The sequence below is a fragment of the Sciurus carolinensis genome, chromosome 1 (assembly GCF_902686445.1).
Source record: "Sciurus carolinensis chromosome 1, mSciCar1.2, whole genome shotgun sequence".
NCBI classification, from domain to species: domain Eukaryota; kingdom Metazoa; phylum Chordata; class Mammalia; order Rodentia; family Sciuridae; genus Sciurus; species Sciurus carolinensis.
In genome coordinates, this window is record NC_062213.1 from 196,184,633 (window position 1) to 196,321,292 (window position 136,660).

At 60.4% G+C, this 136,660-nt stretch overlaps 3 protein-coding genes across 4 annotated transcripts; all 3 read left to right on the plus strand.

The window, feature by feature from the left end:
- The first annotated feature begins 5,887 nt into the window (after positions 1–5,887).
- Positions 5,888–48,539, plus strand: Iffo2 (intermediate filament family orphan 2). Of its 2 annotated transcripts, XM_047556583.1 has the most exons (9): positions 5,891–6,896; positions 34,671–34,731; positions 35,894–35,989; positions 36,961–37,101; positions 38,328–38,467; positions 41,928–42,048; positions 42,168–42,260; positions 43,048–43,178; positions 44,325–48,539. In XM_047556583.1, exons 1-9 carry the CDS (start codon positions 6,241–6,243, stop codon positions 44,428–44,430), a joined length of 1,545 nt encoding a protein of 514 aa, XP_047412539.1. In that variant the 5' UTR covers positions 5,891–6,240; the 3' UTR covers positions 44,431–48,539. The 2 variants fall into 2 exon arrangements, with proteins under 2 accessions (XP_047412547.1, XP_047412539.1); XM_047556591.1 differs by lacking the exon at positions 36,961–37,101 and having other exon boundaries at positions 5,888–6,896.
- Positions 48,540–50,097: 1,558 nt separating this feature from the next.
- Aldh4a1 (aldehyde dehydrogenase 4 family member A1) lies at positions 50,098–79,578 on the plus strand. Its single transcript, XM_047546632.1, has 15 exons — positions 50,098–50,299; positions 59,288–59,381; positions 59,895–59,987; positions 60,742–60,789; positions 61,536–61,691; positions 63,358–63,507; positions 63,574–63,648; positions 64,538–64,725; positions 66,973–67,046; positions 68,329–68,525; positions 68,666–68,713; positions 69,304–69,456; positions 70,158–70,279; positions 70,906–71,024; positions 78,510–79,578. Exons 1-15 carry the CDS (start codon positions 50,238–50,240, stop codon positions 78,620–78,622), a joined length of 1,692 nt encoding a protein of 563 aa, XP_047402588.1. The 5' UTR covers positions 50,098–50,237; the 3' UTR covers positions 78,623–79,578.
- Positions 79,579–80,202: 624 nt separating this feature from the next.
- Tas1r2 (taste 1 receptor member 2) lies at positions 80,203–100,621 on the plus strand. Its single transcript, XM_047546624.1, has 8 exons — positions 80,203–81,051; positions 81,135–81,413; positions 83,520–86,009; positions 87,558–87,858; positions 90,329–91,105; positions 92,354–92,563; positions 98,203–98,326; positions 99,312–100,621. Exons 3-8 carry the CDS (start codon positions 85,825–85,827, stop codon positions 100,238–100,240), a joined length of 2,526 nt encoding a protein of 841 aa, XP_047402580.1. The 5' UTR covers positions 80,203–81,051; positions 81,135–81,413; positions 83,520–85,824; the 3' UTR covers positions 100,241–100,621.
- The last annotated feature ends 36,039 nt before the right edge of the window (positions 100,622–136,660 follow it).

Consider the following 136,660-nt stretch of genomic DNA (forward strand, 5'->3'; position numbering starts at 1 on the left):
TCTGAGGGCTTTCCCTGACACCAGAAAGCCACCTGCAGGCCGGAAGCGGCAGGGGAGTTTAGCGGGGTGTCGGCAGCTTACCTTCTAAGGAGAGCCAACCAACCTGTTCGGGAGACGGGAGGGGGCCCCGCACGGGAGGATGCCGCCCTCCCGCCCGGGACACCCTGGCAACAGTCCACCCACCTGGTCCCTTGCTGGGCCGCAGCCTCCTCCTCCTGCCCGGGGCAGGAGTGGGCACCTCTGACTCCAGGTCCTTGGTGCCCTGGCTTCTCCCCTCCAGCCTCAGAGTCTCCATCTGTAAAGTGAGAGTGGCGGTCCCTCCGAGGGAAGAGGAGAGGGCGAGCTGATGCCCTCGGGTGCCCCGCACCGTGGTTGTGGGTATGGTGCTGCTGAGCCAGGCTTGAGCCCGAAGGCGCGCCATGCAGCAGAGGGGAGCTGCCCGGCACGTTGGTTCCTGAGGTCAAGGATCCATCGCTTTGGGCAGAGATGCCACCTGGCACTTTATTAAGCTTCAGATGATGATAAAAATGAGGCAGGAGAGGTCATCTCCCCTGAGAGAGGGCTGCGGGCTTTTGAGCGACCTCAGAGAGCCACCTTGATCTAGTACTTCCCCTCTACCAGGCGTCTTTCCAAGGACTCAATATACAGCACTTTACTGATTCTCCACAGCCCCACGAGGCAGAGATCATCTCCATTTTATAGATGGGGAAACTGAGGCCCTGAGAGGCCCAGTATCTCCCCCGCCCAGTAAAGCAGCATCTCGTTAAACACTGGGCTTCAGATGAATTAGAGCGCATCAAAGAGAGGGACCCGTGTCCTCCGGGTCGGATGCTGACTGCTGAGAAGAGTCTGGAAGAGGAGGAGCAGCCTGGGGTTGGGAGGGCTGGCTTCTTGTTCCCAAGAGAGCTGAGGGTCAAATGGAGGCGTCCTCTCCTCCCCACAAACCTCCCTCGGAGAGAGGGGGGATTGGGGGGGCCCTGGCCGCACACCACGGAGAGATGGAGGTCGTAGTGGGGAAGAACAGGAGGAAGTGCCACCCTCGTGCTCACCAGCAGGGCTAACAACAAGGGACGTCAGAGCTAACTCAGCCAGGACACTGGAGCTGCCGGCGCGGTGCACAGCCCAACGGCTGGCTTGGAAAACGGCTGGACGGTGTCTGCTCACGCTGAACCCGCTTGCACCTGCTGACCCAGCATCCTCTGGGGCATGGTGCTTACGTTCACCAAAAACAGACAAGAAGGTTTGCGGTGCTCTGTCCCTCCGTCCTGACTGTGCGACCACCCGAGTGTCCACCTGCGGTGGAAAGGGATAAACCCGTCCTGCCTGGATCCCCAGCGGGAGCCACGCCACGGCAGACGGAGTGGCGACTCCTGCACACAGCCGCCCGGGGTCTCACCCACGCAGGGTTGAGCGGAAGGAGCCAAGGACGTACTGCTTGGAGTTCCAGAACAGGCTAGAAAGGAATCTAGGGTGAGAGCGGCCCGCACGCCTTTGGAAGCTAGCAGCTGCAAGGAGCCCGGGCAGCCTCTCGGTGGGAAGGGACCTGCTGAGGACCTCGGAGTTCCCTGAGCTGAGGACTGAACGCGGCTGTGCTTCCATCCAGAGTCACAGCAAAACAACACAGCGGTGCTGGGCTCAGTGAGAGCCAGCCAGCCAGCACGGCCGTGGCCTGGAGGAGCCGGCCGTGGAGAGGCCCGGGCGAGAGTGCAGGGCGACACTTCTCAGCGTGGCGCTGCCTCTCTGACCACGTCCCTGTCCCTCCTGTGCTCTGTGCCTCTTGCCGCTCTTTGGAGGTTTCAAAAGCTCGGTTGTGGAGGTTCCAAGCTCGGTTGTGCCAAGGACCATGTCCTTGGAGGAGCCCTGCTCTCCCTGTGAGCCGTTTCACCATCTGTAAGAAGTTCTTGAACAAATGGGGTTCTAGTGAGAAGGTTGGGGTGAAAGAGATGCTTAACAGATACCCGTTCTATGGGAATCCAGACCGTGGCCTGAGAGCAAGGCCCCTGCACCCGTGGGCCCCTGGATGAGTGCACCGGGCCTTCCTTAGGGTGTGCGGGCTGCAAACCTCTGATGGCTCGTCATGTGGCACTCAAAGCCCTGCCTCCAACAGGGCCTGGCCACAGTCCAGGTTGGTGGCATTTGGCTCCTGATAGCTAGCGCTTCACAGGTGTGGACTTGTTCAGGCCTGCAGCCACCCTGTGAACCGTGACCATCCCATTTTACAGAAGGGGAAACTGAGGCACAGAGTTTGAGTAGCTTGCTCAGGATCACCGGTTGGTAATTGACGGAGCCTGACTCTGGCGGGCCTTGGGGAGTCTGGGAGAAGGTGCTGGAAGCAGAGAGGTCTCCCTGAAGGCAGCTGACCAAGATCAGCACTGTCAGGGGAGCCAGGGGGACACTCTGGCGTCTGACTTTGGTGCCATCCACACCCTTTCTGAGGGAAGGCCAACTCATCTAGAAAAACTGTTGAACCAACAGGCAGCTTAAGTCGCTTGTAAGCCCGGGCAGCCAGCGAGGCTGAGGCCCACAACCTGCGGCTGAGGCTGGACTGAGCACGAGTTGCCTGTTTTGCCAAGATTTTTTTTTTTTTTTTTGGCTGCTGTTGTCATTATTGTTTTTCTGGGGAGGAGAGTTGGGACATCTTAAGAATTTGCTTGTGCTGCTTAAAGGATTACTTTTCACCTGCAGCATCGTGAGGGCTGGCAGCCACTCCCTTTCCTCTGTACCATCATGTTTTATTGCCGTCTTTCATTTCTCATGAAGAAACCTGATGGGAATGTTCTAGAAACTGCAGCCTGGGGGTTGGGAGGGGGGACTCAGGGAGAGGGAGCCATGCATTCTCCCTGGCAGCAGGACTGAACTCTGGCACCGGAGAGGGCGACTGGACATGGGATTGGGGTGTGCTTTTATCCCCCTCTTCTTTACACAGCTATGAACTTTCCCTGTTTGCTTAAGGGGGGAAAAAAAAAGTGAAGGCTGGGATGATAATAGTTACCATTTATTGCTGACATTGAAAGCCAGAACTGCTAGTCTCAGAAGTCTCCAGATACATATCTGCTGGAAGTAAGGGAACCAACTCATTCCAGTTTGCTCTGGACCCTCTGGGTTTGGGTAATAGAAGTCTGACGTCAAGGGAGACACCTTTGGTCCCAGGGAAACTGACACGGTGTCCCTGGGAGGCCCGCCCCTGGAAGGCCCTTTGCTAGGTATTCCTGCCCCCACAGCAAGACACACAGCATCTCGCTTCTCCTCTGTGGCCCTGAGATGACTTCCCAGCCATGGCGTTTGTGCTTGCCTGTTCCTATGGCTCAGCTTCAAGCTTCAAGCTGCGAGTCCTGCAGGTCTCCTGGCCTCTCCTCAGCCTCTCCCCCAAGCTCAGCTTCCCTCCTCTGCACCTGGCACTCCCAAAGCTGCTGCCTCAGCTTTCAGTGCAGGGTCAGTGCCCAAGCAGGTGCCCATAAACGATCAAGTCAGGGCTGCCCCCTCCAAGAGGATGTCACACCCCAGTTCTAGGATAATTGTTGGCAGGACAGATCCTTCCTGGAAGAGGTTCTGTGAAGTCACTCCTTAGGAGTGTGTGTGTGTGTGTGTGTGTGTGTGTGTGTGTATGTGTGTGTTAGAGTGCGGTGCTGGGGATTGAACCCAGGGCCTTGTGCATGCGAAGCAAGCGCTCTACCAACTGACCTATATCTCCAGCCCAGGTGTGTGTTTTTTTTAACCCTTTCTGTTCCTTGGGCCCCTCAGGCATCTGGTGAAACCTGTAGATCCTACTCAGAGTAGTTTTTAAAAACACTTAGGGTGCATTTTTATAGTATGCAATTAAAACAATGTAACTAAAATACAGACATCAAAATATCAAAAAAGCAAATTTGTGACTGTAAATGTTCTTCTTTATTAATACATTAAATAATAAGATTTAGTGGTGGGTTTAATATGATTTTCAGAGCTGGGTAGCTTATACAGTATCTCAGGGTACCTACAGTAACTGTGGTATGATGTGAAAAAAAATCAGTAGTTTTTATTAGTGACAAAATCCCAAGTGCTTCTACTTGCTGCTTACTCATAACCAAAGGAAATGCTAAGTCTCATTTAGAGATTAGTGAACATAAAGATTGTCCATTCCAATGTCATGGGCTGCTCAGAATTCTATTCTCAGTATCCGTGGGGGTCCAAGAACCCCTGCTTCCTGGCAAAGGGCTTTTGAATCTTTGGGTTAGATAAACAAGAAAACCACTAAGAGGTGAGGGAACCAAGAGTAAAGAACAGTGACCGGATTGGATCAAGTTAAGCAGAAAGAGTTTTCCAGACTGGTGAGTTTTGGAGCTCAAAAGCAGATCCATTTCAGCAAGGCACAAGGAGCTGGGGTCAAGGGAAGGGAATATGTGAAGGGTTTGTTCCAAATAAAAAACCCAGTGACTAATAGCACACCACAATGTCCCCAGGAGCAGGCTTGTGTCTCTTTTGTCACTAAGAACAACGAGACATTGTCTCTTTAAGACAGGGTAACTGCCCTCAAGCTTACACATAAAGAGACCAGACAAACATAAGTTAATAACAAGACAAAAAATTAAATGCCAGTGCAAAAAATATTGCCAGGAGAATCTGGAATGTGACACCTATCTGGTTATCATGCACACAATGCAAGCCTTAGGTATTCAAAGATGGTTTCCTGCCTTCCTCTGAAGCTCATGGTGAGGATCAAATGCAGAAATTAACAAAAGGCCGGCAGTGAGGTGGTGCGGTTAGAGTATGTGTCTTGGGCTCTTTGGGGTTTCTCAGGTCTCAGTGACCTTGTCTATAAAATGGGCACAGTAACCAAGTATGACACCTGACATATACTAATGTTTGCAAATTCATCTAGGAGACATCAGGAGTCTGAAGAACTTGGCCTTCAGGGAGGGGTGGTTGGTGTGAAAACCCCTGAAGAAATGAACGAATGAATGCATGTGTCGTCCTCACTGGTTCTGCCCCGACGCTGCAGCTAGGGCGGCTGGATGGAATAGACCCCTAGCTCTGGGCTCAGTTGCATCTCAGGCGTGACTGAGCGGTGGTGGGGAGGTGGTCAACAGCTCAGAGGCGGCCAGGAGGCCCAGGCACAGCTTCCGGGTGTAATTCCGAAGGGTCTTTGCTTTATTTACCCCGGTCCCCCTGGCTCCCTGGAGCATTTGTGAGTACAAGCTCGGGTACTAGCGGGCTCAGTGTCCAGGCAGATCTCGGGACTACGAGGTCCGCCGCGAGCAGCCCAGGAGCCTAGCAGCCGGGATCCTCCGCATGGGGGACGTGCGGGCGGAAGCGCTGCCTTAAGTCGGGAAGGGCGATCTAGGCCGTCCCCTGCTGGAGTCGGGGTGGGTGCCGAGGTGACTTCGGATGCTGTGGTCCCTCAGCCCTTCCAGGAGGCTGTCACCCGCATCCGTGGAACGTGGGGTAGGGAAATTTGGGGTGGGAGAGGACAGAGAAATGGGGCCTCCCCGGCGGACGAGGTGGGGGAGGGGAGTCCCTAAAGGGGGAAGCGAGCGCTGCCGAGGTTGCTGGCCCCTTTAAGAGGCCGGCCTGGCTCTGCGGCGGTTCCAGCTAACCCGGTCCCTGGTGCAGGTCTGCGGTCGGCGTTCGAGGGCAGAGAACCCGAGTGGTGCGGGGTGTCAGGACCGGACGCAGGGGAGGGCGTGGTCCAGCCGGGGAGCGGGGCGGAGCCAGAGCTGCGGCAGCGGTCTACTGCGCCAAGAAAGCGGCGGAGCCTGGAGTGGGAGGAGCCTCAGGTCTGTGGGCGTGGCCCGGCCCTGCGGGCCTCGGGGGCGGAGCTTCTGCCAGGGGAACGCCGCAGAGGGAGGAGGGATGGGCGGGGCCAGACCGGGGGCGGGGCCAGTGTCTGCAGTGGGAGGGGCCGCCGCAGAGCGGGTAGTGCCGGCGGAGAGTCCTCTGCGTGCGCCTGCCGCGGCCCCCTCACAGCGACTCTGACAGCCCGGGTGGTGGGACCCGCGACCCTTACTAGCCTCGCACAGTCACCGCGGCCTGCACCGCGGCCCGAGGAGCGGCCGCGTCCCATCCTTCGCCTCGGCGCCCACATCCGGGGGCAGTCTAGCCGGCCGTCACTGCGGAGGCCGCATCTGGCGCGCATCTGGATCCGCCCGGCCGGCCGCGCTGGAGCCCGCGCCCGCCCTGGCCCGGCCGCGCCGGGAGCCCTGCCCGGAGCTGGAGCCTCACCTGGAGCCGCGGGTCCGGGGCCCTGAGCCGCGCAGCCGGCGCATGGTGAACTCGCTGCTGTTCGGAGAAATGGCCTTGGCCTTCGGCTGCCCGCCGGGCGGCGGCGGCGGCTGCCCCGGCGGCGGCGGCGGCGGCGGTGGGGCCGGGCCAGGGCCGTCGCCGGTGACGGCAGCGCTGCGAGACGACCTGGGCTCCAACATCCACCTCCTGAAGGGGCTCAACGTGCGCTTCCGCTGCTTCCTGGCCAAGGTGCACGAGCTGGAGCGGCGCAACCGGCTGCTGGAGAAGCAGCTGGAGCAGCAGCAGAGCGAGCGCGAGCGGCGGCTGCGCTACAAGACCTTCTCCCGCGAGCAGGCGGTGCAGACCGGGCCTGAGCTGCTGCGGCCACCAGTGCCTGGCGGCGGACACGGCGGCGGCCCGGTGGCCGGCGCCAACGCCAACGCCGTGGCTCTGGGCTGCCTGCCCCCCGGTGGCGGCTCGCACCCGCAGCACTACGGCCGGCTGCCCGGGACCATTTGGAGCTACACGCAGGTGCGGCGCACGGGCGGCGGCGGCGTGGAGACTGTGCAGGGCCCTGGTGTGTCCTGGGTGCACCCCGACGGCGTGGGCGTGCAGATTGACACCATCACGCCGGAGATCCGCGCGCTCTACAATGTGCTGGCCAAGGTGAAGCGCGAGCGCGACGAGTACAAGCGGAGGTGAGTGGGGCCGCCCCTCCCCCGCCTCTCCCTGGGAGGGGGCGTCCAGGTCCAGGCAGCCGCGGAATGTGCGCGCAGTAGGGCAGGGCGGGCAGCTGGTCCTGGCAGGTGGGCTCTAAGCTGTGTTTGCAGAGCGCTCTACATGCGCTGGAAAGACTGTTATCTGGGTCCAAGAATGGGGGTGGCGCTGACTACGGTTGGGGATACGTCCGCGCTGTCACTGGTCCAGGCACGTTGTTTCCTAAGGGACGTAATAGTCAGCGGTGTTGTATGTGATTTCCTTTTTGTCCTCTCGGCAATGCAGACTGTGAGGTAGTGTAATCCCCATTTTGCAGATGAGGAAACTGAGGTGCAGAGGTGCGAAGTGCCTTGACCCAGACGGCTGGGCTAATACACGGTGAAGTCAGGATTTGATCCGGTGACTTTGCTCCTGTCTAGTTTATCTCCCAACCTAGGTATTTTCCCAAGGCTCTGGGAGGTAGGCTTCCCTCCTTCAATGGCCGAAAAGAAGACTCTCTTACCTAGCTCACTGCCTTTATGTTTTCGTTATGAATGTAATGAGATCATGTGTATGAAATTGGGCGGATCTGTCCCTACCCCTTGTCTCCTCCTGTTCTGTAAGGTCCAGCTCCCTGGTCTGGAGAACCAGAACTACAGCAGGCTGACCATTAGCTTTTAAAAATGTCTTCTCCATGCTTCCCAAGTCTCATAGTTTATTGAGCCCCAGTGAACTCAGCCCTAAAGGTACCCACAAGGGGATAACCTTGGTTTGGAAGACTGGACATTAGATGAACCCAGACCACAGACTCTGGCTAGAGGTGAGGGACACACTGATTGCAGGACTGGCTGGTGTGTTCTGTTCAGTCCAGATTCCCTGGCTGGAAAATGGACATTGCTTCCCGCCTGTGTCCTGATTGACAGTAAGTTCTGCTTAGCCTTCTGATGAGTGGGGTCCATCTGCAGTATCTCAGGCCTGGATGGGGGAGGGGCCTCTGGCCCTGGGCTGCTGCTCAGGCCTGGGCAACTCCGCACATGGAGCCGTGGCTCGGAATCCAGAAGGACTTTTCGTTCTTTCCTTAAAGTCTGCTGAGGGAGCTGAACAAGGTCTCCTTCCTTCTCCCGCGGAGCAGGCTAGCCGCTGATTCTAATGCCCACTCCATCACCTGCCAGAGAGATTGTTAAGCCATTGGCAAGCCTGTGTGCTCACCAGAGAAATGGGAACAGTGAAATACACCGGCAGGGCTGGAGGGAGAGTAGCATGCTGCTGTTTTTCGCAAGGTATGGAGTAATCCAGTGGCTGGTGTGGTGGCGCATTCCTGTATCCCAGCTACTCAGGCCGCTGAGGCAGGAGGACTGCAAGTTCAAGGCAGGTCTGGGCAACTTAGTGAGACCCTCAGAATAAAGAGCTGGGGGTGTCGCTCAGTAGTAGAGTGCTTGCCTGGCATGTGCGAGGCCCTAGGTTCAATCCCCAATACCTCAAAAAGAAAAGTAACCAGGTGACTGTCATTAATGATGGTAGCCACTTTTTCAAGCCAACAGGAGCAGCAATGCCTGGGGCTGTCAGTGCTTCCCTTCTGGGGTACCTTTCTCTCTGGAGGAACTGAGGATGGCCTGATGCTTTTATAAGGAGGCCACCCCTCTGCCCCTGGTGATCGACCTGACTGGGCGGGTCAGGGTAAGAAGCTTTCGATGGTGAAACTCGGGAGGGATGGGCCTGGCCCTCCTGTCTGCCGCTTTGACCATGTCGTCATTGTCATTCCACAGGCTTGCCTTGTGTTTGTTTAATGGTGTGTGTGCTCTTCGGACCTGGCTACTAAGGAGATGGAAAGACTGTGCCCGGTCTCAGAGGGAGATGGGTTGGCATTGAGCAATGAGCTGTTCAAGTTGCACCCAGGGTGTGGGGTGTGATGTCAGTCTTTGGCGTTGGCCTGGAATGAGCTGGCGCTCCTGGGGCAGGTAGGGTGCAGGTGTCCTTCTCTCGGCCTTTTGGGGTGCACGCATACCTTCCCTACCTACCTCCATAATTTTGTGCACTGGAAAGACCCATCTTTTCCAAAGTCAATTCAGGCCTCACATTGGATTTCTCCAAAGTGCAAGGTCCCTCGCTGTAAAGCGAGGCGCTGGGGCTGGAACGGTGATCCCGGCAATCTTGGATTTCCTCAGTCATGCTTTAGGGGTTCCTCGAATACTTCATAAAAATTATTTTTAAGAAGCGTTACAATGTTACGGCAGTCACAAAAGTGTTCTCTCTTCTAAGTTCCTGGTGTTGATTCACCTGATTGCACCATGCTAACTTATTAACAGTTGACCCCAAGGCACCTCTTTCCCCATCTGTCTGATTCCCATGCAAACTGCCGGAAACGAGCCCCCATCACAGTCTCTCACCTGTGTGCCTCAGGATCTCTGTCGTGCTCTGCAGCCCAAACTGGGATGGAATTCAGCTGGATGTGGAACTGTCGTCCCTAATCCCCAGCCTCGATGTTAATGCAGCAGAATAGCCTCGTCAGTTGCATTGATTGAATTTAGAATAGGTGACTGGTAGGTACTTGGGCCGACATTAGAAATTTATGTATGTAACATTCTGGTTTTATTTGTTGCTATATTGGGGTTTTTCATAAGAATTTTCCTTTTGGGGGAGGGTGGATTTTTGATCAACTTAAAAAAAAAAAATTTAAAAACCACTGAGCTACACGATTTCAAAATATTTCCCAGCCTTGATGATCTGAGTTTGAGCTTCTAACCTACCTCTGACCCGCCACCCACAAGAGAAGACATGGTCTGGGAGATGAGACCAGGGTTTACCTGGAGTGTTGGCCACTAAGTCTTTTGATCCTCCCAGGATGTCTACACAGATCCCTGACTGGCGACCACTGGAAAGATCCTGTCTAGGAAAGGAAATGTCCCAGGATAGTCTGTCATCACCTGGAGGAACTCAACAGCCTCAGGGACCCTGACTGGCTTCCCCAAAGAGTGGGGTGTGCACCTGGGGTGTGCAGCTCAGTGTTCTTCAAGTTGGAGGCTTTTGGGCTCCCACCTCCATGATTTGTGGCCCTATCCATGTAGGACACCTGACACCTGTCCTGTTAATTATGTGAAGTTGTTTAACAGCTTTATTGAGGTCTAATTTGCATATCATAAAAGCCACCCATTTGAAGTAAATCAATGACTTAAGAAAATTTCCAGATTTGTGCAACCATCTGCCGGGTCCAGATTTAGAGTTCTCGATCCCCCAAACAGCCTTCATGCCCATGTAGAAGACAAAGAGGGACCTGCTCTCTGTGTATATGGACTTGTCTTTTCTGGACGTGTCACATCAGCGGCTTCATGCACTCCGTGGTCTTTGGTGTCTGGCTTTTCTACTTAACGTTTCTGAGGTTCATCCTCATGTAGCCTGCCTCCGTAGGATGTGTCTTGCTGCCGAGGGGCTCTGCCGTACGGCTGGAGCACACTGCTTCTGCACTCACCTGCACGTTCACTGGGTTTTCATGAGAGTCGCCATCTGATACCCTCTCACGTACCCGCAGTGGTGCCCGACCATGTTTTGGAAACATCCACCCAAACCAGAGCTTTGGCCGGGGTGCCCCGCCCAGGTCCTGCTTGCTACTTCTTTGGTTTCCCCTCGGCCCAACCAGCCATTTACCACGTGGGAAATGTGGTCACTGAGACTGTATAGAGCACAAGGTTGTCAAGCGTTGATTTGGAAACCAAAACAAACACTCTCCTCTGTCACCACCCAGTGTCACCAAAATATCCTGTTCTGAGTTTGCAAGCTGGGGGCTTTTCCCTGGGAGATTCCTGCTGAATTTATCTGAACTTTAAACAGGTGGAGAGTTTTCTTAGTTGGCATTCAGGAGAGCTGAACTGCAGGTTCAGTTCTGCCACTGTGTGCTGTGTGACCTTGGGTCAACTGCTACCTTCTCTGAGCCTCAGGTTCTCCACCTTTACGTGACAGGGTTCCTTTAGGTAATCCCTTCAGCTCACTCTAGTTTAGGTCTGTGACTCAAGATATAGGCTATGACTGATCTTTCTGCCTGATCTTTCTGACAGATGCTTGCTGTTTTCCTTCTTTGTTCTGGGCACTGCTGTCCCTCTTGTTTCTGCCCTGGGTGGCTAGGGTCCAGGCTTGGGGCAAAGGCAGTGCTGCCTAGCCCACTTCCAGGCGAACTGTTTAAATGCTCTCCTCTCTCTTCATTGGCTCTGGAAGGAGGAACTCTTTGAGGTTAACTCTTTGAGGCTCCTCCTGGAACCTGGTGGCGGGGAATTGCCCAGTGCCGGTAGTACTGGCCTGGTTGCCTGTTGGGCACAGGGACTTTTTCAGGGGTCTGTGCCCCTGCACCCCTCCTGGACCTCGGGCCCGGTGTGATTTGGAGTGACTGGTCTCGTTCTCCTGAGCAGGTAGGTGTGGAGGGTGTGTGTCCCTGGCTAGATTGGTTTTCCCTTGGGGCCTGGGGTGAATTGGAGGGTCAGTTGGGAGTTAAGAGGGACCATTGTGATCATCTGGGCCGGTGGGGGCCACAGCAGGGTGCCTGGGCCATTCCGGGGACAGTGGGAGCTGGGAGCTGGAATGGACCCACGGCGACCTCAGCAGCTCCGTTTCCATCTGACTCCCAAACCATGGTCCGAGGCAGCTGCGGGTTGACAGCGGCGCTGGCCTAGCGGTGGGCTCCACGTTAGAGGGGGGAACAAAGGCCCCGCAGGACCCCCAGAGCCCAGCGGGCGGCTTCCGAGCTGCGTTCCTTGCTCTGACGCGGAAGCTCGCCTCGTCTGCCTGCAGTCGGGGCTTAGAAAATTCTCTCCACTTTTTTTCTTCTCTCTCTGCTTTTTTGGTGTCTGTTTTAAGCATTTTTTTTAAGCCCCTTTCTGGGATGGGAGGAACTTTTGTCACAGCTATTTCTGACTATGAGCCGGAAGGGGCTGGGCTGTCAGCCAGAATGGAGGTCTCCCAAATGGGTGGCGAGTGAGGCAGCTGGAGTGTCCCCTGCCTTTTCCAGTCGCGCCCAGGGAGGCCCCCCAGCAGGTGGGTGCTGGCCCCTGAGTGCCCAGGGCTCTAGAAGACTTCATTCTGTGCCACTTGCATTGACACTTTATTATCTCTGAAGCTCCCAGTGTTACGGATTCATTATTTCTGATTTCCCAGTGAGGCTCCTTGGGGTGGTGCAAAACCGTTGGAATCCCCGCTTTGCCACCGTCTGTGTGACTATGGGCAAGTTGCTTGGCCTCTCTGAGCTGCTGAGCCAGTGCTCCCTCCTCTGTTCCCAGGGACCCAGGTTGCTGCCCCGGGGTTGGGCAGGACCAGGTGAGCTCCTGCGTGAGGGCCTGGGGCCTGGCGGGCTCCGTCCTGTCCTCCTCCCTAGCCCACCCTCTCCCCTTGGCAAAGTCTCTTCTCTTAATTTACGAGAACTTCTGGGCACCGGACTGCCCAGCGGAGCCTCTCAGGACGGGCACTGCACTCTGTCCCAGGGAAGGCGCCGGCCGCGGGGCTGAGGGCAGAGGGAAGGGCTGCCTCTTTGTCCTGCCTCAGGAGGCCCGGGCTGCTCCGAGCAGTTGATTTGTGCCTCCGGAAGCCTCTGGCCTCCGCCACTTCCTCCTCACGCGCAGCCCCCTCCTCCTAGGCCCTGGTCACTGGAGAACCGTGCGCCCCAGTCTCCTGGCCGGGCGGGCACTCTCTCTGGGACAAATTTGGGAAGGATTCTCAGAGCCTCGAGCTGGAGGGGAGGGGTGGGACCGAGGTCCCAGAAGAGCCGAGGAAGGGAGACAGCTGACACTGGAGATTCCTTCTGGGAGGAATGCGGGCGGGGCTTCGCGGCCCCCCAGGCGCCCCGGCCTCACGTGCACGCGCTCACATGCACACGCGTGCACACGCACCCTCCCCCAGGCTCTGGGCTCCGTGCGGATGTCTGCACGTGTGGGTTTGAAGGACGCGGAAGGGTAGGCGGTCTGAGCATGCCCTTGCTGCCAGCAGACGCATCGACCTGCAGGAGGCTCGACTGGAGCCGGGTGACAGGGACACCAAGGCCGCCCACTTGGCTCTGGCAGGCTGGGACTGCGTTCGTTTTCCGTGACACAGATGCTGGAAGGCCTGGGACAGGCCGGGCAGCCCCACGTCCCTGTGCTCAGGCTGAGGAGTGTGCGGCTCTTCCCTGGCGTCTTCTCTCGGGTCCCCAAGTGCCCACCTCTCCCTGCGCTGCAGCCCCCGCAGCCTGAACCCTCAGCCAGGCTGTGTCCGCTGGCTTCTGGGCTTCTAGGCTTCTGGGCTTTCTTCCTCGAAGAGCCCGGCCAGGGCCGGCCAGAGTCCACGCTGAGTAAATATTTGTGTGTGAGGGAGGACTCGGAGTCTGCAGGGAACTGGGGCATAGGAGATGACACAGACTCGGCATCCCGGGATCCGCTGGACTGAGGGAAGGGTCAGCAGACCGGGGAGTTGGTCCCAGCCCATCAGCTCTGTGGATCTGAATGAGCGCCCACTGCCTGGTGCCTGATGCTTGGGCCCAGCACAGGAGTGAAAGGCTGAGTGAGCTTCGCCTCTCTGGATCTCGGTTTCCTCATCTGTAAAATGGGGGTGCTAAGTCCTGTGGTCTGAGGTCGTGGGAGGTCTCCAAGGGCCCACAGAGCCGCAGCACGCTTTGTGTGTCATGGTAAAGTTCCAAAAGAGAGGTTCCAAAAGAGAGGAAGATTTCCCAGGACACAGAGGGAGCCGTGCGGCCCTCGGGGGGCAGAGGCTAAGTACCTGGCTGGAAGTTGGGGTGTGGGGGTCCACACGTCCTCTGCCCGCAGCCTTTGTGGGGCCCTGGCCAGATGGGGCTGGTGAGCTCTGGCTCTGTCTGCCTCGCAGGTGGGCTGCCTCCCGCCCACGCTGGGCACAGGGCTCCCGGCTTCCTGGCAGGATGTGGTTTCTCATTCTAGCCCCTGGTACAAGAGAAGGCTGCCGTCACCCAGCAGGGGCCTGGCGGGAGCTTCTGGTTCTTTCAAGGGTTGCGGCCCGGCTGAGCCCCCGGATGGTGGCACAGGGCTGCTGGAATCCTGTGGTGTCCAGATCCTGTCCACCCTGGCCTGTGGCATGGCCAGAGCTTCGCCTTGCTCTCCCGGGAACGGCACAGCAGGTGGGCTTGCCCGGTGCCCGGGGAAGGCTGTCCTCCCTGTGACTTAGCTGATCTTGGATGAGCCGTCTATCTCTCACGCCCAAGTTTGTCCCTCTGTAAAATGGGGTGAGGTGACATGAGTTCTGCTTCCCGGGTTGGTGTCAAAATCAGTTGCAGGAACGTGGTATGAAAACAACTTGGAAAAGGATGTAAAAATAAATCAGTACGACTTAGCAGCTGCCATTTATTGAGAACCTGCTGGTGCGGGGCTCTGTGAAACGTCTGTGTGTAATAACAGTGATCGGCAGAGCCGTCTCGAGAGGACGGAATCGCCCAGCGAGTCAGTCCTGTCTGGGCCTCCAGACCCCCAGCTCAGTGCCCCTCCCAGATGGCAGTCTTGTCCCGTGCCACCTGGACTAGTGTAGATGGACTAGTGTAGAAGCGGGCGGGCAGCAGGCCCAGAAGCGGGGTCTCTTGAGCCTGTCACAGTATTGCCATGGCGGGTGGTGGAACGGGAGGTGGTGGCTGTGCTGGGAGGACTTCCTGCTGTCACTCGACGGCCGTCATTTCTTGAGAAGCAGGGGAGTCACTGCAGAGGCAGGCGGCTGAGGCTCCTGAGCCGCGCAGCCGGCGAGGATCCCGACGGGGCCGCGAGGCAGGCACGGCTGGGCAGGTGTGGCGGGTGGGGAATGCCCGGGAACGGGACCCACACCTGGCTTCCCACAGGGCCTCCCGTAGGCCCTGGCTGCAGCCTGGGATGCCTCAGGGAGAAGCAGCTTGGCCCTGGTCCCCAGAGAGCCGGGGCCAGCTGGGAGTCTCGGGCTCTAAGTTAGTGCTGGGGCTTGTCCACCCCAGCCCCAAGGTGTCCCTAGACCAGAGTGACCCGAGGTTCTGAACGGATAACAAGCAGGAGAAAGCCCTGGGCATTCGGGGGCGGGTGGAAGCAGGCCTCCACCCTGGGCTGGGGACTCCTGACTCTTGCTTTTGAGCAGCGCCGTGAGCCTCGCAGGGCGCAGGGAACCCGCTACCGTCTTTTGCTCCCTCTTACTGGGGAGGATGAGACCTCTGGGTGTGGTATTTGAGAAGACGGGCTGGTCACCCATTGCACCAGGCCCCATGCTGGGCACCAGGGGAAGTGGCCACAGCCCCGTCCTCTGGAGCGCAGAGTCTGGGGACGAAGGGAAATGGGTCACGCGTGGGCATGTCACGTGTCAGGTACCTGCTGCACTAGTGCCTCTGCGAGCTGGGAGCCCCGTAAGCGTGGGTCAGCCTGAGTGTGTTACACAGTGTTTCCCGTGGCCAGGCCGCGGTCGGAGCAGTTCACACACGTTGACCTCGTGGACCCTCATGCTGAGCCAGCCCTGTGAATGGGGTACCGTCTGGCCCATTTTAGAGATGCTGACACTGAGCCATCGAGGCAGTTGAGGGAACTGGGCTCATCGGAGCTCAAAAGAGGCCAGCAGAGATTTTAACCCAACGAGTCAGACTCCAGCTCCAACGTTTATCGCATGCCGTGTGCAGAGGGGCACACTCATTGCACACCCCCTCTGAGCCTCTGTTTTCTTGTCTGTGAAATGGGGATGTGCAGTCAGCTCTCACCGGCTGTTGGGCTTTGGCCCTGGTGAAAGCCCCCGCTGTGTGGGGCGGGGTCTGCCCTCGGCTCTCCGAGATGCTTGCTCAGCAGTCTCTGCCTGTGCACCCTGACTTTGGGCTGAGGCCCTGCAGTGCAGACAGTGCCTTCCGCCCTCTTAATTGGCCTTTTTTATTACTCGGATTATTTAAGACAGTTCTTGGCTCGCTGCCTCCTGTTGACCCTCTTGGGGGAGGGAAGAGCTGCTGGTCTTAGCGGACCTTGTGAAATTCCCCGGCAGACAGACTCCACTCTGGGCCAGGTCAGTACATCTTCCCAGGACCCATTGGGCGCCTCTCTGCCCCTGTCCCACCCTGGTCATGGGCGGAAGGCCTCTTGGGGATGGGGTGGGGAAGAAGTTTCAGACAAAACATGTTTCAGTCAGCACCAGAAGGTCCCGGAGCTCTGAGTGGGACACTGGCGAGGTCCTGGGTGCCCCAAACCCCAGGGTTCCAGACAGGGCTGGGCCAGAGTGGGGCCAGTCCAGGAAGGCTTTCTGGAGGAGCCGTCCCTTGGGCTGTGACTCAAAGGTCTAGTGGGAGTAGGAGGAGGAAGGTACTCCAGGTGGAGGCTGGAGGGAGGCCGTGGGGCGGGCGGGGACCCGCCAGCACTGTGCTCTTCCGCTGTGTGTCCTCCATCCTCTCGGCCTGCGGGGCTCTGGCCTCCTGCTCCGCTCTCACCCTCTCCTGTCCCTCTTTTCTTTCTTCCTTCTGCTGGTTTCTGTCTCCCGGCTGACTCTCACCTCGTCTGAGGCGGGACAGGCTCTGGGGGGCCATCCTGTGCCTCGACCAGACGCCTGGCCCTGCTGCTGGGGTGTGTGGGTGTGCATGTGCGTATGTGTGTTGCGTGTGTGCGTGTGTATGTGTGTGCACGTGTGTGTACTCATGCTCACATCACGTCGGTGTGTGCACATGCGTGTGCGTGTGAGCACGTGTCAGAGCCTCTGTCTCTACCCTGAGGAGTCCGAACCCTCCAGGTTGAGCCCCCACCTCAGGCCACCTCTATACTGTGGGCTGGGCTCAGCATCGAGGGGAGTCCCGGCGGCCTTGAGGTCAGTGCCGGCCATCGGGGCCCTTGGGCCCAGGGCCTCGGGTCACACGCAGGTGCTCACCCTACTTCCCTGGCCTGCCAGGGTTCCTGGGTCTTCTCGGCCCTGTGACTTCCTCTTATCAGGGGTCTGAGTCTCCCCAAGGTCATTTCATCCATTCCCCTGCCTCCAGGCGCAACCATCCCCACCATCCCAAATGGGCAGACGTCCCTTCTGTCTTTTTCACAGACCAGGCGTTTGCCTCCCAGTGTCTCTGGCCGCCCCTCCACACCGTGACACGGCGCAATGAGAACAGACGCTGCCTCGGGGTCACACAGCAGGCCGGGGGCTGGGCCAGACTTCCCGCCCTGGGGCTCAGCCTCTGTCCCCTGCAGCCAGAGCACGGGCTGAGGAGACCCCACCAGGGGCATAACCGGAGCCTGGAAGTGAGGAGTGGCCACGGAGCCCTGTCCACCCCTCGGGCAGACATCCGGGTCCTTGGAGCTGCAGATCCGGCTTGCCCAGGGGTTTGTCTTCTTGTAGCACAGGACACTCACCAGCCTCAGCCTGGCTGGGGTCTCGGTGTCCACTGACCCGCTGTCCCCACCCGGCAGCTGTGGGCCTGGCTGTTCCATTTCTCTGTGCCTCCGTTTCCTCTGGTATAAACCCTGCAGGTGAGACCAGCGTGGCCATCCCGGTCCCCTGAGCACGGTTGGGGTTTGAGAGCCTGGCCTGGCACGCTGGAGCCTCCGGGCCCACGGACACCGTGTTCCCAGAGCCCTGGCCCTGGCAGCCTGGCCTGCCCATAGCACTTTGGTTTGGATGGTCTCTGGTTTGCGGGGCAGTGGGCTTTGTCCCGCCTTGAACGTCCACACCAGCCCGAAGCCCTGGGAACTGAGGCGGGAAGCCGCAGGCAGCACCTGGTGCCCAGTGCCAGGGACCTCCAGCTGGTAGCTCAGTCCTCCCGGAGACTTACGGCACAATTAAGCCACGGGAGTCACCATGAAGTTTCTGACGCGCTCTCCCTTGGTGTTCGCTGGCAGCTGGCACCGCAGGGTCGTCCGGGCCACACCACGGCCGGCCTCGGCGCTCCCAGCTGTGAAGTGGGGATGTGGACCTTGGCTCGCCAGGTTGTCACAGGGATCCAGTGAGGTGGCGTGTGCTGGGTGCTCAGGGTGGTGCTGGCACCCAGGCTGCTTTGTCCCTTCTGCCCTGGCCTGTCCCCAGCCCCCAGGCCGTGACGCAGTGAGAACCGCTGCTCCCTCCCCCTTCCAGCCGTACCCGTTCCGGGCGCTTCCTTTCCCCAGCCTGGCCAGCAAGCCGGAGGTCACGGCCCCTCTCCTTCCCGTCAGACTGTCAGCACAGGGTGACCAGGAGGGCAAGACCCGCATCCAAGGCTGTGTCTGGCCCAGGGAGTCGCCTGGAGCCCGTGGCTTCCAGGTGGGCATGATGGGGCGTGTCTGCCTCCCTGGGATGCCACAGCCTCCTGTGTGCCTGGAAGCGGCCCCAGGAGGCCTGGTTGGTCTGAAGTCTCATGAGGACCAGGCGCAGGCTGGGTTTGGGGCCCGCCTCCGGCAGACTGCTCACTGGAAGGACTTCCCAGGCGCACTCTGCCAGGCTGAGAAATGGACTCATGTTCCCGGCCCCCTTCTTGGGTGCAGATATGGGCCCTGCAGCCCGCGTCCTTCTGGATCCCACGCACGGCCTCTTCCAGGGATTGTGTCTGACGCTCACTCAGACCTTGGCAGCAGGGTGACACTGAAGGCTGGCTTGCCATTGTTCTCCCGGGTTGACGTCAGGGCAGCGGTTTAGGGTTTCGGCTGGGAGACAAAGGCCACTTTGTAGCTTCTGCCAGGTTTCTGCAGGCACGTCACCCCAGTGGGAAACCAGGTAGAAGGGATTGATCGGGGACCAGCAGAGCAGCCCCGGGAGGCCCGCGTGGCCTCAGCTCCTCCAGGGAGGAGGCAGACCTCCGGTGCCGTCACACCCTGCCCGCTCCTCTCCCATGGTGGCGCTCAGAGCCACAGGGACACGCTCCTGAAAGGTGGCGGTGCTTGTGCCCCTTGTACAGGTAGGAAAACCGAGTCTCGGAGGCAAAAGGGCTGGTTACCTGCTGTAGCTGGAGAGTGGCAGAGCTGGCACCGGCACCCGGTCTCTGACTCCAGGGATCAGCACTGGGGTCCCCAGCAGAGTCTCCGTTCACATCCGTCTTCGGGAGGGCGTCTTGGCCGCCAGGGCGCCCGCAGTGAGGCTGCAGCAGACGAGCCCATGGCTTTGGGGAGCCGGAGCTTTCCCCTCTCCTCTGAGGATTCGGAGTCGAGTCCTGCTTATCAGCTCGTGCGCTGTGCGGACGATCTGCCCAGTGCACACGGCACACGCATGTAAGGGTGGAGAAGGGACCGGACGCTGGAGTCAGTGGCCACCGGGAAGGGATCCCTGGGCAGGCGCAAGGAGTCACTCAGAGGACACCGGGGCCTCTGCTCTTCTCTCAGTGTTTTCCTACTTGACATCCATCCATCCGTCCATCATTTTTTGGGTCCCCTGCCCAGACCCTGTGCTTAAGCTTTAGTGATGGTCCTCAGTGAACTGGGAGCCCGCCGGTTCCTGGGCCCTTAGGGCTGAAGAGTGCTTGGGGATTTAGTCGCCCTCGCTCCCTTATTTCAGAGAGGGGTAGCGACGTGCTGAAGGTGGCACAGCCAGGACTCATCAGGTGTGTGGACTCCAGCCCTTCGCTCTTTTCTCTGCTGTGCTGATGGCTCTGGCCCCTGGCTGGTGGCCCTCTTACCCAGCCCCCTGTCCCAGAAATTTCGATATGTCCTCCAGCTTTTCTGGAATCCTCCACAACCTCCGCTCTGAGACACATCCAAGACGCCGGCTGGATCCGCGCACAGGCCCCTATTGGAGCCAGTTGCCCTTGAGCATCTGAGCCCCTGCGTGCTGACTGTTCCTTGCTGCACACTGGAGGGTCTCCAGAGACCATCTGATTCTCACCTTGAGGTGGGACCATTGCAAATCCCAGTTAAAAATCTTACTGCCAAGGAAGAGACTCCCTAGACACGCCTTCCCTCATCCTTTTTCAGCCTTTTCTATTGGGAAGTGCTTCCTGGTCTCTAGCCATTATCCTGAACGCTGCATTTCCCCTTGCTTGGTTCTCCTCTGAGAGGGAAGTGGCTGGACCTCATGCCACGCTCGGCCTGGTCCTGGTGGGGTACGGCTGTGCCCCCCTCTTCTTCACCCTCCTGAGAGGCCCGTCTTGACTCAGACTGGAGCTGGGCACTCTCGGGAGGAGGGCTGCTCCCTCTGGGTCCACCAGTTCCTGGGGAGGCATCTTCCTTCTCCCGGAGTCATGGAGCCCTCTGAACAGGACGAGGCCCAGGTCCCGCCTTTCTGGACGGGGACACCGAGGCCGAGAGGTCACTCGCCTGCCTCGGTCCATTCAGCCAGCGTGGCAGAGCGGGCTTCTTCCTGGGGCTGTGGTGTCCTGCTGTTTGGGCGGGGCTGGGCCTCCGGGCGGGGAGGACGGCCGGTGGACGGCTGGTGGTCGTGCCCAGGCAGGCGTCCTGCTAGCGAAGTAGCCGGGGCCAGGGAGCCAGCAGCACTGCCCGCCCACCCCAGGCTGGCAGATTCCTGGTGCCCCGGGCTGAGCTCAGAACTGAGCTGTGGCGCCTCCCGTGTGCCTCGCTGTCCCTGTTACCACGCAGCCTCCCAGGCCCCAGGGAGGCCCCTGGCCTCTGAGGTGCAGTCAGGAGGCCTGCATGTGCGTTAGCGGGGACACCCCTTCCGCGGCTGGGGCAGGAAGGGGTTAAGTAGTTTTGTCCGCCAGGGCTGGACTCTCAGCTGGTGTCCTGGCCCCTCGGGCCAGCCCGGCCATCTGGCCTGTCAGACACCACACTGTGTCCCATCTGTCCCAAGGCAAAGTCACCAGGAGGAGACCTGCCTGCTGCCTTTGTGGGCCTGTCGGGTGTGCATGGAAGCTGCTGTTCCTGCGAGGCCCGGCCCTGGGCAGTGTCCTCTGGCCACTCTCCTGACAGCCTGGAGTGGCTGGTGCACAGGGTCTCCCCAAGGTAGGAGAGTCAGCTTGTGCAGACAGGTCCAGAGAGGTGCAGAGGCAGGCTGGGCGTCACACAGCAAGTCAGCGCAGGCCGAGCGGGACTCACACCGGATCCCTGCGTGCCCTGTGGCTCCAGCTCACAGACTCGCCCGTCCAGGAGAGACAGTGGAGGGTCTGCTGTGTGCCAGGCGGTGGAGACTCAGGGCAGTGGGGGAGGAAAGGCACACCTCAGCCGGACTGGAGGCTGGAACACCCTCTGGCAGCTGGACGTGCGGCCTGCTCGGAGAGGGGCAAACTCATATTAGGCACTTGGTGTTTGCAGTCTTGTCACATCCTCGTAACCCAATGGGGAGAGACTGTGGTTAGCTCCATTTTACAGATGTAAAAACCGAGGCTCAGAGAGGCAACGTCACTTTACCAGATCACCAGCTGGGGAGCAGTCGAGTTGGGCACCATCCCAGGTCCGTCTGATGTCAGTGTCTGGAGATGGGGGACAGGGGCTAGGGGCCTTGCTTCCCCGCCAGGTGGCTCCTCCCTGGCCCTCTGTCTTGGACTGCCTCCTGATTTTTTGCTGAGGGCAGACCAGGGATCATGTGGCAGGAGGACCAAATCTCGGGAAGGTGGGTTTGGTGGCGAGGAGCTGTGGGGAGCCAGTACCTTGGCAGAACTGGAGTTGACCCTCTGCCTGGCCCTGGGCGGCTCCTGGCAGCATCCGGGCAGCCCGTGGGGACTCCCGTTGGTCGACTCTGAGTCCATCTGGAGGCCCAGCACCCTGCCCTGTGGGGTCCGCAGGGACCCGGCCAAGCTGTGCCCAGCCTGGCAGCCAGGGCAGGGCCTTAGACTGCCACTCTTGAAGTTTTGGGGTGCAGCAGCTTGGGGTTCTTCCTGACCCCTGGGAGGCGGAGCCACACTCCCCTCCACCTTCTCCCTTCCGGCGTGAGGCCACCAGCCACAGAGAAACGAGTGCAGCCCTGGCTCTCGTCCAGCGCTGCCACCGTGTAGGGCAAGAGAATCAGGCGGTCAGATGGACATGAGCGTGGGACCCAGAGCCGGCAGACCCAGGCCTGGCCCTGTCGCTCCAGACTCTGTGACGTCAAGCAGGTCTCTTTGCTTCCCCAGGCCTCAGTTTCCTTGTCTTTGAAATGGGCACCACACTAGTGCCTGTTCCCAAGGCTGTGGTGGGATTAACCGAGTTCACGGTGCCGGACGCGCTGACCATTCACGCTGTCAACTGACACCTTACACGATCCTGAGCGAGTCGCCTCAACTCTGTGAGCCTCAGTTTCCCCGTCAGCAGAAGGGGGTGGAGGAAAGGAGACGTCAAAGCTGCCATGAGGGCTTCTCATGACAGGGGCACAGTATGCTCTTTTGTCCCCTCCTGTCTTGAGGGGACCGACTTCTCTCTCTGCTGAGAGGGGCCCCCGTGGGTCCTGTGGCAGGTGGAGGGAGGCCCCGTGTGGGGTGGGGTTCCAGCGCCTCCGGCCCTCCCCACTGGCTTGCATGGCGTTGAGTGCCGGGGCCACGGGACAGGGCCAGCGCTGGGTAGTCACTGGTGCCCCTCCTGGCCCGAGCCATGGCGGGCCGAGTACTGTCCCGGCTGGCCTGGAGCCTGCCCCTTCCCGCCAGTCACGACGGTCATGACGGTGCCCACGTGGACGGTCCCCACCCGACCCACCCACACTTGCACAAACCCACGCCTACTTGGTGGGTCCTTGTCCCTCTTCCCGTCCCCCCACCCCATGGCTCAGGAACGTTCTCCCCGCCTTGCCAAGTTCCGAGCCCCTGCCTGGCTGTGTGACCTTGGGTGTGGCCCTGCACCCCTCTGAGCCTCAGCTCTCACTTATGAAAGGCCTGGACTTCTGATGCTGGGATCTGTCTTCTCTGCTTTTTCTTCTCTCTTGTTTTTGCAGTACTGGGGAATTGGACCGGGGACGCTCTACCACTGAGCTACATTCCCTTTTTATTTTTTTTATTGAGACAGGGTCTCACTAAGTGGCCCAGGCTGGCCTTGAGCTTGCCATCCTCCTGCCTCAGCCTCCTGAGTCTCTGGGATCACCGGCAGGCACCTTTGCTCCTTTGTCACCTCACGTGGGGCCCGTGTGCGCATGTCACCCTTATCATGCGGCCGGGTTGTTCTCCACTCTACTGATAAGGGAACTGAGCCTGGGCTGGTGACTCGGCTCCAGACTACAGAGCCTCGTTTTCAATGCAGGATGGGGGACGACTCTTGCCTGGCAGACTGTCCTTGGCCATCAAGCCCTCATTTGTCCAGGCTGCAGGTGATAAGGGAGCTTTGGAATCCCAGGCTGTTGGCCCCGGGCTGCTGGTTAGTGACATGTCGTGGAGTCTGCCCGAGCCGGGCCACCGTGCCCTGCGCTTACCTGCGAGCCGCCCCGTCACTTGGAATAAACAGTGGAGAGATCCAAAGTGCATATTAGGTTTCCAAAATAGCCTTGGGCGTCTGTGTTTATCTCAAAGCTGTAAACACTTCCCTGGGTGGGGACCCTGGCCCTTCTGGGCACAGACCCCTGGGGCCTCCTGCTCCTTGGCTCCTGTGCCCAACCACTTGGTGCCCAGGCAGCCCCCGCTGGCTTTGGATGTGGGCAAGAGCTGGAGTCCTGGAGGGCAGGGCTGGAGGACAGTGGGCGGGGTGAGGCGGAGGGTCTCTGGGGGTGGCAGGAACCGGCGTCCTCTGTCCTGGGGAGAGAGGCCGGGCTTTGATGTGGGGAGGAGAGCCGCAGAGCTGGTCTGGGAAACCGAGGCTGCCGGGCGGTGGCGGGGGCCGTTCCTGGGCACAGCGAGTCAGGGTGCCCCAGCTGTCCCCGGGAAGGCCTGGAAGTGACACCCGGCGGGCCCCTTTATCTCATGAGCTCTCATTCGGTGCCTTCTGGGTGCCAGCCCGGAACTGAAGAGGAGTCAGGGAGGGCTCCCTGGAGGAGGTGCAGACGGCAGGGTCCCGAAGGAGCCGTCGGATAAGGGAGACGGATGGGGGAGAAAGTCCTGGGCAGAGGACCGGACCCACAAAGGCCTCGGGAGGCGGCGCTGGCTGCCGCGCCTGGCTGGACGTGCCGCAGGGGACGCAGTCTCGCCTTGCCCACCGCAGCACGTGGCCACTTGTCCCAAGGCTTCTCCGGCATCAGGTGGGACTTCTGTCCTTTCAGAGGAGAGGTGTTGGGCCCGCAGCTTGGAGGAGCCTGGTCCTTCACCCCAAGGAAGGACGGTGTTCACCGAGAGGCCGCGTTCGACTCAGAGGGGGACTGCGGAGGCTGGGGGAGGACGCGTGGTCCTGCCTCCCTGCCTCCAGGGCCAGCGCTGTTCCAGATGCTGTGCCCACCTGCACCCAGCCTTGCCGTGCCCAGGGCGTGAGGGGGCTCAAAGCCCTTCCTCGGGCTGCCCCCTTGATGCAGCGACCTGCTCTGGGCCAGTTAGTGTGACGCGCCAAGATGTCCTCTGCAGCGTTGTTTAGGTTGCTAGGACTTGGGAGTGACAGTGGGGTCCCCCTACACCCCCTTTGAGAAGGGTGCCGTTGATTGCCAAGTGGAGCCTGGTGGGATGGGAAGTGACTTGGTCCCATCCCACTTCCACTTTCTGAAAACCTCACAAGGAAAAGTTGGGAAGCAGGTGCCCGCTGATGTCAGGGGTCACCCAGGGAGGACTCGGGTGGGCCTGGATCGTTTTGTTATGTTTACCTGGTCTTCGCCGCTCTCATCTCTTTTGTAACTATTGTAAAAACTCCTGCAACTTAGAATGAGGGAAATGAGCGGGTGTTTTCGTCTTCTTAAAAATGAAGTGGTTTTGACTTTTTGACTGAGGATACATGACATCATTCAAAATTAAAAAGATCTGGAAGGAGTGTGTATTTGTTTTCTGTTGCTAACACAAAATACCTGAGGCTGGGTAACTTATTTAAAAATGTTTATTTTACTCACAATTTTGGAGACTGAAAATCCAAACAGCCTGGCTCTGGATCTGGTGAGGGCTCCTTCAGCCATGTCACATCATGGCGGACAGCGGAGTGTGTGTGAGAGGGGGTGACCACATGGTGAGATAGGAAAGCAGAGAACGAGGAGGGACCAGGCTCAGTCTTGTGTAACCACCCTTTCAAGCAAACTAGCCTGGGGTCCCAGGAGAACTGCCTCAGTCCCTCCCGAGGGCAGCGCCCCCAAGGCCCTCAGCAACTCCCACTGGGCCCACCTGTCAAACGTCCCACCTCTGAGGTGGGACACACTGAGATCCAAACCCTGTGAGCGAGGACATGCTGACACTGACGTTTGACACCCTTGAGGACATGGTGCTGAGTGAAAACAGCCAGTCACCAAAGACGAGTGCCGTGTGACCTCCATGGGGCTCTAGGGGAGGCCACACCTACATGAACTAACCAGGAGTGGAAGGGGGCTCCGGGGCCGGGGCGTGGGGAGAGGCACCGCGAGGGGTGTTGAGTGGTGTGGAGATCCCGTTTGGAAAGATGAAGGAGTTTCTGGAGGTGGATGGTGGCGATGGCTGTGTGACAGTGTGAATGTGCTTCATGTCACTGACCTGTGCCTTGAGATTGAAGCGGTGCAGTGAGCTGGTGTTGTGGTGTCCACCTGTAAGCCGGTGACTCTAGAGGCTGGGGTGAGAGGATCGCACGTTCAAGGCCAGCCTCAGCAACTTAGTGAGCCCCTGTCTCAAAAAATAAAAAACAGAAAGGTCTGGGGATGTGGCTCAGAGGTGAAGTGTCCCTGGTTTAGTCCCCAGGACCCTCCCCACGTGGTTACTGTGGCGAGGTGTTGTATGTATTTTACCCCAATTAGGAACAAAGAAGCACAAGGGGTAAAGTGACCAGTCTCCCCAGCGCCTCCCCGTCCCCGGATTCCTCCCTCCAGCCCTCGGGCACCCATGGGCAAGGGCAGCTGGGGCCGGGCCCCCTCGCTGGCCTCCTGACCACCGGGCGCCCCTCCCGCCTGTGCCAGTGCGCACGGCAGCCAGGGCCGCACTCCCCCGCTAGCTGGGGCGGAGGGATCGAGGTGAGGCGGGAGCCAGAGATCCTGCCTGGACAGAGCCCAGAACTCTCCTCCCCACTCCCAGTGGGAGGACACTTAGTCCCTTTCTGTGTCCCCAGCACTTGGCTCCCAGGTGGCACTTGGGAAAAGTCTAGCAGCTACTGATGCTCCCGGCTGCTGGGCCCAGTGGCTCCACACGTCCAGGCTCCGTTCCAGAGGCTTCCTCTCTCGGCGTGTGAGCTGAACCCGAGGGAGACGAGGCGTCTTCTCTGTGTCTTCCCAGCCCTGTGTGTCTCCAGGCATCGAGGGCAGGGCGCTGGCCTGGACCCTGGAGCCCAAGCCTGGCGTGTCCACCCCACCTGGGCCACCCACTTTCACACTGGCGTTGCTAAGCACAGCGGCCATCTGTTGAGCATTTCCTGGGAGCTGGGCCCTGTCCTTAGAGCGTACGTGCACTGACTCCTTTACTATCGCAGCCACACGAGACAGGTGCACCTGTTCCTCCTACTTAAAGATGGGGAACCTGGCCGGGCAGGTGGCGCACGCCTGTAGTCCCGCGGCTTGGAGGCTGAGGCAGGAGGATTGCAAGTTCAAAGCCAGCCTCAGCAACTTAGCGAGGCTCTAAGCAACTCAGTGAGACCCTGTCTCTAAATAAAAAATAAAAAGGGCTGGGGAGGTGGCTCGGAGGTAGAGAACACCTGAGTTCAACCCCCAGTACAAAAACAAACACGAAACCACCAAAATGATGGGGAGTGTGGAGCACAAGAGTCTCGTGCCCGCCTCGGAGGCGTGCGGGGCACCACTGCCTCTCCCAGCAGCCCAGTCTGGAGGGTGCACCCCAGTCTGGAGGGTGCAGGTGCAGGACCTTCGCAGCCAGAGCCGTGGGGCCCCTCCCCCACAGTTCCCACAGCGAGCAGAACCACAGTGAAATAGACCATTTCACAGACCGGGTGCGGGAGGAGGGGACAGGAGTCTCCGCTCATCCAGAACCTGCTCCTCATCTCCTCTGCAAAGTAGCAGCCCAGGGGGCCTTGACGACCAGGTGGGGAGACCCAGGGAGCGAGACTCACACCCGGAGTGTTGGGACTCACACCCGGTTCTGCTTAACTCCAGAGGGAGCGACTCGGCTCGCCCTGTGCTCACCCGGCTGGTCGCCTCAGCCGCGGAGGTGGCGACAGGCTAAGGCCCTTCAGCTTGCCTCCAGAGCCCTGAGAGGCAAGTTCATGGGCAAAGCGCACCCTCTGGGCCAGCAGCTCTTTTCCAGGTCAGTGACTGTGCCCCGTGTGCACTGTGCCCTCCCCTGGCGTCCTGATCTGGGGCACTTTCTGAGCAGCGTGCTGGGGGGCGTGGGTAGGGAGAGGGTTCGCAGACCGGGGAGGCACAGTCTCACCACCCAGGCGAGGGAGTCGGATGGACCAGCTTTGACCTCAAGGTCGTTTTGCGGAGCCTCGGGGTTCTCATCTGTAGAGTGGGAGCAACTAGCCCCTGGCTCACAGAGCTGCGTGAGGGCTGTGGGTGGCGGGAGGAAAGCCACCAGCCCATAAGGTGCATTTCACGGTACACGCGGTCCTCCCGCCACTGGGAGAGCAGGTCTGATAAGAGGCCTGGAAGGAGAACTTTGTGCGTCCTGGTTGCTGTGAGGAGGGCATGGGCCCAGCGCTGGTCATGCTGGGTGGGCACAGCGACTCACCTGGGGAAGTCACGGAAGGCTCCCTGGGGGAGGTGGCAAGGCGTACCCACCCTGGAAGAGGCTGGAGATGGTACTGCGGAACCTCGTGGTGGCCTGCAAGGTGGACCACAGACGTCTCCTGGCCGTGGGGTGTCCCTGGCGTGAGCATGGCCTGGCGTGTGGGCACAGCGTCCCCTTGGGTCGGTTTCTGGGCAGACACTCGTGGAGGCTGCTGCCCTGGACGAGCATCCACAGAGCTGCTGATTCTCCCAGGCGTTCCAGTGACTGATACCAGGGCTCACGGTGCGGGGAGCCCGGGCAAATGTGGACACTGGGTGGTTAGCACAGTGGCTCATCCAGCAACCTAAGCCTCAGTGTGGCATTGGGGCAGGTGACCGGGGCTTCTCTGGCCCCCTTTGCCCGCAAAGCCAGCAGCTGGCCCAGGAGGATGCCCTTAAATGTCTGTGCCTGTCGGGTGGCACCGCGGGACGAGCTGGGCTCGCTGCCTCAGCCTCACCCGCTGCCACGGTGTCCCTCGTGCCGAGAAGTGCCCATCAGTTCTTGCGGCACACCTGGGGGCGCGAGGGCAGAAGCGGGCGTTGGTTGGGGTTCCTAGGAGAGGATTTGGTGGCGTTAGCACCTGGCTTCCTTCCCTTGGCCACCCCGCTCCCCGTGTGCTGGCCACCCAGCCAGGTGACATCAGCACCTAGCTCATTGTCGTCACCTTCAACAGCACGATCATGGCAGGATAGTGACACCCCTAGGCCTGGTCCTGTCACTCCCAGAGTCTGGAGCACCCTCCCAGTCCTAGTGACAGTCACTGGGCACTCACGAGGAAGAGGACAGGGACACTGCCTGTCATAGACGCCAGGCCTTTTGACCTGGGGTGGTGTCCTGGAGGCCCCAGAGCTGAGACACTGCTGGGACTTGATCCCGGGGCCCCGCTCTCCTCTCCTTACAGTTTCAAACTCAGGAACGGTTGATGTCCCAGCTGGTTTTGAGACTTTGTGGTACATCAGTCAGCTCTGTGGCCAGTGTGGGGTGTTTGTCCAGGACCACAGAAGCTGGTCTCTGGCTTAACCGGGTAGGTCCTGGAGACGCACCCAGTTCGACCTCATTGTGTCCCTCAAGGGAAAGCGACTGGAGAGGAGGCCTTGCGGGTGCTTCAGGGGTGACTGTGATCTCTGATTCTGGAAGGCCTGTGCAGCTCAGGGCAAGGGTCTCGGGAACTGCTTGTTGAATGGATGAGTGACGTTCGGATGAACCAGTGCAGACCGCCCCCTCCCCGCTTGTCAGCCAGGGAGAAGGTGCTCAGGGGGTGTCCGCTAGTGAGGGTGGGCAGCCAGAGGCTGGCATTACCCAGGACAGTGCAGGAAGTCACCTCTTCCAGGCTCCTGCGCGGAGCCATATCCAGGGTCTGTAACTCTCAAGTGTCTAGAGGTTCTCAGATCCTGTTACCGACAGGCAGGCTGAGGCCCAGGTCACGCAGTGATGTAGCCATGCCTGATGCCCGCCCGTGCCCTATGGGCATCCCTATGGGCATTAGAGCCCTCCTCCGACCTCTCCCGCTGGAGTCCCTGGCGAAGCTGGTGGTTCAGGCTGAGAGGCAGCAGGCTGGAGGGGTCACACTTGATGTGGTGGCTCGGCAGACCGGGCCCATCACGTGCGCAGCTGGTGCTCTGGCCTGCCCGAGCCATTACTGCCCGCCTGTAATGGAATCCGCCCTGGTTAAGTGTTCACGTTAAATGAATACCTCCTCCGCGGAGACAGTCAGTTGGCATTTAATTTGTGTTTCCTTCCGAGAGCAGCGGAGTACCGCCGGGTGGCTCTGATGGGCACGTCTGTGAGGCGTCCCTCCCTGGGGGTCAGGGGCTCAGTGGCGGGGCAGGGCCGGCAGGGGCCGCGGGGAGAATCGGGCTCTCCCTGCTCCCGGCCCGCTGTCTTTCTCCAGAGAGGGAAAATGCTCACAGGAGCAGGTGGGAGGAGGAGGGGTCTGGAGGCCAGAGACGCCTGGCTGCCTGGAGGAGGCCGTCTGCGGAGCCCCTGCGCTCCCGGCTGCCCTCTTCCGCTGCCCTTTCTGCGTGTCCCTGTCTGCCTCCAGGGGACCGCCCGGCCGCGGCCAGCAGGGTGTGGTGTGCACCAGGGAGTTTGGGTCTGGAGTTCCTTCCCGGGGTGCTGCGGGAGTGGGCGGGGCTCCAGGTCCTCGCCCTGGTAGAGCCGGCCTGGTCTTGGTGGCCGGCGGGTGCCCTGGTCTGTCTCTCCCGGTGACCCTTCTCCAGCCTGGAAGGCACCTGGGACCTGCCTCAGACCTGGCGGGCGGCCCTGGCCTCCCTGTGTGTCCGAGTGTGAGCACAGCCAAGGGGCCCAGTCCAAGATGCCGCACTGCCCTGGCCCGGCCGAGGTGAGGTGGGCTCCCCGCGACCAGGGTGGAGCAGAGATGGCCGGGCCCTGGACCCCAGGAAGAAGGCTGCTCCCGGTCCCCACCCGAGGCCAGGCCCGCACGTGGCCCAGAAGGAAGCTTTCCGCTGCCGGTTTCGAGCCCGCCTCACCTGAGCATGTCCCACCACTGAGTGACGTGGCCTGGGCGTGCCAGCAAGGTTCCTGTGGCTCCCTCCGAGCTCCCGCCCGACTGCGGGGGCCAGACAGGGCAGCAACCCACACTGAGCGCGGAGCCGCTCGGCCTGCTGGGTGCGCTCACCCTCTTCTTCCTCCGGCGGCTCTCACAGCCACCCCCAAAAGGAGGTGGTACGCCTCCACCTGACTGGAGGGGAAACTGAGGCCCAGAGAGGGTGATCCACTTGCCCAGGATCACACAGTTGGAAAGTGGTGGAGCAGGAATTGGCGGCCTCTTGCTTCTCAGGAGCCCCAGGCCGTCCCTGTCATCTGAACTCTTTGCCAGGGCTGCACCCACTTTCCTCCCTCGCCAGAGCGAGAGCCCCTTTCTCTGCCGGCACAGGAAGTGAGAAGCCTGTGAGTCAGCCAGCCCCTCTCCCGTGGCCTCAGCCTGGGTTTCCGTCCCCACCGCCCCCACCGTGGGCCAGGCTTTGTGGGCTGAGTCGGTGTCATTTTGAGCTGATGGGGGAGGGGGAGCTGGCCCCTCTGCGGGGTGGGGCGGGGCGGGGCTGACCGCGAAGCTGCCCCCTCCCCCCAGTGGCCAGCTGAGATTTCTCGTCAGTCACGTGGTCCCAGCGGCGGATCCCCAGGAATGCAGGGAGACCACATCTGGCTGGGGCCGGCCTGCCACCTCCCCCTCCTGGCCACCAGCCTCCCACGTGTGTGCCTGTTCCGCTAAGACGGTGGCCCAGGCCCCAGAGCTCAGCTGCGCTGCCTTGTGGACTCATTTCCTCTCCCCGGCTATTGTCCTGACGTCCCTGCCTGTCCTCCCTGGCCCTGGAGGGCTCTGAGCAGTGAGAGAGGGATTTCTTCGCCTGGCCTGCTTCCTGCCCTGGCCACCCCTCCGCCGGCCGTCTCTCCCAGGACAGGCTCCGGAGCCAGTGCCTGGCTGGGCTGGGCACGTGGCCCCCGGGAGCCCGGCTGGGAAGGATGCTCCAGAGGGGAGGGGCGAGCACCCCGTCAGCAGATCAGCAAACACCCAGCTCCTTACCAAGACCCAGGGGGTTGCAGCGCAGGGAGACAGCAGGGGGCACGGGGCGGCCACTACCCTGGTTCTCCGGCTCCATGGGAGGACCAGACCCGGCTCCTCCTGTGCCTCTTCCCCCGACCTCATCAGCCAGGGCTGAGGATGCCCAGGCGTCCTGGGGTGGCTCCAGCCAGGTGGAGGTGGCCTCACTGCAGGTGCGCCCTGTCCCTGGCACCATGGGGCTGGCTCCCCTGGGTGAGAGTTGTCAACCCTGGGACACAGTGACCCCCACTGGGGCCCCACTCCTCAGCCCTGGGAGTCCCGGATGGAAAACAGTGGAAGTAGATCCCACTTGGGGAGGAGATGACGTTGGAGACAAGCCAGGGGGCAGGGGTGGGATTTTAGGAGGCAGGGGGAGGGGAGGAGAGGTGAGTAAGTGCTGAGCCTCCCGCGACAAGGGGACAGTCCTTTGGGGGTTAAGCGGTATTTTACGTATGGATATGTGGACAGACTCCTTACCTGAGGACACCCCCCCAGTTGTCAGGGGAGGCCCCCTTCTCCCTTCCCGCCTCCGACTTGCCAAGAGAGAGGGGGAGCCGAGCAGGGCGGACTGCGGAGGGAGATTCGTGAAGATGCCCAGCCTCGGCCCCAAAGGCCGTCTCTAAAGTGACTCCGTCTGCCTGCAGCTCACAATCACAGAAGTCCCCACAGCTCTTCCTGCCTCAGATGGCCCAGAAGTTGGATTGGGCAGACCTGGGTTCGAATCCAGGCTCCACCATTCACAAGCAGCGGTGACTTGGGGCCAGTCCTTTGCCCAGCTGTGGACTGGGGTGGGGAGCAGGAGGAGAAGGCTTCTGCCGACCGGCAGCAGGGTCGCCCCCTCTTGGTGGTGCATTGGCCCGTGCCTCCCTGCCGCCCTCTGCTCAGACACCTCTCTGCAGAGGCCTCGCTCTGGACAGACCCGGGGCAGGGGATGTCTGGGGAGCGGGTACTGAGATCTCAGAGCCAGCCAGCTTGGGGTGAAGCTGGGTGCTCCTGGCTCGGGGCGGAATGGCTGTGCACGCGGGTGTCTGGGTTGCTGTCAGACACTCAGCGCGTCTGGCCCTTCACCCCAGCCCGCCGAGTCGCTGAAGGGCAGACGCTTTCTGCACTGTCAACACTGCGGCCGGCCGTGCCAGGTCTTCCTGCGCTGCTGCGGGAGGGACGTCCTCCAGGGCGATGGGCCCGCGGGTGGCCAGCTGCCATCCACCAGCAGAGCCTGTCCCTGATGTTCTGGGAGAAGCAAGCCAGCTGGCCACCCAGCCCGGCCTGCAGAGAGGCCCATGACACCTTCTGGCAGGCTCACTGTTGGGGGCAGCTTAGGAAATACTACGGGGGTGGCTGCTGGGCTCAGGATGGGGGCCCCGGCCTGAGGTGGAGGGGTCGAGATGGAGGGTTGTCGGAGCCTGGCCATCGCATGCCACCTGCCGACCAGCCTCACCAGGAGCCGTCTGCTCCACCCGGATCGGGGTCCAGTTAGGGTCTGCTTGGTGACAAGATTGCCAGGTGGTTCCTGTGCACATTATGTGCAACTGTCTGCTTCAGAACTTGGGCTGGGTTTAAGTCCCAGGGGTATGCTAGCTGTGTGGCCTTAGGCAATGACTTCGCCTCTCTGAATCCCACTCCCTCATCTGCAAAATGGATCTGGATAAAAATCCTCTACCACAGAGGGTTAATAATTTGCAGCCAAGCAGATGATGTGTGTAAAAGGTGCTGAGACGCCTCTGTGGGACCCAGGCCTCGTCTGCCAGCAAACGGTTGCTGCTACCATCTGGAGATTCCCAGGCACGGCTCAGTTCTCGCCCGGGTTGATTCGGGGCAAGTCGCTTGCCCTCTCTGTGCCTCATTTTCCCCAGCTGTGCAGTGGGCCTGTTGGCCCCTGCCCTGCCGGCCATACCAGGTGGTCACTCACAGGCAAGGTGAGGTGCCATCTCGTCCCCACAGTCCCATCTGGGGCAGGGGGTGGTGTTTTTCGCCCCTCGTTGCCCCTGGTGCTGTCAGGACAGTGGAAGCCAGGCTGCCACCAGGGCCACACTCAGGCTCCATGGCACCGGCTCTGCTCAGCAGCTTTGGAACTGAGTCCTCTTCCCCCCGAGCAGAGTGGCCAGGAGAGATGATTCAGCTGGGGACCAGTGTTCTGGGCTTCAGCTGCCCTGAGGGAGCCCCAGGTGCCCCTGCTGCTGGGTGCGGTAAGGGTGACCCCACTTGGCATCCCCATCCCCCACATGGGGCCTGTCCTCGGTGAGAGGTGGCCTTGGGCAACTCCCTGTACACGGCAGGCCTCGGTTTCCCTCTGTGCATGACAAGGGGCATCCAGCGAGACCCACTCCAGGGTAGGCCCTGACCCTCCTGAGCGTCCTGTGTCCTCCTTTGCTGGCAGGAGCCCCACCCCACCTGGCCGCTTCAGTCCAGACCCTGGACCACGCAGGCGTAGGCCGGCCACTACAGTGGGCTGGTCAAGACCAAAGCGAACAGGAGAGAGTGCGTCCCCCGGGAGTCAGAGAGGAACTTTCCTCTGTGTGTGCAAACAGCATCCGTTTTCTCTTGTTTCCAAAAGCCGGTGACGTAACCGCCTCCATCCATCCCTCTCCCTGGCCTATTTTTAGCTGGCCCAACAGCATCCTAAAAGGCTGCTAGACCTCCGTGCGCTCGCTCGGCCTTGTAGGGAGGGCCGCTCGGGGTGAGGAAAGACAGAAGCGCCTCTGTGTGGCCGGGGTGGGGGAGGGAAGGAGGCTACCCCCATCCAGGGAGGGAGGAGGCGCTGGTGGGAGACCCAGGTCTGCCCTTCAGCCTCTGAGGCTCCTGGTCTCTGGGGAGCCCCACCAGGGGACGCTGAGCAGCCAGCCTGGAGCCTTCCCCTCGGAGCCAGGGCTCCCCCTCCACTGGCCCTACCTTGGGCACATGGCCTCCCATGTGTCACAGGGTTGTGTTGCTTTGTGTAAAAGGTGCTGCTACAAAGGAGTCTCCAGAAGGGGAGCTGGCGTTGCAGTCAGCATGTGGCCCAGGGAACCACTCCACCCAGCCTGCTGTTAATGCCGGGTGCGCGGGATCCACGTGTCTGCACCCCGTCCTTTCCTGGTCTTTGAACCAGTGTGTGCAGGAATGAAATGGTTTGCAGGTGCCCTCAGAACAGCACCTGGCATAGAATAAGTGCTGGATAAACGGGAGCTGTGTTTGCTGGGTTTTGTTTTGTAATGAAGCCATCTGGGTTTGAATCCTGGCTGCACCCACTGACTAGCTGTGGCTTTGAGCAAGACGTTCAGCCTCTTCGAGCTTGGTTTTCACATCCGTAAATGGGATGGCCACCCCCACGTGGGAGAGTCTGTGTTGGTTCGCGTGGGCACGAGACAAATAGGCCCGAGACTGCCGTGTGCAGTGCAGCGAGCTTGCTTCTTGCCAGGGCAGAGACGTGCCGCGGGCGGAGCAGCCGCAGCCGGCACTGAGGCCCAGCTTTGAACCGCAGGAGCAGCAGCATCTGCACAACGCCTTACAGTGGCGGGGTGGTGACCCTCTGGGCCGTCCCCCAGTGCCATCCTCCCGTCTCGACGGTGACACCTGTGCTGCTACTGTGGTCAACATCCACCCAGCCCTCTTCCTGCACCACCACCCTTGGCTGGGAGCTCCAGGAGCGGGTGGGATCGCGTGTCCCTGCCCAGCCTAGGGACAAACCTGGGGTTGGTTCCCCTCTGACCCCCTCCTTTCTCTTGGCTTTTGCAGATGGGAGGAGGAGCTGGCCAAACGCATGAACCTTCAGACCATGGTGGACACGCTGCAGGAGGTAAGAGCCCTGGGAGGTCCCCACCAGGAGGGGCAGGCAGGACAGCCAAGTGGCCCAGGCTTCTGAGGGCAAAGCTGGAAAATGGCTCCCAGCACAGGCCCTGCTCTGTGGTCACTTCTGCTGCCTTAGTCTCTCCCCACGGGAGCCAGGGGGTCCCCTGCACCTCCTCTGCTTGAGAGCTAGGAATGGCCCAGCACAGGTGACAGATGAACTCCGCCCAGGGTCAGGAGCCTGGGTCCTGCTGGATGGTCCAAGCCAGTGGTGCCCCTCCGTCTCCCCACCTGAGTTGGGCTAGGTGGCTCCAAGTTCCCCTGCCCCTCGGTTTGTGGTCGCCCTGAGCCTGGGACTGGAGAGAGCCAGTGGTCCGGTCACCAGGCGGGTCTCTGGCCTGAGCAGGCTCCACAGCGAACGCTGAGGGCGTTGCCCTTGCCGCTCTGGCTGGCGGCTCTGCTGCTTACCCCCCTGTGGGGGACCCTGAGCACCCCGCTTCACCTCTCGGCTCTGTTTTCCCCTCAGTCAAATGGGAACAGGAGTAGTTAGAAGTCATGAAGGGTTCTTTCAAGATACTGTGAATGCTGGGCCAGGGACAGCTCAGCGGCAGAGCACGTGCCTAGCAGGGCCCGGGTTCCACCCCCAGTGCCAAAATAAATAAACGAATGAATTAATTAAGCAAGTTGCTTTCTGGTGTTCAATGCACTTCCTAAGAAACAGGCAGGTTGAAGTGACTACCAATGTGCAGAAGGATAGGCATCCCTCTTTCCTTTACGGCGAAGTATTCCCTCTTCATAAACCTAACCTGTTCGTGGTCAGACACCTGGAAAATGAGAGAAGCACAAAGAACAGAGTCAAGGTCACCTGTGGCTCTCCCCTCCGCCGCTGGTCACTGCTGCACCACACGCTCGGTTGACCTGTGTGACCTGGCCTTTTCGGGAGCAGAGATGGCCAGGCACGGGCAGTTCCACGTGGTCCGGCCTTAGGTGCCTGCGGGCCGCCACGGTCTCTCCCATGCCGTCGTGATGCTTTGGCAAGTGTTTGGAGGGGTCAGTAGGGCCCAGGGGACCCGGTCCTCGGCACCCCTTCCCTGGCAGGCAGGCAGGCACCAGGTGGTAGGTCCTGGAGTCCCCGGAGCTGCCCCCTAAAGCCTGGCCCTCTCGGTCCGCAGGCGGCGCAGGAGGCTGAGGCCATCCAGGAGGAGATGAACGAGAAGATCGAGCGGCTCAAGGCCGAGCTGGTGGTGTTCAAGGGGCTCATGAGCGACGTAAGTGCCCCCGGCCCCAGCGCCGTCCCCTCTCCCCACCCATCATGCCAACGCTTCCTTCACTCCGAGGCTCTGAGCTCGGCTTCTAGCTAGAGTCCTGGCTGGCTGCGTCTGTCCTGAGGGTGAGGATGCATCAGGAGGCCCTGGCCCTCCGCCCCTCCTCGGCGCTTCCGGTCGGAGTAGAGATGCATTAATCTGCTGCTTAACCCACCCGCCCTCCCCGGGCTCCTGGATGGCGTGCGTGTGCGGCGGGCCTCTGTCTGGGCAGGGGCCACAGTGTGGTCTGGGCGAGCCAGCCTGCGGGGCTCAGGAAAGGCCAGCGTGCGTCCTCTGGACCGTCGGGCCCCTCTGAGCGCCTGTGGCAGCGAAGCCTCCTTACCCCGGGGCCCGGGTTCCTCGCTACCTGGGAGCAGTGGCAGATGTAGGGTGAGCCCGCCGCAAGGAAGGGCCGCGAGTGGGCGCCTCGGCCTGCGGCCCCGCGCTCAGGGCTGTGCGGCTGCGTGTGGCCGGGAGAAGTCTCGGGCGCCGGTGGAGGCACCTGGCTTCCCCTCACTGGGTCAGGGGGACCCCCGCTGTCCTAGGCAAGTCCCCACTGCCAGCGTGGGAGGGATGAGGAGAGAGCCAGCGGCTCAGTGGGCACGCCGCGTGGGGACAGGCGCAGTGCGGAAGGAGAGGCGTCTCTCAGCAGCGGCGTGTCTGTCTTCTTCCTTTACTTTAACGAACACCGACTCTGCATCCTTCCCAGCGGGCGCCTGCGGCCCTGGGGACACCAGCACACTCGCATCGTCACACGAGGCCCCGCACACTCCCCGCCCCAGCAGCGCTGATCCCACCCTCTACCCGCAGGACAGGCTCCAGGCCCCCTGGACTCCCGGGCCTCCCCCACACCTGGGGGCCTCCCCCCCTCTCCGCCCGGCCCCCCATGCTTGCTCCGCCCCTCGCTCACGTAACCCCTGCTGTCCTCCCTGCAGCCCATGACAGACCTGGACACAAAGATCCAAGAAAAGGCCATGAAGGTGGACATGGACATCTGCCGCCGAATCGATATCACGGCCAGGCTGTGCGATGTCGCACAGCAGCGGAACTCGGAAGACGTGTCCAAGATCTTCCAGGTGACTAGGGCCTCCCGCTCACCAGCCACCCCACCTCCCAGAGCAGCCCTGGCCACCACCACCGCCTGGCCGGCCCCTCGCTCCCTTGACATCCTGCGCACTCCCCTCCCTGAGAGGTAGCGTTGACCCGCCCCGGCCTCCCCAGGAAGACGTAGACCTAGGGACCGTGGACTTGTAGGCCCCCCGACTCCCTAGTGAGGCCCAGGACGTTCCGTGCTGTGCCCAAGGAAGGGAGTGGCAGAGTGGGCCAGGACTCGGGTCCTGACCTCCAGGACACGTCCTCTGACCCACACTGTGTCCACTGCCTCCTCCCACCTCCTCTTCTGGGTGCCAGGACTGGGCATGGTCCCCATGGTGGTGTCCCTGATGGGGAGACCTGGTGGAGCTGAGCTGAGCCCTGGCAGGTGGGCCTCGGGCTCCAGGAGAGGAGTTGTGGCCTGTGACTGGTTTTCTTTCCCCTGAAGAGTCTCAACCCCCAGATCTAACTGAAAGTGTGGGCAAGCCCCGAGAGATGGTGGTCAGTTAGCACTGGTGGCTCTGCCCCGAGAGGGCTCAGGGGCTGCTGCCGCTGACGGAGGACACGTGTCGTCCTCTGAAGGCTGCTTCCTGAGTTTTGGGTCGTGATCTGGCTTCTGCTTGAGCCCAGGGCACTGTGGCGTACGGTTGCTTTACGTGTGTGACTCTGGACACGCTGGGCGAGGTCTGGCCTCCTGGGCCCCTTTCGTGACCTCCGTGCCTTCTTGCTGGCCCTGTGCTGGGAGCAGGGGGCTCCACATGGTGCTCATTTGCTCCTGTTCTGTCTGCTTGGAGTGGAAGCTTGGGCCTCAGGCCGCCCGTCCGTCCGCTGCCTGTGCTTGTGAGGAGAGCTCTGGGGGCACCCAGCTGTCTTGGCCTCTGTCTGAGGGTCTGCGTGGCTGGCTCTGAGATACCCAGGCACCCTGTTCCCTGGTCTGGCCCGCCTCTGCCTCAGATCGAAGGGCGAGCTGAGACGGCCCAACCACCAGGCCTCCCGGGGTGGGGCCGGGTCCAGGCCGCCGTCCTCTGCCCTGCATGTCGCCCCTCACGCCTCCTGCTAACGCCGCCTGCTTCTTAGAGGACCTGCACATCTTCCCTGCAGTGCCGGCCCCGGCCACGCTCCATCGCTCCCTGAGATGCCGGTTTCCTTTCCAGCCCACCCCACTCCATCCCAGCCCCCCGTTACCTTGATCTCTTCCTTTCCGGTCCAGGTGGTCCCCAAGAAGAAGGAGCGTAAGGTGACTTCCGACGACGACATCTCGGAGCAGGACAGGGAGGTGAACCGGTTCTCGGACGAGGAGGTCGGCTCCGTGAACATCACGGACGAGATGAAGCGCATGTTCAACCAGCTGTGAGTGTCTCTGCACCCCATGGCCGGCGGCACGCACGGGTGGGGGGCACCGAGGGCCCTGGAGCCTGGCTGAGTGCCCACAGGTGTGTCTGGTTTGACCAGCGTGGTTTTCTGGAAGAATTAGGGCTCGTTTATGACAGTGCTAGTTCGGGAAGTTTCCCGTTTTCAGCCTTTGTTGGGAGACAGGTGTCGCTGGGCTCAGGGCGCAGTCGACAGGTGGGGTGGGACTGCTAAGTTTGGACGCGGTGTGCGTGCTGTGTGCTGTGATTCTTTTTGTTACCTCCACCCCTCTCTTTCTTCTAGAATGCTCACCCCCAAAAGAGGGGTCGGAGGAGGGGATTGCCGTGGCTGGGGAGGGGCCGTTCTTGCCTGTGGGATGAAGGGGCCGGCTGTCCCCTCCCTGCTCACGTGCAGAAGTCTGGATGCAGGAGGCACTCGAGGGACAGTGGTCACCTCGGGGGCTGTTCCTCACCAGGCCTTAGGCACCCCGCCACTCTGCCTTGGTGGGCTGACGGGCTCAGGACGGACCCCGGCGTTCCTGGAGCGTCCCCCAGGCTGAGGGTGCTGCTCCTGTGGCACCGAGCGGACTGGCCCCGGGGCCTGGGAGCGGGGCCCTTGCTCCTCTCCTGCAGGCAGGGGAACTGGGACTGCGCGGGGAGGCGACTCGGCCAGGCTGCTCCGCCGGGGCCCAGGATTCAGACCTGTCTCACCACCAGGGCTGCCCGGTCATGGCAGAGTCGACCGGGCATGGTCAGTGGTGGCCAGAGCCAGCTGGTACGGCTCTGGGAAGCTGACTGTGCACAGGTGCTACCTGTGTGCGGGTACAGTGATGTCACATTAGTAGCTTAAGAATTGCCATTGCAGGAAATTGGCAGATGCTCGCCGTCAGGGCTCTCCGCCCCACCCCTGCAGAGAGCTGGCTGCTGGCACCTCGCTGTGTATGGCTGAGCTGCGTCCAGCATGGCATCGTGGCCTTGGCCGCTCAGTGCTGTGTTCTTGACCCAGATGCATCTTTAATCCACATGGTACCCTAAAGTGGGAAGTGGAGGGGCAGCAGGTCAGCTGTGGGCATGGGCTGAACCGAAGGGCAGGGCTGGGCCTCTTCCCCTGGCCCGCTGGCCCGCTCTCTCTCTGGAGTGCCTTGCGGTTGGAACCCCGAGGACTCAGCTTGTCCCTGGGACGCCCAGCTGCGAGGCTGGCTTGGCATCATGTAGTCCATGGAGCGTGCCACCAGCCCCTTTATCATACAGAGGAGGAAACAGGCTCAGAGAGGGGAGGCCAGGTGTGGATCAGGACAGAGCCGGGCCGGCTCTTGGCTTAGTGCTTTGTCCTATGAAACCGCTGTCTCCATGCTGGGGGAGCTGTCCCTCTTCCATCTCTGCCTCGCTGCCCCTCTCCTGGTCCCTTTGTCACTGAGCCAGGCTGACTCTGTGCAGATGAGGCAGCAGGGGCAGGAGGTGGAACTGGGGTCTGGCAGAACCGTGTGGGGGCTGCGTTTTGGAGGTGTGCTCTTTGGGGGCGACAAGGAGGCCCCTAGCCTGATTCACCCTTCAGCACGGCTCCTGCGTTCTCATCTTCTGCTGACACAAGGCCTTTTTGAAAAGAACCACTGGTTGGGTCTAGGTTTTCTGAATGCTGCTGCGGCGTTCCTGAACCCAGGACAGTGCGGAATGCCCGAGACCCCAGGCGGGCCCCAAGTGCCTGAGCCAAAGGGCTTCTCTGAAGAAATCATCATTAAGCTGACCGGGATGGGTGAACTGTGAAGGGCACCCATCCGAGAGGGCTTCTGTGGATAAAAACGTGCTCAGATCCGAGTCAGGCAAGACCTCCGCAGCCGTGCCTGCAGGTCTGCCCAGGGCTCGGAATCTCACGTTTATCTGGCTGCAAAGTTGCCTTAGTTCAAAAAGAAAAAAATCCTCCAATCATTTTGCTCACCCTCCATCCTGCAGTCCCAGGCGAGGTGGCGAGGACCCAGTAGGCAGGCCCTGCCCTGCCTCTGAGGGAATGTGACCGCTAGCTGTGGGCCCAGACCCAAGCCAGAGGCTGCTCCGGGCCAGTTCTAGCGAAGTCTTTGAAGGACGCACCCATGTCAGTCTGTTTTGTTTTGATCCAAATCAGTTGCTTGGGCTTCAGACCAAGGAGAAGAGGAGGAATTTGCTGCCTCTCTGCTGGGGACAGCCCTCCTTCTCATTGCCACCGGGGGTGGGGGTGGGGAGGCTCTTGCAATCCCAGTGCATCTTCCTGTCCTCTCTGGCCTGCCATCCCGTGGCCGGGTCGCCTTCAGATCCCAGGCACTGGGAAGGAAGTGAAGTCAGGAGTGGGGTATGTGAACTGTGATGGGTCCACCCGGTGGCTCCTGGTGGCGCCTCCCTCTCGGCCTGGACTCCCCAGCCCCAGCTCTTAGCCCTGGACTCACGGAGCCACCTACAGGCTCCTGCAGGAACAGCTGTTGGGTAGAGAACCAGTTCCGCCTGACTCTAGGGAGCGCAAGAGGCCCTAGAGGCAGCTTTTTACCAGAAATTCTGGGCAGCTGCCCAGTGGTCCCCAACCCATTCCACGTAGGATGGTTGGAGCCGTGCCCTAAAGGATCCGGGCAGGAGCTGACTGGGCAGTGCAGGCAGTGGGGGAGCCCTGGGGTGGAAGTCTGGAAACAGGATCCCACCCTCCGTGCCACTGCGCGCTCAGGTCCTAGACTCCGCCCTCCCAACAGTGGGTGTGTTGGATGGAATGATCGCTAATGTCCCCTCCTTCCTGTTGGGTACCAGCACAACTGGGGGATCCCTTAGTCCTGGGCAAATCTCCATGCTTGGTCCCCCTCCTTCCAGCTGTAGCCAGTAGGAAGGCTCTAAAATCACTCAGGTTTTCATTCAAATCCAGTTTGCAGCATGTATGAGTCTGGAAGGCCACCTGGCATCCCTGAGTCTCACTCCCTCACCTGTAAAATGGGAGTAATAATCATGCTCACCTCATAGGATTGTTCTGTGGGTGAATCAGTTGCATTTTAATAGTGTGTTTGTTCATCTTTGTATTTCGTAATGAAAATATGTTGTCATAAAAATATTTTTAAAAATGCATGCTCAGGGGCAGTCCAGGCTCTGTCAAAAAAAAAAAAAATCCCCAAAAACAAAACCACCGCAATATAGGACTGGAGAGGAAGATGTCTCCAATCTCCATTAATTAAAGCCTGGCATACTTAAAAAAAAAATATATATATATATATATATATATATGTGCACATATTATAAATTGTATAAATAGAGCATAAATACATTCTGCATTTTAAAAGAGTCAAACTCTCTGGACATGACAAATGCCCTCTGTCTCCAGCACTCGTTCTTCGTTGAGGTCAGCCCGGTAGGGTTTACCCACTGCCACTGGAGGAGACGTGCCTCTCTGTCCCCAGTATGGGCCCCTGGAGCCTGGCTTCTGTCCAGTCATGCCCTCTGATGTCACCCTGTAGGCGGGAGACCTTCGACTTCGATGACGACTGTGACAGCCTGACATGGGAGGAGAATGAAGACACGCTGCTGCTCTGGGAAGATTTCACCAACTGCAACCCCAGCATCGACCTTCAGGGCGAGGTGCGCGGGCCTGGCACCTGAGGCCGGGGCGGGGTGCCTTTCCACGGTCCCTCATCCCTGTTCTTCCCGTGCAGTCGCCACCACTCGGCCTGATTGTCCCTTCCATTCTGTTTCCCCAGCAAGAGGAAAATCTGGGCAACTTGATCCATGAGACCGAATCCTTCTTCAAGACGAGAGACAAGGAGTATCAGGAGACGATCGGCCAGATCGAGGTGAGGCCCGGGCCCCCCGCCTGGCACTGGGGTCGCATCCTCCCCGGGCCTTCGTTTCCTGTCTATGAGATGGGGTGGTGACCCCGGCCTGCCCCAGAGAGTCTTTTGTGTCTTTAGTTATTCATTTGAGATGCTGATTCCAGAATAACCAGAGCTGGCACTGGAGTGTCAGTAGGCATGGGGTGAGCCCTCTACAGGTACATGCTGCTAGTGTCCTTGCGATGGCCCATGTTGTAGGAATGGTGTACCTGTGACACAGAGGAGATGAAGTTAAAGGAAACCAAGTGACTTGCCCACCCTTACGGCCAGGAAGCAGCACACGACCCTGTTCTCTCTGGCCCCAGACGCTGTGCATGTGACCTCTTCCATTAGACAGAGTTAATTGTTATGGATAAGGAGAATCCCGGTGCCGTCCCTGGAGGAAGTACCGTTTGGTAGGGGAGAAGGGCCAGGACCAGGGAGGAGACTTCAGGATTGTTCCAGTCTTATGGAGGAGCCCAGAGGGCTGAGCGTGGAGGAGGTGCCAGAACTGGGTGGGGCTACTCAGGATGGGCCTCTGGGGTTGCTAAGCAGCCATCCCCCTTTGACCAGAAGGGCTTCAAAGGATATGGACCCTTGTGCAGGCAGCAGAGGGTGAGGGGGCCAGTGTCCAGGAGGCAAGGTCCTGAGGGCCTGGTGCCCTGGTGACCTCCTTGTTGCCACCAGAGAGGAGGAGAGGAGGGAGGTCTCCCAGGGTTCTGCCACGAAGCTGACCTTGTCCTCACTTGTGTCCTGGGGCTCTTCCCAGCTGGAGCTGGCCACAGCCAAGAGTGACATGAACCGGCATCTGCACGAGTACATGGAGATGTGCAGCATGAAGCGGGGCCTGGACGTGCAGATGGAGACCTGCCGCCGGCTCATCAAAGGCTCTGCAGACAGGTACCCACCGGGCCTCCCCGGGGTTGGTGACAGAGTCCTCGGGGGGCTTCCCGGACTGCACCTACAACCTGCCCAAGTTTCACCTTCCCAACCCGTCTGTCTGTCCATCCACCCACCTGTGCAGCCACCTGTGCATTTGTGAATATCAGCCCACCTACTATGTGCTGGGTGACTTACATAGCTCATTTCGTGGAACTCCCACAACAACCCTGTCCCCGTTGATTCAGTGGGCGTTGATTCACCAAACGCCTACTGTGTGCAAGGCCTTGGGGATCCAGAAGTGAACTGCCAGGGCCTCAGCACCTGGAGCCCGGGCGCAGGTGGCCGGGCCACTCCCCCACTGTTGCTGCACGGCCTCCCGTTTGTCTGTAGGAAGTGAATTCCCTTCTTCCTTTCCCATCTTCCAACCCAGGGCTAGATGGGTCTGTCCCCAGGAGACTGACATGTATCAGGCATTGCACACAAAGAAGGAGCCCTGGCCTTCAGGATACAGCTTTGTTGGGGCTCAAACGTGCTGATAGCAGAACAATGTGTGGGGACGCTTGGCGTCAAGCACACGTACGTGCTGCTTGCCATCCTTTCTCTTGGGAAGGCTGCCACCCTACAAGAGCGAGAGGCAGCTCTGTAGGAAGCAGTGAGCGAGGGCCTCGGCTTAGCCTGTCCTGTCTTTAGCTCAGGGAATCCCCCAGAACACACTGATACGGTGGGCAGGTGGACAGTTTGCCCCTGTCCCCCTGGCCAAGTGTGATGGAGGCAGAATTGCAGTACAGTGCTGTTAACCTCCATCGGGGGTGGCCTCCCTTTCCACTCGGGGTTACTTGGGTTTACTGAGCACCTGCTATGTGCCTGGACCTGAATTGGATGATTGGAGGATAAGAACCAAGCTTGATCCATGGCCTCTGCTCCCACCAGCTTTCTGCCTGGTGAAGCCAAGCACCCAGAGCAAGTAGAGGCTGGGGCAGGAGCTCAAGGTCTGGAGAGCCAAGTTCAACCCATGAACTTGGAGGTTGCTTGGTCTGATTTAAAGCAAGGGCAGGGATTAGGGCAGACAGAATAGGAGTGGCAGCTCAGGTTCCCTGCCCCTTGGACCCCTCACATGCCCCATGGGGCAGCTGCTGACTGTCCCCATCCCCCCATGTTTTCTAGGAATTCACCGTCCCCCAGCTCCGTGGCCAGCAGCGACTCAGGAAGTACAGATGAAATCCAAGACGAGTTGGAGCGGGAGGGGGATGTGGAGCCCATGGTCAGCTGATGATGGAGCCCAGGCGCCTGGTGGTCTTGGTGATGGGCCCCCGGCCCCTTCTCTCTGTGGGGCCAGCGAGGCTCCTCCAAGCGGGCTCCACTCCTCACCCACAGACTTCCTCTGCCCTCCCTTCTCTGGAGGCCCCGAGGGACCGCTGCTTCCTTCCACACCCCCACGACCAGTGCCCCTTTCCATCCACCCCCCACCCAAGGAATGGTGCTGTCAATTTCTATCGTTCTCCACATTACAAATGCAGACTTCTGTCCGCAGGATGCAGTGTGAACTGTGCCTTCTCCCTTAAGCTGAGCCACTTTGAGCTCCAAAGAATTATTCCTAGCAGTTGTTTTTATACAAAACTCTAAGGCGAGGGCGGGGCCTGGGGCCGGATCACGTGGTTTTCTACCCTCCCACCTGCTCCTCCGATTGGCCATGAGCTTTGCCCTCCCTTTCTCTGTTGCTAACACCTGGAGCGCTGGCCTTCCCTAGGAGGGAGCTTCTGCCTCCCGGCCCTGGGGGGCCCTCTAAGCTCTCACTCGCTGAAAGAGAGAAAGGTGGGAGGAAGCGAGGGAAGATCAATTTTTATTTTCTGTTTTGGATCTAGTGGCAAAGTAGAGGGACAAGGCACTGTGGGGGGCGGGGGGTGGAGCCTCACTGTGTTTAACCTACTATGCAAAAAACAAAACAAAAAGCAGCTTGCCTTATATCTTCCTGGATGGTAGGTCCTCTCCCGACGCCTGGTTCTCCTCCAGAGCTGGGAGGGAGGCTGAGGTTGGGGCCACCTCCCCCACAGCCTCGGAGGGTGAGCGCTGGCTGGGAGGGGGTGGGTCCAGGTTGGGAGTGAGGCCTGCGTTCCTGCAAGGCCCACCCTACCTGACCACTGGCTTTCTTGGGGACCTCTGTGGGGTTAGGTTGGGCTTAAGGGCGCTTTTATTGTCCTGATGACTTGATGTTCTCCTCTCCCTCTCCAGCCAACAGTAGGATTTATAGTTCTGTAATTTCTCTGTGAGAAAGTCTGAAGGGCCAGGCCTGGTACCCATTCCGTCCATGGCGGAGCCCCCGTTGGTGCCCGCCTGCCGCCATCTTGGTTCTCCACTGCCCTGTGGTCACCTGGTATTTGGCCACTGGCAGAAATGAGGCATTGGGAAGGGAAGCAGAGGGAGGTGGCAGGGCCTGCTGGTGGGTGAGTGTCTGGAGGTGACTGAGGAGAACTCCAGTGGGGGCCGTCCTTGTTCTGCTCAGGGACACGGACACACGCAAGCTTTTTTCTGTAATTCACGTTACCCACCAGTTGGGGAGTTTATCTGAGCCAGTATCTCCCCAAGACTTGAGTGGGCCTGAGCTGAAGGGCCCTTTGTTGAGACCCCCCACCAAATCTCAGCTGGGAATCCACCCAGCAGGCTTTTCTCCCCGCTCTGTGTCCACCACAGTGGGCCATTGCCCAGTTTTGGTTTTTGTTGGCCTAGGAGCTCCCCCTGGAGGTCAAAGAGACAAAATGTGCCCTGTGGAGGCCCTCTGGGCTGGAGAGGCTCGGTGGGTCCCCGACCCCCCTGCAGGGTGCCACTGGCCGGTGCCACTGGCCGTCCAGGGCCTTCCTGCTCCCATTTTCCCCACGTTCTGCCGTCTTAAAACCGTTGTACGTAATATTCCTCCGTCTGTGTAGAGGGGGAATGTCGCGCCTGGGGGTGTGGTTCATTGGAGTCTGGGGTCTTTCTCGTGAGCTTTCCTGTTTTATTTGGGGGAGCGCCCTGCTGGGCCCCTGTGCAGCCTGGCTGCGAGGCTCTGTCCTTGTCATCTCTCCTTAGCCAGACTGTTCCTTGGGCAGGTACTCGGAGGGACCAAGGTTTAGGAAGAGAGCCAGCCCTCCTCCCTCCTCAGTGACCCTTGTTCTGCAGGTTACAGGGTTCAAACGTATCTGATCGTTATTGTTGTTACTGTTGTTGTTGTTTTTGTTTTATTTTAACCAAAGGTTATTGGAGCCAGTTGGGCTTGGACCTCAGCTGCTGAAGAGATTTCCCGTTTCCACGAGGGCAGAAAGATGGCTGCCCCTGTGGTCTCCCCAGCCCGGGGCTGAGGGAGGCGTCCAGGGCTGTGGGGTGGGGGATGGGCGGACTGAGTGGGAGCCAGCCCTGGGTTGTCCTTCAAGGTGGTGGGAGGGTGACAGACATATCTTTAGCTAGGACAGTAAGGCAGCAGGACGAGCGTTGGGGGACGGAGGTCACTGTGGTGGTGGTGTCCTGGGGTACTATTCTTCCTTTCCCCCTCGTCCACACGGGCCATTGTCTTTAGGGTGCTCTGAATTCGTCTAGGGAGTGTGAGAATGGCAGGGGCCAGAGAGGGACCCTGGCCTGAGAGTTCCTGCTGGCATCCAATGCCTGCTTTCCTGGTGGCTCTGGGGCAGGGGTGTGGGGAGGAGAGCCGGCTGGGGCCCTGGGTCTCGGCCAGGTTGCTGTCCACTCCTCTCAATTCTTTTCTGAGCTGGTTGCCAGTGGGCCCTGCCTGACTCCTCACCACGAGCCCACAGCTTGCCAAGAAAGACCCCTGCTCACTGGGGCGCTTGTGGCCCAGTTGGGACCAGCTGGTCCGTCCTTTGTAAAGCTGTAAATACTTATTTTTTTGGTTTTCTATTTCTAAGCCTGGTGTCATATTGACACTGGTATTTTAGAATTGTTCTCAGTTGGGCTCTCCCGAGCTGCCCTCTCTCCCTCCCCCTCTCCCAGGTTTGGGGGTTTTATACCTAAAAGGATCGGGGAGCAGCTGGGAAGGTAGCATCCTTTTGACTCCCTGGTTGGTTGTGAAACACACACACACACACACACACACTCCTCTGAGACTCTGCACAGTGAAAAAAAATTATTGGCCAGCAAACACATTTTGCTTTCTCATGGCAATATGTCTCGAGGCTCTGAAGGACCAGTCCGTCCTGATCTCAGCCCTGAGGTGGGGCTCAGATGACCCCTGGAGAGTCAAGGACTTTGGCTTGGGGTGGGAGGAGAGGGGGCGGGGCAGGGGGTAATATAAGGTGTAACTTAAGCTAAATGTAATCTATTTATAAAGCAAGAGACTCTCATCTATTTTTATGAAAGGAAAGGTTTTTAATCTAGGGTAGGCAGTTGTGGTAGCCCAGCCTTTTTCTGTGGACAAGATATTTTGCATGTTGCTGCTGGATTTATATAATTAGTACCCCCCCCCACTAGCCTTCCGACCTCATCCACACCAGGAGCGCATTCAGCGGAGAGTAGCCCTGCTCCTCCCTGTTTCCTTCTCTGATCCCTCAATTCTTTGGAAGTCTTGAGGGGCACTCTCAGAGGCAGGTGGGCTGCAGGGAATTCAGAATTGGGGACGGTGGTTGGAAAGGGGCATTTGGTAGGGGACAGCTCTGCTTCAGGTCAGCTTTGATTAGGTTCCCTAGCTCGGATCTGCCAAGACCCATTTCCAGCTCGGCTGTGTTGGGAGAGAGCTGAGAAGCTACAGGGTGTGGGTGGTGATGCGCTGTCTTTTGGGGAAGCACAGGCCTCCTTTGGACCTGGGCCTTAGTGGGTCCCAGGATGTGGGGCAGCTGGGGTGGGACTGGAGATTCCATAAGATGCCCAGAGCGCAGCCCTGGCTGTGCCTGCTCAGGCCACGGGCTCCAGTCCCTGTACTCCTGCAGGGGTCTGGACGAAGGACCCAGCACATGGGGTGTCCTTACACCTGGTCCTCCTCCTGGGACACTGAACTTGGATGGCCACTCTCCTAGAGTGGAGCGTCTGAGTCAGCCGGTGGGTATGGGGAAAGTCAAGTTCTCTCTGGGAGGGAGTTTTCTTGAGAAGACTTCCCGGCACAAAATGGGCACACTCTCACCGTCTCCCACCTTCCCATGCTCTCAAAGAAACGGAGCGAAGTCCCCTACCAAGACCCCTTTGTGGACATTTTAGCCTCTACCTGGTTTTTAGCCGCTCTACCCTACTGTTGCTGTTTGTGTGCCAGCTGGGTCTGACATCAAGGGGGAGGGGGGTTTGTACTCACTGAAAGACTACTGATCCTACCGGAAAACCAACCTGTTTACTGTACTGTTGTAAATATCATGCCCTTTATATCCTGTATATTGGCTTCTTTTAAATAAAGTGAAATGTCTTAGATTTGATGTTGCATTTCTTTTTTAAAAATGGAGGATCCAAGGGCAATCCAGGGGGGTTGGAAGACAAGGGCCACATAAACACTAGAGGAAACTTATTAGCCGCTCCACCCCAGATAAAACGGGGAAACTTCACATTACCTGCTAATTGCCACCTCACAATAAGCTCTTTGGAAGAAGCTGAGGGAGGAATTATGATAGTTTTACAGAAGGGGAACAGAGGACCACAGGGATCCCAGATGAAAGGGCAGAGTGTGCAGGGGTCCTGTTGACCATAAAGCTCCCCCTTCTCAGACCTTCCCAAGGTGCCCACCAGAGGTCTCCTGGCTGGAGCTCTGGATTGAATACTACCTAGTGTTCTAGTGTCTTCTTGTTAATGGCCACATTCAGGGTGACACTGTTCCAACATGAACTGATTCCACCTGATGAGGATCTTCTCCAAGGATGAAGAGAAAAAGCCACCACCAATTCCAAATGACTTTTTTGCCATCTCTAAGACATGGCAAGTAGTTTCCCTTCCTGTTCCGGGCTCTTTGAATATTTAAATTTCCCGATGTGTCTGACATGGTGTAATCCGGTGGAAAAGGAGGGATGGGGGCATTCTGAGGTGCGTGTTATTACCTCCATTTTACGTGAGAAAAAACTTGAGACCCAGAGAAGCTGTGTAATTTTCCCAGAGTCATATCAAGGGATCAGAATTGGCATCGGAGCGGACCCCTAAGCAGATGCTCCATTCACAATGCTGGAGGAAATATAAACCCGGTGGAACCGAGGGTGAGAAAAACCCTGACAGTGTTTTAGGATAGAGTCGGGTCCACTCTCTATAAACACAGTGGGTCAGAGACGACTTCAGAATCCGAGTTTTAAGTGTGTTCGAGTGTTCATCAAACAACCTCAAACGGAGAAAGCTGAAATTTTCATGGGGTGGGGGTGGGGCGCAGGAACAACTGGTTTTGCTGCCAGAGGCTAAGCACAGACCCGCTAGGTTTTTATCTCCTATCGATCGCTAACTGCAAGGAAGCAGACTCTGGGCAGCTGGCTGGCCTCGCGCCAGGAGGCGGCGGCTGGGCCCCGCGCCAGGAAGCTGGAGGCAGGAGGTGCAACCCAGGGCCTGCAGCCGCGGGTAGCGGAGGGGAGCTGCGCGCGGTGTGGCCCTACGGGGTCTTCGAGCCCCGCAAGCCGCAGGTTTCCAATCCTCCGCCCTAAAAGTGCATCGGGAGAGGCGCGCAGATCTCCAGACACCTGTCCGGCCAGGCTGAGGGCGGGGCGCAGCGGGTCCCTCGGCCCTGCCTCGGCACGTGCCCCAACCCCGCTCTCTCATTGGCTCCTGCAGCCCAGCTAAGAAGGCTGCGAAGGGCCCTCTCTGCTGATTGGCCCGAGGGCTTCCACTCGTTGTTCTGATTGGTCGCTTCGGCTCACGCCCTCTCCCCTGGGCCGTACCATAAAAAGAGGAGGAGAAAACCTAGATGTTTCGGACTTCTTTTTCATATTCTCTGTCCCTCGTCACATAATGGCTTCAATTATGTCAGCACAGATAGATTTTAGTAGTGGAAGGCAGAGCCATCTGGTCGGAACCCGAGCTCGGACGGAGGACGGCCGGGGCCGGCGGGGCCCCTCCCGCCAAGGTGGTGCGCTCCGGGCGGGGCCGCGCAGTCAGGCCGCCTGGGCTTCCAGTCCCGGGACCAGTCCGCCGCGAGCTGCGATGCTGTCACCCCTGTCCGCACTCCGCCGCGCCCTGCTGGCCCGCCCCTGGAGGGCGGCCGGGTGAGTGAGCACCCGCCCCGGCTGGCCCGGCATGGCGCCTGCCGCCCGGGGTCCCCACGGTCGCTGGGCGGCGCCCCTGCGCCGGACGTCCTCCCTGCGGGACCCTCCAGGCTTCTGGGTCCCAGCCCAGCGGGGTACCCAGGGCCGCTTTCTGCCGGAGCTCGCCCTCTCCCGCACCCTGTCCTTCTTCCCACGGGATCCCTCCGTCCCCTCCCCGTCGCTTTCAGTGGTCACCTTCCTCTAGCCAAGGGATCCCCTTCCCGACGCCTGCAGCCGGTCGGGGTGCTCGGGGCTGGCGTCCCATGCTCAAGAGAGTGGTCTCCGTCTTCACTCGTCTTCCTCCTCGTGCTAAACTTTCGAAATTCTCTGGCTTCCCGCGAGGATCACCTCTATTTTTAGCACACCACGCCTCTCACTTCCCTACCCTAATCTCACAGTCTGGACCCCCTCTGGCATTCCCTGAGTCCTCTCCTACCAGGATTTCACCCTCTCCCTCTCTCTTCTTCCTACTTTTTCAAGTTGACTGTAAGGCAGAAAAGACGGACTCCTCTCCTCTGTAGGTGGAATAACATTTATGCAGTGCTAGGCATTTGGCATGCGTCTCGCTGTGAGGATTAAATGGTTTGATACGTGTAAAGTGCATTAAATAGTGCACGACATGTAGGCAGTGACTGGTTATTATTGTCGTGATCATCATTATCACCTCTATTTAAACTTCTCACTCCTGGGAGGCATAGGTATTATTATTCCAGATAATGAAGAAACAGAGGAGCAGTTTCAGGGTGGAGTAGCCCTTTAAATCCAAATTTGGAAACCTGGACACGGTGGAGTTGGGTTTCTGGACCCTAGGGTGCTCAGAGACAAATGTTCCAAGAGCCCCTCCTACCCTGAGTGGTGGCAGGAGGAAGCTAGGACCCCCACTGCCCCAGGGGCTCACAGCACTCTGATGGGACTTGCATCTGAGCCGTGTCCCCTCTGCCTCCTGTGGATCTGGAGGCATCCCCTTGCCTCCCGCCTGGGTTTTGTTTGCCTGCCCCGCTGCACTCCTGGCTAAGCTCAGCCCTTTCTGAGCTAATCAATGCCCCTCTCCCTGCCCCCATGGCATAGGTTAGTTTCAACTCCTCTGTCTATCCTCGTGGGGTGGGGATAGGGAAGGACACGGGAAGAGGGCATGGGACAAAGAGGCTTCTTTTCCAAACCAAGATGGGCCGCACTTGCCAGACCCTGGGCATGGTTCCATCTGCAGGCCTCTGTGCACTCTGAGAACCCAAATGGAAGGCCCAGGTAGGTAGGGCCATGCCACAGATTCATGTGCTTACCGAGTAGCTCTCCTGTGCAGATGCTCAGCACACTGGAGGCGAGAGATAATGGGGGATTTATGGTGAGTGGGTCTGCCAGGGGTTTTCAGCTTAATGGGGGAGAGAGGTGTAGACAGAAAAAGCCCTCTAATACTGATAGAAACTGACCCGTATTCTAAAAGAATAGTCCATAAACTAATATTTGCCAAGTAGTCAAGTCCCAAAGATCCAGCACTGTGCTATCCCCATCTTACAGATGTGCCAGTTGGGCAGATGCAGGACCAAAGTCACAGTTGGTCTTACTCCACGTTCATGCTCCTAATTATGAGGCCCCTGGAGTTGAGAGGGGAGAGTATTTTGCAACCAGTTGCCCAGGCTCAGGCTACCTCTTCTGACGTGCAGCTGCCTGGCCAGATGCCCGAGAGGGTTTCTCAACCTCTGCACCATTAACACTGGATCCAGATAATTCTTCACTGTGGGGCTGCTCTGCACCCTGTGGATGTTTAGCAGCACCCCTGGCCTCTGCACGCTGGTTGCCAGGAGCAGCCCTAGTCATGACAATAAAAAATGCCTCCAGATGTTGCTAGTTGTCACCTGGAGGGCAGAATTGCCCTGAGTTGCCGTAACTCCCGAACAGATGTGGTGTTTGATTATATGTCATTTGACAAACACATGGGAGATACCTGTGTGTACCATGTCTGCCTTGATGGAGAAACAATTTTAGGACATTTTTAGTGATAGCCCAGCATCCTAGGGGTTAAACTCTAGTGCTAAGAAAATCCTCATTTGTTTCAGGAACCAGCAGTGTTTCCTTCACTGCCTTGAACGCCAGGAATCTCAGCTTTGTTTTTTTTAAACACTTGTTCATGTGTTTTCTTCTTATGTTCAATATGTGTCCATTATAAAAAATACAGATGGTGCAAACAAGAGTACAGCAATCATATGTAAGCTCCACGCACAGAAGTAGCTGCTGTTACCATCTTTATGACTGTGCTTTTAACTTTCCATGCATGCATGTAGTAAAAACCATAAGAATGACTGATCTGCAAGGACAGGTTGGTCATCCCAAATCTGACCTTCTGAGCTCCGATGTGACCTCATAAGAGGGAAATTCCACAGCTGACCTCATGAGAGACCACAAACTGCAGGTGCACTAAAAATATTGCATAAAGTTACCCTCAGGCCATGTATATAAGGTATATATGAGACATAAATGAATTTTGTGTTTATCCCAGTCCCAAGATATCTCGTAAGTATGTGCAAATATTAAAAAATCTGAAAAGATCTGAAATTTCTGGTCCCAAGCATTTTAGATAAGGGAATCTTCAATCTGTATCTTTTTTTTTTTGAGTGCTGGGGCTTGGACTCAGCCTCATGCATGCTAGGCCAGTGCTCCGCCACCAAGTTATATCCCCTGCCTATACGTTTTATAGCTTTTTTCTTTTTTTCTTTGCATAGACTTGTCACCCCTCACCATATGTCCCTGGGACTCCAGAGCTGGGTCTGGTTCCTGCTAAGCCCTGGGCAAACATTGAGTGAATTAGTTTATCAGGAGCCCTTTTGTCAATAGATATTTATTGCAGCTAGTTTTGAGATAATCATATGAACAGGTGGCCTTTGAGGATGGGGATGGAGGCTGGTGACAGTGGCTACCATGTGCCTTTCATGAGGGTGATGTTACTCAGCTCCTGGCAGCTTATAATGTAGCGGTAACGCCCCCATTTCACAGCTGGAACAACTGAGGCCAATGGGAACGCAGGAACCCTTGTCCAAGGCCTCCAGCTGGGTAACTCCAGGCCTCCCTATCCTGCTGCCTTTCTCCCTGGATGCCGACTTCTGCCTTTTCTCTTCGGTGTCAATAATAAAAGAGCCAGCCAGGCAGAGTCGGCTTACAGCAGGTGCTAACTTCTGCCCCTTGCTTGCCCTAGTGCCAGACCCAGAGATGGCGCCTGCTGTCTGCTGAGGGCTTGTGGCTGCACCTGGCCACTGCCCGGGGGCCCTGCAGTTGTCCTGGGGGCTTGGGACTCCTCCCAGCGCATCTACCTGTTTGATTTTCGCAATTTCAGAACCACCCAGTGCGTGCCCAGCTTGCTGCCTCTCGCAGGGGCAGAGGTCACCCCGGGCTGGTGCATTCCCTGGGGGCTCTCTGCTCTCAGACCCTCCAGGCAGTGGCCAGCGCAGTCAGTGCCCCTGGCCTGCAGTGCCCTCCCCTGGCCACCTGAACTTGTGTAGTGCTGTGTGGCCTCAGTAAGGCAGCTCTCCTCTGGCCCTTCTTGTGTGAGATGGGGACAATCCTATGAACGGCCACAGAGCAGGCGATTGCATGGTTAGTGCCTGTGAGAGCCCGGGGTCTAGTGTGCGTTCTGTAAATGTTTGAGTGGAAGAGTGAAGAGAAGCTGCAGCTGCCACACTGCTTTTCAAGTTGTTCAAGCCCCCACTCGGCAGCTGGCGCCAGCACCCCTGGGGGCACTGTGCCGCTGACCCCAGTAGGTGTTGGACAGTGGCTATCAGAATGGCCCAGAGTGCAGAGCATGACTTGGATCCTGGCCCCACCTCTTAGAAGCTGTGTGGCCCTGGGCAGGTTACTTGACCTTGCTGTGCTTCCTCATGTTACCATGTACAAAATGAAGATAATGGTAGCAGCCACCTCACAGGGTCCCTTGGGATTGGATGAATTCACGTGGAAAGCACTCGAAGGGTGCCTGGCACCCAGAAAATTCAGCAAATGCTGCTCTGATTATCATGCCCTCCCACCAGTTGCCCTGAGTGACTGACCAGCCCTATCAGGAGTACCGAGGGTGGCTCAGGGCGAGGGCGGGGGACTCAGGAGCCCTCAGCCCCCTTTATTCTCTTAACTACTGTGGATGCGAAGCTCCTGATACCCCCGGGCTTGGGGGAAGACACCTGCCCTTCCTGGGGCCTCCCGAGCTCTCAGCCCTCTTCTTTCCTGGCAGGGGTGATGGCACAGTGGAGAGACTGTTGGCTGAGCGGCGGTGCCAGCGGACAGCCGAGTGGCCTTGGGCAAGTCACTGCCGTCTCGGGCGGCCTCTTTCGCCGTACCGCATGGCTGGGGGACTGGCCCTGGTCCTCTGGCCATAGCCTGTCTCCTGGGAGGGAGAGCTGCCTCTGGCATCTGCCAGCCGCGACTGTGAGCCGGGAGCCGTGATGGGGGCTGTGCTCGCTGAACCTCAGTTTACTCACCCTTTAAATACAGGGCCCGGCGGGCACCTCCTGCGTTTGCAGGTGGTTCCGGAGGCGACTCCTCCCCGGAGCGTGGGGCCTGCTGCTGCCCCTAATGGCAGCGATGAGCAGGAGCTGCCTTATCAGCCCCAGGTAACGCTGGGCCAGGAGGCTGAGCGCCCAGCCAGCCTCCTTCCCACTGCTCTCCTCTGGCCTCGGCCACCCGCCCGCAGGGACCCAGGGACCTGCGTTCACCCCAGTGTGAGCGGAAGAGCACAGTCCTGGGGGTCCTGTCCTGGGGCCAGTGCTGAAGTTCCATGCTGTCCCCGGTTCTCCCACGTGCTCGCTGTGGCCGGGCAGCTTGTGGGGCTCGGAGTGTCCAGTGGTGGACGGGATGGACGCGGCCGCTGCGTGACCCATAGGCGCCCACTGGGGCTGTGTGGCCATGTGGCCAGAGGCATCCCAAGCAAGGAGGCCGAGGAGAGCAGGGTGACTGGCCCGCAGAGCGGCCGGTGGGTGGGGCCCAGCCTAGGCCTTCAAGGGAGCTGGTTTTTAGAAGTGAGAAACCCCAGTGGCTGTGAGCAGAGCGAGTGCCGGGGCCCGCCTCCCTCCCTCCGTCAAACTGTCACCTTAAAATGTCACCACACCATGCCCTTTGATTGACTGAGACCCCGCGTGTTGTGGTGGCCCCACAAGATGTATGGAGCTAGAGATTGCCGTGTCCCGGTGACGTGGGGGCGCGTCCCGTGTGGGGTGCGGCAGGGGGAGCCTGTGCTGCTGGCGGGTAGTTCTGCAGGGCGCTGGGGCCCGAGCTGGACGGGGACCCAGGTGGATGGGGACCGAGCTGGACGGGGACCCGAGGTGAACAGGGACCAAGGTGGACGGGGACTGAGCTGGACGGGGACCCGAGGTGGATGGGGACCGAGGTGGAACGGGACCCAAGCTGGACGGGGACCCGAGGTAGACGGGGACCGAGCTGGATGGAGACCCAAGCTGGACAGGGACCCAAGCTGGACAGGGACCGAGCTGGATGGGGACCCAAGGTAGACGGGGACCGAGCTGGATGGGGACCCAAGCTGGACAGGGACCCAAGCTGGACAGGGACCGAGCTGGATGGCTGCTCGCGCGACTGCGCCTTTGTTATTCTGAGTGAGCTCTCAGGCTCGTGCTTCACTGCCAGACGCCAAGGCCAGGTGCGTGGGCATACTCTGGGAGGTGTTCGCGATGACAGGGACCCCATCCTTAAGAGTTAGGCCCGCGTGACTTTGGGCGTGGTCTGGAGTGGCCACTGCCTTAGCCTGTGTGGGAACCGATGGCATCCTGGCTGGGTGGGTGCTGAGGGGTGGCGAGGGTCCCACCTGCCCCTCCTCCCTCCCCGGGTTTCTCCGGTTGCATCCGCTGGCCGCCTATAGAGGACCTGGAGGCGCCCTGGCCGGGGGGCCCTTGGTGAGCATAAGCAGGCGCCCCCGGTTGTTGGGGAGACTGAATCGGGCAGACCCCGCCCTGCGCCCTTCCCGCAGCCGCCCGAGTGTAAGCTGCTCTGAAAAATCCCAGGTCTGTGTCCTGAAGCCAGGCTCCTCTGGGCTCCCCTGGGGCTCGGTGGCGGTGGCCCTCGAGTGACAGGGAGCCTGCCCCAGTGCTCGCGCTGCTCTGGCGGCTGGGTGAAGGGCCGAGGGATGGCTCCTGCCCAGGAGGCCCCTGTAGAGCCTCCTGGAGGACCTGGCAGTGATTCGTCTCCGCCTTCGTCCAGGTCGGGAGCGGCCCATGAGCCAAAGGGAAAAGCGTCTCCCGCGAGTCCCTGGGTTTTTCTGGCTGCAGTGGCTCAGGCTGAACTTTGACCTGGTCTCGGTTTCCCAGGTCACGCTCAGGATGGGACGCTGAGCCAGGGGCCAGAGATTTTCTAGGCACAGAGAAAGCCCGTGATCCTGCGGTCGCTGGAGAGAGGCCTGCAGGTTTCTGTTCCTGGGACTTCCTGGCACCGGGCAGGGCAGGGCAGCTGGTGGCCTGTGGGCTTCAGGCTGTGGTGGACTCTGGGGCTAACTTTATTCCCTCCATGGTAGGGCACCTGGGCCTGCCCTGGGAATGGATCCTTGGGAATACCTGGGAGCCACCGCGCCTTTGACGGCCTGGCCAGAGCCGAGGCTGAGTGAAGGCAAGCGTCCGGGGGAGGACCCTGCGGGGACCTAGACCCAGCCCCGATCTCCAGGCGGGCAGCAGCATCTGGAGCTGCGAGGCTGTGCTGGAGCCTCGGAGCGGTGCTGGTGTTGGTTCCAGATCTGTCGCTTGTAGAGCCTCTGCTTTTCCCACTGGGGAGCCGGAGCCAGAAAGGGCTGGAACTCATTCAGCTACTTAGTGATACCTGGTGCCATGTGCGCTCCCAGAGGCCTGGGGGCGGGGCGGAGGCTGCAGGGCTCGGCCCAGATTTCAGCCGCCCAGATTTCAGCCAGAACCTTCCGGAATGCCCAGGGGCTAGACACCACCCTTTCCTGAGGGGCCTTGGGGCTTTCTGCTGCCTTTCCACTCTGCCAGGACAGTAGGAGGAAGGGGACCGTGTGGATTGATTGATTCCTTCCACCAGGAACTGAACCTGGGGGCTCAACCACTGAGCCACACCCCCAGCCCTTTTCTAAGGCCCTGGCTAAGTTGCTTAGTGCCTCGCCATTGCTGAGGCTGGCTTTGAACTCACGATCCTCCTGCCTCAGCCTCCCCACCCACTTGGGATTACAGGTATGGCCAGCGCACCAGCTGACAGTGTGGATTTCTATGCTTTGCATTAGTAGCTCTTAGCACCATTTTAAACAGGGGCGAGCGACTTGCTCAGGGTCCCACAGTGAGTGGGAGGCCAGGCTGGCTGGGAGCTCAGGGCTGTCCTGGTCCTGGTGTTCTTCCTTTGACTGGGGGAAGGGTGTCTCTGGCTGCTCTGGGGACAGGGGTTGGGCGAGGCAAGGCCCGGTGCTCAGTGGCCCTCCTGGGTCTCGCCTGCCCTCCTTCTGCCTGGAATGTGCTGTCCAGCACTTTACCTGCCTCCTCGAGGAGCGTGGACCGCCCCCCGGCCACCCAGGCTGCTACAGTTCCGCCTGCCCTGTCCCTCATGCCAGGGTTGCCTTGTGAAATGGAGGTGTTCCTTTCCTGACTGTACCCCACACTGGGGTCAGCGGCCGAGGCCTGTCTTGGTCACTGTTGGACCTTTGGAGTCTGGAACACGCCAAGCCTGCCCATGCGGTTCTTCCTCCGGGCCCCCCACCTGGGCCTTTGAGGCCCCAGAGTCCTTCCCAGGGAGAAAGAAAAAGAAAGTGGCCCCCTGACTCCCCAGCCAGGCCACTCTGTCCTCCTGCTGGGCCTTACCAAGCCCACGGAACACCCCCTGCCAGCGGCACCCCAAGGCCGCGGTGGGATGTGGCTCAGAACCTACCTCAGAAGTTCTAAGACAGACAGAAACGAGGCCACGTGCCACCCACACTGTGCCGGAACCCCTCTCTTGCTCTATAAGGAACTGCCACTCTGTGCCCGATCACAGGACCACCCCAGCAGCCCACCCAGAGCCAGTCCCGGCCCCCGACCCTCCTCCAGATGGCCCCACCAGAGCCCAGGTCTGGTACTGGGTGTCCCCTTCCTCCCGAGGTGTCCTGGGCTTCCCCACGCGACTTGTGTTCTCTGCGCAGCCACCGACAGCCGGGCTCAGTCCCGGGGTGGTGGCTCCTGGGGGAGTCGCGCCTGGGCTGCCTGGACTCTCCCAGGGCGCTGCTCCTTTTCCTCTGAGGACTCATGACCCTGTTCCTGTGGGGGCTGCTGGCGAGGCCCGTCATGTTCACAGAGGAGGACGCGGGCGGAGGGAAGTTCTGCAACCGGGCAGGGGCAGAGCCGGCCCAGCCCTGGACCAGCAGACCGGGTCCTGCTGCCCACCTGGCGCCCCAGATGTGGTGGGGGTGGAGGTCACTGGTCATCGAGGTGTGGGGGCTTCAGCCAGGAGGTCTTGAAACCCAGTCCTCTGGGATCAGACACGAACCCTAAGCCAGCCCTCCCGTGGCTGTGAACCCGCCTCGGGCCACCCGCCAGGTGGCCAGCTACATCTGGACATTCTTGCCCATCGCACGCTCAGCTCTGGGCCAAGGGAACTGGGCTCTTCCCGTTTGGGGAGGCCCAGCTCTGGAACGTGTGCTCTTCAGCTTGGGGAAAGGAGCCCTCCGTCTGCGGGGTGAGGGTGGCACTGGGGATAAAAGGGAGAGTCCCCTGTGCTGTGCAGGATTCTCAGCCTGGTGGGGCCGCCGTGCGTTCAAACTCAAGACGACCCTTGAGTCCGGGAGGGAGTTCTGCTGGGGAAGCAGGCTCAGGAGGAAGTCCCACGCCCGAGGACGCACGGGGCAGATGGGGCTGGTGGGCCTCGGCCGCCAAGGCCAGGTCTTTCCCGGGTCCTGCCCTAGCTTTGCACTTCAGGCCCTGGGCGCCGTGGGAGGACCTGGCCGTGGCGGCTGCTGCTGACCTGCCTGCTTCTCGCTGCCCTTGTGCGCAGGCTGCGATGGAAGCACAGCCCGTCCCTGAAGGTGGCCAACGAGCCCGTCTTGGCGTTCACGCAGGGCAGCCCCGAGCGAGACGCCCTGCAGAAGGTACCAGGGTGGAGGTGCCCGAGGGTGCAGGGCATGGAGCGGCAGCCCCCAGGATACTGTGCCCACGGCATCACCCACCCATCCTGCCCCAGCCCCAGGAGGCAGCCTGGGGTCTGGCAAGGGCTGGGGCTGGAGGTGGTTGAAGTTAGAGCAGCAGGTGGAAACCAGGGGCCCTTTCCCGGCCTCTTAGGTCAGAGGTCATGTCCAGACGTTTTACCCTCAAGACGTTTTCTAGTCAGTGGTCAAAATTTAAAAATCATGAGATCTCATAAATTTCAGGTGTAGTTTTTTGTCTTTGCAATGGGTAGACCTGGCGACCCTGCTTCGCCTTTCTGCAGGGTGACCCCCGCTGGGGCAGAGTCCTGCTGTCCCCGAGGGAGCACATGCTCTCTGGGGACCCCAGTCGGCTGCCCGCACTGTGTCCCCGCCTGGGCAGCTCCACCGCAGACTCCTCACCAGGGCTGTGGCGGGAGGAGAGGCAGCCTGTGCCCACGTGTGCCCTTATCTCACCAGGCCCTGAGGGACCTGAAGGGCCAGACGGAAGCCATCCCCTGCGTGGTGGGGGACGAGGAGGTGTGGACGTCGGACGTGCAGTACCAGCTGTCGGTAGGTCCAGGGGGTGGGGAGGTCTCGGCTGCCCAAGTCCTTCTCCTCTGACGGCTCGCGAGCACAGAGCCTGTGGTCTCTGCCTTGGAGAGGCCCCTGTCCCCTCCCAGCTGTTGAGTGACATGGACCCATAAAACTTGCCAAAGCAGAGGGCACTGAGCCAGCCCACACCTGGGTCCTGTCACGGGCAAGGAGCCCGAGGGGGCACGTGGCATCTTCCGCTGTCGGGCGTGGACACTGGGGGAAAGCCGGCCCTGAGCCCCGCTGCTGGGGTCAGAAGCTGGCTTTGCCTCAGGCAGACAGGACATCCTCAGGCCCCTGGCCTGCAGGAGTGAGGGTTGGCCCTTAGCTGCATGGGGTAGCATGTTCTGGCTCTGTCCAGAAGGAACGGGGGACTGCTGGCTGGACTGGAGGGTGTTCAGTGGGCCTTGGGGTCTTGCTCCGTGCTGAGTGGGAGCACGGCGTCCATTTCCTGCCACTGAGAGACCCGGGAGGGGGTGGGCTCCCAGGCTGGCGGAGCTGGGGTCCCAGCGCATGTCTGTCTGACCACAAGGTCCACGCTTCCCCTGAGACCGTGGGCCTGTGGTCCTGGCCTTATCACCCTGTGGCAGGTGCTGAGGAGGGACAGTGTGGCTGGACCACTGAGGGCCCAGGGAAGGGAGAGAGCAAGTGTGTCCAGGGCCTTCCTGGACAAGCCCTGCCCCTGGCCTGGAGTCTCCTCCTGGACAGTGACTCTTCTTCCCTCTTTTTTCAGCCCTTTGACCACAGACACAAGGTAGCCAAGTTCTGTTATGCGGACAAGGTGAGTCCTGTCCACCCTGGGCTGGGGTGGCTGCTCTGGCCCTGCCGCCTCCTGGGACTGGACTCAGTCACTGCTTGCCTCTCACCCTGGAGGTGGGTGGGGGGCGGCAGGTGCTGAGTGAGGTCCTGGGTGGCTGACAGGGCCGGGAATGCAGCGGTGAACCTGAGCCAGACGGGAGCTGCCTGGGCCGGGGCTGGGACGTCCCCCGACACGCCCTGTGCAGTGGCAGACCCTGGTTTGGAGGGTAGATTCTGGAAGCCTGAGTCAGGGCAGTTGAGACAGATGGAAAGCCAGGCGGGGAGCTGGCATCAGGGGAGCCAGCGGGAAGGGGTGGGGTGGCTGCGGGCGGGGCCTGAGCGTGTCTGGGGCGTGAGGGGCTGGTCGGGGCGCCTGCACGGCAGCTGTGCTCCAGGCAGCGGGCGCCTCTGGACGGAGCCCAGGGCCCACAGGTCCCGAGAACAAGCTGAGGCCTCGCTAGACCGGGAGAGGAGGCTCCGAGGGACTGAGACTGGCCCCTGGTGTGCTGGCCAGCCCAGCAGGTCCCTCAGTCCTCAGGCTGATGGCAGGCAGGCTCTGAGCTTGGAGCAGCCCGGCCGGCCACAGGACAGGCCGTATGCAGCTGTGGGGACGAGAGGCCAGGGGAGCCAGCGTCCTCCCTTGGTGGACAGTAGCTTGCTCTTCGCTTTTTCCTCCCCTGGGGCCCTTGCTTCTGCAGGAGGGGGTCCCCAACCATCCCTTCTCTTCAGGCCCTGCTCAACAAAGCCATCGAGGCTGCCCTGGCCGCCAGGAAAGAATGGGACTTGAAGCCTGTGGCAGACCGGGCCCAGATCTTCCTCAGGGCAGCAGATATGCTGAGTGGGCCGCGCAGGGCCGAAATCCTGGCCAAGACCATGGTGGGGCAGGTGAGGGGCTGTGGCCCTGGGGCTCGGGCTGGGAGCCAGTGGATAACGGCTGGTCAGCTCGTGGGTGCCAGGCCCTGTGGAGACCCGCAGATGTCCTCAGGGACAAGGCTAGTGGCAGGACGGGAGACCGTAGAGTACCAGGCAGGGCGGACCGTGCCAAGCCTGGGCATCCTGCCGGTCCTGGGCCCTCTCTCTCCTCCCCCACCACCCCAGGTGGCCTCCCTGTCTCCCAGGGCAGCCAGACCCCGGTGCCCTCTACACTGCAGGTCACTCCTGGCTTACGAGCAACCACGCTGTCCCTATCGCAGGGCCGAGAAGCAAGTCCCCAGACCTTACCCCGTGCCTAGGCCCTTCTGCCCCACCTGGTAGCTCCCAGCTGCTCCGCCCTTCCCCGTAGGCCATCCTGCCGTGGCATAGCCCCTTGGGACTTGGCAGGACTTCCTGGAAGGACACACGGGCATGCTCTGCCCCTGCTCATGTCCCTCCTCCTGGGGCTTCCTCAGCCGTCCAGGGCCGCAGGGTTCATTCTTGTTCTTATATTTACTTTCACGTGGAGGGGTTAGTTCTGCTCCCTCCTCCCAGAGCGTGCTCTTCCTGTGTCGATGACGCTCGTGGTGCGCTGGGCGTGCCGAGTCCCTGCCTGTGTGCCCTGTAGTGACCCTGTCTTACTGTCCCGGTCTCCCGGGCTTGCGTGGTGACTTTGAGGAGTCTCAGAAAGCTCCTGGTCAGTGGTTCTGAGGCCATGCCGAGGCAGCTGCTGGCAGTGCGACGTGCTGGGAAAGGAGCCAGGAGAAAGGTCAGCTCCGTCCCCAGGAACCCGGCCTTTGTGTGCAGCCCACCGCGTTCCTGAAGGCCCATCCTGGGAGCCAGAGCCCAGGCTGCCTGTCTGCGGTCCCGTGTGGAGCGCGCCCTCTGCTGCACAGAGGCGGGATGGCACCCCACGCGCTGCTGAGTGGGCGCTCTGGAGGGCTGGGGAGGACACGTGGGTGGGCAGACACACGCCTGAGTGGTCACACTGGCTTCCCCTTCATTTGGCTTAAGACTCGGGGCTTCTCAGAAGAACCCTGCACATCTTAGCCCAGCTTCCTCGGCTTCTTGTCCCTGACAGGCTGTGAAGGCCAGTGACCCTGGGTGGCAAGCGGGGTCCCATCTGGAAAAGCCCATTCTTGCTGCCCAGAGACCTTCCCCAGGGCTCCCCTTTGCCATCGGGAAGAGTGGCTGTTGAAGGAGTCCCGGCCGTGGGTCTAACCAGCGAGGCCGTGCTCACCTGGGACAGAGCCGGCCCCGTCCTGCACACGAGCCCTGCCTGGTCTCCAGCTACGCCCTCCCTCCCCTCAGGCTGCTGTGGGCCTCTTTCTGGAAGGTTCTGGTCCTGGCCTGGTCTGCAGATGGTGACCGCGGGTCTGTGCGTACCGCTGGATCAGAGGCGGGTGCCAGCCCCAGCAGGGCCCAGTGCCACTGGTCCCCATCCAGCCCCGGTGCTGGCCCCCTGGGGAGGTGGTTCAGGTGCTTGAGAAGCAGGGCCTTTCCGTCCCTGTCCCCCGAGACAGGCCTGGTCAGCCCACCGAGGGCTTCCTGTCCCTGCTAGGGCTTGGCCGTGTCCGTGTGGGAAAAGGGCCAGCGGGAGGAACGTCCATTGCCCCTGAGCCCGCCCCGCGCCTTGCAGGGCAAGACGGTGATCCAGGCGGAGATCGACGCCGCGGCCGAGCTCATCGACTTCTTCCGGTTCAATGCCAAGTTCGCGGTGGAGCTGGAGGGGGAGCAGCCCATCAGCGTGCCGCCCAGCACCAACAGTGTGGTGTACCGGGGGCTGGAGGTACCCACGCGGCGGCCGGGGGGCTGGGGGGGCTCGCGCCAGCGCTCACGGCCCCTTCTTCCCCAGGGCTTCGTGGCGGCCATCTCGCCCTTCAACTTCACCGCCATCGGAGGCAACCTGGCGGGGGCACCAGCCTTGATGGTGAGGGCAGCAGGGCACTGGTCGGTCCCTCGTCCCAGCAGATGGGCCACCTGAGCCGCGGAGGCTCTGGCTGTGGGGAGCAGCATGGCAGGAGGCAGCAGCGGGGTCGGGGCTTTGGGGTGGCCAGCTGGCTTGCCTCCCAGCTCTGTCCCCCGTCCGGGGGACCCTGGGCAGCCCCGGGCTTCTCCGAGGCACCGTTTCCTCAGCTGCAAAGTGGGAACAGCAGGAGCCTGCGTGACAGGTTTATGAGGCTGGGGTGGGAGGTGGTCTGACCTGGCGTGGGGACAGGTGGCCTCTGGCAGTGGCACGGGCTGGCGAGGTTCGCCACGAGCTGCCGCTAGACTCTTGCCTAGGTGACCCGTTCCCATCGCGCCTCCTGCTACGTGACGGAGCTGGAGGAGGGCAGATGTCCCCTGTGGGCTCCCGGTGTGACAGGGAGACAGGCCAGCCCCGGCAGCCGGGCAGGGGGAGGCCAGTGCTGTCGCAGGGTGCCTGGCTGCTGACCCTGCGTGCCCAGGGACCTTATGCATGTGCACACACAGGGCACACACCAGGCGCCTACGTGCCCTGCCCAGGACTCGTGCAGCGGGAGCCTGGGGGCACTGCCCGTCTGTGCCCGGCAGTGCTCAGAAACACCGGGAGCAGACCTGCCCGGGCCCCGGAGGACCAGAGCTGGCTTCTAGGGATGAGGGCCAGTGGGCCGGGCGGGCCTCCTTGGCGAGGGCTTCCGGAGCGCAGGGAGGGCTTCTGGAAGAGGGGTCGGGCGTGGGACTTCTGGCCAGCACAGGGCCTGTGGTTCCGGGCGAGGGACGGCCGTGCTGTGGGTGGGTGGTGGGGGTCGGGGCTGGCGGCCTCTGGCCTTGTGAGTTATTTTCACACCTCCCGGCAGGGCAACGTGGTCCTGTGGAAGCCCAGCGACACGGCCATGCTGGCCAGCTATGCTGTCTACCGCGTCCTCCGGGAGGCTGGCCTGCCCCCCAATGTCATCCAGTTCGTGCCAGCCGATGGGCCCATGTTTGGGGACACTGTGACCAGCTCAGAGCACCTCTGTGGCATCAACTTCACAGGCAGCGTGCCGTAAGTCCCTGGGGCTGGGTTAGGGTGTGGTGGCCTTGTCCCTTGCTGTCTGTCCAGGGGCTGGGGCTGTGAACCCAGAGGTCACAGGCTTCCTCACTGTGTGGCCCCAGGTGGGCCACTGCACCTCTCTGGGCCTCTGTTTCTCTACCTGTTCAGCAGGAGGGGTCCCTGCCTTGCTTAGGGTTTGTAAGGGTGGAAGCGCAGCCTACGGTGTCCAACCATCTTGATTTCCATGTCCCCTGTCCCTGGAAAGGGCCCTGGGGAGCTGGAATCGGAGGGGGGAAGGCAGGGGGCATCTGAGTGGAGGTGCTGGCCGGGCGGAGCTGCGGGCAGGAGCACCCTGGACGTGTCTCTTCCCGCGTGGCTGGGGGCTGTTCTGGGGCCACCCGCTGACCCACAGCTCCCAGTAGGTGGGCACCTCCTTCACCGTCCACTCACTCGCTGACCGGGCTGTTGCCTTCCCTGCCAGGCGGGGCTGTGTGCTCACGCCGAGGTCGAGAGTGTGTGAACAGAACTCAGTCCAGCTCAGGGTCCCGGCTCGCCACCCCACCTCTTGGGGTTCCAGTGACCCAGAGACCCTCATGGGTCTGGAGGGGTGTCCAGACTATCCTGATGGTGAAGGAGCCACAGAGGTCCCTAAGCTGCAGAGGTGGCTTGAGCAGGGTCCACTTCCGGGCCCAGGCTGCGAACACTGGCCCTCCATCGGCCCAGGCCGGTGGCTCTGCTTCTTTGACTCCCAGTGGGGACGGACGACCTCCCAGTCAGGTGGCTTCATGTCAGAGTCCAGACGTGGACTCTCGCAGACCTGGTCACTCTGGCACCCCTGTCTGGAGGTGGACAGTGCTCTGGGCCCTCCCAGTTCCCCCTGGCCCTGGGTCTCCCGTCCCTGGTCTGGCCTCCGCGGCTTGCCTGCCGGGTCTCCCTGGGCCCTGCCTTCACACCCTCTATCCAAGGTGGCGGCTCTGGTGCTCCGCAGGGAGGAGTCTGGCCCGAAGCATCAGCCTGGTTAGGACGGGGGCTCTCAGGGAGGGACGATGGCCCCCAGCTGGGTAGAGATGGCAGCACGCAGGGCTGTGGGCAGATCAGGTGAGAACGCGCAGGCGACCGTGGCCGCTGCCTGCCTGCGGGGGCTGGAGCTGGGGTTGGGGGGAGAGTTCACCCAGGTGGGCCCCAGGGGGCCAGGCTGGGAGGAGGGCGGATCACGTGTTGGTCACTTTGACTCTGAGGAGCCCTCGGGTCATTTGGGCACTGGGGGCAACCAGATGTCCTTGCCGATAGCTTGGGGTCCTCCCGGGATCCCTGGGACACCTGCCGTGGCCTCTCACCCTCTGCCTGGCTTGGGCTCTGCCACCCCACTTCCATGCCCCCGGTCGCTGGGTTGGGGGCAGAGAGAATTGCTGAGAAGGGCCCTTTTCCGAAAGGCCCGCTCTGCCCCCGCAGGCCCCTTGGGTCCCTGCCTGTTAGCGGGCGGAGCGGGCCTGGCCCCCATTTGCCACGCTCTGCTGAGTAGCGGCTCAAAGGTGGGAAAGTCATAAATTAGTATTAGCTGCTGTGTCGCTGGTTCCTGGGTGATTAGCATTTTTATTGTTTTGTGGTGCTGAGGTTGGTCACAGTGCAGCCTGGGGAGGAGGCGAGGACCTCCGGGTGGCAGCTGGGGCCAGGAGCCTGCGCTTCCTCCCTCGGGACACCCCTCAGTTTGGCCTCTTGGGCCTGGGCACGGGCCAGGATGCCGCTTGCAGTCACAGCAGTGTGTGGTCCCCCCAGGCACCCGCGGTGTCCGGAGCTCTTGACTTGATGTTGGAATTAACCCCGAAACTGTTCTGCCACCTGGGCTTGTTCTCCAGGTCCTAGGCAGGGTGCAGAGTTTGAGGCTCAGAGGGGTTAAGTAATGAGCCCACGAGTGCACAGCTGTGCGTGAGTCAGCCTGGAACCCAGGCCTCTGGTTCCAAAGCTTGGACCCTCTCTGCACCGTCCTGCCGCCCAGCCCTCCTTTCCAGCACTCACTTGGCCCCTGCCACCCCGGGACCTCTGTCCACCTCCTGCTAGGCCGCAGGTCCCCACCACCCCCGGGACCCCTGCCCACCTCCTGCTAGGCCGCTGGTTCCCACTCCCCTGGGACCCTGCCCACCTCTTCCCTGGGTTTTCAGTCCCCTTCATCTGCCAGGACCTGCTCCCCACCCCCAGGACCCTCACCCCCACAGATGCCTGAATTGCTGCCCTGATACCCACCCTGTCCTCTGGTTCCAGCACCTTCAAACACCTGTGGAAACAGGTGGCCCAGAACCTGGACCGGTACCGAACCTTCCCGCGCCTGGCTGGAGGTAAGGACCGCCTCCTGCTCCTTCCCTGCAGGGCTCCAGGGACCCCCCCCGGGGGAGGGAGAAGGAGCTGTCACCAGGGACCGGGTGGGGAACTGTCCTCGGCCCCAGCGCTGTCCAGCGGCACTTTCTGGGATGACGGGTACTTGCCTACCTTCTCCAGGACCGCAGCCATGAGCCCAGGGCCAGTAGCTCCTGAGACGTGGCTCGTGTGACCGAATGGCTTGTTTCTGTAATCGTATATTAAATGTCCGTTGCTGTGTGTGGCGGGTGGCTGCCATGGTGGACGGCACAGGTCTGAGCAGGGGCAGGAATAGACGCAGAGGCCAGCTGGGTGGCGACCTGAAGAAAGGCACCGAGGCCAGTGCACTGGACTGGGGAGGAGGGAGCAGCCAGCTGCAGGCCAACTGCAGGCCTGGCTCTGGGTGACACACTGATGATGTCCCCTCAGAGAAATAGACATGGGGTCAAGGAGGTTTGGTACCTGCTGGGCCCACAAGGCAAATCGGAGTCCTCTCTGTGGGACTCTCAGCCGTTAATTCTCTGAGGCACGGGTTGCCCTTCAAGGGCAAAGTCAGCTGTGAGTGTCTCCCCACCTCCCTGGGCCTCAGAACCCCATTCCATGGCCCCATGGGGGGGAGGGGCGCCCTGGCCGCAGGCACGCCGACAGAGCCGGGGCTGGCGGTGCAGCCTGTGCCCCGGGGTGAGGTGGCGTGACCAGCCCCTCCAGGGCAGCTATGACCGTTTCCAACCCCCAGTCCCCTGTTCCCCCAGCCATCCCAGTCCAGCCTCTGAGATTGGCCTTGAGCTGCCCGGTGGAGGACGGCTCCTCTGCTCTCAGAGCCTCCTTCCGGCTTCCTCTCCGATGGAGACCCCTGTTCACCCTGTCCCAGCCCTGGCTCCCCTGCGGCCGGGGCCTCCCCTCTCCCTAACTGGGCGCTGGGCGGGGGCGGCATGCTGCAGGAAGGCCGTGCGCGCGTCTGGGTGGCCTGACTCGGGGGCTTTGATCTTGGCCTTGTCTCTGCCCCTGTGCGGGCAGTCCTGGTCCCTGGGCTGTGTGGGGGCGAGTCAGAGCTGTTGACCTCGATGCCCTTCACCCTCTGGGCCTCCGTTTCCTCGTCGGCAGGCAGGAGACCGGCCTGTCTTGTGATTCCTGGGGTGTTGTCGGCCAGCCCTGCCTCCTCCCGTGCTGGTCTCAGGCCTGTGGGCAGGCGTGGGTGGTGGGCAGTGGGCGGTGGCCGGGGCTGCAGGGGAGCCCCCGTCATGTCCCCGCCGACTCCTGCAGAGTGTGGTGGGAAGAACTTCCACTTCGTGCACCGCTCGGCCGACGTGGACAGCGTGGTGAGCGGGACCCTGCGCTCGGCCTTTGAGTACGGGGGCCAGAAGTGCTCAGCCTGCTCGCGCCTCTACGTGCCCAGCTCCCTGTGGCCGCAGATCAAAGGGCGGCTGCTGGAGGAGCACAGCAGGATCAAAGTGGGCAACGTGAGTGGCGCCGCCCGCCGCGGCCCAGCGGGTGCTGATGGGATTGGCGGCGCGGCTGAGGGGGGCCGCGGGGAGCGGGCTCGCTTGCTCCCAGGCCTGCAGGGCCTCATCTCTCCTGGGTCTCCCTCCTTTGCCTCCAGCCTGCAGAGGACTTTGGAACCTTCTTCTCTGCAGTGATTGATGCCAAGGTACGGGCAGGAAGCAGGCTGTGCCCGGGGGCTGTGTCCTGGACTGGGGGGGCAGGGGACGGGGTGACCCAGCTTCTGCTCTGAGCAGCGCGGCTTGGTAGCCACACAGCCACCTCCCGGACCGCAGAAAGGGCAGAGTCATCTGTACGCAGAGACAGCTGTCTCCACGCACCCTGGAGCCGGGCTCCGCAAGCCCCTCAATCGAGCATCCGCGCACGCACACTTCTGTGCACACATGCATCAGGCCCTGCCGTGTGCGTGGGCACACCCAGGTGCAAGTGTGCACACACACATGCATGTCCATGAGGATGCGTCTCTGCAGAGCAGGGACCCCGTGGGTCTCTGCAGCCGCGTGTGGGTCCACAGGACGTCCCGAGCACAGATCTTGCCCGTGCACGGGCTTACGCCACCTGTGCTCCAGCGTGGGGACGAGGGCCTGCCCACGCCTCCTCCTGCACACGGGCACCCCTGCTGTGGCGTCTGCCCTCAGTGCCCTCCCCGCCTCGTCCCACAGCTTGTTTCCTTCGGGAGTGAGTCAGGGGCTGCTGGAATGACCCCCAGCCGGCCTGACCCGCCCCTCCTCCACCCAGTCCTTCGGCCGCATCAAGAAGTGGCTGGAGCACGCGCGCTCCTCACCCAGCCTGACCGTCCTGGCCGGCGGCAAGTGCGACGACTCCGTGGGCTACTTCGTGGAGCCCTGCATCGTGGAGAGCAAGGACCCCCGGGAGCCTATCATGAAGGAGGTGACCAGCGGGGGCAGCCTGGGCCTAGGGGGCGTCTCCCGAGCGCAGCCTGCACAGGGCACGCGCAGCCTTTCCTTTTTGAGATGTTGTCCCATTTCACAGATGGGGACAGCGAGGCCCTCAAAGGGAATGTCTGGTGACTGGAGGGGACAGAGCCAGGTCTCAAGTTCAGGCCTCCTGACTTCAAACGCAGGGGCTCTGTCCTTGCCGCTGCTGACCCTTGCCCGTGTCCTCGCTCCCCCACTGCCCACACCAGCCACAGCCACCCAGCCACCACAGCAGCCCACGCGTCTGAGCTCTTGCTGGGCTGACCACGGCTGGGCAGTGACCGAGACGTGGTGGGGGCTGCTGTTCCCATTTGACGGATGGGACAGAGGGTCCCGGAGGTCAAGACATTTGCCCAGGGTAGCAGCGCAGGGCTGGTGGCTGCAGGGGGGCTCTTCCCCAGCCCCTGGGGGGTAGAGGGGACTGTGAGAGGCATGTCCAGCACCACCCTTCCCAGAGGCTCCCTGTTTCTGAGGGCCTGGACTGTGCTCCCAGGTGGGGGTGTGGCAGACATGGCAGGAGGCTGGCCTCTCCGCCATCCCAGAGGAAGCAGCACCTGGCCTTCTTGTGGAGGCCGAGGCGTGGCCTCAGATCGGGGACTGGGGAGTGGGAGGCAGGGCCGGGAGCCAAAGGCCTGACCTGGGGCCTCTCTCCAGGAGATCTTCGGGCCCGTGCTGACGGTGTACGTCTATCCGGAGGACAAGTACCGGGAGACCCTGCAGCTGGTGGACAGCACCACCAGCTACGGCCTCACGGGGGCAGTGTTCGCCCAGGATAAGTGAGTGGCCCGCCCTGTCCCCACCGGGCTGGTGCCTGGTACCATGCTGCCTGCTTTCTCGGCCTCCCTGCCCTCAGCCCCAACAGGCAGGCATGTGCCGGGCACAGCGCCAGGCTCTGTCACAAATCCAGATCCCGCGCCCCAGGCCTGCCGAGTCTGAATCTGCAGGGGCCTGGCCAGGGAGCTTTTGACAGGCAGGGATCTGAGCCACCTGACTGCCCCGTGGTGCCCAGCAGAGGGGCCGGGGCTGGCTCACCGCGGTCCCTGATTTGCCCTGTGGCTCCGTGTGTCCCTGTCCCGTGGAGCTGATGCCACCCTTTGTCTGCCTCTGAGAGGAGAGGGAGGCTGCGGTCTGGGACTGGACAGGCCCCTCCTCAGGTCTGCTGACCCGCTGTCCCTCCTTCAGGCCTCACAGTGGCCCTGCAGGGAGGGTGCTGACCCCCTTCCCAGAGGCTCAGGGACTCAGACACTTGCCCAAGGGCCCCCCGCTGGCAGCTGGCAGTGTCCCTTGTCCAGGTGTGGCCTCGCACTTACTGGAAGCCAGGGTGGGCTGGGCAGGGATGTTGGGGTTGGCCCAGGGCCGGCAGGGCACATGGCGGGCCCTCCTCCACTGCCCTGTCTCTCAGGGACGTCATCCAGGAGGCCACAAAGATGCTGAGGAACGCGGCCGGCAACTTCTACATCAACGACAAGTCCACGGGCTCCGTGGTGGGCCAGCAGCCCTTCGGCGGGGCCCGAGCCTCTGGTGAGTGGGAGCTGAGCGCCTGTCTGAGGTGCGGGCGTCAGGAGCGGCACCGGTGCCGAGCGCCTCCCAGGACCGGGAGCAGGGCCCTCCTGTTCTTCCCGCTCAGAGGCCGAGATTCCGGCTGCAGCCCCTTCGTCTCCGACCCACAGGCTCCAGATCCATAAGGTCCAGTGTCCTCTACTTAGCAGTGGAGAACTGAGGGCCAAGGTCACTGTCCCCCTTGGCAGGGCCAGGGCTGGACCCAGGTGGGGGGCTCTCAGCAGGCACCCCTGCGTCCCGCCGTCTACCTAAGCTGAGGCCCAGGGTCAGCACGGACCCTGCAGGTTGCAGGCCAGACTGGACGCTCCCGCTTCAGAGAGCAGTCCCTGGCGGCAGGTCCCCGGTCACCCATGCTTCTGTCCACTGTCTGCAGGACAGACTCCCAGGGCCACCTCCTCAGGTTCTACATGACTTGCTGGAACCGTTCACAGGACCCAGGAAAGTTCACTTATTGTTACCGATTTACTTCAGAGGACATATTTTTAATATTTTGAACTTTTTTCTTTTAAATTTATTTATTTTTTTAAACATTTTTTAGATATTGATAGACCTTTATTTAATTCATTTATTCATATGTGGTGCTGAGGACTGAGCCCGGTTCCTCACGCGTGCTAGGCAAGCGCCCTGCCTCTGAGCCACGGCCAGCCCTCCGTTTGTGTTCTAGCGACACGTGAAGACCCGAGCCTGGGAACTCCGTCGGTGGGGTGCCGAGTGGTGTCCCAGTACACGCACGCATCGTGCAGTGTTCACACGGGGTTCAGCGTGCCCCCCTCCTCAGGCGTTTTTATTCATTGTGACACACGCAGAGTCCCCGCTGCGTGAAGCAGACGGCCCAGAGCCCCGGCCTGTGCGGCTGTCACCCGCTCGTTGGTCGGCCCCCAACCCTCCCTCACCCGCTCCCCCAGCCCGGGACCCAGCCTTCTGCTCTCGTGATTGAGGTCACTGCTACACGTCTTTCTGTGCCTGGCAGATTTCACTTAACCCAGAGATTTCCAGTGACCTCCCTGTTGTTGCAAAACACAGGTCCTCAGTCGGTATTTATCCATGTCTTTATTTATTTATATTGGTACCAGCGATTGAACCCAGGGGCGCTTAGCCACTGAGCCACATCTCCAGCCCTTTTTATTTTTTATTTTGAGGGAGGATCTCACTGAGTTGCTCAGGGTCTTGCTAAGTTACCGAGGCTGGCTTTGAACTTGCCACCCTCCTGCCTCAGCCTCCCGAGCCGCTGGGATCACAGGTGCCCAGCTGTAGCTTCCCTCTTTACGGCTGCGTAGTACCCCGTGGTCCGTGGTTGGTGGATGCCTGGATTCCTCTGCCCCGCACACATCGGTCGCCAGGGTCTCTTCAGTAGGCTGATTTCGTCTCCTGAGAAGAAACGAGGCCCGCCTGCTGGTCAGTGGTCCTTCTGGTTTAGGTTTTTGGAGAACCTCGCACCATTTTCCCCAAGAGCTGAGCTGACTCGCATTCCTGCCAACGGTGTCGGGGGTCCCTCTCCACCTCGTGGCCGGCGCTCCTTAGCATTGTGCTTTTGAGAAGGGCCCTTCTTCCTGGGGGGGCTGCACCTTGTCACGCTCTGGGTTTGCGTTTCCTTGTGATTCCTGTGCCTGGTGTTTTTCAGAACCCGTTGGCTCTTTGTCGGCCTCCTTTTGAGCGATGTCCGTTTGGTCAGTTGCCCACTTTAAATCGGGTTGTTTGGCGGTTGAGTCTCAGTGCCTCGCGCTCTGCCCGCTGACCCTGGCCACGTGTGCCCGCGGTTCCCCCAGCTCGCTCCTCCCATCGTGCTGGCTCCTGGTGCCGTGCGGAAGCTTTTAGTTGCGTGGTCCCACTTGTCTATTTTTGCTTTTCTTTGCTGTGCTTCCGGGATCTTGTTTAAAAAAAAAAATCTAGGTCCATGCCAATGTCCTGTGGCTCCTCCCTTCCCCCGGTATTTCCTAGCTGGGGTCCTTCAGTTGAGCCCTCGGGCATTTGGAGTAGTGGAGGGGGTCTAGTTTGATCCTCCCAACGTGGCTACCCAGTTCTCCCAGCACCGTGTGTTGAAAATGCTGTCCTTTCCCCAGTGCGAGTCCTTAGCGCCTTTATCAAAGCTCCGCTGACCGTGGGTGCAGGTGGATGTCGGGCTCTCTGTCCTGACCTGTCGGTCTGTGTGTCTCTTTTTATGCCAGTACCAGGCTGTTTGGGTTCCTGCAGCTTTATAGACTATTTTGAAGTCAGGAAGTGTGACCCTCCTGCATTGTTGTTGTTGTTATTCTTTTGCTTAAGATCACATTGGCTCTTCAGGGTTTTTTGTGATTCCATGCCAAGTTTAGGATGATTCTTTTTTTTTTAAAGTGCTGTGAGCTGGGTGCAGTGGCGCGCACCTGTTATCCCAGTGGCTCAGGAGGCTGAGGCAGGAGGATCAGGAGTTCAAAGCTAGCCTCAGCTACTTAGTGAGGCCCTAAGCAACTCACTGAGACCCTGTCTCTAAATAAAATACAAAAAGAACTGGGGATGTGGCTCAGTGGTCGAGTGTGCCTGGGTTCAATCCCTGTACCAAAAAAAAAAAAGGTGTCGTGAAGAACTTCTTGCATGGCCGCTGCAGGTTGCTTCCGGGAGCACAGACCGTTGAGCAGTACTGATCCTCCCATCCATGAACGTGGGATGTGCTTCCCTTCTTTTGGTGCCCTCTTCAATTTTCTTCTGCTAACATTTTCTAGTTTTCATTCTGGAGACCTCTCGTATCTTTGGTTAATTTATTCCTAGGTATTTAAATTGTTTGTAGCTCTTACTGCTTCCTTGGTTTCTATTTCAGATAGTTCGCTCTTGGTAGCTTGGCAATGCTACTAGTCTTTTATTGTTGATTTCATATCTTGCAATTTTATCATCTATTAGTTCTAATAGTGTTTAGGTGGGGTCTTTGGACTTTTCTCCGTGTGTCCTATCTGCAGACAGGGGCAGTTCGACTTGCTCTTTGCTGCTTCGGGTGCCCCTTATCTCCCCCTCTTGCCTGAGAGCTCTGGCTAGATCCAGAGCGATGCTGAGTGAAGGTGGTGGACGTGGGCAGATCCGGGAGAACGCCTTCCGCGCCCCCACGTAGTTGAAGGTTGTTGACTTATTATGTACCATCTTTATTATGTTGAGCATGGAGAGATGTTGAACTTCATCAGGTGTTTTTTTCTGCATCTTCTGAGATGATTGTGTGGGTTCTGTCCTTTCTGCTGACGGGACGTGGCCCGTTTGTAAATATGCGTGTGTTGAACCGTTCTTGCATCCCCGGGGTGAATCTCACTTGATCATGGTGAATAATCTTTTAACTATACTGTTGGGTTCCATTTGCTGGGATTTCACTGAGGATTTTGTTTCCGTGTTCATCAGGGATGTTGACTTGTAGTTTTCCTCTCATGTCCTGTTCTGGTTTTGATCTCAGAATGTGTTTGGAGAATTCCCTTCTCTTCAATTTCTGGGAGAAATTTTAAAAGAATTGGTGTTAGTTCTTACTTACTTAAATGTTGGGTAGAATGTGCAGGGAAGCTGTCTGGTCCTGGGTTTTCTCTGGTGGGAGACTTTTATCTCCGATTCAGTTGTACTGCTTGTTATTGGTCTGTTCAGATTTCCTGTTTCTTCATGACGCCATCCTGGTCAGGGTTGGAGGTGTGGCTTGGTGACAGAGCACTTGCCTGGCACCTGTGAGGCCCTGATTCCATCTGCAGCACCTCAACAAAACAAAACACGCACTCTTGCTAAGGCATGTTTACGTCCAGGATTTGTTTCTCCTGGGTTATCAATTTTTTTTGACGTAAAGTTGTTCATAACCCTCTTTACTGATGCAGCATCATTACAAAGCCTCTGTGGGGGTCAGTTATAATGTCTCCCTTTTCCTGTCTGAGCTTGTCTGAATCTCTGGTCTAGCCAAGGGTTTGTCTATTTCCTTCCTCCCTCCCTCCCACCCTTCTCCTCCCTCCCTCCCTCCCTCCCTCCCTCCCTTTTCCTCCTTCCTTCCTTCTTCCCTCTCTTTCTTAAAACCATATCTTTGTTTTGTTGATCTTATGTAGTGTTTTTTTTTTTTTCAAATCTCTATTTCATTATTTCTCCTCTAATCTTTATTATTTCTTTCCTGTTATTGATTCTGGATTTGGTTCCTGTTTTCCAAGTTCCTGGATATGCAGTGGTAGATTGTTGATTTGTCTCTTTCTACTTTTCTAAATGTTGGTGTTGATTGCTATGAACTTTCCTCTTAGTACAGCTTTGGCCGCATCCCATAGTTTTGGTGTTTGGTCTCCATTTTCATTTGTTCCAAGAGATTTTTAAATTTTCTTCTTGATTTCTTCCTCAATCCATTGGTTGTTAAGAGTAAGGTATTTGATTTCCATTATTTGTAGAGTTTTTCTGTTTTGATTTCCAGTTTTATTGCATTATAGTTGGAAGAGAGATACTTGATATAATTTCAATTTTTAATGATTTCTTATGGGTTGTGGTGTAGATCAATGGTAACGTTTATGCTTGGCACGTGTGAGACCTGATATTGATCCATAGCACCACAAAAATAAATTTTTTTTGTGGGGGATGATGAAACTTATTTTGTGGCTTATCATATGATCTGTTCTAGAGAATGCTCCATGTACTGATGAGAGGGATGTGTACTCTGCAGCTGTTGGATGGAATGTTCTGTGGTTGTCTTTTGGGTCCGTTTGGTCTAGGATGCCATTTGATTCTGTTTCTTTGTCTATTTTCTGTCTGGTTGATCTATCTGTTGCTGAAAGTGAGGTGTCAATGTGCTCTGCTGTTATTGTATTGGAATGTGTCTCTTTCATTAGGTCTGTTAATATTTGCTTTCTATGTTTGGGTGCTATGATATTGGTTGCATATTTATTTAGAATTACTTCTTCTTGCTGACGGTTATCATCATGTAATGGCCTTTAAAGCCTATTTTCTCCAAGTTTGGCTATTCCTGCTTCTTTTGGATTCTGTTTGCAGGGGATACCTCACTCCACTCTTCTCCTCCGGTCTATGTGTGTTCTTAGGGGCAAAGTGAGTTTCTTATGAGCACACGTGGGTATTTTTCATTTTTTAAAAATCCATTCAGTCCCTCGTTGCCTTTGGATTGGAGAATTAATCCTCCTACATTCACGGTGAGTATCAGTAGGTGAGGTCGCACCGCTGCCATTTGTCAGCTTGCTCTCTGGTGTTATTTTAGTCCCTTTCCTTCTCGTTCTCACACGGTCTTCCTTTGTGGTGAAGTGAGCCCCTCCAGAGTGTGTTTTGATCTCACTGTTTATTTTTGGTTTGTCTATCATACATTTTTGCTTTGAAATGCTGTGAGGCTTACAAGAACGTCTTTTGATACAACAGCTGTTCGGAGAGGATAGTAACTTAACATAATCATCAGGATAAAAAGAGGAACTATAATAATTAAAACCCTGGGCTGGGGATGTAGCACGGTGGTGGAGCGCTTGCCTAGCATGGGTGACGCCTGGGGTTTCATCCCCAGCACCGCAGAAAACACAAAAGCAACAGTAACAACCAACCAACCTGCCAGCCTACCAACTAGCCAATCAACCAACCCACCAGCCACCACCACTAAAAAATTCTGCACCTGCCCTTTGTTCCTCCCCATATTTGAATTTTTGTTGTTCTATTGTACATATTTTTGGATTTTCCGTCTCTCAACATATTAATGTAATCATTATTATTTCGAGTTGGTCAGTTTTTTGGTCCTGTTAGTAGAGATAATGGTTCTGCATCATGTCTACAGCATTGGAGCTTTCTGAATATGTTTGCATGCCCTTACCAGTTTTACACCTTCTGATGTTTTCTTAGTGACATCTTTTTTTTTTTTGGTACTGGGGATCAAACCCAAGGCGCTTAACCCCACTGAGCCACATCCCCAGCCATTTTTATTTTTTATAAAAAATAGAGGACAGGGCCTTGCTGTTGCTGAGACTGGCCTTGAACTTGCCGTCCTCCGGCCTCAGCCTCCATTTTTCTGGGACCACAGGTATGCACCACCACGCCTGTCTTAACATCTCTCTTTCAGTTTGAAGAGCTCCCGTTGGCGTTTTGTGTCAGACAGGTCTGAGGAGAGACCCTCTCGGCTTCTGTTTGGGAGGGAATGCCTTCACCCCTCCTTCGCTTCCGGCTGTGCTGGGTGCAGAGTTCTCAGTCAGCACTTCTCTCTCAGGTGCCCTGAGAAGCCCAGGCCGCTCTCCAGGCCCGATAGGTTCTGCTGAGAGGGGGCTCCAGGGAACGGGGACCCCTTTGAATCGTTTCTCTTCTCTTGCTGCCTCAAGAAGCTTCCCTTTAACTCAGACCTTTGAGAACTGGGTTATCAGCTCTTGATTGAGTTCAGCCTGGTGACCTCTGACCTTTCCGTGCCTGGAGTTCTCCAGGTTTGGGACGAGTTCTGTTATTGTGTCTCTGAAGAAGCTTCTGGCGTTCTCAGGTCCTCCCTGGACTCCAGTACGGAGGTTACAAAGAATGTTGCCAAGGGTTTTTTGCAGTGCTTGGAATGAGCCCAGCACCTGACACGTGCTTGTAAGCACTCCGCTGCTCAGCTGCGTCCCCAGGCCTGACGACGTCTATTTTATCTTATTTACTTACTTATTTTTGGTACTAGGGATTGATCCCGGAGGTGCCGCACCACTGAGCCAGATCCCCGTCCTTTTCATTTTTCTTGTAAGGCAGAGTCTCACTCAGTTTCTTAGGTCTTGCTGAATTGCTGAGGCTGACCTCAAACTTACAATCCTCTTGCCTCAACCTCCGCGCGCTGGGCTTAGGGGTGTGCACCTGGCACAAGGTGTCCTTTGCAGGAACAGGTGAACAGCCGGATGAGGGACACAGAGCAAAGGCCGGAAGGTTCCTGAGTCCAGGTCCTTTTGCCCGTGGTTTGGGGTCCTCCGCCCTCTTGGCAGTGGTTGTGCTCAGAACCCTCTCCTCTGGGGGTCTGTGGAGGCTCCATGAGGTAGGCATGGCCGACCACCCAGTGGTGAAGTCAGCCTCCGTCTCCTCCTCCCAGCGCCCCAGGGGCTGAAGGTTCCAGCCTCCGACACACGATGGTCCAGGGGCAGCTGCCCCCAGAACCAGGAGACCCTCACGGGTGTGAATTCAGAGCTGAACGGAAGCAGCTTGTGAACAGCAAACCACGTTCCTCTGACCTGCCGTCAGGAGGTTCCCAGGGCTGTGGGAGTCGGCCAGGAAGGGCACTGGGCGTGAGGGTCAGACGTCCATTTCTTACTGTCCCGGTCACAGCTGCTGCCCAGGGCCCTCCCCCAGTGCTCCCCCCGCCTCCCCTTGCTGGGGGACAGACCTCGGCTGCTGTGGACGCCTTTCAGCCCGGGCCTCAGGCAGGGTCGCCCCAGTCCCTCGCCCACCCGTGCTGCCCGTGCCGGTGCCTGTTATCGCCGCCTTCCCACCCCTGCTCCTCCCGCCTTTCTGTCTCTTCTGAGAAAACCACAACTGTCTTCCCCACAGGAACCAACGACAAGCCAGGGGGTCCCCACTACATCCTGCGCTGGACGTCGCCCCAGGTCATCAAGGAGACCCACCAGCCCCTGGGGGACTGGCGCTACTCGTATATGCAGTGACCCCTGAGCCGCCCGTCACCTCTGTCCCTCCAGACCACTGGCCCACTGCACTGACCCGCCCAGCCCCTCCTCTGGTGCCCTGTGGACAGCTCCCCTCGGAGCCAACCTGGACGCCCTCCTGGCCGCTGACCATCCCTTGCCCCTTGGTGTCGGGTGCCTGGGGCTTGGGTTTGAGATCGTGTGGGGAGGAACAGGACACTGTCCCCTCTCCTGTCGGCCACCCTGAAGTCCTGTCGGCAGGGACGACCTGGTCACTGTCCCCTCTCCTGTTGGCCACCCTGAAGTCCTGTCAGCAGGAACGACCTGGTGCCGGCAGGTTCTGTGTCACCTCCCTCTCCCCACACGGGGCTGGTGACTCGGGCCAGGGGAACAGAGGGACAGCTGTTGGGACCCCGTGGGAAAGGAGGCAGCTGTCCCAGGTGAGGGCGGCCGGGTGGCACCAGCTGGCCTTGCCCCCTTGCTCGCCTTCCTCACTCTGTGTCCAGACCACCGAGCCGGCCCTGAGCCCAGCCAAATGCCTTACATGCCGTGCCTTCCTCCAGGCCGTCACTCCTGGCCACCTGCCACCATGCTGTGCGGGAGTGACAGTCCTGCGTTGGCTGTGACTTTGGACACCTTGGGTGGCCTTCGTTCTTGGGCTGTCCTTTATCTCTGCAGTCCCGCCCACAGACACGTCCACTTCAGAGCCCGTCTCGGGCCAGGAGTTCCCTGCCCCTTGACTCCCAGAGCCCGGGCCCTGACCTGGCCAGGGAGGCTGCCTGTGGCTCCCCGAGCAGCTGTCCTGGGTGCACCAGTCCATGGCCGGGGTGACTCCCCAGGCTGGGTTCTGGGTGCTCAGAGGAGCGACTTCCAGGCCCAGGGCATGCTGGGTCCTCCAGGGCCCCTGCACGTGACCCAGGGAGCTGGTGTGGCTGTTCCCAAGCGCCCTGATTGACACCGTGGCCCACGGCTGGGCGAGGGCTCTGTGTACCCTCAGGCTCTGTGTCCCATGCGGGCTGGGGTCGGGCTGGGCAGGCAGGAGGTGTTCCTGGTTCTACCCTGTGAGGTGGCGGCAGGGTGCGGCGCCACCCAATAAAATGCCTGTCACCTGATCAGAGCCGCGGTCTCTGTGGTGGGAGGGCGAGCGCCGCTGACTTCCCCTCTAAGCCTGATGGCACTGCCAGTGTGTGGTCAGGTGGCGCCCGGTGCCCTCAAGTGAGGGGAGGAAGGGCGGGCCCGGATGTTTGGGAGTGCCCGCTGGAGGTGGCAGGAGCTCCGGAGCTGGAGGGCCTGGGTTCAGATCCCGGCGCCCTGCCTCCCAGACAGGTGCTCTCCAAAAGGTTTGCCACCTCTCTGATCGTCTGTCTCTTCATCTGTAAAACCCCTTACGCGCACACACAGGTCACCAAGGGAGTTAGCGAGTTGATTCAGGTAGGTGTTTAGGATGGCGCCAGAGGTAGAGGCTGTTCCCCATTTACCCAGGGTTGTCGTAAAAACCACTCTCACACACTGATGGGTCAATTCTATGTCAGCTTGGTTGGGACACAGCACCCAGATGTTTGACTAAATATTCTGGATATTTCTGTGATGGTATTTTTTACATAAGAACAACATCTAAATTGATGGACTTTTTAAAAAGGAAAGAGATCACCCTTCATAATGTGAGTGGACCTCACATGGTCAACTGAAGCCTTAGTAGAACAAGAATGAGCGATGCTGGGCGCCATGGCACACGCCTGTAACCCCAGCGGCTTGGGAGGCTGAGGCGGGAGGACGGTGAGTTCAATCCCAGCCTCGGCAGATTAGTGAGGCCCGTAGCATCTCAGCAAGACCGTCTCTAAATAAAGTATAAAAAAGGGCTGGGGATGTGGCTCAGTGGTAAAGCAGCCCTGGGCTCAATCCCTGGTTCTAAAAGAAAGAATGAGCAGGAGGGACTTGGCCAGCATTGTGCCCTTGGACGGGAACCGCCTCCTGGGTCTCCAGCCTGCCTGCCCACTATGCAGAATTTGAACTTAAGTCATCTGCAGTCACATGAGCCAATTCCTTGAAGTCTGTCTCCCTCTTGTATGTCCCCTGTGCTGGGGACTAAACCCAGGGCTGCTCCACCCCTGAGCTGAGTCCCAACCCTTTTCATTCTTTATTTTGCGACCCAAGGATCTGGCATCACTGAGAATCAGCCCAGCTCTGTGCAGCCCCCGAACTCATTGTCTCCCACACCCTGTGTCCATGCCTGGTGCTGACCACCCTGGGGAGACCTCAGCTCAACTGAAGGCCTGGAGGGGAGCGACTGTGGCCAGCTAGCTGGAGCCTGGTCCCTGACTTCTGGAGGGACATGTCCTGGCCTGTGTCCACCTGCAGGGGACAGGAGGGCCTTTCCTAGCCCACAGCTCCTGTCCGCAGCCCACCCATCAGGACCATCGGTGTGGAGGGTCTCAGAGCTCAGGAGGCAGGTGGGCATGAGGCTCCTTGGCGGGACCCCTCCTGACGCCCTGGTGGCCACCACTGATTTGTGCAAGATGGAACTTCCGTCCAGACAGGAAGGCCACGAGAGGCTGGGCCAGGGACAAAGGACGGTACCTGGAGCTCCCTGCCGGGGCTCGCGGAGGTGAAGGCTGGCATCTCCTAATCAAGGCCGCGTGTGACTTGCTCGGGGGCGCGGTGCAGAGCTGGCTAGGGCTTGACCTGCTTCGGCTCACGTGGCCTCCCTGTTCTGTGGTGCTGGGGACGCGGCCCGGACCCCACGAATGCTAGGTCAGCACTCTGCCCCGAGCTGCACCCCCGGCTCACGGGGCCTTGGCGGTCACCTTACCAGGTCAGTGGCTCTGGCTTCTGTCGCAGGGTGATGGAGGTCAGAGGTGGAAGAACTAGCCCAGGGGCAGGCCGGGCCAGCCTCTGCTCCCTGGCCAGCTGCTCCCCCAGGGCCCCCACACGAATCCTCTGCTGCTGTCCTTTTGTCTCGCTGGGGCAAGGGGACAAAGCCGCCACCCACTGTGTTCCCGTGGCCCTCCCCCACCCTGAGCAGGGGATCAGTGGCCTTCAAGGGCCCAGCGGCTGCTCCCTGCCTGGGGAACTCGGGCCCTGTCCATGGTCATCACAGCAAGTCCCCGTGTCCGCGGTCACCGAGGAGCCCCTTCATTTCCCTACTGTGGCCAGGGGCCCAGCCGCAGCCCTGGTTGGAGCGGAACCATTTGACTGGGGCCGGACGTCCCTGCCACCGCTGTCCCACGGACTTCCAGCCGTGCGTGCACCCTAAGGAAATGAGCGGCCACCTGTGCCGGTTCCAAGCCACCAGGCTGGCCCAGAGCTTGAGCTGGGGCCGGGGGCCGAGGAAGCGCAGGGCGCAGGCCCACCCCGGCAGCCCGAGTCTTCGTGAGCTCGCCCACCGCCCTTCCTCGGCCATCGGGCTCCTGGTGCTCGATGCTTTAGATACCACGTCTGGCCTCTGCGCGGCCCCGAGTGCTTCCATTTTATAGACGAGGAAACTGAGGCCCAGATAGGTCAACTGGTACCCCAGGAGCAAAGGGCCAGCCTGGCTTGTCCCACATCCCCATTGGCCAGGCGCTTGGGCCTAACCGGCCCCAGAGCTGGACGAGCTTGGGATGGGACCCCCGCCTTCACCCTCTTCCCTGTGTTTTGACGCCCCTGCTCCGGGCGTGGCATCCTCGGGAAGCTGAGGATGAAATGAAATGTTTGAAAATAGCGTCCCGGTTCCATGGCCTGGCAGAGAGCGCTGGGTAAGGAACACGTGGATCCACCTCTGCCAGGCGTCTGCGTCCCAGGGACACGCCGGCCGAAGGGGGTTCAGGTCTAGCTGAGAACCTCCCTGTGGGGAGGTCTTCCCACTGGTTTTCTTGGAGCACGCCAGCCTGGGAGGGAGCTGAGGAGATTTGAGGCCCATTTTACAGATGAGAGACGGAGGCTCAGGGACACAGGGAGACCCAGGTGAGTTTGGTGAGGGGGTGCAGCGGCTCTCTGGGCTGCAGGGGCCGAGCCTGCTGCAGCAGAGTCGCCCAGCAGGGCAGGTCCTAGGTGACCCCTGAGGCCAGCCTGAGCGTCCTCTCTCCGAGAGGCAGGTGGGGAGGCTGCCGGAACTGAGCCCTCTGAGGCTGTGCTTCGGCCTCCCCAGCGGGCCTCCCCTGGCTGGCTCGAGGGCAGCTTGTCGCCCTGCCCTTCTCTGGGAGGCCTGCTTGCCCACCCCACCCCGCCCTCGGCTGGGGTCCCAGCAGCCCAGGAGGGTGCGCTGTGGGGTGGGGGGAGAAGTAAGTGGAAAAGTGGAGATGGTGGGGGGCCCGGCAGGGTTACCCTGGGCCCAGCCCCTTCCAGCCACCAGGGCCGGGGGAGGGACATTCAGGGCAGCACATTCCAGCTGCTGTGCCCAGGTCCTTCCTGTGAGCACGGGGGAGCAGATGCCAAGGCAGATGGGCACCTTCTGGGCTGTCATTTCCATGGCCTGTCCTGCCCCTGTCCCCACGGACTTTGCATAAGCCTGTCATGGCTGACTGTCACCGTGGCCGCCAGTGGCCACAGAGCCAGCCCGGGGCACCAGGCCCTGGACCAGGCCGTGAGGGTGGCAGAAGCATTGGTCCCCTGGGGCGCGTGCCATGTGTGCGGCACTGAAGGACAGTCACGGACGCGTCATCTCGAGGACACTGGACGGCATCCACTCGGTCCCCCTAGGACCAGAGGCCAGGTGTGGGGCACCTGTCCGGCGCTCCTCCTGGAGCTTGGTCTTCAGAGAGCATCTGTCCATGCTGACGGCCCGCACAGCGGAACCCCGTTATTCCTCTTTATTGGAACCCCTCAGGCCCCAGGGTCCTGTGGTCTCCACTGCAGCCTTGGCAGCTTCCGTTCATGTACCTGCTGAGTAGCTGTGACTGAGAGACTGCCCCTCTCTGAACCTCAGTCTCCTTTTCTGCAGGATGGGAAGATAACGGTCACACCTTGAAAGGTAGAATAGCACAGGGCCTGGCAGGTGGAGAGCCCTCGGGACACGTCACGGTAGGAACACCCCGTGGGCAAGATGTCCTGGACTCCAGAGCCCAGGGCACAGGTCTGCCTCCCCAGGAGCTCCCAGCTGGCCGGGCCGTCTTCCTCCCACCCAGCTCAGCGGCAGCAGGGCTGACCCGACGCACTTTGATTGACCTGGCGAGCGCCAGGGGAAGTCCACCTGCCTTTTGGGACTCTGGGCAGCTGCCCCTGGACCTCAGTTTCCCTGTCTGTGTGATGGGTAGAGTGCCTATCTGCAGCCACCCAGTGTGGACACCAAAGCCACCTGGGCTGTCCTGCAGGGGCCCTGAGGTCTGTGTCCAGCTGCAGCCGTGTGCCTCGCTGGCCCTGACCCTCGTGCTGTGCCCAGCCCAGCTTGCTGCACCAGTGGCTTCCCAGCTCCAACATCCCTCTGTCCCCTCCTCACGAATGACACAGGCCTCGTGGTGCCCCTGTGCCTGTGCCGGGGGGCCCTTCCCCACACCTGGGTCTCGAGGGGTCCCGGTGTGGGGAGGGCAGCCCTGCCCACCCCCACAGGAGGCGCGGTGACGGCTCCTGCGGACAGAAACCTCGGGGGCAGGCCTGGGGCCACCAGCGGATCCCGAGTCCAGGCCTCGCCTGCCGGGTTCTCTGCTTTTCGGTGCTGGGGTGTGAGCCCACCGCTGCGTCCCCAGTCCCTTTACTTTCTGAGACGAGGTCTCACTGAGTTGGCCAGGCTGGCGGGGAGGCTGTGGTCCTCCTGCCTCAGCCTCCCGAGTTGCTGGGATCCCAGCGTGGCTGCCACGTCCCACTTGTTTCAAATGCCCACCGACTGACCTTGGGGACATTGCGAGGGAGGGGAACCCCCAACTCTGGAGCTGCTGAAGACGTCCAGCTCCTTCAGGGCAACTTTGAGACACTCTGGGGACATGTGGGGACATTTTCAGCTGGGGAAGGAGCCAGGGATGTCCCTCGTGGCTGTTATAAAAGGGACCAGCTAGCACTTTGGCAATCTCGCCTTTCTCCAGGGCCTGCTCAGAGCCCTGCTGTTTGCACGTGCTGTTATTTAATTCCCACACCACAGTCCCATGAGACAGTTATTAGTGTGAGTGGGGAGGAAACAGAGCCTCAGAGAGGTTAACCAACCTGCCTGTGGTCACACAGCAGAGCTGATGTCAGATAAAGGTCAGTCAGAATCATGCTGCCTCAGGGTTCCCAGCAGGAATTGGTCCCAAGACAAGGCTGGTACAGGTGCTGGTGACATACAGGTGAGAAGGACCTTACTGCCCAGAGTGGATCCTTGAACAGGGGTGGGGCCGCGTCAGAGGAGGAGCGGGCTTGACCGGGGTGGGTAGGGAGGAACCCTGGGGTCTCTGTCACCTCTTCGTATTTTGGAGCCCCCTCCTGTCAGCACTAGGGACCCCACCTAAGGCGAAAGCCAGGGACAGCTCTGGTCAGCCGGTTTGCCGGCCGAGGCTGCGTGAGGCCCCACGTCAGGGCGTGGCCCGGCTCTGCTGGTGGCGTGTCCTCATCCACCTCCGGGCCGGCACCCCGACTCTACGGAATTCCAACTTCCTGTCTGACAGCACCCCTGCCCTGGGCGCAGAGTCCTGGGGCCTCGGGGGCTCAGCACAGAGCTGGCCGGGTGCTGGGCTGACCGCAGCCGCTGTCAGGAGCCAGGCCCCCAAACAGCAGCCCTGTGACGTCACGTGGCGTGGCGGGTAGGCCACCTGCCTGGGGTCAGACTGTGGCCTGAGTCCCCGCGTGGCTGCACTCCGAGCTCCTCCATGCTGGGCCTCCTCACCTGTGAGGTGGGGTTGGGGACGCTCCGGCTGTGGGGAGCCCTGGAGGAGAGGGGGCGGCGGGCGCCCCTGGTCCTGGCTCCTGCTGACAGAGGCCACTGGCACCGGACACGCCGGGGCCGGGTACCACGGGTCAGGCCCAGGCTTGTGGGGCTCTGGAGTTGGTGGCCACTCTCTCCTGGGAGTGCCGCGTCCTCGACCTCTGAAGTGTCGGCCGTGGGGGGAGGAAAGCTGTTCCCAGCCAAGTGGCGGAGGTGAGGGTGTGGCCAGCCGAGGGGCTCCTCTCCCAGAAGGGAGCCCGCAGCGCAGGGCCCCTCCTTCTGCCTCCTTCCCTGCCGCACCCGCCCTGGCGCCCCACGGTCGCGGCCGGACTGTCGCTATGTAAATGTCTGTGCAAATGCCCTGTGTCAGCCTCCGGCTCCCGGGAGGCAGGGCCGCTGGACCTCACTCGCGGCCATGGGGCCCCAGGCCAGGACGCTGCACTGCTTGCTGATCTTGCTGCAGGCGCTGGCGGGGCCGGCGGCCCACAACTCCGACTTCTATCTGGCTGGGGACTACCTGCTGGGCGGCCTCTTCACCCTCCACGCCAACATGAAGGGCCCCGCCCACCTCAATGTGCTGCAGGTGCCCAAGTGCGAGGAGTGAGTCTCAGCGTGAGGCCGGGTGGGGAGCAGGCCGGGCCAGGACGAGGCCTCAGGGCCACTCCGCCCCTCGCCCGGCCAGCCCGCGGGAGCTGTGGCCGTGCAGCGCGTGTAACTCAATCTCTGACGACCGTGCTGTGTGACCCCCGGACCCCGCCCTGTCTCTGCAGGGAGACGGGACGTTGGGGCTGAGAGGAGGCCTGGGGACACCAGACCTCTGCTCCCTGCTGTGGCGATGGGACTGCCCGCGAGGCCACGCAGGCGGTTAGACGGGACGTGCCCTCGACGGCAGAGGGCGGCTTCTCAGATTCTGGGACTGGACGGGGGGTCTGCGTTTTCTGGGGTGGCAGGGGCTGCAGGGGTCTCTGCGGCCTCCTCCACGAGCCCCTTGGGACGTGTCCACCTGGAGATGAGGTGGACATCTCCCTGCAGCGGAAGGCGGGCGCTGGAGCCAGCCTGGATGACGGTGACCCTGGCACAGGAGGGGCCTTCTGGGAGACGGGGAGGGAGACGGCGAGGGCCCGCCTGGGCGCACGCCCGACTCCACGCCAGGACCAGCTGGCTGCGCAGGTCGAGGGCCTCGGTGCCGGTGGTGACGCCAAGTGAGCTGCTGGCACTTCCGATGCCGAGACGTGAGGGCAGCCTAGTGACGGCGAGGCTGGTGGTGAAAGTGGCTGGGAGACTGGTGCTGCCAAGCGGTGATGTCGGTGTTGGTGACAAGGGTGATGGAGGTGGTGGCTAATCATGGTGGTGATGATGGTGGTGGTGATGGTGGTGGTGATGGTGGTGGTGATGATGGTGGTGATGATGGTGGTGGTGATGGTGATGATGGTGGTGGTGGTGGTGATGGTGATGATGGTGGTGATGGTGGTGGTGATGATGGTGATGGTGATGGTGGTGGTGGTAATGGTGGTGGTGATGATGGTGGTGGTGATGGTGATGATGGTGGTGGTGATGGTGGTGATGGTGATGTGGTGATGCTAGTGATGGTGATGGTGATGGTGGTGATGATGGTGATGGTGGTGATGGTGATGGTGATGATGGTGATGGTGATGGTGATGGTGGTGGTGGTTAATTTTGGTAATGGTGGTGGTGGTGATGGTGGTGGTGGTTAATTTTGATGATGGTGGTTAATTTTGGTGATGGCAGTAGTGATGGTGATGGTGGTGGTGGCTAATCATGGTGATGGAGGTGGTGGTGATGGTGGTGATAGTGATAATGGTGGTGGTGATGGTGATGGTGATGGCAGTTAATTTTGGTGATGGTGGTGGTGGTGATGGTGCTGGTCTTTGTGGTGCTGATGGTGATGGTGGTAATGATTGCAAAGACGTAGTGACAGCGGTGGTGGTGACTTTGGTGACAGTTACAGGGGGCAATGCTGGTGACCCTGGGGGTGATGGAGGTGTCCGTGGGTGATGGGGCGTTAGTGACGGTGGCGACAGGGATCAGCGTGGTGGTCACAGTGGTCACAGGGACGAGTGACCTGGAGGTGTGCGGGAGGCGGGCGGCTAGCCTCCGCCCGCGCCCACCTCCCGGCCATGGCCCCAGGTTCGATGTGAAGGTGCTGGGCTACAACCTCATGCAGGCCATGCGCTTTGCGGTGGAGGAGGTCAACAACCAGAGCAGCCTGCTGCCCGGTGTGCGGCTGGGCTACGAGATGGTGGACATCTGCTACCTCTCCAACAACGTGCAGCCCGTGCTCTACTTCCTGGCGCAGGACGACTACTTCCTGCCCGTCCTCGAGGACTACAGCCACTACGTGCCCCGCGTGGTGGCCGTCATCGGCCCCGACAACTCTGAGGCCACCATGACGGTGGCCAACTTCCTCTCCCTCTTCCTCCTTCCACAGGTGAGGCTGCCGAACCCTGGGAGGAGGGGCTGTGGCCGGAGACAGGACGGGGTGGCCCAGGGGCTCAGAAGCCCCTTCCCCATGGTGGTGGGAACACGAGCAGGGGCGGGGCCTCAACCCCAGCCTCGGGGAGGCCGCCCAGGCTTTGGAGGCAGACGGGCCTGGGGCGCATCAGCTGCTGTGAGGCCCGTGGCAAACCTCTGAGCCCTTCTGAGCCCGTGTCCCCACCTGTCAAGCGAGAGGGTGAGCGTTCCCTTCCAGGTCTGTCTGCAACGGGAGCGTTTGACCCATGAGACTTTCCAGCACATAGTAGGTGGTCAGTAGTGTGACGGTTGTTACGTAGAGCTCAGGAACGAACACTCAGAGCGCTCTGGGTTCTGCAAACACGCCCAGCACGGATCCGCCTGGTCAGCGTGACCACTGCTGTACCTATTGTCAAGATTGGAAGTGCCCCGTCCAGAACCGGCACGTGGAGCTGACTCACTGGAGAGCCGCTGGCGTAAGACTTGGCACACAGTAGGCTGCTACAGCTGGAACCACTGCTGCGGTTTTTAGTATTAAAGCACCTAGCTCAGGGTCTCGACACTCAGTAGGTGCTCAGTAAGTGCTCGTATTTTCATGTGAAACATCTAGTCCAGGACTGGTTATTTTGTCACTCAGGGAACAACTCTCTTGAGCACCTACTGCGCGCCAGGTGCTGTTGAAGGTGCTGGGGTTACAGCTGGGAACCAAGGAAGCAAATGTCACTGCCCTCTTGGGGTTTGTCTTCTAGGGGGGGGGACGACAGATGAAAGCAATCGCTGCTCCGGAATGTCCGAAGGCGAGAAGCGCCGTGGATCAGGGCCAAGCTGAGCCACCCGGGGAGGGAGGGGAAGGCGGGGACAGATGGAGACGGGTGGAGGGGAGGCGCAGTTTTCAACAGGGTGAGGGGGAGAAGGAGCTCCGCGGACATGTGGGAGAAGCACATTCCGGGAGGAGGCGGCAGCAGGTGCAAAGGCCCGGAGGCAGCCGCTGTGTTCAGAGAACTGGGACCAGGACCAGGGCTGGGAGAGCAGAAGTCAGGGAGGAAGGGCTGGAGCCGCTGGGGACACCACACGGTGGAGCCGCTGGGGGCCACCACAGGAGTCTGGCTTCTCCTGGGTGACACTGGGGGTTGGGGTGGGTTCTGAACAGAGGAGCGGTGTGATGTCATGGTACACAGGGTCGACTCGGCTAAGAGTGGGCAGCGTGGGGGAAGGTGGGAGGACCCCGTGGGTCCAGGCCAGGGATGATGATGGCCGACGGGGCCCGAGGGGGAGGTGGCAGGTCCTGGGTGGACGTTCTGAGGTTTGCCGATGGTGAGAGGTGAGGACAGGCTCCCCGTTGAGGGAGGCCGGAGGTCGCGACCTGGCAGGTTTCCAGGTGGTGGGCGCGGAGTCCGGGGTGCGTGAGGTGTGAGAGGTCGGCAGGCGGTCGCAAAGCCAGCCTGGTGTCCCCTCTGTCCCCGCGTGGCCGGAGCGGGTGTGTAGCGGGAGTGTTGGCGTGGAAACGGTGTCTGCCACCAGGAGGCTGCGTGGGGTGGCCCAGGGAAGGAGAGTGGGTGGAAAAGAGCCAGCAGCTCCGGGGGGCAGACGGTGAGCTGGGGACACCAGGAGGGTGGCGAGGTGGAGGCCAGGGAAGAAACAGGGCCTGCCGATGAGCCCATGATGGCGGAGGTGCTCAGGACACACAGTAGGTGCTCAGGAAATGTTACAGGGTGACCGGAAGGACAACATGCAGATGGCCTCACCTGGGTATGACTCCCACTAAGTGCTGCTGACTGTGATGATGACAGTGAATGTCACCTAGCCAGGGATTGGCACACAGTAGGTGCTTCAGAAGTGCTACTGCAGTGATAATCATGCTGCTGCTGATGTAAAGCACCTAGCCAGTGTGGCACACAGTAGGTGCTCAATGTCACCTAGCCAGTGCATGGCACACAGTAGGTGCTCAATAAGTGCTACTGCAGTGATATAATGCTGCTGCTGATATAAAGCACCTAGCCAGCGCGGCACACAGTAGGTGCTCAATGTCATCTAACCAGGGCGTGGCACACAGTAGGTGCTCAATGTCACCTAGCCAGGGTGTGGCACATAGTAGGTACTCAATAAGTGCTACTGCAGTGATATAATGCTGCTGCTGATATAAAGCACCTAGCCAGCGTGGCACACAGTAGGTGCTCAATGTCACCTAACCAGGGCGTGGCACACAGTAGGCGCTCAATAAGTGCTACTGCAGTGATATAATGCTGCTGCTGATGTAAAGCACCTAGCCAGTGTGGCACACAGTAGGTGCTCACACGTGACCGCAGGATGACCCCGACAGTGATGGTGGGAACGCCCAGCCCTGGCATGGCTCACGGCACGGGTTCCCCAAGTGTCACTGAGGTGGTGACAGCAGGTGGGCCCCTTCCCCGGGCGCCTGGCTAAGCAGTGGCCCCTCCCTCTGGCAGATCACCTACAGCGCCATCTCCGACCAGCTGCGCAACAAGCTGCGCTACCCGGCCACGCTGCGCACGGTGCCCAGCGCCAGCCACCACATCGAGGCCATGGTGCAGCTGATGCTGCACTTCGGCTGGAACTGGATCGTGGTGCTGGTGAGCGACGACGACTACGGCCGCGACAACAGCCAGCGGCTGGGCGACCGGCTGGCGGACGGTAGCGACATCTGCATCGCCTTCCAAGAGGCGCTGCCCATGCCCGCGCCCGACCGGACGCTGACGCCCGCGCAGCAGGCGCGCCTGGGGGACATCCTGCTCAAGCTGCGGCGCAGCACGGCGCGCGTGGTGGTGGTCTTCTCGCCCGAGCTGGTGCTGCACGCCTTCTTCGCAGAGGTGCTGCGCTGGAACCTCACCGGCACCGTATGGATCGCCTCCGAGTCTTGGGCCATCGACCCCGTGCTGCACAACCTCACCGAGCTGCGCCGCACGGGCACCTTCCTGGGCATCACCATCCAGAGGGTGCCCATGCTGGGCTTCAGCGAGTTCCGCGTGCGCCGCTCTCAGGACGGGCCGCCGCCCCCCAGCGGGACCAGCCCGCGGGCCACCTGCAACCAGCAGTGCGACGCCTGCCTGAACACCACCGAGTCCTTCAGCGCCATCCTCACCAGCTCCGGAGAGCGCGTGGTCTACAGCGTGTACTCGGCCGTCTACGCCGTGGCCCACGCCCTGCACAGCCTCCTGCGCTGCACCCAGACCAGCTGCGTCAAGGAGGTGGTCTACCCCTGGCGGGTGAGGCCCGGGGCACGGCCAGGCCCCGATCCATGGAACCAGGGTCCTTCCCGGTGCCCAAGCAGAATTCCTTTTGAAATGAGTGGCCATCCAAGAGTCAGTCTGTCCTTGGAGATCAGGGCAGAAGTTGCCGGAATGAAGTCCCCGGGGCAGGGGGAGTGTCAGGGTCCCCTGCAGGGTCTCCAGGGTTGAGGGCCTGTTTCCCACGAGCTCTCTGAGGCTGCATCTGGTGTGCGGATCTATTCCCTCTCCTGTTCTGCATCGCCTTGATTCTGATCTGGAATTTAAATCTCCGTGTTTCTGGATTCGCCCACAAACACACCACCCGGAAGCCTTCGAGGCTGTGGAAAGTTTTACTGAGGGTCGGGGGAGCAGAGGGGAGTCAGAGGTGCATATGCTGTGCTTTGCTACTAGACACCTCTGTTCTTTAACAGGTCCAGAGTCAGGACCTCACCCACTGAGCAGGCAAGGGAGGAGACCAGCCCCAGTCTCTTAGGCATCTGTCACTGCCCGTCCCCCAGATGAAGGGAGCCCTGGATCCCCAGTGTAGCCCAACGGATCATCTCATTTATGGGGGGAAAACCTAGGAGACAGATTGGTGGGCTCTCTCAGCTGGAAGCTCTTTTGGGGTCAGCCCAGAGAGGTTCAGTAACTTGCACAAAGTCACACAGAAAATTGAAGACAAGGAGTAGGACTGGAATTCAGGCCAGAGGATGTCCCGTTCAGAGCACACTCTGGTCAGTACCAGTCTTTGGGGTGGGCAGAGACTAGAAAGAGAGCTGACCCTCAGAGTCAGAGTGGGGAGACAGGACCAGGGTGTGGGGCCATCCCCAGCTGGCCTTTCGAGTGAGAGAGCGTGGGCTGGGCCCTTAAGGATGACCATGTGACTTGCAGGCCAGAGGAACCCCGGGTCCCTGGGAGGAGGTGAGCCCGAGGTGTTTCTCGGGCCCTGCTCTACGCCCCCAGCAGAGGTTAACTCGGAGGCCGGCAGACAGAGGACCCTGATGTTCCCTCTGAAGAAGAGGAGACTGTGTTCCCAGAGGTTAAGTGACAGGCGCAAGGCCTCAGGCCAGTGGCCGAGCTGAGGGCTGGACCCGGGAGCTTCTGGTTCCAGAGCCAGGACGCTTGGGCTGCAGAGCCTCCCACACTGCTTCTTCCTGGAGACTCCCGGGCGGTGGGCGGGGGCGCTGGCCCGGGTCTGGCCAGTCAGATGCCGTCCACTTCCCTCCCTTCCTCTGACCCCGCCAGCTCCTGGAGAAGATCTGGAAGGTGAACTTCACCCTCCTGGGCAACCAGATCTTCTTCGACCAGCAGGGGGACATGCCCATGCGCTTGGACATCGTCGAGTGGCAGTGGGACGTCAGGCAGAATCCTTTCCGCAGCATCGCCTCTTACTACCCCACCCAGGGGCAGCTGAGGGACATCCAGAACGTCTCCTGGCACACCCACAACAACACGGTCAGTCCCGGACACCGGCGGTGGGCGGCCTGGGCGCTTTCCTAAGGAGCAGACCGGGAGATTGACAGGCGGGCAGGGTGGGGGTCCGTCCTTCCCTGTTGGCGGAGGCCTGGGTATTCAGGGCTTTCTGGCTCCTGGGGACAGAAAGTAGACTTTACTGAGTGTGTTGCCAGGCCCTGTGCGAAGGACCTCAGTTCTCCCGTCAGCCCCAGGGGCTGGAGGCTTCCCGTTTAAGAGTTCAGACACTGAAGGCACAGAGAGGTTGTGTGACTTGCCTACCCCACACAGCTTGTCCACAGTGGTGCTTCTTCGTATGTAGGACTCTGGCTCAGCCTGTCGTTGGAGTCTCCTGTTTTATACAGGTGGCCACGCCCTCAGCTGTGTCTGACGTCTGTCCATCTGCAGCTCTTCTGTTTCACCCTCTTTGGAAAATAGACCATCAGAATTCTGCAGGAGTGGGTGGGATACAGACCAGCCTGGTGGAGCTGGGGAGGGGGTCTAGGACCTGGAAGCATCTCCACGATCCTTCATCACTCTCCTGTGACAACCTCCCATCCCCCACCCCGACATGGTGGCCGGGGTTGCTGGTTCCTCAGCTTCTCCAGGGGGTGGTCATGGAGTGGAGCTGGCGAGGCCTCTGTTGGTCTGGGGTCTGGGGCTGCAGTGAGAGAGTCACATGCGTGGGGCAGAAGCAGACAGTCCTGGGGGCTGGAAGTCTGAGCTCGAGGTGTGGCGGGGCTGGTTGCTGCATAGGCTGTGACTGCTGCAGGCCTCTCCTGGCTTCTGGAGGCTCTGGCCCTCTCCGGCGCTCTCCGGCCCTCCCCAGCCCTCCCCGGCCCTCCCCGGCCCTCCCCGGCCCTCCCTGGCCCTCTCTGGTCCTCTCCGGCCCTCTCCGGTCCTCTCTGGTCCTCTCTGGCTCTCTCCGGCCCTCTCCCGCCCTCTCCGGCCCTCTCCGGCCCTCTCCGACCCTCTCTGGTCCTCTCTGGTCCTCCCCGGCCCTCTCTGGTCCTCCCCGGCCCTCTCCGACCCTCCCTGGCCCTCCCCGGCCCTCTCTGGCCTTCTCTGGCCCTCTCTGGTCCTCTCTGGCCCTCTCCGGCCCTCTCCGACCCTCTCCGGCCCTCTCCGGCGCTCTCCGGCGCTCTCCGGCGCTCTCTGGTGTACTCCACCTCCATCTCCTCTTGGCCAGGCCTTCTGTTCTCAGGAGTCCAAATGTCCCTCTGTAGAAGGGCACCAGTCATAATGGATTCGGGAACGGCCCCTTTCCTTACGCCCTCTTCCTAACTAATTGTATCTGCAGGGACCCTGTTTCTGATCAGGTCACCTACTGAGGTCCTGGGGGTGAGGACTTCAGGGGGGACACAGTTCAGCCTACAATACTGTTTTAGCCTGGGGTCTCCCCAGAAAGCAGAGCCTGAGGAAAGGGTTTCTGTGCAAGCGATGAGTCCAGAATGTTCTCCCCGTGGGTACAGAGGGGGCCAGAGGGTTCACTGGGGAGGAAGGAGCGTCGGTCCGAGTGAGGCCCTCCGCCGGACCCTGCGTGAGCACGTCAGCTCGATCCTACCAGGTCCTTCCCAGCGGGGAATCGGGCAGCACCCATCTGCTGTCCCCCGCCAGGGTTGTCAGTGGGAATTAACCCTGTGTTTCCGGGTCACGCGTGCGTGAGTGCCCAGCAGCTTCTGAGCCATTTTTAACTGTACGGTATAGTGACGGGTCTGTGCCCCAGATCTCTAAAATCTTTCATCTTGAAAACTGAAACTCATTTTTGAGTTTCCAGTGAATGACCCCCGTCCCTCCCGCCCTCACTCCCTGGGAACCAGCATCGCACTTTGTGTCTCTGCCAGTTTGACTACTTCAGTAACTTGTGGAAGTAGAATCCGACAGTATTTGTCTCTTTGAGAAGGTCTATTGTGTTTTTATTTTTATTAACCTCAAAGTTTTTCTGATTTCCCTTGTGAATACTTTGATCCATTGTTGATTAGGAGTGGGTTATTTAAGGTCCCTGTATTTTGAATTTCCCAAATTCCCTTCTGTTGTTGACTTTTGATTTCATTACGGTGTGGCTGGAGAACATACCTGGCATGATTTCAATCCTTTTACATTTATTAAAACTTGTTTTTGACCTGCTATGCAGTCTGTCCTGGAGAACGGTCATAGTTTGGGTCTGGGATGTCCCTGGAGACTCACATATTGAAGGATTGGTCCCCAGCTGGTGACTCTATTGGGAGGGGGTGGAAACTTTAGGAGGTGGAGCCTAGTTGGAAAAGGTGGGTCCCTGGGGTTCTTTGAAGGGTATATTTTGTCCCTGGACTTTTCCTCTCTCTCTGCTTCCTGGCCACCCTGAGGCGAGCTGCTTGGCTTCACCACACTCTACTGCCATGACGTCCCATTCCCTCAACCCCCAGGCTCAGAAACAATGGAGTTGGTCGACCATGGACTGAAACCTCTGAAATCTTGAGCCAAAATAAATATTTCCTCCTCTTAGTTGATTTTCTCAGGCATTTTCTCACAGTGACAGGCAGCTGACTCACACAAAAAAGTCCCACGTGCACTTGAGAAGATTATGTATTCCATTGCTGTTGGGTAGCGTGGTGTAGGTGTTCTTTGGGTCTTGTTGGTTGATGGTGCTGTTCGAGTCTTTTATTTCATCATTGATCTTCTTTTTAGTTCTGTAAACTACTGAAAGTGTAATAGTGAAGTTTCCACCTATTGAATAGTATATGCTAAATTACCTATTCTTTCAATTCTGATTTTTTTTTTTTGCTTTATGCTTTTTTTTTTTTTTTTTTGGGCTCTTTTGTTGAGGGCATATATGTTTATGTTATAATTGCTGTTTTTCCTGGATGGAATGAGTATTTACTATTATAAAATATCCCTTCTTTTCTTCTAGTAACCATATTTGGTTGGTATTTCTCCCCTCTGGCTTCCTTTGAGATTTTTGTCCATTATTGCAGTTTAATGTGCTCAGGTGTAATTTCCTTGGCATTTATTCTGCTTGGTGTTCTCTGGGCTCCCTGCATCTGTGCTTTGGTGTCTGTCATTGATTCTGGAAAATTCTCAGTCCCTATTACTTTAATTCTTTCTTCTGTCACTTTATCTCTTTTCCTTCTGGGGACGTAGTTGTCCCTGGTTCTTGGACACTCTGGTCCCCACCCCCGATACTTTTTGTTTTTCAGTTTGGGAAATTCCTGTTGACAGATTCTTGACCCAACTCAGTCTTCCCTCAGTTGTATCCACCCACTGATGAGCCCACAGTGGCACTTTCCATTTCTGTTATTTTATTTGGGTCTTTTTATATCTAGCATTACCTTTCTATTTGTGCCTAGAATTTCCATTTTACTACTGAAAATTACTCATCATTTCTTATTTTGCCCACTTGTTCAAGTAGAGCTCTTAGCCAATTAATCAGTTATTTTAAATTCCTTATCTGATAATTCCAAAATATTGGTCATATCTGAGTCTGGTTCTAATGACTGTATTGTCTCTTCAGACTATTTTTTTTTTTTTTTTGTCGTTGTTGTGTTGGGTAAAAGGAACTGAGGTAAATATTTTCAGTATGAGATTTTAGGCTTCTTTACTCTTTTATGCACTGTGGTGCCTTAAGCTAAAATTTCCTCCCCTGTCCTCTTTTGAGTCTCCCCTAATGCCTTTGGGCTTCCCTGGAGACTCTTTCTTAGAGTCCGGGCCTTGCAGTTCTTGGCGTTGGTCCTCTGTCACTGTGTAGGAGCCTGATGGATGTGGTGGGGATCTAGGGGAGGGGACGCATCCATGCATCCTGAGATCAGGTCTCAGTCTTCCCACAAGCCTGCGCCCGACGGGCCCCTCGCCCTTAGGTCTCTGCCCAGGACCACCCACCCAGCGAGGCCTTCCTCAGCTGCCGCACTTGACGCTGCAGCCTGCTCGCCAGCATCCCCCCTCCCGGGCACTGTTTTGCTTTCTTTGTGGTATTTGTAACCCTCTGTCTGTCACGTTTCATATTCACAGGTTTTTGTCTCTCTTCCCTTAAAAAAATACTCATTCCGTTAGAGCAGGAGCTTTGTCCCCTTTAGGTCACTGCTGCATTCCCAGGGCCTTGCATCAGTATGGTCCAGTGAGTTCCTGAGGAACGAATAGCAGGATGAGAGTCCAGGGCCTCAGCTCCGACCGATTTGGTTCTTTAGGCCGCGAGGAGGAGGTCGTCCAGTTCAGAAGTGGGGGAGGGTACGTGGCAATGCTGGCCGGCTGCAGGTCTGCGTGAGGTGTGCGTGTGTGTGCATGCATATGCATGTGTGTGTGCACGTGTGTGTGTGCATGTGTGTTCACGTGTGCGTGTGTGCATGCATGTGCATGCGTGCGTGTGCACGTGTGCGTGTGTGCATGCGTGTGTGCACATGTGCATGCGTGTGTGCACATGTGCATGTGTGTGCGTGCATGTGCGTGTGTGTGCATGTGCGTGCGTGCACATGTGCATGTGTGTGCGTGCATGTGTGTGCATGCGTGTGTGCATGTGTGTGCACATGTGCACGTGTGTGCGTGCGTGTGTGTATGTGTATGTGTGTGCACATGTACATGTGCGTGTGTGCGTGTGCGTGTGCGTGTGTGTGTGCGTGTGTGTTGGTGACCACACACCCGCTGCGAGGCGGAGAGGCCCAGGGAAGCCTGCTGGGGATCTGATGTCTTCTCGTGATGGACGCGTCAGGGAGGGTGAGAAGTCTGGAAATGTCATCTGATGGCCACGCACAAGAGGGACGGCAGGGAGGAACGTGAAGACAGACCTCAGAGAGCCTGGACTTCAGGGTCGAGAGGAGAGGGGCTGTGGGGTCAGGTGGCCCAGCAGCCACACCCCTGGTCAGGGCCCCGGACTCCTCCCATGTGTCCTCGGTGACACTTTCCTCGTTTGTCTCAGAACGACCTTCATGCAGCCCAGACCCAGCAGGCTGCTTGCACCCCGAGGACCCTACGTGGTCAGTGTGTCAGAGACGAGTTAACCTCTCAGCTCTGCCACACATGCCGCCCGCCGCCGCCGCCGCTCCTGGTCACGCCCTCCTCTGCTGCCTCGCTGCTCTTTCTGTTTCCTCTCCGTGCGTGATGCTTGGAGGCCTCCTTTGTGCTGGAATCTTCTATGTTCTAGAAATCTTCACAGTGAAATCAACGAGCGTGGTCACTGCCCCGCTGTGGAAACCCCTGCCCCTCCAGAAGGGATGTGCTAATTGACAGTCTTGGTTGCAAGTGACAGAAAATCATGGTAGCAAAGAGTTAATTTATTGCTCTTAGAATTGAAAACTCTTGAGGTAGATGGTGGGGCTTCAGGCAAGGATGGATCCAGGGTCTCACTCTCTCCATCTCTCAGATCCTTCCTTGGGTACTTTGTTCCCTTTGTGACAAGATGGCTGCCAGCAGCCCTAGGTTGCCTCCTGTCCTTTCAGCACTTTGAAAAGTCTGTCTCAACAGTTGGATGCTTCCACCAGAGGAAGGTGGACTAGGTCTTGGGCAGGTAAAACCAAGAGGGTCCTACGAGGGTACAATTCTAATGGCATTTCCAGCCTCTGTCCCTTTGCTAGGGAGGGCCAGGCTTCCCTCCCCTGAGCATCTGGCTTCTTGGGGAGAGGACGGAGGCCCGAGTGTCGGGACAGGGACTCAGGGTCTCGTCCTGCTCTCTCCAGGTGCCCACGTCCATGTGTTCCAAGGACTGTGAGCTGGGCCAAAGGAAGAAGGCCGTGGGCATCCACCCCTGCTGCTTCGAGTGCATCGACTGCTCCCCGGGCACCTTCCGCAACCAGACCTCAGGTACGGCCCCTCGGCCAGCCCGCAGGTCCGCAGCCCTGCCCGCACCCCGCCCGTCCCACCCTCCACCAGACCTCTGCTCCACTCGCCGGCCTGCACCCCGTCCTGCCCCGGGGAGGTTAGTGCCCACGTCCACATCCTCCGTGGTCCCCCGTACCTGGTGTGGAGAAGCCACGGCAGGCTGGCTCAGGGCCAGAGGCAGGCCACGCTCCCCCCACAGAACACACAGCCCAGGGCCTGGCCAGAGAGTGTTCACACAGTGACGCGGGAACGGATGAATAGTGGCTGTCCCAACGGAAGGAAGGTCCTGCGCGCAGAGACCAGCGTGGTTAGAGCACAGCGCCATTGCTCAGTGGGCGTGGGTCGGAGGACTCGATGGCAAGGCGGATCCTCTCCCGGGAGACACAGCTGCGGGGGTGTCACCTGTGTCCACTGGGGTTTAGCACAGTTCAGCTGAGGCTCAGCGTCTGTATCTCATGACTTCATTGATAGCAGATGAAGCGGGTGGTCTCACCTCCTGGTAGAAGCGCTAGCATGTGCCTACGGAGCTCGGGCACCGGGGAAGGACTTCCCTGGCCTCCCTACCCCAGGGGCTGGCTTTCGCCCGTCTCTCTGTGGCCTTCCCTCTCGGGTGCCTACCACAGAGTTAGTGCTAGGAACAGTCGACCGAGCGGTTCCTTGAAGTAGCTGAGCATCGCTCCCACCAGAGGCAGGTCTTGGGCAGGAGGGATTACAGTTGGCAGACTCTGAGTCAAGGGCCCCGGGTTCAAGTCCTGCCTCCTTCACTTACGGACTCTGTGGCTTTGGGAGAACTAGTCAACCTGGTTGAACCTCAGTTTCCTCATCTGTGAAAGGGCGTTGCTGGGGGCACTTGGAGAGCCAGCGTGAGCCTCGGTGAAGGTGGCCCGCGCTGCCCGAGTCCCTCTAACCTGCGCCCAGGTGGGGCGCGGGGGCGGCTGCAGCTGACGGGGCTGCTGTGGTCTTGCAGATGAGTTTGTGTGCCAGCCCTGCCCGAGCGCCATGTGGTCTCGCAGGAAAGACACCTCCTGCTTCCAGCGGCGGCTGGCCTTCCTCGAGTGGCAGGAGGCCCCCACCATCTTCGTGGCCTTGCTGGCCGCCCTGGGCTTCTCCAGCACGCTGGCCATCCTGGTCATATTCTGGCGGCACCGCCCGACGCCCATGGTCCGCTCGGCCGGAGGCCCCATGAGCTTCCTGATGCTGGTGCCGCTGCTGCTGGCCTTCGCCATGGTGCCGGTGTACGTGGGGCCGCCCACGGTCCTCACCTGCCTCTGCCGCCAAGCCTTCTTCACCCTCTGCTTCACCGTCTGCGTCTCCTGCATCGCCGTGCGCTCCTTCCAGATCGTGTGCATCTTCAAGATGGCCAGCCGCCTCCCGCGGGCCTACGGCTTCTGGGTGCGCTACCACGGGCCCTACGTCTTCGTGGCGGTCATGACGGCCATCAAGGCAGCCATCGTGGCGGGCAACATGCTGGCCACGACCACCAGCCCCACCGTCCGTTCCGACCCCGACGATCCCAACGTCATGATCGCCTCCTGCCACCCCAACTACCGCAACGGGCTGCTGTTCAACACCAGCATGGACCTGCTCCTCTCCGTGGTGGGCTTCAGCTTCGCCTACCTGGGCAAGGAGCTGCCCACCAACTACAACGAGGCCAGGTTCATCACCCTCAGCATGGCCTTCTCCTTCACCTCCTCCGTCTCCCTCTGCACCTTCATGTCGGTGCACGACGGGGTGCTGGTCACCATCATGGACGTCCTGGTCACGGTGCTCAACTTCCTGGCCATCAGCCTGGGCTACTTCGGCCCCAAGTGCTACATGATGCTCTTCTACCCGGAGCGCAACACGCCAGCCTACTTCAGCAGCATGATCCAGGGCTACACCATGAGGAGGGACTAGCCCTGCCCGCGGGCCTCTGGGTGTGCAAGACGGGGGCCAAGGTCTTGCTCGTGGACTCACGAGAACGGGGTGGTCACGCCTGGGTATCCACCTCGCCCTGGGCTCCCGCCTGGCATTCCTCTGAGGTTTGCAGCCTGGCCTTTAACCCACTCGGCGATGGATGCCCAAAAATATCCACGCTTCCTTCCTTTCCCTTGAGCTGTTCCACTTGGCGGGGGCTGCCACGCGCTTCTGATGACCCAAGGTGACCTACGGTCTCCAAGGACAGTCTGACTTTGCAGCTCACTGCCGCCACCCGGTGGTCACGCTGGGCACCTGCAGGTTGCGGCTCACTGTCCTGAGTCACGTTGGAGGTGGAGGGAAACCAGCCGCTGGGGCTGGGGTTGGTGCTGCCTTGGGTCAGTGCCTTTTCCACAGAGCCCAGAGCGGGCCTCCGTGTTCTAAGTGGTGGCTGGGCGCACAGGGCGCTTCATACGTGCATGTGAATAAACCTCTCTTGGGCAAAACGAACGGTCTTCCTTCCGTATTTGGAGGGTCCCTGGGAAGGGTCGGGTGGGATCTGAGAGGTCTCGGTTTCTATCCCAGCACCGCCCACCCGAACTCTGTGACCCGAGGTCCGTTGTTTCCTGTCCCCAAGTCTTCATTTCCTCACCTCCAAAATGGGAACCAGAATTACTTCAGAGGGACATTGAGAGTCAGAGATAACGTCACAGGTGCTCAATAAATTCCAGCTTCTGCAAATGGGAACGTCCCTGGTACTACCAGGGTCAGCGTGCGCCTGCGTTTGGCTTTCTAATGGCCAGGCTCCGGGTGCTCCTTGCCCGGCCTGCAGTGCGGGCCTCTGTGGGAGATCAGCCTCCCCTACCTGGTCCCCCCAGCTGTGGTGCCACCTGGGGACCTCAGGCCTCGGGTGTCCACAGGGCCAGCGTGCTGTGACAGGGCCACATTTACACTGCTGCGTCCTGGAGAAGCTGTGCCACTGGGCATGAAGCTGCCCAACCGGACCACCCTCCCTGGTGGGCTCCAGCAGCTGAGGGGCCCTGGCTTCCCCGGGCCCAGGGGTCAGGCCTGGCCTCTCGCAGCTCACCAGAGAACCAGAGCGCTAGTGCAGAGAGGCTGTCCAGAGGGGCTGAGTGACTGGCCTGGCGCCGCGCTTGCAGGTGGGAGAGCCAGCTCAGGGGTTCCTGGCTCAGGAGAGGGACCGGCCCCTGCAGGACTCACCGTGGGGCCGTGGGCCTTGGGGAACTGCTGGCAGTGACGCGGTTCATCCAGCAGCGACCACTGCTTCTGCTTCAGCTGATTGACAGAGAAGGGCAGGCTGCCTCTGCCTGGGCCTCAGTCTCCCTTTCACACGTCAGGGCAGTGGGTGGTGGGGTCTGGCTAGAGTCACTGGTATGTGGGAATGGCCTTCCTTTTTGAAAGTCACTTCTTCATATGACAGGTGGTGCCTCTCTTTCTTCCCTCTGCACTCCCTGTCCGACCTAGGACAAGGCAAATGCTATGTGAATAGCTGTTACGTTGCATTACTTAGGGATCGAAGCCCGGTTTGCACATGCTCAGTCCAGAAGCAATTAAGGAAGTCTTGCCTGGTTGAACTGATTGAGAAACCCACAGATACAGGGCTGGCTATAGTTGTACTTCAACCACGCCCTCATGTTGGCCACAATGAGGACAAGAGGGGACATTTAGTGCCAGCTTCCTGGCTAAGAACTTTACTACCTCATACAGCTAGTCTCCTCAGAGCTCCATTAGCCAGGAGCCCTCGTTTATAGACGGTGGGAACAAAGGGTCTCAAAGAGGTCGTGGAGCTCCTCCAGGGGCACACGACTTGTCTGAGCCCTGCCAGGGTCCACAGTCACAACGTTACCCTGTAGGAAGCGGTTGCGGGCGGCCCTCCCTAGAGAGCTGCTTCGGGGAACCCCAATGCATGGTGGGAAGACAGTCTCCCCAGGCAAGGGATGCATTGTGGGAGGGAATTCAGATTTTAGGGACGTGGTGGGTGGTGCAGTGACCAGGGAAGCCTGGGGCGGACGCATTTGGAAAGAGCCTTCAAGGACAGAGAAGTTGGAAGCTGGGGTGGTGGACAAGGGGCAGGTGTGGGAAGCAGGGAGGGTGGGAGGAAGCCGGGGCAGCTCCTGAGAAGCAGGCGCGGCTGGATGGGAGCACTCCGAGCCGAAGGACGGCTGGGGCCAGCCCTGGGCACCTGGGCATCCTGGACACGTGGGTGTCACCTTTCGGCTGGATCCCCTGAGACGCCATTCAGCCCTCCCTGGCTCTGGGTGCGGCCTGGTCTTCCCACCGCCCTCAGTGTTGTCTGGAGCCCGGGGCTGGGGACTGTTAGGAGAACCTGCGTAGCCAGGGTCCTCCGGGGGACAGAGCCAGGGGCCGGATGTGTAACCGTAAGAGGGGACATGCTGGATTGGCTCGCACGTGAGAGGCTGCGTGGTCCCAGAGCAAGAGTGGGCAGCGCTGCGGTCCAGCCAGGGTGCCCTGGAGGGTCCGGTGCGCATCTGCAATCCAAGGCTGAGGAATCTGGAGCCTGATGTCCACCGGCGACAGTAGCCACCAAAAATGAACCACCGGAGAAGACCCAGGCCTCCCGCCTTTTCCTGCTTTTTCACCCGACCAGGTCCCCAGCCTATTGGATGGTGCTGCCCACCTTCAGGGTGGGTCTTCCCCACCTGGTTGGTTAACCCACACACCAATCATCTGTGGACACGCCCCCAGACCCACCGGACGTGCGCTTTGCCCACTTCTAGGTGTCTCTCAGCCCAGACAAGTTGACAACCACGATCAACCATCACAGACCCCAAGGAGGGCCTGTTGGGGTCTTTCTGGAACACCCACTTCCTTCCCAAGGGAGCCCAGAGATTTTGGGGAGCAGCTTTGTATGTTCTAGTCCTGGAGGTGGCTGTGTCCCGTCCCCCTTGCCCTTGGGACAAGATTGTCAGCGGCTCAGGGAGCTTTAATCTCTTAATTCTCTTTTCTTGCACGCTTCTGATGCTTTGGTTAATTTTATTTTTTGAAAAAAATAGATAATGACCTCATTTCTATATCCTTCCTTGTGGACCACCATTGGAGGACAGAGTCCTGGAACCCCCGACCCTCGGGGACACTCCGCCTTCCAAATCACCCAGGGTTGGGCCTCAGTCCTTTCTTGTTCTCCTCTGGAGGCAGGAGGCTGGGATTGAGAACAACTCCAGTTCCCAGAAATTTCTTCTTAAACTAAACACAAACTTAGTCCCTGGCGTTTCCACTTAAGAACAATGTCTTACCCTTCGGGGCCACATTGAAGCCTATTCCTCTGTCTCGTGATGGCTGTTTTTCACCTGCTGGCTGCAGGGGACTTTCCATCTGTTAGCTCCAAGTCCCTGCAGTGACCCGGTCCCCTGAGACCCAAGTGGATGTGGGCTGGAACCTCCCAACAGTCCCTGTCTCAGAGGCGGAATCTTCTTCCTAAATCCTGGAGCTGGGAGGGAGGCGACCCCAGCAGGGGCTGGCTCAGTGGTGGGCACGTGACCGTGGCTGCTCCAATCAGAGGGAGCCCCAGGACTTGCATGGGGACAAAGTTTCTTCTAAATTTTCTTTTGATTCATTGTATACAGATGGGGTACAACTTCGTTTCTCTGGTTGTACACAAAGTAGAGTCACACCATTTTCGTAATCATACGTGTACGTAGGGTAATGATGTTTGTGTCATTCTATTATTTTTCCTTCCCCCCACCCCCTCCCCACCCCTCATTTTCCTCTATACAATCCATCCTTCTTCCATTCTTGCCTCCCCACCCCCCATCATGTATCATCATCCACTTATCAGAAAAATCATTCAGCCTTTGGTTTTTTGGGATTGGCTTATTTCACTTAGCATGATATTCTCCCACTCCAATCATTTACCCGCAAATGCCACAATTTTCTTCTTTATGGCTGAATAATATTCCTTTGGTGGTACTGAGGATTGAACCCAGGGGTGCTCTATGACTCAGCTACATCCTGGCCGTTTTTGATCTTTTTATTTTGAGACTGGGTCTCACTAAATGGATGAGGCTGGCCTCTAATTTACAGTCCTCCTGCCTCCCATCTCCTGAGTCACTGGGATCAGAGGTGTGCACCATCACACCAGGAGGAAGATTCTTCTCGTAGGAACTAGTAAGGCTGTCAACCCAGGACCCGGGAAGGACAGTTCTCAGTGTGTATCAGATCCACGGTCTCCCTACCACCCTGTGACCTCGTTGTGGACGCTCAGTCCTGCATTCCTCCGAAGCCACGCCTATCCGCTCCTTCCCTAAACCAATCTGCGTTTCTGCCTCAGGGACTTGGCCCCGGCGGTCCCGCTTCCTGGAATGCCCTTCCCAGACCGCACAGCACAGGCTCACACGCTCTCCTTTATGTTCCTCCTGTGCAGCTGGAGACTATCGCCAACGTGCCCCAATCTCCCTGCTTGGTCTTGTCTCTTCCCCAGCGGACCGAAGACCCCGGGGTATGGGGAGCCTCGTGCATCTGGTCCACTGCCGTGTCTCGGGTGCCCAGAAAAGCCCCGGCCCAGAGGGACATGCAGAGCTGCTGTCCGAGTGCGCCCTGGGTCAGGGCCAGCAGCCCCTGCGGCCGCCTGGGAAGCCTGCACGGTGGCGGTCGGGGCTCAGATCCGAGTCCCAGCACAAGGAGAGGGTGCTGGGGGCCGCACCCCTCCTTCATCCTCTCCCTCGTCCATCCGCTCAGCCAACGGATTCTGAGCACTAGCAAGGCCCAGGCCCGTGCAGCTTCCCGGGCAGTGCCACCCGGGAGCACAGCCCCTGCTGCCCAGCAGCGCAGGACTCAGGACGCCCAGCAGAGCCTGCGGGCCCCTCGGGCCGGTGCCATGAGGAGGGGCGCTAGGCGCTCTGGAGGCACCACCGAGGACCTCACCTGGGGAGGTCAGGAGGCGCCCTGGGGCGGTGGGGTCAAGTCTCCACCTGAGGGAAGGGCTAGCTGTTGGCCAAGTGTGGGGCCTTGGTGGCCTGAGTGAAGGCCCAGGGGCAGGAGGTCCGGCAGGTGCAGAGCAGGATCCTGAGTGTGGGGGTGGGGGGAGGGGGAGAGGGAGGTAGGGAGGGGGTGGGGGAGGGGGTGGAGGGAGGAGGGAGAAGGGAGGTGGAGAAAGGGAGCAGGAGGGGATGAGTCCCCCTGCAGGACAGCTGTGAGGCGCCCACAGGAAGCTGGCACCAGTTAGTGCCCAAATGTAAGGACTTTGGGCTTTGAGAGGAGATGGGAGTCAGGGAACGTCTCAAGGGTCTGACCAAGAGCCCCAGAGACCCCTTGAGAGTTGTCACCAGGCCCAAATAAGCAAGGATGGGGGCCAGGGCCATATAAATGTCCCTTGGTGACCCACTGGCTCTGGGGATGAGATGGGGGAGGGGATGGAAAGGGGGTTTGGGTGGTGGCTACTTGGGCTGGCTGTTGGGTGGTGGGTTTGGGCCACCGAAGTGTCAGAGAGGACATCTGAGGTCATTCACACCACCCCCCTGCCTCCTTGTAGGCCTGGGACCCAACCGAGTGGCTGGTGCTGACCTGATTCGTACAGGCCTCCCAGGGCTGACCCACCAGAGGGGGGAACCTGGCAGGTGCCGCGGAGAGTTTGGGGGACTCGGGCAGATTCCCATCAGACCCACTAACGCACCAGAAGCAGCAGTGTCCTCCGGTGGGGAGAGGCCTCAGCCGCGCCTCAGGAGGCCACCTGGAGGTGTCCAGGGTGGGCGACGGGAGGGAAGCACATTCCCGGGACCATCTGATGGGCCATCTGCTTTCGGTTAGCAGCTCCTGGGGAGCCTAATTGCAGATCAAACCGTCTGATGTTCCCCGTCGATGAGTAGTTAGCACAGCCCCGCAGCCTGACACTCTGGATGAAGCCCAAGCCCTGCGTCCCGGGCCTGGGGTGCTAATGCGAACCAGACCCCGTGCACGGGAGCAGGCGGTACTAACACGTGTCAAGCGCTCAGAAGCGCAGAGGCAGCCCTGCCTTCTGCCCGGGAGCCGAGGAGTGGCCCGGGGCTCCCGAAACTTAAGCTTGAACGTTGAGAAGCAGGGGACTCTCAGGGGGTGGCTCCCTGATACCAGCTGTGGTTGGGGGCATTACCCAGGTCCGCCTGGGCAAACGAGGCCGTGGAACTTCTGAGACCTGAATGGGCACCTTTCTGGGTGGCCTGTTGCATGTCATGTGACCTGAAGAGCCAGGTGCTGTGTGGCCTTGGGCGAGTGGCTTTGCCTCTGGGGGCCTCGGCCTCTCCATCTGGAAGATGGGGGCGGGGGAGCAGCCCTCCTTCTCTGGATTTGGTTCCGGTCCCAGCTCCGCTAGGACAGCTTGCTTTGGATGAGATTCTTAACCCGTTGGACTTTACTAACCTCATGCAAAAGAAGAATTACAGGAGGGCCCCCTCCGCCTCAGTTTTGCTTTTCAAGGTCTCAGTTACTTGAGATTAACCATGTCCTGAAAATGTTACATGGAAAATTCCAGAAATAAATAATTCATAATCTTTTTAAAAATTTTTTTTTTAAGTTGTTGAAGGACCTTTATTTTATTTACTTATAATGTGGTGCTGAGGATGGAACCCAGGGCCTCGCACATGCTAGGCAAGCGCTCTACCACTGAGCCCCAGCCCAGCCACAACAATTTGTAAGTTTTAAATTCCACGTTGTTCTGAGCATCGTGGTGGAAGCTTACACTGTCCTACTGCATCCCGCCAGGGACAGAGTCATGCCTTTGTCCAGAGTATCCACCCTGTGTATGCTACCCACCTGTCACTTAGTAGTCATCTTGATTATCAGATCAACCGTGAGTTCTTGTGTTCAAGGAACCCTTATTTTACTTAGTAGTCCCAAGGTGCAAGAAGAGTGATCCTGTCACTCTGATATGTCTGATATGTCAAAGAGAGGCCATAAAGTTCTTGACTTCAGAAGGAAAGAAAAAATGGTAGGCTTAAGTTGCTATGATCTATAGTAAGAAGAAATAGGAAGAACCGGTGGAGACATGGTTCAGTTCTATCTGTGGTTTCAAGCATCCACCGGGGGTCTTGGAATATATCTACCCTGAGTAACAGGGGCTACGGTATCTTATCAGGGTTCTTGAGTTGATTAAATGAAGTAATACATGTACAGTGCTTAGAATTGTGCCTGGTCCACAGTAAAAGCTACATAAATGCTAACTGTTGTATTAGTCAGTATCTGATAGGTCATGCCATTGTGACGAGCATCCCGAGTCTCCAGCTGTTGTCTTAGTCAGTGTCTGATAGCTCACGCTGTCATGACAAGCATCCTGAGTCTCTAGCTCAGTGTCTGATAGCTTAGTGATTAGTCAGTGTCTGATCGCTTACGCCGTCATGATGAGCATCCCCAGTCTCCAGTTGTTGTATTAGTCAGTGTCAGATAGCTCACGCCGTTGTGATAAGCATCCCGAGTCTCAGTCCTTTACAGAAACAATGGTGGAGTGCTTTCCCTTGTGGTCTGCGGGCTCTGGGCCGCCTGCAGCTCTCTTCTGCGCCTCATTTCTGAGAGCCAGGCTGAGGAGCAGGGCCTTTCTGAACACGCTCCCCTCACAGCAGAGGCAGAAGAGCCACCAGAAAGCGTGAGGACCCTTAGAGTGTCTGCCGGGGTGGCACCTGTCACTCACCCCATGTCTCCTTCCAAAGCCAGTCATGTGAATTGAGCCTGATGCTGAGGCTGGGAGGCCAACGCTCAGCCATGATGCGTCAGCTGCTGATAGCAGTGAGGGTAAAGGCGGGGGCGATGTCCGCTGGCTTTGGAGAAGATGCTACTGAGGTGCTTGTGTGGTGTGGTTGGTGTGGGTTGTGGTGATGATGTTGGTTGGGTTGTGGGTTGTGATGGTGGTGGTGTGGTTGTGGTGTTGTGATCGTGTGGGTTGTGTTGTTGGTTGTGATGGTGGTGGTGTGGTTGTGGTGTTGGTGGTGATGGTGTGGTTGTGTTGGTGGTGATGGTGGTGGTGTGGTTGTGTTGTTGGTTGTGATGGTGTTGGTTATGTTGTAATGGTGTTGGTGTTGGTTGTGTTGTTGGTTGTGGTGGTGTTGGTTGTGTTGTAATGGTGTTGGTTGTGTTGTTGGTTGTGATGGTGGTGGTGTAGTTGTGTTGTTGGTTGTGATGGTGTGGGTTGTGTTGGTGGTGATGGTGTTGGTGTTGGTTGTGTTGTTGGTTGTGGTGGTGTTGGTTGTGTTGTAATGGTGTTGGTTGTGTTGTTGGTTGTGATGGTGTTGGTGTGGTTGTGTTGTTCGTTGTGATGGTGGTGGTGTGGTTGTGTTGTTGGTTGTGATGGTGTTGGTGTGATTGTGTTGTTGGTTGTGATGGTGGTGGTGGGTTGTGTTGTTGGTTGTGATGTGTTGGTTGTGTTGTAATGGTGTTGGTGTTGGTTGTGTTGTTGGTTGTGGTGGTGTTGGTTGTGTTGTAATGGTGTTGGTTGTGTTGTTGGTTGTGATGGTGTTGGTGTGGTTGTGTTGTTGGTTGTGATGGTGGTGGTGTGGTTGTGTTGTTGGTTGTGATGGTGTGGGTTGTGTTGGTGGTGATGGTGTTGGTGTGGGTTGTGTTGTTGGTTGTGATGGTGTTGGTGGGTTGTGTTGTTGGTTGTGATGGTGGTGGTTGTGTTGTAATGGTGTTGGTGTTGGTTGTGTTGTTGGTTGTGATGGTGTTGGTTGTGTTGTAATGGTGTTTGTGTTGGTTGTGTTGTTGGTTGTGGTGGTGTTGGTTGTGTTGTAATGGTGTTGGTGTTGGTTGTGTTGTTGGTTGTGATGGTGGTGTAGTTGTGTTGTTGGTTGTGATGGTGTGGGTTGTGTTGTTGGTTGTGATGGTGGTGGTGTGGTTGTGTTGTTGGTTGTGATGGTGGTGGTGTGGTTGTGTTGTTGGTTGTGATGGTGTTGGTTGTGGTGTTGGTGTGATGGTGTGGTTGTGTTGTTGGTTTGATGTTGTGGCTGTGGTGTTGGTTGTGATGGTGGTGGTGTGGTTGTGTGTTGGTTGTGATGGTGTGGTTGTGGTGTTGGTTTGATGGTGTGGTTGTGGTGTTGGTGGTGATGGTGGTGGTGTGGTTGTGTGTTGGTTGTGATGGTGTGGTTGTGGTGTTGTGGTGTTGGTGTGATGGTGTGGTTGTGGTGTTGGTTGTGATGGTGTGGTTGTGTGGTTGTGTGGTTGGTGTGATAGTGTTGGTTGTGTTGGTGTGATGGTGTGGGTTGTGTGTTGGTTGTGATGGTGTGGTTGTGGTGTTGGTTTGATGGTGTGGTTGTGGTTGGTGGTGATGGTGGTGGTGTGGTTGTGTGTTGGTTGTGATGGTGTGGTTGTGTGGTTGTGGTGTTGATGTGATGGTGTGGGTTGTGGGGTTGTGGTGTTGGTTTGATGGTGTGGTTGTGGTGTTGGTGTGATGTGTGGTTGTGGGGTTGGTGTGATGTGTGGTTGTGTGTTGATGTGATGGTGTGGTTGTGGGGTTGGTGTGATGTGTACTTGTGGGGTTGGTGTGGTTGTGTGGTTGTGTGTTGGTGTGATGGTGTGGTTGTGGGGTTGGTGTGATGTGTGGTTGTGGTGTTGGTTTGATGGTGTGGGTTATGTGTTGGTGTGATGTGTGGTTGTGGTGTTGGTGTGATGGTGTGGTTGTGGAGTTGTGGTGTTGGTTTGATGGTGTGGTTGTGGGGTTGGTGTGATGTGTGGTTGTGGGGTTGGTGTGATGTGTGGTTGTGTGTTGGTGTGATGGTGTGGTTGTGGGGTTGGTGTGATGTGTAGTTGTGGGGTTGGTGTGATGTGTGGTTGTGGGGTTGGTGTGATGGTAGTGGTTTTGGTTGTGGGGTTGGTGTGATGTGTGGTTGTGGGGTTGGTGTGATGTGTGGTTGTGGGGTTGGTTGTGTTGGTGTGGTTGTGTTGTTGGTGTGATGTGTGGTTGTGGGGTTGGTGTGATGGTGGTGGTTTTGGTTGTGGGGTTGGTGTGATGTGTGGTTGTGGGGTTGGTTGTGTTGGTGTGGTTGTGGGGTTGGTGTGATGTGTGGTTGTGGGGTTGGTGTGATGGTGGTGGTTTTGGTTGTGGGGTTGGTGTGATGTGTGGTTGTGGGGTTGGTGTGATGTGTGGTTGTGGTGTTGGTTGTGTTGGTGTGGTTGTGTTGTTGGTGTGATGTGTGGTTGTGGGGTTGGTGTGATAGTGGTGGTTTTGGTTGCGGGGTTGGTGTGATGTGTGGTTGTGGGGTTGGTTGTGTTGGTGTGGTTGTGGGGTTGGTGTGATGTGTGGTTGTGGGGTTGGTGTGATGGTAGTGGTTTTGGTTGTGGGGTTGGTGTGATGTGTGGTTGTGGGGTTGGTGTGATGTGTGGTTGTGGTGTTGGTTGTGTTGGTGTGGTTGTGTTGTTGGTGTGATGTGTGGTTGTGGGGTTGGTGTGATAGTGGTGGTTTTGGTTGCGGGGTTGGTGTGATGTGTGGTTGTGGGGTTGGTTGTGTTGGTGTGGTTGTGGGGTTGGTGTGATGTGTGGTTGTGGGGTTGGTGTGATGGTAGTGGTTTTGGTTGTGGGGTTGGTGTGATGTGTGGTTGTGGGGTTGGTGTGATGTGTGGTTGTGGTGTTGGTTGTGTTGGTGTGGTTGTGTTGTTGGTGTGATGTGTGGTTGTGGGGTTGGTGTGATGGTGGTGGTTTTGGTTGTGGGGTTGGTGTGATGTGTGGTTGTGGGGTTGATGTGATGTGTGGCTGTGGGCTGGCATGACGGTGCGGGTGGAGGCCAGGAGGTCAGTGCCCACCCTCCCGCCTGGCTTCCTGGCGCTGGCAGGCCTCTGGTTTGGGCCGAGGCCCCTCACTTCCTTGGTCCTTTTTGCACCAGCAGGGGGCGGCCTGCTCTCCGTCGCTCGGGTCCCCAGGGGCCTCTGCGCACCCGGCCACTGCGCATCCGGCCCGCCGAGCCCCGCCCTCCTGGCGGCCCTTCTCGGAGCAGAGCGGCAGGTCTGGCCGGGTCCCGGCCGCTTGCCGCCCAGTGCGGAGGGCAGACTTCGGGCTGTGGCTGGAGGGCGCCCTGGACAGCGAGTCAGACGCCCCAACTCCAGCCCCCCAGCTCGGTGACAAGCCCTTGCCGCCCCTGCTCGGGGACCCCGCATAACGAGGGGCCGAGAGGAGCCGGGCTCGCGCCTCCCTGAGTGGGGGCAGCACCGCGCACCGGCCCCTCCGCCACCAGGCCCGGCCTGGCCCAGCTTGCCCCGCGGTCCCGCTGACCTGCGTGTGGTCTCGTCACCCACGTGAGAGCGAGTGGTCTGGGGTGGCTGGCCCCTTTGTGGCTAAAGGTGGGTCACAGGCTTGTCACATGCGTGTCCATCAAAACCAGGTGGCGAATCTGAGGACCTGACACCTCCAGCACCTGACCCGCCCGGACCTGCCCTGACCCGCTGTCCTCACCCAGGGGTGCTGGCAGCTGCCGAGCAGTCCCTCCTTACGGTTCCCCAGTTCCTCCAGCACACGGTGCCCACAATGCCCACTAATGCTCAAGCTGGGCTTGGTGGCTTCTCTGCTCACAGTAGCTCCACACTCCATCCAAGTGGAAGCCGGGTCCGTACAGTGGCCCACAAGGCCCTGCCCCGTCCCCCGCTGCCTCCTCACCCTTGCCTCCTCCTCCTCTCTCCTCTGCTCCAGCCTCTCTGTCTCCTCGCTCTCTCTCAAATACATTAGCCAGGGTCCTGCCCCAGGGCCTTTGCATGGGCTATTTCCTCTGCCTTAAGCTGCACCCACATGGCTGGTTCCCTCGGCTTCAGTCTCTGCTCAGTCGTTTCCCTCTCAGTGACCCCTTCCTGAGCCTCCTCTACATATCGCCACCTCCCTGCCCCTCTTCCCTGAAGTTTTACTCCACAGTTTGTATCACAGTTTGGCAAGATATGTATTTTGCTGACATCTGGTTCATCTGTCTCCCCTGTTGAGCAGTTTTGCCCGCCTTGTTTTCGGCTGTACCCTTGGCACCTGGAACAGAGCTTGGTATATAGTAGGTGCTCAGTAAATCTTTGCTGCATGTACTTCTGTGTGTGTTTGGACCCACGTCGTAGTTGAGACCAACAAGTTCAAGGACACATGCGGGACTCCGTGGGAGGCCGTGGAGAGGGGCTTGGACTCGGAGCCAGTGTTCCAGGCCGCTGAGGGGCCTGGGGACTTGGGGTAGTTGCTGTCCCTCCCTGGGCCTTGCTTTCCTCTGCTATAAATGGGACAAGAATGCAGGGCCCTGTCCCCAGGCTGCTAGTGAATCATGAGAGGGACGGCGCTTGGGTGCTGTGACACAGTACCCCGGCCGGGCAGCTCCAGGACAGCAGGACTCACCTCTGGCAGTCCTGGCGGCTGAGGTCTGAGATCGGGGTGGCCGTGTGGAGGTCTTCTTCCGGGTCGCGCACCGCTGCCGTCCTGCTGGTCCTCAGCGGTGGAGAGCCAGCTGGCGAGCCCTGGGGCCCCCTTTCCAGCACCCTCCCCACCCAGGCCTTCGGGGACCAACGCGGCCACTTCTGGCGGGGCCGTGGTGAGGCGCCTCCCCCACAGGGCAGTTCTTAACCGGGAGGGACGGAGGAGCCACCACGGGAGGCCAGAGCGCTGGGCTGGAGCCAGAGGCCCTGGCCGACGCCTCGTTGGGCCGCTGGCTCCTGGGCCCGTCTCGCCTCCTCTCTGGGCCTCAGTTTCCTCATCTGTACAGCAGGTGCCTTGGACCAGGGCCTCTCTGGGCTGCTCCCTCCTGCACGGGTGGAGTCCAGCGCGTGGGCCCTCAGCCCGCTGCCACCTGCTGGCCCTGGTCCTGCTCGCGACCCTGAGCTCCCTCCACATGGCCCTGTCCACAGGTGGACACTACAGGCAAACCACGACCCCGCAGGGCAGGCTGTGCTTGGTGGGGCCCAGGATGGGCCCGGCCCTGCAGCTCCCGCCCCGGCTCCCAGTCCAGGGCCACCTGTGGGAGCAGAGGTCGGCCTTGGGGAGCGACGTGAACTAAGACTTGAGAGGAGCACGTGCCGTGGGAGATTCCAGGACCCTCCTCGGGCGACCGATGGGTCTCTGCATCCCGGACTCTGGCCTCAGTTTCCCCAGCTGTGGAAGATGAGAGGCTCCTAACTTGGGTACAAATTTCATGAGGTCTTCTGGTGATCAGATCACCTGAGGCCATGGGACTGGGGTGTCCCCATGACCCCGCTGATTCTCAGGGTCATGGTCTTGGCCCAGGACCTTCTGGAAAGGCCTGGCTGAGGTCCTGCCAGCGCTTTCTGAAGGGCAGTTCCAGAAGCGGACAGCAGGTGGTGCTGTTGGTCCCGTTCCCGGCCTCCCGGGCTCCAGCCCCAGAGCCTGGGAGTGCTCTGGGCGCCCGTGGGCTGCGTGGGCCTCACACACGCGCACGCACACGCGCACACACGTGTACACATGCACATGCACACACGCACGCGCACACGCAGCCTCGGAGTCGCGCAGGTGCAAGCTGGCCGGTCTGCCTTTCCAAGGTGCCATTCAAATGCCCAGCTGGGCTCTCGGGCACAGTGCGTGCGCTGACAGCCACCTCCGAGGCGGGGAGAGAGCAGGCAGAAGGCGGGCTCGGGCGTTCCCGCGAGTGCGTGTGTCGCCAGGCTCGGGCCTCGGTCGGCACGTGCACGCCGGAGTGGTGGTCTCGGTGCACACCTGTGCCCGTCCCCGGGCAGACTCTGCCCCGCGTGCCCTGCTGCCCACCCAGGTCTCTGTGCACATGCGCGCCCGCGTCTTTGCTGCTGGCAGCTCTGGGCTGGGTCGATGGGCTGAAGACCTGGGCGGGAGACCCCAGCCCCGGGGAGGCCTGGGAGGGGCAGCCGTTGCTGTCACCTGGGCTTGGCAGGGACATTCCCTCTGCCAGCTCACCTAACGTCCGCCGTATCCCTGTCACAGCAGTGAGGGAGCCGAGGACCTGCAGCAGGGGAACTTGCCTGTGGCAAGTCAGTGGGGGCTGGCGGAGCGGGGTCTTTAGTGGACGTCCAACCCTGGGCCCTGTCCCTAGATTGCCTCCTCCTTAGGAGGCCAGAGGGGCGGTGCTGGTCAGTGTCCCACCCCAGGCCCAGCGCAAGGGCAGGCAGGTGTGAGGCGCAAGCGTGGCCTGAGGCTGAGAAGCTCCTGACTCCTGGTGGAAATTCCCTGGAGGGTGTGGGAACTGCCTCCCGGCATAGGCCTCTGCTCTTGCCCGCGAGGTCAGCCTCCCGGAGCCTCAGTTTCTCTGTCTGCAGACGAGGGCTCAGCCCAGGCGTCCTAAGACCTGGCCTCAAGCAGGAAGCCTTGCTGGGTGTGCCTGCTCCATTCATTCAGTGGATGCTAACTGAGCACTTATTTGGTGATGTTGGGGTCCACTGGGAGCAGAAGCTCTCCTTCCTGATCCAGCCTAAAGCCCAGTGCACGAGAGAAGCAAAGAGGAAAACCGGCACCAACAGGGTCCTCCAGACTGAGGGGCGCCCTGGAGTGGGGCGGGGAGGCGGGGAGACTGCTCTGGGTGCAGGGGCTGCTTTGCACCGGCACCCAGGGAGGGCATCTCTGAGGGGTGGCTGGTGGCAGAGGCTGGGGGCCAGGAGGCCTGCAGCAGAGGGTCTGGGGGCACATCCTCCAGGCAGAGGTGAGGGGCAGAGGCAGGAGCCGGTGGACAGGGCTCTACGGATCTGATCCCCAGGGCAACAGGAAGTCCTGGGGAGGCCCTGAGCAGATTTGAGGCTCAGAGCTCTCCAGATGCAACGTGGAGGATGATCTGTGGGCTTCCGCGTGCGGCAGGGACTCCACAAGAAAGCCACCCTGGGACTGGTACGGTGACAGACCCGTGGTCCCAGCTGAGGTAGGAGGGTCACACGTTCGAGGTCAGCCTGGCAGCTCAGCAAGAGCCTGTGTCGAAAACCAGGAGTCGAAAGGGCCGGGGGTGCGGCGTGCGCGCCGGCTCGGGGGAGGACCTGGCCCGCCTCCAGCGCTGGTGGGAAGAAGCCACTCTGAGCCGGGCCTAGGGCCCAGGAAGCCTGCGGCCTGCACTCTGGGTGCCCTGGGGACCTCCTGGTCTCTTCCCCCAGCTCCTTCGTCCACAGCTGGAGCGTGTCCTTGGCCCCCGTCTCCCGTCTGTGGGAGGGACAAGCGTGCCTCCTGGAGAATCAGATGGCGGCGGTCAGGAGCCACTGGGTGCCGCGCGTGGCCTGTGGTCAGGGCTCCGGCGTGGGCTGCTGTTGCCATGGAGATCACGGCTCAGCCGCCTCGCCCCATGCAGGTCACCTAACCCTGCGCCACAGCGTCTCCCCCTAGGATCCCCGAGATGGGGTGCGGCCCGCGGCTTGTGCACCTGGACAGGCGTCTCCCCAGCCGGCATGGCCTCCTCTGGGGCAGGAGCTGACCACTCTGTGCAGAGGTGGCTTCTGGGGCCCCTCCTCCCCCTCCGCCCGCCCAGCCGAGCTGTGTCCAGGGCTGGGCCGGCAGCCCGTGGGCCCCGACCCCGCAGGTCGACCCCTGCCCAACCCTGTGGGCCACTGGGGCCACTTTGTCCCTGTCCCCGCCGGCACCTGGGGGCTGTGCCTTCAGATCACAGGCCTGGCACTTCAGAGTCTGCTCCTGTGCCCGGGCAGGCCCAGCCCCGCATCGCTCAGCACCCTCCGCGACATTCCATCAGCCCCGACGGCCCTGGGGCTGCTTCCTCTGGGCCTCACGCTGGGTCGCTGGTGCTCTTGCTCTGAGGACTAGAGCGCTATTTCCAAATCCCAGGGAAATGGCCCTGATTCCCACTGTCACGCCCTGTGAGGCTCACAGGACTGACTTGGTTTGTCACCTGTACATTCCCGTGTCCCCCTGCACCAGCCACGTGAAGTTCCCTCCAGTTCCTCTCAAAGGACGCACCTTTTCTCCCCCAGGACCTTTGCACACGCTGTTCCCACTCTCAGAACTTGCAGCAGCCCCCTGCCACTTGGCGTTCAGGTCTCAGCCATGCTGTCGCTCCCTCCGGGAAGTCCTCATGTCCTTCCCAGACCAGGTCAGAGGGCCAGTTCCACTTGTTCTCGTTTCTACCATCAGCCTGTCCCTTGATACCCTGTCCCTCCGTGATGATTGATTTGACACCTGTCCTTCTTCCTCCCCTGAGGAGGCCCTGTCTCTATTGAGAGGCTCAATACGTGCTCAATGAATTGAGTGGACCTTTGGAAGGCCACTGGGCACCGCCATTCAAACAAAGGTCTGAGCTTTTGACTGCTGAGCTACGTCCCCAGGGCTTTTTATTTATTTTGAGACAGAGTCTCCATTAAGTTGCTGAGGCTGGCCTCCTACGTGTGATCCTCCTGTCTCAGCCTCCTGAGTAGCTGAGGTTACAGGCGTGCACCCTGCTTCCGGCTTCTGTGTTGAGAGTCTATCTATAGACGCATCTTGGGCTGCCAGCCTCCCTGCCGGCCACCTCTGCCCGCAACCCTGGGAGCTCAGCTCTCTGCACGCACAAGGACCCAGCAAAGCACGACCAATGCCAGCCTCTCCACCTGTGCCTCCCACTCTGACATTAGTGTATGAGATGTGAGTCTTTGAACAGAGAGGGTGGCGCCTTGGTCAACACCACACAGCTAGGGGAGGCAGAGCAGAGGCTCAAGGAGCGGAGGTGGAGGCTGTGGTGTGGACCACACCCTCCCCAGGCTCTCCTCACTGGGTTGACCACAAGGGCGGGGCGGAGGCCAGGACAGGGAAAGAGGAACAAATGCAACTGACACTTATCTAGCCATGTGTTGGTGTAATTAAGTCTGTGGACTTGGAATCCCAGCTCTGCCACATAGTAGCTGTGTGACCTTAGGGAGACCACTGAACCTCTCTGGGCCTCCATTTCCTCATCTGTAAAATGGGCCCGAGGATTCTTGCGAGGCAGGGGCTGCTGGTGGCAGGGTGGCCATTACTACGTGCCCTGCACCGCCTTGGACCTTGCGTCCTGGGCTCTCGGAAGAGACACGTCCCTCCCTCTGCAGGTGAAGAGCGAGACAGGACGCTCGCGGGGCAGGACGTGAGCCAGGCCTGGCTGGCTCCGGGCCCCGCGCTGCCTTGGCCGGGGAGCCGGCCGGGCCTGAGAAGCCCCTGACGTCGGCCCACAGGAATGCCAGCCGCTTCCTCGGCCCTGGGAGCCGGTAACCCTGGACGCGGGGAGACAGCTGCGCGGCCCTGGGGGGCAGTCAGCCCTGGGGGCCGGGCCGGGGGCGCAGGGGAGGCTCTGCCGGAGGCCCTGGCGCGGTCTGGATAGTCCCGCGTCCCCAGGTGTGGCCAGCTGGGCCTCCCGGAGCTGCTCTTCTGAGAGCCGCAAGGGAGGCGCAGGGAGGGCGGCGGGTCACAGCTGGAGGCCGGGGGGCTTCTCGCCAGACCCTTTGCTTTGAGAAAGGGAAACAAGGGCCCAGGAAGGGCAGCCAGCTGCTCAAGGTCACACGGAGCTGGTGACTGAGTGCGGAGCGGGCGGAGGCCGTCCCCCGCCTCCCGTCCCCGGGCCGGGCTCACCCCTCGCGGCGCCTCCTGGGCCTCAGGCCGCGGCCCTTCACACCCGCGTGAGAGATGCTCTCGGTCCCATTTCACAGACGCGGACGCTGAGCTGGAGGGGTGAGGGCTTCCTGACCCAGGGAAGTGACAACGGATGGCAGCTGAGCTCTGCCAACTCCCCGCTCCTCCCCCTCGGCACCCTCACTCCCTGGGGGGACCGTCCACGCGGCCGGCTCCGCTGGGGAGGGAGAAGCGAGCCTTGTTGGCTGGCAAGGGAATCGGGAAGGAAAGGTCTATTGACCTGGTCAAGGTCACAGTCAGGGAAAATCGCTGGAGAGACTGAGGTTGAAAGATGAGGAGACCGTGTAGGCAGCAGCGAGGCCACAGCACGGGGAAGCTGGGATGTGGCCTCGACGCTGGACAAGACTGCTGTGTGACCCCGGGCAAGCTCCTGGCCCTCTCTGAGCCCCGGTGCCATGAGAGATGGCTCTATCAGCAATCCTGACTTTCCAGGCTCTGGGGGGCTGGGGGCTGATCTCGCTCCAAGCAGAAGGCCGGGGGGGCTTGTGGAGGCGCCCTCGCTCTTCCCAGACCCTGGGAACGGGGCGAGGTCTAATCTGCTGTTGACATTCCGCTGGGCCTGGGGGCCGCGTGGCGGGCTTGGGTTTCTCCTGGCCCGTGTGATCCGCAGCCTCGCGCAGCGGGCGGGCCCTGGGGTGTAGCACTTGCTTTGTGTCACTCTGGGGTGGATTAAGGACCCTGGGGCCAGGGCCTTCGGGGTGCTGAGGGGAGGCCAGGGTCAGGCCGAGGGCCAGCTGCCGGGCGGGGGCTCCTCTCCCCTGGTCCCTTTGTGGGGAATGTGCTCGGGGACGAGTGGGCCTTGGGAGAGCCGAGCACAGTACCGTCAGCAGCCGCTGAGCGCCTGCGGCGGGCGGGGACGGGGACGTCCTGCGGCTTCCCCGGCTCCCCGTCTGGCAGACAGGGCAGCCTTGGAGGGGCCGCGGCTCCCACGGTCACAGGGCCGTGAGGTGACAGGTTTGGATCAGGCAGCCGGCACGGTCAGCTCAGAGGTTGTCGTGTGGACCCACACAGAGGCCTGAGAGAGGCCCGGGAGGCCACTGCTGGGGTGTGGCCGGCCACCAGGCAGGACACGGGGTGGCCAGTGCAGCCGGGAGGGTCCGGGGAGCGCCGGGCAGGCGGCGCCTGACCCTCGCAGGCTTTTGTCTGGCAGCGCCTCCTGAGGGTCAGGCGTGTCCCGAAGGCCGCGTCTTGTCTTCCGGGCGCTGGTCTGGTGTCTCCACGGGGGTCTGTGTCGGGGGCTGGACGGGGACACCGGAGTGGCCTATGACGATGGCTCCTCTCGGAGTCACTGCAGCGAGGCCGCTGGAGCGAGGCCGCTGGGGCAAGGCCGGGGTGACCGTCCCTCCCGCCACCTCTCCCGCCCCCCCTGCCTTCCCTTCACACCCTGACCCCAACGCTCACCCCTGAAGTGAGCTGGAGGAGGTCTCCCCGTCCCCGTCCCCAGGACTCACGCTGGACCCGGAGGGCAACGCCGAGGCCCCAGTTAGGAATGTGGAGAGGCTCAGCAGGAGGAGGGGAAGCTGGCGGCCCGGCCCCCACGGGATGCCCTCCCACGGGGCCAGATGGATGTCACGCAGAAGGGACCCACAGCTGGCGCCGGCCACCTCCCGCCCTCACCCACACAACCCACGGGCTCCCTCCGAGTCCAAGGTGGGGACGGGCAACGTCAGTTTCGCCGTTTTCCAGTGCGGGGCCCGTGCGGAGGGTCCTGGCTTCCTTCCTCGCTGGCTCTGCACCAGAGCGCCCGCCGTGGCTGCCCTGCGCCTGCCATTCTAGCAGCGGGCGAGGCCGGGAAGGGTCAGCGATGGGTGCGAGGTCACGAGCTCTTAAGTGGAGGGTCAGCCTGGTCCTTTGCCCTTGTCCTCCGTCCTGCCCACCAGGGATGGGAGTCCAATCTAGAACATTCTTTCCTGGAAAGCTGAGGACAGGGCTGGGTCTGGTCGGCTTCCCCTGCACGCAGTGGGCACCCGGGACGTGAATGAATGATTGAATGAGGGAACGGACCAGCCGTGGCCAGGCCAGTCCCTGAGATTTCCGGAGAGGACTCTGGGTGGGTCCCAGGGCAGCCCCTGCCTGTGCTTGGCTGTGGAGGCTGCCTGGCCTCCCCACCGCCCAGCCTCTGCCAGGGCTTGCAGGGCCCATGGAGACGGGCCCGTGGAGGGTTCCAGAAGGACCCAGATAGAATGTCAGCGCCGGAGCCCTTGCGAACCTGATCCGGCCCCAGCCCATCTCCCGAGGTGCCTAGACCATCAATCAGCAGGGAGGCACGATCGTATTTTACAGCCGGGCCAGGCCGGGCCTGGCACGAAACCCAAGCCCCGCTCCCCCGGGGTCCTGCCTGCTCGGGACCAAGGCGGCCCCGGCCGGCCTTAACCCTTTGCGATCCCTCTCCGCCAGCTGTGGGCACGGTTCCTCTCCTCCACCAGCCCTGCCAGGCTGGGTCCCTGGGGGTGGAAGAGGGACTTGCAGGGGGGCAGTTTGCCTTCTGGAGTCTTGACTGCTCCCAGGGCCCCTCAGAGGATGGCCTGGCCCCCCAGAAGCCTGTGTTCTGGTTCCAGGTCTGCCCTTTGGTGGCTGGGTGACCTCAGACAGGTTGCTTTCCCTCTCTGGGTGGCTCTCTGCTTATCTCACCATGACTGTTCTATTGACTTCCTGGGTGAAACTTGATTCTGGGCCTCAGATCTCACCCAGAGTCCTTCCCCGCCCCGGCAAAAGCCAATCTGTATAAGAGACTCTCACCTCTCTTCAGATTTACTATTTCCTTATTGGAACCGGAGGCCCAGAAAGGGTTTTCTGCTACTTAAGGTCACACAGCAAGTTGTCGCAGGATTGGGCTGCAGCTTGTTTCTGCCCTGGACCCAGGGCTAGAACACCCCTCCCTTATGTCCTTGGGACTCTGTCCGTGGATCACTCTGGTTTTTTCAGACTGTTGCAGGGCCAAGGTGAGCAGGTAGACACCCTGCCTCGCCTGCTGGAGGCTGAGGATAGAGACTCAGGGTTGGTGTGAACCGCTGTTCCAGTAGGCCTTCCAGAGGTTTCTGAGGGAGATTGCCAAGTGATGGTCAGACAACCGAGGCTGGTGGAAGAAGTTCCAGGGCAAAGGACTTGTTGACCACCCGGGAGGAGGCCGGGGCTGCAGGGTGACCCCCAGTTTTGGGGCGAGCCTGTCCTTGGGTAGAACCACCCACCAGCCGGCTGGGTAAACTTGGCCCCGATTTGGACGTCGTCTGGATGAGAAGATACCAGCTTGCCTAGTTCTTGAGGTCAAGCACAGTGGTGACCACAGTAGTGACCGCCGCCAGGCTCCAGAGCCCCCGGGGCCTGAGTTGTCCCCAGGGTAGGGGCTGAGCTCCCCGTCCCTGAGGGGTCTTCAGGCGGACCTGAGCCTGTGGGGCTGAGAGGGCCTCTTGCCAGGGGGGCGAAGGCCCTCGTGGGCTGATGGGGTGGCGTGGGAGGGGACGTGCTTTCTGGGGTCCCCAGATTCCAGCTCCTGGCCACGCAGGTCATCTCAGGGTGGGTGAGGAGCTCCAGGAGCAGCTTCCTCAGGTGACCAGGCTCTGGGGACGTGGGTGTCACTCCAACAGCTGGACGTGCTGGGCTGATGGATGGCGGCTTGAAGGTCAGTTTTCCAAAGCCCAGTCAGTGGGGTGGGCGGGCAGGCCTGGGGGACCCCGGGCTGGGGGTCAGGGGCTCCAGAGGCTCTGCCGTTTCCCTGGCTCGGGGGCTCTGACCCCCCACTGACCCCTTCTGGGTCCTGGGGAGGAAAAGAACCCAAGTCCCGAGGGAGGAGGCCTAGCTTCTGAGTGGACGTGCCTCAGTTTCCCCATCGGTAAGCAGAAGGAGTTGGTCTCAGTTTTCCCCACTTCCCAGGAAACTGGAAGCCCTGCTGGCCTCTGTGACGCTGCGGGTCTCAGGAGACACGTCCCCGCCTTAGAGGCCACCCTGCCGCCCACCCCAGCCTCCCTGCCTTTCCTCTCAGCCATAGCGGCTGCTCCTCCCGACCCTCGGCACTGTCCCCAGAGATGTCATCTGGCCCTGTCTCTCCCCTAGAAGGGAGGATGGTGCCTCCTTGTGTCGTGTCCAGGGCTGACTCAGTGCCTGGCACACAGTAGGTCCTCAGGAAACAATGGTAGATGACGGAGAGACGGCAGCCCGTCTGCCAGTGTGAGAGCCGCACCCAGCTCCTGCCGTCCAGGGGCCGACGGTGGGGCCCAGGGACGTGCTCCCAGCAGGACGGCCGGGAAGGGCGCGCACAGTGAGGGCGCTGGTCAGGCAGCCGGGCCTGTGACTGCCCCGGGCTCGCGTGGGGGCCCGGCATCGCCCTGGCCATGTGCTGAGCCCCGGCAGCCCGGCCTGGGTCGGTGGGGCCCTCCTTCCATGCCAGGGCGCCTGGCTTTGAGCCTGGGGTGTTGTTTTTTCTTCTCCTGGGGGTCAGAGAATCCGGTGGGGCCCCAGGACTGGGCAGCAGAGCACATGGCCCGGGGCTTCTGGGTTCTGGTCCCAGGTCTGAGCTGCTGATTGGCCACCCTGGGGCAGGCTGTGGATCTGCCAGTCATCCGTCTGCTAAGGGAGACGCAGCACCTCCTTTGGGGTCTCCAGTCCTTGCCCGCATGGTGGTGCCTGGCAGGTAGTGGGCACCTGGGTCTCTCTGACCGGCCACCCAGATGTTCTGACCACGCCCCAGCAGGAGAGCGAGTCCCAGGGAGGCGGTGTCCCTGGGGAGAGCCCTGTCCTCTCGCCCGCCCTCTTCCTGCCCCTCGAGACTCTGGGTGGGGATTTCAGGAACGCCCGAGCTCCTGCCTCGGCCCTGGACATGCGCTCCTGGACTCGGGCCTGTGGAGAGCAGAGCTGGGAGGCGCCCACCCTGCCGCCCCCGTTGGCAGGTTAGCACCTAAGGCCAGAAACCCGCGGCCGGCCCAAGTGGCCGGGCCCGCCCGCGGCAGAGTGGGCGGGAGAAGAGACCCGCCACGCTGGGGAGCGGCCGCGAGCAGGGCTGGGCAGTGCGGCAGAGGACCCTCCCTCCTCCCTCTCGTTTTCCCTCTGTTCTTCCTTAAAAAGGAACAGTAACAGCAAAACAGGACAACGGGCCTTCCGTGACCTGGGAAGGTGGCCGGGATCCAGTGTCTGGCCCTGGACAATTTTATGGCCCATTCCAGGCAGGGATGGGAAGCCGGGGTGACAGGAGCTCCGGTTCCCAGCCCTGGGCGGGGGCCCATCCATCTTCCCAGCTGGCGGCGCACGTGGGAAAGGCCCGCGGCAGGGGCGGCACCTGCTGCCGTCACTCTCCTGAGCCCCGAGGGCCCCGTCCCCGGGGTGTGAGGGGGTGGGGGACCCGACACAGCCCACGTGGCCCAGGGCCACAGGCTGCGCTAAGAGCGGGGTCTCTGTCCACCACACAGGTGGCCCGTCCCCAGAAGAGGGGGCAGGCCCGGACGAGCCCCAGGGAGGCCGTCCATTCTGAAGGGCAGACGAGCCGGCACGCAGTAGCCCTGGCCCTGGAGGGCAGGGCAGTTGGGCATGGTGGAGGCCGGAAGCTCAGCGAGGGCAGGAGGCTGCAGCTTCTGTGGAGGAGGAGGAGGAGGCTGCGGCACAGAGGCCCTGAGCTTGGACCGGGCGGAGAGGGGTGTGGGGTGCCTGCAGGGCAGGGACAGCGGATCTGCGTCCTGAGAAGAGCTGGAGCTCTTGGGTGGAGGAGGGACTGAGGCCCAGGGCAGCGGGTGAGGTCAGCAGGGTGGCCGAGAGCAGCAGGAAGTCGGGTCCTGGGCTCGCCACCGTCCCCCTACCCCCATAGTGTCCTGGTGAAGGTGATTTCTCTCTCTGGGACTCAGTTTCCCCTCCTTGGTGTGGAGGGGGCAGGGCAGACAGGAGGGCAGGCCTCAGTCCCCTGAGTCACCGCACCGCCCTGTCATCCATCAGTCATGGGACGTCCCCAGCCTCAGTTTCCCTATTGATAAAATGACCAGGGTGTGGCAAGTCCCAGCTCCCCATCTGTTAGGAGGCCGGACAGAGGCTGGCACACAGTCGTCACCGACTGAGAAGGCCTTCTGTCCCAAGTCCCTCCAGGTTCAGCTGGGTGACCTCTCTGACTGGGGCTTTCTGGTAATACAGAGGCTTTGGTGCTCAAGGGAAGTGGTGGCCAGAGAGCGTCCCTGGGCGGGGCGATGGAGGGGCCACTCAGGTTTCAGAGATCCCGGGACCTGCAGGCTCAGAGGAATGTTCCCAGGCCGGCGGCAGGCAGCTGGAAGCCATCCGTCCCAGGGAAGGAGGGATCAGGGGTCCTGCCAAGGCCTCTGCTGGGAACCAGAGCTGGGGGGGCAGACCCCCCACCCGGGCGGAGGGACGAGGCCTGCTGCCGGGCAGCTGCTCCTGGGATGCCGAGACACCCGGCCCGGCTCGGGGCTCCCCGGGACTGGGAGAGCTGGGGGGACACGTGGAGCCCCAGAGCTCTGGGAGCCTGGAACAGCCACCCGGTGCGCCTGCGTGGCCGCTGGTGTAGGCCAGGGTGTGGCCAGAGGCCAGCCAGAGCGCAGCCCGGGAGACCGGCGGGGCCTGGGGCACAGCGAGAGCCCCACGTGGGAGCCCAGTGTGGCCAGTGTTACCTGTGCAGGGTTGTGGTGAAGATTAGGACAGGTGCCACCAACTGTCACCGCTGGAGGGAAGGCAGACCCCCGACCCAGAGCCTGCCACACAGCCTGGCCCCATCCCCGGTCCCTTCCTAGCTCAGTTAGCCCCTGGCCCTTCATTTCCTCCGGTGCTCCCACTGGACATGCCGGCGTCGCGGGGCTCCCGCCACTGCCGTGTGCACCTGCTCCTGTCCTTACACCCCTGTTACCAGCGTCCCAGGAACGAGCCCCTTGTGCCCGGTTTGGCATGAGTGCACCCTTTTTCCCGCTGGCCCGGGAACCAGCGGTAGCTGCTCCCGACCCTGTGTCCTCTGTGTCCTGGGCACCGTCTACCTCTGAGTTGCCTGGCCCTCAGGGATACAGTATTTGTTGTCCCCGTCTTACAGGTGAGGAAGGAAAGACCCTGAGGCACGGGGACCGTCACCAGGTGCTGGAAGCACCAGGGAGGGTAGGACAGGCCGGGAGGGCGTCCAGGCGACAGACAGACCAGACACAGGGCAAGAGCCTGGCCTGGGGGTCAGGCACCAACGCTCTGGGGTGGATATCGTGGTGGCCTCCCAGATCTTTCCTCATGTCCAGCGGAGGCCGTGGTAGCAGGCGCTGCGGGCGGTGGGGTTGGCTGAGCCCTGGTTGTGTCAGGAGTGTGGAGCTGGGGACAGGGCTGGCCTTGGTGATGCTCACGGTGTCATGGGGTTGGTGACTGTTGGGGACCCGAGGGCTGCTGGAGTCCCGTGGTAGCGCTGGTCTCAGTAACGGTCTTGCTGTTGGTGGCCGTGATAGGGAGGGCTGGCAGTGCTGGCCTTGGGGACGTTGGTGTGGGCGTTGAGGTTGTGCTTTTGTTATTGCTGGTGACGGTGACGGTGGGGGTGACGGCGGTGGTGGCGGTGACAGTGGTGGTGATGGTGACGGTGATGGCGGTGGTGACGGTGACGGTGACGGTGGTGGTGACGGTGACAGCGGTAGTGACGGTGACGGCGGCGGTGACGGTGACGGTGACGGCGGGGCTGGTGTGATCACGGGGGTGGAGGCAGCACACCCATTCTTGCTGGTTTGCTGGTGGGTCTTGGTGCTGTGACCCTTGCTCTGGCCGTGGTGCTGGATCAGGACGCCCTTGTCCCCTGGGTCCAGCCAGCAGTACTGAAGCTGTGCCCCGGTCAGCGGCCCCTCAGTCACTGGACGTCCCCCGGGAGTCTGTCCTGAGGACCTGCCCACCTGCGTGGACGCCGAGCCCCTTGCCCTCCCTGCTTCCCTTTGGCAAAAGCCCATTCAGTGCCTGCCGGCCAGCCAGTTAGAGTGGGGCGCGGGGCGTGGGGTCCTCAGTGGGCGGGGCCGGCCCTGGGACGGTCAAACCACGGGCCTTCCTGCGGGGCCTCTTCCCCGGCCCAGTCTTAACGCACAGATCCAGTAAGGAGTCACTGGGGACCCGGGGCCAGGCCCCAAGAGGCCCCTGAGGCTCGGAGGCGGAGGCCACTGGGTTTGACTTGGGTGCCTCGAGAGCAGGGAGCTGGCGCCCCGTCCCGGGAGGGGCCAGGCAGGGAGGGCACGGGCGCCAGCTCTCGCTCAGGGAGCCCAGGCTGGCGAGACGACCGTGGTGCAGAGCAGGGCTCCCAGGCTCTGGGCCCCAGAGGGAGGCTCGCCTCTGGGGAGTCCTGGGCAGCTTTTCTAAAGAGGTGACTGCGACCTAGGTGATAGGACGTCACCAGGGAAGGAACAGGGAACAGCCCACGGGAGGAACAGCCTCCTGACCTCCCTTCCCTACCGCCCACTCTTCCAGGGGCTGCTGGTGGAGGAGAGGCCTGTGGGCCGAGGCCCCCTGAGCTGCCTCCTCGGGAGGGGTGGGGCGGGCTGGCCGAAGCCTTGCCTGAGGTGCTAGTGTGGGCCAGAGTGCTCTCAGGAATGTTCTAGAATCCTCCTGGAACCTAGAAGGTCCTTAGAAGTCATCTGGCCTGTTGGTTCCCAAACTGGGCTCCTCGAGGCCTTGGGGTTCCAAGGAAGGGTCTCTGGGAGGGAGAAGGGGACTGAGGGCCCCGCTCAGGCAGAGCAGCCCCTCCGTTGTCTACTCTCTCCAGGACGGAACTTCTCAGAACTCAGCTCTCATCGTCTTCACACGCAGAGGCTTCGGGTTTCTCTTAACACAGGACCAAAATCCTTGCCAGGGCCCCCAGGGCTGGCCTCTGCTGTCCCTCGGCACCTGCCAGCGTCCCCGTCAGCCCCCAGCCTTTGGATCACCAGCACGTGCCAGGGTCCCCATCCACCTGCTGCTCCTCAGTCCGGGACACCAGGCAGGTGCCTGCACACTGAGGTCTTTGGTTCCCTGGGGCCTCCTGCTGCCCCAGGAGGCCCAGGCTTGACCCTTCCCTGGTCTCATTCCCGGTGGGAGCTACGGGCCGTCCATGTCCTCACAGGCACAGCTCCAGGGGTCAGGGAGAAACCTGGCTCCCTGGCTCTGGGTGACTCAGGGCCCCAAATGCAGTAGGCGCTCAGTGAATATGTGAGGTGAACAACTGGTCCAGCCGTCTTGGGCTGTCGGTGGCAGAGACGAGGTCCAGAGAGGGACATGATTGTCCCAGGGCCACACAGCGGGCCAGCCACAGAGGCAGCCTGGGTGATCTCTGTCCCATGTCCTTTCCACTGTCCCTTGCGACCTCTCCAGCGCTCCTGCCTTGCTTCCTTGGGCAGATCTCCACCTCCCTGTCCCTCTCCCCACTCCCTGCCCTAATCAGGGCACGTCCCTGGAATTCTCCCTGGAACATCTGCTGTGGGCTGGGCCTGGGAAGCTGGCAGCGGCCTATCCCTCCTGGGGGCAGGAAGTCACCCCACGCCGGCCACTTGGCCAGGGCCCCGCTCCAGCCCCAGCCTGGGAACAGCCTCCTGGCCCAGGAGGCTCTCCCCTCTCCAGCCCTGCCAGGGGCTTCATCCGGCGGGGAGGCAGGGGTCCTGGCATCCGGACCCCGTGGGGGGCCGTGACGGGAGCCAGCTCCTGCCCCAGCTGCCCCACTCAGTCCTGAGGCAAGCGCATCAGGGGAGGCAGAGCGCTGGAGGAGGTGGCCTGCGGCCAGGGCGGGACGCGTAAGGACGCAGGAGAGGCAGGCCAGAGGCTGCTGGGAAGCACCCTTGAAAATCGATTCTCGGTGTGGAAACCAGCGGGCGGAGCAGGGTCTTTCGGGGTCCTTGGAGCCCGTGGGCTGTGGCATGTTCTTCTTGGTCCTCTGGGGCTGACGTTCGCTCCCAGGCCCCGTTTCAGGGAGGCGCCAGGTTGCCGAGGCACTGCCGCCCGCCCGCCCGCCGTGAGAGGAGCAGCCTCGTGGAGCCGGCTCTTCTCCTAGTACTGCGTTCCACTTTGCAAATGGCCGAGGCTCTGGCCTGGGGCAGGCCGCAGGCATGGGGGGGACATTGCTGCCCCTTGGTAGCCACCTGGGAAGCAGGAAGCGTTCCTCATGCCCATTTTGCAGATGAAGAAATTGAGGCTCTCCGGTCGGCATCTTGCTTCCAAGTGGGAGCAGCCTGGGGCGTCGACTTCTCCCCCCACTGTCCACGGGGAGGGGCAGGGGCAGGACGCAGGGCAGAGAGCCCAGGAGGCGGGTCCCCTCACGCCCAGCCAGGAGTAGGTGCGGTGGAGACTGGGACGTTGAAGTCTTGAGCTGAGGCTTCAGACAAACAGGGACCCCGGGAGCACTCTGTAGTGTTCCCTTGTTTTCTCTTTGATCATTCCAGTGAGGCACGCTGATTAGAGACTCTACAGAGAAGCTTCCAGAAGAGTGCTGTCCACCCCGATGGTAAACACAGCTAAAACAGAGGCAGGGGATTCGAAAGGCAGGCATTTGGGGCTCGAATCTGCGTTCTGTCCCCCAACACAGGTGCTCCAGTTGCCTGAGACCCCTTCTTCCTGGGAAGTTGGGGATATTAGTCGTGGGAGAATCCTGGGAGTGACGGAAGGTGGCGCTGGGCACGGGCCTTCCAGGGAGCCCGGGTCAGGACGATGGGCTCTGTCATTACCCGGGAAGACCCATCCCGCCTGCTGGTGTGGCCACTCCACCATGAGGGTCGTCCGCGGAGACGTTCGAGGCCTGCTTTGCAAACTTTTATTTTGTACAGATTCACAGCAAGATGCAAGAAAGTAGGGAGAGGGTCCCTGGGCTTCTCCCAGAAGTCACATCCTCCCTGACTGGGGCTTGGTGTGGAGCCCAGGCAATGGCCCCGGGCCAGAGTGAGCTGGCCCCTGTCATTTTGTAGCATGTGTAGCCTGGGGTGCGGTTTGGATACGAAATGTGCCCCTAAAGGCTCACGGGCCGACGCGGGGCTGTTGGGAGGCGATCAGGTCGTGGGCGCTGTGGCCCGATCGCTGGCTTACTCCACCTGGTGGCTTAGTAAGTGGAGGGACTGCTGTCCTGGGTGGCGGCTGTAGGCAGGTGGGGTGTGGTCGCAGGAAGTGGTCACCAGGGGGACGTGCCCCTGAGGACTGCTCGCGTCCCTGCTCTCTGGCTGCCAGGAGCTGAGCACTTGGCCTCGGCCACGCCCGTCCCATGACCATGCCTCACCTTGGGCCCAGCACTTGGAACTGGCCGACCGTGTGACCGAAGCTCTGCCCCCGGGAGCCCCAGATAGACTTCTCCTCCTCAAAGCTGCCTTGATCCCCGGGTGGGGTCCCACCTGTGGCTGGACCCTGGCGGTGCGCCACGTAGCCTTCAGAGGACCCCGGGGTCGTGTCCGACTTCCCGCCCTTACCAATAAGGCCACCGTGAGCACCCGCGTCCAGGCACCTGTGTGACGCCGATGCGCGTCCCTCCGGGATGACTGCCAGCAGCCGCGGCTGGGCTCCGCGGGGTCCCCGAAAGCCTTTCGGCGGCTGGAGCAGACCGGCAATGTCTCCCGAGCCCTCACTCTGCGTTGCCCAGGGGCCGAGGCTGCTGGGCGCCTTCTCTGACCCTCTCTGCCATCCTGCGTCCTGCCTCCCCCAACGCCAAGCCAGCCTCGGGGTCAGCGCAGATGCCCGGTCACATCCGCTCCACCATGCCGCGTGTGATGCCGTGGGAGACATCCCGGGCACAGGCCCGTCCCACGCGCCACGTCACGCCCGAGAACAGATCCGACAAGTAGAACTCCTGCCGCGGACGGGCGGGCTCTCCAGTCTGCGTCACGCCACCAAATTGTCCTGTGGGCGCTTGCCTCTTGCCACCCCCTTCCCAACTCTTCCCTCACCTCTGCAGCAGCAGCAGACTCTGAGGCTCAGGGGCGTGCTCTCGAAATGAGATCAGACCCCGGTCTGGGTCTTGGGAAGTCACATGCTGGTTCTGCTGTCGCTTGCGGTGGGAACTTGGGGTTGTTACTTCACTTCTCCGAACCCCGTTTGACTTCCTTGTACAATGGGGGGTGATTCAGGAACCTTGCTTTACAGGGTTCTTGAGAGAGGGTTGCCTGAAATACTTGCATAGAGAACACGGCGTAGTCCTTGGCACACAGTAGATGCTCAACAAATCAGCGCCTGCTCTTGCCATTATCATCACCACCATTAATGCCATTATCGTTTTCGTTCTTTGCCAGGTCCTATGCCAGTTCCTGGGGACAGAGGGGACTAAAGTAACGACCACGGTGTGCTCACAGTCACTCGGAGCACAGTGGAGCCGCGAAGGCCGGGAGGAGGGAGCTCGGTCTGTCTGGGTCTGGGGGCCCTGGGGACCATCACAGAGGCACTGAGGGAGCAAGAGGAGGGAGGGCACCACACGTGGAGGGGACAGGGCCAGTGTAGGAGGTGACGGTGTCACAGGCGGCACAGGCAGGAGGGGGTGCATGGTTGGGCTGGTGACCAAGAGGGACACGGGGTGATTTGTACTAGAAAGTCCCTGCAGCCACGTGGGCCAGAGTGGGTGGGAAAGGCGTCAGGGGAGCAGGATCCCCGATGTCCAGGGAACGAGGGAACCAGCCAGACGGAAGCTCGGCTCCCGGAGCTGGGGGAGCCCCTGAGCCGTCCATCCTGCCCATTTCCCGTCATGGGAGTTGAGCCCCCGAGAGGGCAAGTGACTCTCCCAAGGTCTCAGAGCGGTGACGGCAGAGTCTCCGTTAGGGTGCAGGAGCGGGGGGTCGGCTGGGCCCCTGGGACCCCCTGGGCCCCTAGCTCCGGCCTCCCTGCCCACCCACCCAGCCTCTGCGCCGGAGCTCCGAGGGTCCTGAGCCTCTCCCGAGCGCCCCCTCCTCTGGAGACACCTTCTTGGCCACCAGCCAGACTTCCCAGCTAAAATCAGACGCGACTAATGGAAGCTGATGGCTGAGAGCCTCTGTTAATCAGGGCCTAATCAGAGGCGGCTGCAGCCCCAGCTGGGCTGGGGGAGGGGCGCGGCCCGCCCTGCTTGTCCCCAGCATCCTGCTGCCACGGCCACAGGAGAGGCCCGCAGTCCAGGCGTGGGTCTTCGTGGACGCACATTCGTTCACTCTGCGGAGATTCCTTGAGGCGGTTACATGCCAGGTGCCGACGGCCAGCTCTGGCCAAGGGCCCTGTCGGACTGTCACAGCCCTGCCTTCACGGGGCTGGCAACCGAGAAGCTGGGTCCGGTGGTCCGCGGGTCACAAGAGCACCTCGTCAGCGGGCCGTGCGCTTGGAGAGGCGGCAGGGAAGCTCCTGGGGAGGGGGTGGGACTGTGATGGAGAGGATGTGATTTGGGAAGGAGAGAGGGAGCCACGCGAAGCTCTATGGGGAGAGCACTCCAGGCAGAGGGGCAGTACTTGCAAAAGTTGGACCTGAAAGCCTGCCGGGTGGTCTTGGGAGCCACTTTTCCTCTGGGTCCCCCTTGCTACCTCCTGGGGAGTGGGGACTCCTTCATGCTTAGCTTTGGTATAAGTGGAAACCAGGAGAGCAGGAGGTGTGGAAGAAGGGCCATGTGACAGAGGGGAGGAGAGCCCCGCAGGAAGCCTGCCTGGCAGCTGCGGGCAGGCGCAGGTCCCAGGGTCCCAGGCCCTGGCTAATTGATGGACCGCTAGCACTCGGGCCACCCGTCCAGCCAACCAGGACGCAGAGACTCGGGGAGAGGACCATTCAATTCCCCAGGACGGATGAAGAAAGTGGCCCTGCGGGGATGCAAGGCCGGGTAGGCAGCTGGTCCAGCAAGGTCAGCTGAGAGCCAGAGGTCAAGGACAGGCCGGTGCCCACCACGGTGAGCCCCGCCCTCCTGCCCTCGCCCCGAAGGCCCGGAGAGGTGGGGGTGCAGCCCCGCTGTGCGGAGGAGGAGGCGCAGCCACGGCCTGGGACGGCGCTTGCCTGATCCGAAAACCGACCGAGGAACATGAAAACGCTCGCCAAGACGTCACCCAACGGGCTGAGCCCTGGCCACTGAGACCCGCGGGCTTGGCGGGGCCTGGCTGAGCCAGGCGCTCTGGGCCAGGTGGGGGGCGGGAGCCAGGGCTCGTCAGCGGTCTCCTGAGCCGGGCGGCAAGCCTTCGCGTCGGGCTCGCCGCCCACTGCCCTGCGACCTGGGCCTGTCACTGGACCTCAGTCTCTTTCATTGTGACGTGGGGCATTGTGGGGCCCCACCTTCTGAAGAGCCCGGAACGGTGCCTCATGACTGATCCTGGTTCTCTTTCCTCTGCCTCTTTTTGCACGGAGAGGACAGGCTGGGGGGCAGGTGTCTAAGGCCTCAGCCTGGGGGGCTGCACGGGGCTCGAGCCCAGCCCCAGCGCCCTGCCGGGCCTCTGCTTGGCACCGCGGGTCCCTTCACGGTCACAGTGACGACTCTCCAGGATCCTCACGCTTGTCCTGTGCAGGGTCCATGCACGGTTGGGTGCCCATTCTGCAGATAGGAACACTGAGGCCCAGAGAGCTCGGCCTTAAAGGCAGACTGGTTCCCTGCGGCCGGACACCAGGTACGAGTCAGACATGGCTGGTTGGATTGAAGATGGGGTGGCGGTGAAGTTGCTTGTCCCCTGCGTGTCCCCTGGGTGCATGGCCCAGCCAGAGGGCAGCTGTTTCTGCCCCAGGCTAACGTCTGTCTCCCTCCAGGCTCGGCCCAGGGCGGATTCCAACATCTGAACTGGGTCCCCAGGCCCCTCCTCTGGCCTGGGATGTCCCGCTCACGCCCGGTCCCCAGGCGGGGCCTGGTTTAGGTGAAGCTGGGGGTAGGAGTGGAGCCTCTGGGCGCCGACGTGGGGCCTGGGCCCAGGGCCTGGGGAAAGCTGGCACCTGCTGAGAAGCTGACGAACACGGAGAACAGCGTCTGTGCGTCAATCTGAGCATCCTGGGCCCCGGGCAGTACAAGCGGTGGCAGCAGGAGATCCTGTGTCCAGCCTGATTAAATCAGCGCGCTCCGCCAGACTGCGCCGTTAGCACGCGGAGGGGGCGGCTCGGGTGGAAAGACGGCCCACGTGCCAGGGAGGCTCCGGCAGCGGGTGGGCAGCGGGCGGGCAGGGCCGCGCGGGCTTAGGCGCTCACGCCGGCTGGCGCCCAGGAGCCGCTCGTTGGCCTTGGCAACAGGGTCACTTGCCCCTCACCTGGGGATGGGAGCGTCTCCAGGGCTGCAGGGTGGGCTGCAGGTCCACAGGGCTGTGCAGACCCCGAAAGTATTCATGGTTCTGTGTGGAGGGACCTCACCAAGCGGGCGTTGTGGGCTGAGTAGGAGTTTTCTTGGTGCGCGCCCCTCCCCGTGGCCTCGGCTCTCGTTCTCCTCGGTGCCTGAGCCAACAGTGCTCTTCCACCTTTCTCTCTCCCTCTTGTGCCACCTGGTAGATGTCTACCTGCCGAGACCCAAGGAGACCCACCAAGTGGGGAAGGCAGCGTGCTTTGTTCTGAACTTGTAGCAGGGACTGAGCCACTGTCACTGTGGCCACTTGGGTCTTGGTGGACTCGAAGGCAGGCGGCCGGGAGAGGCCTGGGTGTGCCCTGAGCGGAGGTGCTGGTGTGGGGGCCGCAGCGGCTGACGGGGGCCCGGCGTCCTAGGGCCTTGGTTAGAGGCCCTGTTTCCTTCTCTGGCTGGTTCTAAGTTGGAGACAGGGACGAAAATCAGAGAATCCCCCGTTATTAACCAATTCCTGGTCATTTGTGGTCAATTGTTAGAGAAGTGATTTTAGCTCCCTAGGCTGTCGCTGGGGACGGCCCTGGGGTTCCTGCAGCCCGGCTCCGGCAGGCTGGCTCCGGGTCGGGTAGGCAGGATTGGCTCGGCAGGCTGCGGCAGGGCGGCGCCACAGTCCGATTTATATGTGATCCGGCCTGTTGGTGAATTCAGGCTCTGGGGCCACCTCCTCCAGGAAGCCTTCCTGGGTGTCCTCCTCCTGCTCCACACCCCATCTTCATGGAGGAACCGCTGTCCTTAGCTGAGACGGACAAGAGTCTGGAGCCCACCTTCAGCTCGTCAGGAGCACTTGTCTCGAGCCCAGAGACGCAGCCCCTCAGGCTCCTCCTCGGTGGCAGCACAGCCAGGAAGATTAGTCGAGACCCCAAACACCCAGGCTTAGGACGCTCTTGGTTACCGGTAGCAAGATCGCCCCCACCCCAGCAAGCCCGGGCCGGCGGGGTGTCTCCTCTACCCCTCCCCATGCCACTTGGGGCATCAGTGCCCCCCAGCTCCCAGGCCCCTCAGCACCGCAGGCACGTCCTTGCCTGCCACCAGGCTCCGCCCCACAGTGAGCCGGAGCCCCGTTCTTTATGCCCTGCCCAGGTTCTCCCTGGGAATGGGAGCCAAGAGGAACCGGCTGAGGCGGGTAGCGAACCAGCCCTGCCCTGCGGAGAGCAGCCCCCGGCTTTAGGCGGTGTGGGGGCCGGGGCTGGGGTGGGACTCATGCCCCCAGGGAGGTTGATGCTGGAAGAGGGATGGAGAAACGGGAGCAGGGGTGTGGGAGGAGGTGGATTCTGCCTGCTGGAGGGTCAAGGGAGGGCCTGGCCTGCTTCACAGGGGTGCGTTCCCGGCACCGGAGGCGCACAGCCAGGTCCAGAGGCGCTACCAGCTTCGCTTTTCTTTTATGCTCCATGCCGGGGGCTCGATCCTGAGGTTCATCGGATTCCCAAAGCACGGGGTAACGGAATGGGAACACAGTTGTCCCTCCTGGGTCACAAGCGTCCCAAGATCTTTCTGACCACCCCACGCTCTTCCCCCGCTCCCACACTTCACAGAAAAGAGGGGAAAGCTGTTCTCTTCCAGGAGGAAGCGACTGTCTTGGAAGCTCAGCGACAAGGACCCTGGTCAGCGGCCATCGGGGCCTCGGGCTCGTGTGCTAAGCAGCGGCTTTCATTTTCTAAAAGATCTAAGAGCGTCTCACGGGAGCGTGAGTTCAGCACAGACCCGAGCGCGGGGATGAGTCGCAGCGGGAGGCTTTCCAGCCGTGGACACCCGTGCGTGGCCAGCACTGGGGCCGGAAACCACGTCGCCAGGTCCTGGAGCCCCCGGGTCCCTGCGGGGTCACCACTGCCCCACTTCCGGAGTCAATGGACTCTCAGCGTGTTGCCCTCTTGAGTCGGGGCCTCTCTGCAGGCTGCTGCTCTCCCCGCTTGGTGGCCCTGGATCCTGCTGCACCCAGGTGCTGCCTCTGCCGACCCTCTGCTGTTGAGGGACACGCGATGGATTCCGGGTGGGGTCCCTGACGGCTGGGCCTTCTGGTGGCTGGTACTCATGTTGGACCTGTAGCTAAGGGGCTGCCGGGCCTGGGTGGCCTGGCTCAGCTCAGGACACTGTGGGTGTCCAGCCCCGTGTGCACCCGAGAGCCAGAGCGCCAGACCCCCACGCACGCGGGGCTGGCCTCCTCCCCTCTGGGACGCGCTCACAGGCCCACTTTCTGAACGGTCAGGGCAGCCGAGGGTCTTCCCTGGTGATCGGCCATTTGCACCTTTTCTTTTCATGGAGTGTCTGTTCGATTCTCTTGAGGCTATTTTTTCGTGGGTTTGTCTATTTCGCGTGTATCTGTAGAAAAACTTCTAGGAAAATGTTCCAGTGGGAGCCCCGCGCCGCGTAGAAGCCAGGATGCCGCTGCCCGGGCGCTGCCGCCTCACCGTCCTGGTGATGTCTGGCCAGGGGCTTGTCCTCTCCTTCAGGATTGTGTTTAAGGTCAGCTCTCTGCGGTCGGTTGAAGGCATTTTTGCCTGCCTCCCGTCACGGGGACGCTCTGTGCCGTGGCCACCTTGCTGTGGGTCTGGGCCGGGGCTCGGTGGTGGAGGGATCGTCTAGCACGTGCGAGGGGCCGGGTTGGAGCCTCGGCACCACGTAAAATAAATAGGAGGGCGGTGTCGTGTCCTGCAACCAGGAGACGCGCCTAAAACACAAGCAAGACTCTGCCGCTTGGCCCTGTGCGTGGAGCCCTGCGGCCCGTCTGGAGTGGCCGTGTGCCGTGAGCAGGGGTCAGAGGGCACGTCCACCCCTCCGGCCCCTCCTGGGGGTCCGGGCAGCCAGGGGAGGGGACAGTGGGGACTTGGCAGGGATGTGGTGGCTGAGGGGCTGGCCTGTCTCCACGGGCACAGCGGCCCCTTGGGCTGCCTGCCTCAGGACGCCGGAACCTGGACGGGACATCTCCTCAGACCAGGTCCCGGCCGGGCGCTGCGCAGGAGGCTGCCGCTGCCCCCCAGGCCTCCAGACTCGGAAGTGACGCCAGGCAAACCCACGTCTGTTCCCCGGGGACCGGCCTTTCTGGACAAGACCTGGTTTTCCTGCACTCACACGCTGTTTCCTCACATGGCTCCTCTCCCGCCGCCCCTCCTGTCCTCCTGCCCCTCCTGTCCTCCTGCCCCTCCTGGCCTCCTGTCCTCCTGGCCTCCTGCCCCTCCTGTCCACCCCCCCTCCTGGCCTCCTGCCCTCCTGTCCTCCTGTCCTCCTGTCCACCTGCCCCTCCTGTCCACCTGCCCCTCCTGTCCACCTGCCCCTCCTGTCCACCTGCCCCTCCTGTGCACACCCCCTCCTGGCCTCCTGTCCTCCTGTCCTCCTGCCCCTCCTGTCCTCCTGCCCCTCCTGTCCTCCTGTCCTCCTGCCCCTCCTGTCCTCCTGTCCACCTGCCCCTCCTGTCCACCTGCCCCTCCTGTCCACCTGCCCCTCCTGTCCTCCTGCCCCTCCTGTGCACCCCCCCTCCTGTCCTCCTGCCCCTCCTGTCCTCCTGCCCCTCCTGTCCTCCTGCCCCTCCCGGCCTCCTGCCCCTCCCGGCCTCCTGCCCTCCTGTCCTCCTGCCCCTCCTGTCCTCCTGCCCCTCCTGTCCTCCTGTCCTCCTGCCCCTCCTGTCCTCCTGTCCACCTGCCCCTTCTGTCCACCTGCCCCTCCTGTCCACCTGCCCCTCCTGTCCACCTGCCCCTCCTGTGCACACCCCCTCCTGTCCTCCTGCCCCTTCTGTGCACCCCCCCTCCTGTCCT

What these genes read in the sequence shown, in the direction of transcription:
- Iffo2 (XM_047556583.1), top strand. Translation starts at nt 6,241, where the DNA reads ATGGTGAACTCGCTGCTGTTCGGAGAAATGGCCTTGGCCTTCGGCTGC. An exon ending in TCAAGGGGCTCATGAGCGAC is followed by an intron (nt 35,990 to 36,960) that starts GTAAGTGCCCCC and finishes TCCTCCCTGCAG; the next exon opens with CCCATGACAGACCTGGACAC. An exon ending in ACGTGTCCAAGATCTTCCAG is followed by an intron (nt 37,102 to 38,327) that starts GTGACTAGGGCC and finishes TTTCCGGTCCAG; the next exon opens with GTGGTCCCCAAGAAGAAGGA.
- Tas1r2 (XM_047546624.1), top strand. Translation starts at nt 85,825, where the DNA reads ATGGGGCCCCAGGCCAGGACGCTGCACTGCTTGCTGATCTTGCTGCAG. An exon ending in CCCTCTTCCTCCTTCCACAG is followed by an intron (nt 87,859 to 90,328) that starts GTGAGGCTGCCG and finishes TCCCTCTGGCAG; the next exon opens with ATCACCTACAGCGCCATCTC. An exon ending in CTTCCGCAACCAGACCTCAG is followed by an intron (nt 98,327 to 99,311) that starts GTACGGCCCCTC and finishes GTGGTCTTGCAG; the next exon opens with ATGAGTTTGTGTGCCAGCCC.
- Aldh4a1 (XM_047546632.1), top strand. Translation starts at nt 50,238, where the DNA reads ATGCTGTCACCCCTGTCCGCACTCCGCCGCGCCCTGCTGGCCCGCCCC. An exon ending in CGCCCCTGGAGGGCGGCCGG is followed by an intron (nt 50,300 to 59,287) that starts GTGAGTGAGCAC and finishes CCTTGTGCGCAG; the next exon opens with GCTGCGATGGAAGCACAGCC. An exon ending in AGTTCTGTTATGCGGACAAG is followed by an intron (nt 60,790 to 61,535) that starts GTGAGTCCTGTC and finishes CCTTCTCTTCAG; the next exon opens with GCCCTGCTCAACAAAGCCAT.